The sequence below is a fragment of the Neopelma chrysocephalum genome, unplaced genomic scaffold (genome assembly GCF_003984885.1).
Source record: "Neopelma chrysocephalum unplaced genomic scaffold, ASM398488v2 Primary Assembly neopelma1_22, whole genome shotgun sequence".
Classification (NCBI taxonomy): domain Eukaryota; kingdom Metazoa; phylum Chordata; class Aves; order Passeriformes; family Pipridae; genus Neopelma; species Neopelma chrysocephalum.
Window position 1 is genome coordinate 20,482,746 of NW_020897689.1, and position 144,179 is coordinate 20,626,924.

Below are 144,179 nucleotides of genomic sequence, written 5' to 3' on the forward strand. Positions count from 1 at the left end.
TGTCACAGATGATTGCTATATAAGGGTTTGTTTGATATTGTGATGTATTCATGTTATTTTCTTAAAGTATAAATAGATTATACTCATACATTGTATGAGTATAATGATTCTGCTCATTTAATCTGCATTATACTGGTATGTAATACCTTTAATTTCAGTGGAGGATATTAGATTTAATTTTAAAAAAATTAAATGAGGGCAGAATCATGTTGCTGGTTACTTTTTGTTTAATCAGAGGCAAAGAGAGCACAAATCAAACTTGCAGGACACAAAATGAAAGGACAGATTGGGAAATCTGAAGAATTGTGGCGACTGTATTGTTGTTTTTGGGGGGGAGGGTTGTGTGGGAGATGCTGTTCTTTCTGATTATTAAATTTAATTGTTTTATCATCATTTGTGAATGAATAATACTATGCAAAATTCTGTCGTGACCTATCCCAGCGTATCCAAAATAACTAGCTCCACTGGCTTACTGTTTTGAAATGTCACTATGCTCCTGAAATATGCTTGCTTCTTTTTTGGGGGGCTGTTTGCAGATTGTCATAATATCAATTTATTATTAGAGTTGGTATTGAGACAGGGAGCTCTAGTGGAAGATGCTTTCTGAAGCACATGGGACCGAATGTGCTTGAGCATACTGCCAGGTGTGTGTGCCACTAGCCCAGTTAGTGTTCTTGCAGAAAGGGTGCGAAAGGATGGGAAGGGCTACATATTTACAGCTGCTCCTGACTACTCACCATGGGCAGTCACTTAAGCCAGCGTTTATGGCAAAATCTGAAAACAAGGAACAAAGGATAATCCCTGCCTTCGTTACAACCATAGCAGAGAAAGGAAATAGTGCTGGAAGGGATTTTGAGAGGCTGTCTAGGTCCTCATCATATCTCAGCCTCTGATCAGCTGTCCCTGCTGTACTGCAGGAACATGGTTAGAGACTTGGAGTGATAGAGATTTCAGAGTGGCCACCGTCCTTACTGAACTGTTACCTAACTGGTACACAAGGAAAGTAGGTTCTTCCTTTTGCCTTCCCTTGCCTTCCCTTGCCTTCCCTTCCCAAACCTAACCTTCCCTCCCAAACCTTCCCTTCCCAAACCTTCCCTTCCCAAACCTTCCCTTCCCAAACCTTCCCTTCTCCTCTTCTCACCAGACAACTCCTGTCCCTTCTACCTTCCCAGTCCAGTCTGTCAAAAGATCTTTAACTTACCTATGTGTTTTGCAATCTATTTCTTCATTTTTCTAGCCTAAGCTCCTAGACTTTTGTTGGTGGTACTAGTAAGTGAAATCACATTTGCCTTCTAAAATTGAAGACTGAGGTTAAAAAAAGGCATTAAGGATACTGGCATCTCAGTATCACTAGCCCTGAAGTGATGATTAAATAGGTTTCCCCCTCTATGGAATAATAGACCAATTTTTTTCCTTGGCCTTATCTCTATGCCTCTTATCAACATCCTTGCTATCTTTTAAATCCAATTTTCTAACATTTTGGGACCTTATCTTTCAGGTTTTGTCTGTACATAGTCTATACATTTATTCATAATTTAGTAATTTGATGAAGTTTCTATTTTCCTTCTGGTCAATGAAGATCAGATGATTCAACCAACTTAGTCTTTATTTCACTTCCTCCTCCTCTGCATAGATCAAATTCTGCAGTTTTGCCTTTCTGCAGTGGATCTCTGATGAACTTTTAGCAGTCCTGAACTTGCAGAAGTTTAGCTACTAGTTCTCTGCGTTTGTCTCCGTTTAATTTCTCCTCCTTTTCCCAGCAATGAAAGTAGATAAAAAAGGGCTAGACTGATTTGTAATTTTGATTTCTTCTCTTTGTAACTAATGAGAATTTCAACTACAGGAATTTCTTCTTGCAGTGTTTTCTACTTCTTGTGGCTTAGGTATGATCCAGTCAGTGGCGCACCTTACTGAGATGCAAATATTCAGGTTTCACCTAACACTCCAGGTACCATGAGTGCTGTCCTTTTCGCATCTCTTGGAGCAAAACAACTGCCTTTTTCTAAGCATATGCATTGTGGATTACATTCAGAGGAACGTGCAACTGGGGAAAAACTGCCACTCTCACTAGGAACAAAAAACCTCCTGCCAAACTGCGACATGCTGCGTTTAAAGGTATTCTCGAACTAGAAATAAGGATGTAAGTTGAAAGTATTGTCTTCATTTAGTTTTCTAAAAAGCTGGCTGGATGACAGTGTTGCACAAATTCCCACAGATGGAGTTTTTAGCTTCAATAAAGGTTAAATAAGGGATTTGACTGAAAAAAGGAGGACACCTCTTACAGTGAAACGGAAGACCCTCAGATATCTTTATAATACCTTGCATGAGCGAAGATTGCCTAGATTTTGCCAGTAATACAGGAATAGTGTTCTTTTTCAAAACATGAGATGTGCAGATATCAACTGTGTCAAATACATTGTTCTCTTTCCCCTTCCCCCTTTGCCTCAGGATCCCCCTGGATCTGTGGACTGAGGCCAGTTGTATGAGGCCCAATGAGGAGAAGTGCCAGGTCCTGATCTTTGGTCACAACAACCCCTTGCAGCACTACAGGCTTGGGGGAAAAGTGGCTGAAAAGTGGCCCTTCAGAAAAGGACCTGGCAGTGCTGGTCAACAGCAGCTGAACATGAGCCAGCAGTGTGTCCAGGTGGCCAAGAAGGCCAATGGCATCCTGGCCTGTATCGGCAATAGTGTGGCCAGAAAGACTCAGACCACCAAGTCACCCTGTACTTGACACTGGTGAGGCCAAACCTCAAGTACTGTGTCCAGTTTTGGGCCCCTCACTCCAAGAAAGACATCGAGGTGCCTGGAGTATGTCCAGAGAAGGACAACAGAATTGGTGAAGGGTCTAGAGGGTGCGTCCTGTGAGGAGTGGCTGAGGGAGCTGGGGTTGCTTAGCCTGGAGAAAAGGAGGCTCAGGGGTGACCTTATCCCTCTCTACAACTACCTGAAAGGAGATTGTAGCCAAATGGGAGTCAGTCTCTTCTACCAGGCAACTAGCAACAGGAGAAGAAGACATGGTCTCAAGCTGTGCCAGAGGAGGTTCAGGTTGGACATCAGGGAGAATTTCTTCATAGAAAGGATTGTTAAGCATTGGAATGGGCTGCCCAGGGAAGGTGGTGGAGTCACCAACACGGGAAGTGTTCAAGACATGATGGGACATGGCACTCTGTGCTGTGGTTTACTTGGCATGGTAGTGTTCAGTCAAAGTCTGACTTGAATGATCTTGGAGGTCTTTTCCAGCCTTAATGATACTATGATTCAGAGAAAGTTAGATATTTAGGACCTGCTTCTGAAGTGATCACTGCATCTTCTGTTATATCCCATTGGACTTGTAAATATTTATGAAAATCAGGCCTATAAAGGCAAATCACAGGTAGGAAGAAGGAATGCAAATTCATGGGTTTTTTTTTAAGAAATACGAACAGCTTCACATGAAACTTACTGTATAAAGCTCAGTTTTATTTGATGTGTGCATACAACATTGTAAAGCATGTTCCCGGATACATAACTAAAAGCAGTTTGTAGTTCCATTTCAGATGTTAGCATTGGCAATGGAATAAATATATACTAGAGATTTTACAGCCTGCTGCATAAATGTGTTGTTAAATTAACATGAAAGTCAATTCAAAATGCATTTAAGAATAATTTCAAGAATTATTCTGAGTCCCTCTGCCACTGCTTATGGTTTTATGGAATGAATTTGCTGTTGATTTGTAAAGAGTGTCTCTGAATACCACCTGAAAAGCACATGCAGGAAAACTAAGATGTTGCATAACTGAGACCCTGGCCCTAAGGTGGACCTGCTCACAGCAAGTCCTCTCCAGGTCTAGTGGCTTCGTTAGCATTTTGTACCAGTAGGAGACTAGTAAGAGATCACACTAAGGGACTAAGGCATTGCTAGACATCAGAGAAATTTTTATCTCTAAAGTGTTAATTACACATAAGGTGCAGTTAAAACAAGAAATCTTCTGAGGCTCATATGTGCTGCTGATTTGAATGGCGTGTATGTAATATTAGAATGTATTTCAAGAAGACAGAGCTGTAGTACAGTTAGGACACATAACAAAGTCACTCTAAGAGTAAGAACAAGATATTTAAATACCAGTAAGTGTTATGATATCTCTGCCTGGAAACAACTGAATGAAATTCAGATAACATCTAGAAGTTAATTTTTTTTTAAAATGCACCTTGTTCCAGTAAAATGGCTAAGAGTGAGCTGGATTTCCACTGGTTGGAGAGAACACAAACACTTTTATAGGAAGACAGACTTAAAAGCCATAGGACTTCTAGTATCATCTGAAGAATGAAAAAAATCTTTCAAGAAGAATCAGCAGTGACTATTTCTGTGCAAAAGATGCTTTTCTTCCCAGATAGCAGAAGTGCATGATGTCCAAGAGAAGCATATGCTGTGAGATGGTATCGGTATCTACCCTGGAATTAATGGTACCCAAGATAGTGTTTAAGAACAATTCTTGCAAGACTAGTGCTTCAAGTCCTGGTGAATCCCAGTCTGACCTGATCTACTTTGCCTTGCGCACCGCACCTGGTAACCTCGTCAAACCTGAACGAGTTAAACCCATGCTTTTGCTTTCCATATTTCAGCAATAGTGCTGTTAGCAATAATGCTGGCGTTCGCTGATGACACAAAGCTGGGAGGAGTGGCCGATACCCCAGAGTGCTGTGCAGCCCTTCTGAAGGACCTTGGCAGGTGGGAGGGAGGGGCAGAGAGGAACTGTCTGAAATTCAACAAAGGCAAATGGAGGGTTCTGCCCCTGGGGAAGAATAACCCCTTGCACCAGCACAGACTGTGGGCCATCCTGCTGGAGAGCAGCTCTGTGGAGAAGGACCTAGAGGTCCTGGTGGACAACAAGCTGTCCATGAGCCAGCAGAGCCCTTGTGGCCAAGGAGGTCAATGGTATCCTAGGGTGCATTAGGGAGAGCATTGCCAACAGGTTGAGGGAGGTTGATCCTGCCCTTCTACTCTGCCCTAGCGAGGCCACTTCTGGAGTGCTGTGTCCAGTTATGGGCTCCTCAGTAAAAGAGAGGCATGGAGCTCTTGGAGCAGTTCCAGCGGAGGGCTTCAAAGATGATTAAGAGACTGGAGCATAAAGACTGAGGGAGCTGGGCCTGTTCAGCCTTGAGAAGAAACAACTAAGAAGAGACCTTATCGATGTATACAAGTGTGTGAAGAGAGGGTGTCAAGAAGATGGAGCCAGGCTCTTTTCAGTGCTGCCAAGCAGTAGGGCAAAGAGGCAATGGGCAAAAACTGATGCACAGGAAGTTCCACCTGAGTATAAGGAAGAAATTCTTTACTGTATGGGTGACCAAGCACTGGAACAGGTTGCCCGGAGAGGTTGTGGAGTCTCCCTCACTGATTCAAGAACTGACTGGACACAATCCTGTGCAATGTGCTCTGGGATGACCCTGCTTGAGCAGGGAGGTTGTACCAGACAACCCACGTGCTCCCTTCCAACTTTACCCGTTCCATGATTCTGTGCATTACTTTGCACTTCGGTAGCTTAATTCACTGAAGTTTTTGGTGAACTTTGTAAAAGAGAAACTACTTAAAAAAGAAGTGTATTTTCAAAGCTAAATTTTTGAAAATTGTTAAAGCTAACTATTCTGGTAGGTAGGATCTAACAGCAGCATGTCTGAGTGTAGAGAATGAAGGTTTTTCATAGTGCTGGGAAAACCCAGTGTCCAACTGTATAGCTAAAGCATGGACCCACAGCAGGATGAGGTTCAAAGCAACCCAGATCCACTTAAGGCAAGATAACTTGGGTTTTCTGTAATCTTCAATGCTGACTGGCTACCACAGTCTTTGTTTCATCATGGAGACCATGGATAAATTCCCAGTCTCTGCAGCAGAGCAGAACAAGAGCATATCTGTCTCAGCCCTCCTTGTGCTGGCAGTGCTGTGGCACAAGCAGTGACAAAGGCACGCAGCAGTGTCTGGCCCTTCATCCAGGGCCTGAGGAAGGGCAAGTGGCAGGAGGGCTCTTTGTACCACAGTTCTTCCCTGAGCTCTGACATCCCTGGCGATCTCAAAGATAGATACTGCAGAAGATGGAGTCTGGAGAGAGATGCTGGCTGTGGATGTTGTCAGTCGTTTTACTAATCACTGCAAGGCACTTTTATATTTCTACTCAACAGTACAGCCTTAAATGTAGCCAAGTTTACTGCAGTAAAATAAACAGTTTTGACACAGAAGTGAACAAAATAAACTTAAGCACAGTACAGTTCTAACCACCCAGGAGTTAGCTTTTCTGGTTTAATTTCTCAGAGTTTTTGCAGTCTGGCAGTCTGGAGATCAAAATGCATTTAAAAAAGGATAACATTAAATATCTTGTGAAGATCATATAGGACTTCATCACACAAGCCACTTTGAGGAGAGAACGAGTAGTTGATTACACATTTTCCCATGATCTGCAGACCTTTGAATACGCAATATATGCAGTACTTGCATGTGCAGTAACAGTGACTTCTGTGCACTGCTCTATATACATGCATTCACACGGACGTGCATGATTCACAGGTGAAAACCAAAGGATGCATAGGGGGAGTGCGGGCTGCACGTCGGGCGAGCGGTCGGAGGGTGGAGTGAGAGGGACAGGCACTGCGGCTCCGGCGCTCGGTGTCTCCCGCCGGGCGGGCGGGCAGCCCGGCACTTTCCTTTTCGGCGGGGAGGAGCGGCAGCTGCGCAGGCGTTGCTCGCACCCTGTTGATTAGTCAGTGCTGGGATGGCGCTTCCTGGGCCAGGCGCGGCGGCGGCGGCGGGCGGCCCCAGCCGCTCCCGGGGGGCGGCGGGAGCAGCAGCAGCCGCGCAGGCAGCACCAGCCGCCGCCGCAGCGGCAGCGGGCGCCCGGCGGGCCTCCCTCTCTGCCTAGCCCCGCGTGTCCCGGGGCGGCTGGCGCTCAGCGAGCCGGGCTCTCTCCCTCCCTCCCTCCTTGCGTTCCCGCTCCGCCGCCCTCCCGGTTGGCAGCCGCCCCGCCGGGTGGGAGCACCCCGCCGGCGCTGCCTGTCTGGCTGCTCCCTCCCCTCCCTTCCCGGGCCGGGAAGATGGACCCCGGCCCGCCGCTGGGCTGCAGCCTCAAGGACGTGAAGTGGAGCGCGGTGGCCGTGCCCCTGGACCGGCTCGTCAGCACCTACCGGCTGCCCCAGATCGCCCGGCTGGACAGCGGTGCGTGGGGCGGGGAGCGGGGCCGGGCGGGCGGCGGGGTCACTCCCGGGGTGGGCTGCCCGACCCCCTCCCGGGGGCACCCCCTCTCCTCCCGCAGCTCCCGGGAGTGCTCCCGTGCGGTCCTTGAACTTGGCATCTGCCGTCACCGCGTCTCGGTGCGAGGCTTCGGCTTGCGTCGGAATCCGTGCGTTGCTTTGCATTAAAATACCTGGGTAGTACACCTCCCGTCCCCCCTCCGTGTGTGTGTGTAGGGGAGCTCGCTGGAGCCTGTGTGCTGTCAGATGCCTGCCCTACTGAGAGAGGTCCTCGCAGTCCCAAATTAAGCGTAGAAGGGCATTTTCAGCACTGGAGACCCCGTGTTGCGATGAAGTGATGCTACAACAAGGCCAAATAAAAAGGGATATTAAGTAGCCAAGTGGGCTAAATTCCAAGTGTTACACTGCACTGAGAAAGCCACGGACCTGTAAAAAGGGGAGTAACGTAAGAAGCCGTTACAGTCTCCAGATAACTTTTTTTATTACAGTTCACTTGGGTCTCACCTGTGGTTTCCAAGTCTCCGACTTTTTGTTTACTCCAGGAAATAAGAACCCTGACAGAACAGCTATGACAACAGCATTTTACTTTTCCTAGATCCGTGTCTTAGAAAGTAATGTGTCTGCGCAGAGAATTAGGGAAAGAGGGGGAAATTTTTATGAAGGCTCAGACAGCTGCTTTGTAATAATGTGTATGTGCACTGCATGGTAGCTCCATGAAAACTATCCAACTCTCTAAAGGAATGCAGAAGATAACTCACAAATTGGGAAAAATTTCCAGGCTTTTTAATTCATTAGCTTGTGAACTCACCATGTACTAATACAATGTAATAGAGGGGTTCTTGATTTATCAAGTTTTGTATTGAATTGAAAAGTTAAAAATGAGCATAGACATCATCCTCTGTTGCTCCCCATATGCAGGTCAAGACTAGGACTGGTTTATTACTTAACTGCAGTATCCATAATCCAGTGATGATTTTTGACTTTGTCCTTTGATTATGCAGTACCTTTTCCTTTCACTTGTAGTGCTTCCTCAGAGCTGGCACTCTGAGAGCAGGTTAAAGAAAAGCTTTTTGCTTTTTTAACTGCATCTGCCTGTTCTTCATACTGTCAAAGGTATGTTGTCCTGTGAGAACAGCAAAGCTGCTATGTTAAGGAGTTCCTCATGGTATTACCTTCTGTCACTAGACACTGCTAAGATGGCCTCCAGTTACTGCACTTAAGAAGGCTGTCAATTTACTTGAGGTTCCTGGCAGTGATTCAGGCTTTAACAGGATGTATATATTGATGACTTATTAATTTCCCTCTCTGCATCTCATACTTCCCAATCTCCCCACTCCTGTTGTCTTGCTTCATTGGAAGGGACCTGAAAGACCTTCGTAGGTGGAGAAAGTTTATGGGTTTTGAAGCAAGCAATTTTTAAATTTTTTTTGGGGGGGGGGGAGGGATCTTGGTTTGAACCTGGTGATGGGAATATTCCATATTGTTGGGGAGATGAAGATGGTGTGGATTTTGGGCAAAGGCTTTTTTATCCCATATGCCACACTTCGAGCATATGCACAGGCAATTGGATGTAGACAGACCTGAACTCTTTTGTCCATGCCCTGAGATGGCCAGACAGGAGGCAGATGTTGGTATAGGTGTCTTGCAAGTAGTGGTTCAACCCCACACTAAGCCTTACCAGGAGGCAGGCTCAAGTATAGCTCTGTGCGAAGGGCTTTAGCTTGGAGCTGGTTGAGGTCTGACCAGTTCAGTGGCTCTTGAGTCTTGTTTTACCTACTCATGTGGATGTACTTTTAGCTTCTGGGACTGCAGACGGCAGACAATCAATATTTTATAAAGAACGCAGACGCCATGGTCTTGGTGATATGAAGAGAACACTTTTTCCACAGGAGATTGTCTTTCAGTAAGAGAAAGCAACCATGAATCAGTGCATAGTCTTCTAAAGGAGGAAAGTTAGGAATGTTCAATGTTTGTGGAATTGACTGGAGCACAGGCTGTCAATGGATAGTTGCTCTGCATCCCTGTCCTTGTCTTGCAAATTTAACAAGTTAACAATTCTCTGTCAGAGAATTTTTTGGTGCAACACTGAAAAAAATAAATGCAGAGTCGAATCCAAATGTGGGTTATCCAATGCTTAGGAAGTTTAAGGCTACCTCTGTTAACAAAGTAGCTCTTGTGCCAGTGTTATCAGGGTGCAGCTCTTGTCTCTGGGTCAGGGTTCATTTACAGAGGAATGGCCTCGTCTCTTCTTTAGATGCTGAATTTCTCTCCAGATCAGTGGAAGCTGCCTGTGTTTTGTGCTGTTGGAAATCAAACCACCTGTAGATGTCTGTCTTCAGTCACCTTTTGATTCTGTGGTTGGCCTCTGTCTGTAGCAGTGAGTTATTTCTAGGCTGGTTGTTTCAGTTATGATGAGGTTTTGTGAAAGCCAGAATTTGTTTCTTCTGTTGAATCAGGATGTAGGAGAGGATTGTAGAGCTAGAGTCATATTTTCTTCAGAAGATGCGAGTCTTGCTGTGTTGTTTCTACATTTCTTAATGGACTTTAGCACTAGGTGGGTAATGTTCATAGATGATACCCACAGAAGATCCCGTTTTTCACTGTTGCTTCACCTTGGAGCCTTTCAGTTTTGAAGGGGAAGAACAGGTTTGATGAATGCAGTTTTATTCTTTGAACTTGGATGTGAGGCTCCTGGAAAAATGCCCTTAAGTAATTCAGTTTGATTCCTTGACAGGATGAAGTTATGAAATATTTATGTGCACTAAATTTGGTCCTCTGCTAAGAAGGGAGGGTTTTTCTTGATAGTATGGGAGGAAGTAGTCTGTTGTTACATCAAGAAACAGTTGGAAATAGTTAGGCATTGGTGCCTACCTTATCAGTCTAGAAATGATAAATATGTCAATGATAAATATGTTCTCTTTTTTTGGTATTAAAATTTAAGACTGGTGTTTCAGGTTGTGCTTTTGGATACTTTAATTCATAAATCAAATTTTACTTGTTTTATTCTGTTCATGTGTTTTAACATTTTGCTGGTGAATATTATTCTATTAATTGAACAAATAGACTGAAAAAACCCAAATCTGTCACTCTTGCGATGAAACAAATGGGTTTTATATGGGTTTTTTTCCAACTTCTATGAGAAATATTTCTAGATAACTGAAATACAAAACTGCTAAACATCATAACAAAGAAAATGCATGGGCTTTATTTCACACTTGGAATTCACTGAGTGGGCTCTTTCAGATGAAAAGAAGGAAGACTTTAACAGCAAGAGAGGAGTGAACTTTGTGCTGTGTTTTTCTTGTCCTTTACCCCCCCCCCGCCCCCAGTCCTGATTTGCATTGTCACAGCTGAATCCCACCCCAGTGAGAGACTTGTGGGTGGGTACAGTGGGGAGAAGGTTTTGCTGTGGGAACCCTCAGCAGAAAGAGATCTTATCAGAGTGTGGTGATTGCAAGAGGGCAAAAGGTGAGCATTGCTGGTCTGTGAGAACCAGGGGTGCACGTGGGGCTTGGCTTGGCTTGGCTTGTCTCTCCTTAGACCATCAGTAGAAAAAGCTGATGTCAAAGCTGTGACTGTGTCTTGTTGGTAATGTGGAAACGATGTTGTGCATGGTTATCTTAGGGCTTTAAATTTCTGGTAATTATTTTTCTAAGGATAATTTTGGAGGGTGAAAGAGAAACGCTATCAAGGTTAAGATCTGGAAAATGCTGCTTTGCATAGAGCTGAGCTTCAGGCCAAGCATTTTTTTGTAAGCTCACTGCTCTCTTCAGACTTGCAAGAGTCTGTCATTCTTTTTCTTGGTGGAACTCCCTTTTTCCCAGACACTCTTGCTGTGTTTCCACAAGTAAAGAGCAGCCTTTGCTAGTAGGTAGTAGATATGAACTGGAAAAGCTCACAGAAATTCACAGTTTGTGTACAAAGGCTAAAGTTTCCGGGAGTAAGAGGGCATGTGGTCCTCTGATTTTTATTTATTTTTTTCACAAGGCATAAATGTATTTATGCATGCTCTTAAAAAAAAAAAGTTTATGTTATGGAACCTGGTGTTCTTGGGATCAAACATAGTGGCACCACTTCTCAAGTCATAGAGAAATTATTGCCTACTTTGCGTGGTGGGGAAATCATGCTGAACTTTCCTGGAAGTGAGATCATGGATCTTGATGAGCCACTGAGAATGAAGGAAATTCTTCCCTATGCATTGCAAATGTGCTGTGTGATGAAATGACAGAATTAGTGGCTATAAAGAAAGGAAAAATCTGTAAAATGGGTAACAAATTTAAAAGATGGTTTCTTCTTTCTTACCCCTGGGACATCTCTTGCGCATATCAGCAGTGGGTGAATACTGAGTTTGTGCTCCTGTTACTCCTGGGGATGAAGGGATTTTCTTTATTTTACTTCAGTTTCTCTTTTTCATTTCAAAACTTTTTTGTGGTGACCTCTGTCTACCCCAGTCATGTTCAGGGGCCTATTGTTTTGTGCAGCACATTACTGTAGAGCTGATTCCAGTTCCAAATATCTGGAAACTGAGCACCCTCACATCTTATCAAAGAACATCGTACTCAAGAACAGTGGCCGTGTACATAATGAAAGTTTTGCATTGCGTCACTCCACAAATGCAGGTTATCTGTGAAGTTGAACAGTGCTTTGAAACTACAGAGACTTACTCTTTAAAGGTCTGAATGCTGCTGTCTGTGCTTTAATTGTCTTGAATGACCTCCTTCTTTTGAGAAGCTAGTACAGGGTGTCTCAGTAGTCTGTTACTGAATAAATCTTTAGAAGGCATCGTGTGGGGGTAGGGCAAAGCTTTTAGGTGGACCAAGAAAAAGGTTTCAGATATGCTCAGACCCTGGGCAATGGCCATGATCTAATCGCCCACTCTAGGCCCACTCTAGGCCCCACATCTTGTGTACTGTGGTATGGTAGGTATGGTTCTCATATATTGGGCAGACAGACAAGTGTCTCTGATTTGAAGGCAAAAGTCCTCAAGATATATTATATCCACATGGCTTGATTTCTTCCTTAAGTGCTGAGGAGCTTTGAAACGCCAGCTGTTTATACTGTGTGTTCTGCCATTTAAGTATAATCTCAGAAGCATCTCCTCCTTGGTTCCTCTTCTTTCTTCCTTTACTGTGCGGTCTGCTGTTTCCATCCAGACAATTGAATGAAAAAAACAATTGTCAGGTTGCCACTAACCACTGATTCTGGGTTTTTGTTTTGGTTGGTTTTGTTTTTTTTTTTCCTTCTCCCCTGCTGGCAGAGATGTGTTCCAGAAACATTTTAGTGAAAAAGCTTTTAATTCATTTAAAACCTGCAGCTACCGAATGTTGTCTGTGAAGATTATAGTGCCCTTCTGGAGATGGAGGCCAGTAACTTGGCAACACCTATTCCCAGGAGTACCACAGACTTCCAGTGAGGTAGATAGAGTTCAGCAGCGTACCCATTTTACCCCTAAAAATCCATGATTTCTTTGAGCTGCTTTCATGGTTGGCAATGATTCAATCTACAGTAGTGTGTATTCTGCGTTCTTTACCCAGCTATTTGACCCTTGGTAGTGTGGTAGGGCTGTTAAGATGGAAAATAGTTACCTTGCTCTTATTTCTTGCCTTCTTGCCTTCTTAATAGATGTTCATACTCTTTTCTGTTATTAGTGGTATGAAACTACTAGCTCTTTGTTTCAGTTTCTGAAGTTTTGTTTCTGTTAGATGAAGCCTTTGTGTGTGTACCTGGACAAACACTTCCTGAATCATTCTGTAGTTTAGGTGTTGGAAGGTGAAACACCATTAGTCTTTTCTTTACTGGAATTCAAATGCTATAACTTTAAATGCATGGGAGTTTTTCTTTCTTTTCTCCCCCTCCATTTCAAATAAGGCACAAGATATACATAAAATCAAAGGTATTAAGGTGCCTTGAACAGTTAGTAAAACCCTTAATCTTAAAACAAATGTGGTGTGATGAATCATATGCTGCTGTTGCAAGGAAAGGTATAAGTCTAGCATAGGAAAGAAGGGTTTCGTTGTTTTCTGCTTTGTCTGTAAGAGCTGTTCTGGAACTAGGTGTTCCTGGCTTTGGTGATTACGTGAATTGGCACTCCCTGTAATGCCCCAGCAAAGGCAACTCCAGGGAGTATGCCAAGACAAAGTGCTGGAGGATATTCGACAGCATGGTCTGGTGCTACAGGATTTGATGGAAGTTGTGGGAAGAACTGCAGTGTGTTCCAGTCATTCCAGTGGTGGTTTGTCAGCAGCAAAGGGCATGGGTGTTGCTGTATTTCCTTTTGGCATTAGGAGTAACAAGTTGGTTGGATTAGGGAAGCTTAAGTCTCTCCCCTATAGGAAAATATTATCGTCTTAATGTGGATTGCATATGACTCAAAACCAACCTTCATAAAACTCAATGAGGCAATATTTCAAGTCTGAAATTTTTTGCTTTTAATGGTGCTTCTCTTTGGAATGAGTTTTCTGTAGCATTTGTGGTCTGCAATTTTCATACCATTGCAGTATGAAAAACTTGTGGAGCAAACTTCACTGTGCCTCCACCTGTAAGCCCTGTCTGCTCATCTAAATGGCTTAGCACAGAAATGTAAAATTGAGGTGTATAAGCAGATTGAAGAGAGTGTCTTTGCTGAGGATCAGGGCCACATCTGCTCTGCAGTCTCTGAGGTGGTATGCATGTCGGCATAAAACTAATAAATCACAGCTTTGCCAGGGCACCTGCACGCTTGGCTGGGGCTTTTTACCAGCAAGAATAACTGCTCTGTCTCCTGTACTGCTGCTGCGTGGCGTATGTCCCTGCCAGGCTTGGTGCTGCGTGCTGGGGGGCAGAAATGTCTTCCTGGTGGTGGGGAGGGTTTGGAGTCCAGCCTCCTTATCCCTCAGATTGCCTGTTGTGCGGAGGGAGATGGTCCTGAGCCTGTAAAATGCACACCAAGTGGATCAAGCCATGATGAAGATGTGAAGTGCACAGCAATTGCTGCCAGAGCTGTGGGTTCTGGGGGTGTGAGGAGCCCTGTCCGGGACCGCAGCATCTGCATAATGGACAAGAGCTGATGTGATCTCAGCAGAGGAGTGGATGTGATTTTACCAGGAAAAGCAACAAGTCTTGTTGTGGTGGGGAAGGTCACTTGGAGCTTCCTGGAAGTGTAAACCTTCAAGAAATGCAAGTGCCCTTTTTGTTCATTGGATTTTTCTTTTTTGGTGTTATAATCTTGTGGTAATCGCGGAGAACTTGGATGCACTCAAATTTCCCTGGTCTGTGAGAATGTTACTGGCTCCTAAAGAGAACCAAGGATAAAGACTTAAATATGTAGAGGCTGGAAGATGCCCGAGAGCTCAACCTTATGAAGTTGATACTGGAATTGCTTCATGCCAGGGCTGAACCTTAGTGACTCAAATGTAAATGTTATGTAAACCAAAACATGCTGCAATTCTATTTGTGAAATGGGCAGAGAAAACATTGTGATGGTGACAAGGAAATTGGGACATTTCTTCTTACAGTGAGAGATGGGGGAATGGGAAGAAAAGCTGAGTAAGGGACTAAAAGCACCCTTTGTCAGGCCAGCGTGTGTGCCATGTGCTGCTTTCCTTGCTGTCTTGGTGCCTTCATGGCAAAATGTCTACTTGGCATGGATGAGGACATGGTTTCCAGGTGGTGACAGGTTTCCAGGGACAGGCCGGGGGGCTGCGGCCACTGTCTGGGGGAGCACCAACCACCAACCAGGATGCAGTGTTGGGGTATGCATCCTCCAAAGGCAAAGTGCTGGACTTGAGCCTGCATGGGAACACAGTTCTCCTCTGCAAGAAGGATATGGGCTAGTTGCATGGATTACAGAGATTAGCTATCCTAAACAGACTGAATAAGTCTTCACTCTGTCCTGAATGTACAGACTGCGTGGCCAAGACTGACCCAAGGGCACAAGTGAAGGAAGCTGTGTGTAACCTAAGCAATTGTTCCAAAATTGTCCCCCTGACTCCATGTTGTGCAGCCAGGGCTATTGCTGAGCACTGAATGAGCTGGGCTGCTGGACTGAAGCCTTGCAGCTGGGTTTGTAAGAGTCATGCAGACTAAATACTCAAGTTACTAACTTCCAGGAACTATTTCAAAGTAACCCACAAATGCTTGGATACCCCCTCTCCTGTATTTGTTTTGCTGTTCACAGCTTTTTTGTTGTTGCTGTTCCAACTGGAAATTTTGCTTATTTGTCCCACAAAAAATGGGCACTGACTCTTCTTTTTGCTTCCTGGCACCTCACCATTTTGGACATGAAAGAGGGAGGATTGGAGTGGGAAGATGAAGGAAAGTTCTCTAAGGAGGGAGAGGAAAAAGGCACATGGACACAGATCTTCTCTTCTTGTCCGACTTTCCTGTTGTGTCTTTCAGTACGTCTCTTCAGGCAGGTTGGGTTCAAGGAACCTTTGGCTCCAGCCTACTTCATTCATTCCATCCCCCAGGCTACTGTCCTGCACTTGTGGGCTTCCAGTAGGTGTTGCAAGGTCATCTGTAGTAGTTTCCAAGGTCGCTGTCAGGTAGAACATTCAGTACTGTCTAGCAGTGGCAGAACAGAGCAGTGCAAGGAGTTGCTTCTATTTTTCTGTTATTCTTTCCCGGCTGAGGACCCCTGGTGGTCTAGTGGTTAGGATGTGGCGCTCTCACCGTCGCGGCCTGGGTTCGATTCCCGGTCAGGGATACTCCCCCGGGCAGATGGAGCTCGTCAGCCCTGTAAGGCCATCCATCTAAGAGAAGGTCACTCTAAACAAACCTACGTCCTGAGGACCTCACTGCCATTGTCCAAACTCGCTTGGCCCTGGCAGATGAACCTTAGGATTAAAAGGGTGGGCTCAATTCAGCGCATGCTGTGTCTCACCTAAAAAAATCGATTGCGCAGGCTTGAAAGGTAAAAGACCTTTCCCAAAATCTTCGTTCGTGAAGGCTGACCATACTTACTTATACTTTCTTTCCTGTCTTTAGATAGGACAGTCCTTCCTTTCACCTCTTCCATCTGTTGTACTGTCTGTCATCCAGCTTCTTCCAGTTCCTGTGCAAAATCTGCTTCTCTATCCCTCCATACCCTTATCTTTTTGCTCTGTACCCTCTTCTTTTCCCTTGACTTGGAAGTAAAAGGTGTTTCTTGGACAGAGACAGATGTTCTGGGCTTCACTGCAGAGGGGATGGTTTTTATCAGCACACAATAACATGGGATATTCCCCTGTGGAGTCTTACACTTTGCTGTTGACATGCTGTTTGGTTTAACTTCAGTGAAGGGAGTTTTGCTGGCAGGAGTCAAATGTGAATTGGTAGGCTTTGCATGTAATGCTCTCTTGTCTCAGCCAGCGCTGACTGCTCGACTTAGAGAATGAGAGTGGGGATGCTGTATATTTGTAATAATAATAATAATCCTTATCCATTTGTTATATGATGTGCTGAGCTGAAAGGAGAATCTTATGTGTATCTCTGCTGAAAGACTGGTTTCCAAAACATTTAATTATTCCTTCTTCTTTCTTAAGTTTTGTTGAAGATGCTATTTATTCAAAGGTCAAAATGCCCTGTTTCTTCTTTGAAGGAGCCATAACCACATGCATAGAGTAATATCTGAGATCTTATCTGAGTTGCATTTGTGTAATTTCATTATGGTCAGACTTTTTTTTCTGTCTTAGTCTCTGAATGTGAAGCAGGAAACGCTTAGCAGGAAAATATAGAAAGCATCAGCACATGTGTGACTCAGAGTGGTGATAGGGTTCTATATGAAAATACAAAATATGAATAGTTACACACCCGTGTTACTGCAGCCACTGGACTCAGGATGTGGCTTTAGACAAGCAGCAAAGCTGCAACAGCACTGCAGCTGAATGTAGGGCAAGCTGGAGGAGAAGATTTTTCTGTTGCATGTCTTATGGGTTGCAATGTCAAATACCATTTGGATTTCTGTCAATATATAACAAAATATCTTGAGACCAAATTGCCTGTGGGCAAAGATAAATGTGCCCTCAAGGGGGAAGTGAGGCATGATGGGCTTTTTTAATTCACTCTGTATTCTGCATGCTGCTTACCAATAGAAGCTTTCGTATTCACAGGAGGAATTTTTGTTTGGGGTTTTTTTTGTGCCTTCTTAAGATCATACAAATATTATCAAAGAGCTGTTAAGAGCTGTTATTCATTTGTCCCTTGTGTTTTACTAAAAACAAAGCCAATTTTTTTATACCTTACAATTTAAGTGTAGATTTCTCTGAAACAATGGAAATAAATTGCATTCAGAATTAAGACTGTTCTTGATCAGAAAAGATGTAGGGGCAGCTTTGATTGCATTCCTCTTATTAGTATTCCCATATTACTCAAATAATCTTGCTGTTCCAGGATGTAACCAAACCAAACGTGTGCCTAATTGAGAGTTGAGGATCCAAAACTTCTCTCCATGTATGCAGTCAGCCCATGTTTGAAGAGGCATTACCCGCTGATTAGCGATATTTGAATTTTTCCAGGTTGACAGAAGGGGTAGGATGGACGCAGCTGAAATGCAGAGGCAATGGCAGCTCCAACAAGTGGGTACTGTGTGTGCACAATCCTCTAGTGCCTGCTTGGTCTGTGAGGGCATGGGGTGGTGGGCCAGGCCACTGGGCAAGCAGCCAGGTGGCAACCCCACTTCACAGAAGAGCTGAACTTTTGTTCACTTCCAGCTGGTTTTATTCCATCCTTAACACAAGCTGCAAGAAAAATGAGAGACAAATTAAATTGTAATGCTGAGTTCTCTCAAAGCCAAGGAAAACTATGCTTGAGCAGCTCCTGTATTTGGGCTACTTTACTTTTAATTGGGAGCTTATCCAAAATGCCCCAAGTTCAAACAGGGATCACTGCTGTGCAACACAAAGTGGCATAGTGTCTCTTTAGGACTGGAGATGTATAATGAGAGGACAGAGCATGTTTGCTTGGATACTATTTTAAAATATCATCTAATTATAAATAACTGTCAATGGGAGCTCCCCAGATTTCATGCTGTGCCCAAAAAAAGTCTGAATGAATAGGCTGTTTTTCTGTCTGCCAGGACAATCTAGAATCAAACTCTAGCTCTTAAATCTATGTGGTTGGTAGGTTAAAAATTTTCTTCATCGGCATCCTGAACCTGGGGAGCTTTAGCCAGTCTTCCCTGACCACTACACATGGTGAAAGATGACTGCAACAGCTAAGGTGTGCAGCTGCCTCCAGTTTGATCAACTAAAGCAACCATTCTGTGTCTATGCTTGGAAATAAATAGGAAGCCAGTAACAGCATGTAGTGCAATGCTAAGTGCTGACCTCCCACCTCTTAAGTATTATGCTTCTCCAGCTAGGCACCTGATGCTAAACAGGCACTTGGAAGTGTATCCTCCAGTGGACCTCACAGTATTTATAGACACATCTGAGCAGGAGCTCTCTAGCATGAGGAATGCCTGCCTCTAGTGAAAGAAAACCTCTGCTCTCTTAATTAAGTATTTAAAGGAACTGACTTTGGATGGCAGCAGGCTGTTCAGAGGTATCATTACTGTGGTATTTTTCTTTTGGTCAGGTAGTGCTGTCGTTCTCTATATCTGTACCTATCAGGCTGCTTATGAAACTTACTCTTTGGATTCCTCATTTCCAGGCCTGGTGCTGTGATTGTAAAGGGCAGATAAATATTTTAATTTTTTTTACCCCCTCAACTTTGGTCATGAGAATTCAAAATGGAAAATAAACTAAACATGAGATCAACATAATTCCTTTCTCTCCCTCTCTGTGGTAACAAGGCTGGAACTTCTGTTGCATGCAATGAAAAGTTATTTAGCTTTCTCTTCAATATTTCTTTTCTGTGACCATTTTAGGTGTACTTAAAGCTGGTCATGACTTGCTATTATTCTTAACCCTTCAGATTTGTGGTTTTAGGTGACTTCCAAACCAGAAAACTTTCTTCCATAAGAATCTCAGTTTTTAATGAGTTGAGTGAATCTAAGATTTTTTTTTTCCATTTTTTTTCCTTCAAATATAAGATACCATGATTAGCATGTTGAATAGTTGGCACTATTCAACATGTTGCAGGGTATCAGAATAGTTTAAAGAATTACTGAGATTTTCTAGGTGGTTTATAAGTAACCATGGTGCTTGACTGTTTTGTTGAATCGATCTTAGAGCTAAATCTGTCATGAGGATACAGCAAATCTGCAGTTACATCTTATGATACTCAATATTAATAAGAAGAGTAATTATGATAGCAGCAGAAAGTTACTGTGTTTTGGAATGTGAATGTTATGATATTGTTGTGCTGAGTGGTTTTTTCCCCCCTGTGTGGGAGTGGAGAGCAGTCTGTGTTGAAAGATGTGTTTTGGCTTGTTTCGCTTGAATTCATAAAAAGTAAGGTTTCTCATTCTGGGATGTTTGCTATGAAGGCTTGAAATAAACACAAACAAAGCTCAATGAAATCTGTGTTGTTACTACTCTTTCTTTCTTTTTTTCTCGCTAGTTTTCTTATGAACACAAAGAAAGCAAGATGCCAGGGTTCAAACTGTGAGATTGCTGAAGTCAGCAGGGTGTTTACCATTGGTGGCAGTGGCACCAAAATTCCACTTACTGCTTACTTAAAATATTTGTCCTTCTCTTCCCTGCAGTAGGTCAAACAGGTTTTTTTGAAGACTCACTGAGATGCTATCTCTGTATTTGCAGCTAGAGAAAACCTTCTCTTGGAACAAACTGAATTTTTCAGTGGATTAATCTGTCTCATAGCTTTGTAATGAGATTATGGTTTATGCTGATTTGTTGCAACAGTACTGGTATATCCAGTCATTGAAATAGCAAAATGCTAATCCTAAAGAAATAAATCAGTCTTCTTGTTGGCAGGCATAAAAAGAATAGGGGGATGGGAGTCTCTGCTCTCTTGTTAGGTATTAGGGGGTGATAACTTAAGTTCAGGATCAGCTGGATTGAAGCAATTTGATTGTATCAGGCTTTTGCAGAGGGATTGGAAACTGCAGAAATAAAGCCTTATTTCCTTTCTGCTGATTGTGAAATATTTAATGGTCACCCAGAGCAAAGTTTGATCACAGTAGTGTGAGACTGAAGGATTACATCAATACCTGAAGTACCCCAAGTAGTAATATTAGGCAGTCTGAGGCTGATGCTGTCCTTGCTAAGCAGGTAGGGTTGATGAAGCAAACTAGATGTCTTGTGCAGACAATGGAAAATTGTTGCAGTGTAGCCAACAGCAGCTGCGTTTCATCCAAGGGAAGAGGTGTACAGTGGGAGAGGCTTCATCTTGGACAAAGTATTTTTGGGTAAGTGCATCTTGCCCAGCTCTTTCTGAAGCTGCAAGAATATTCAGTGTCTCTCCCTCCACCATCCAAAGCTGAGACAAGTGTAATTGCTGGTGACAGATCTTGCTGCAGATAAGCAGCTTTTGGGCAGCTGCATGTCTCAGTCTGGGCTGGATGGGGTTGGATGAGTCTCATGGACATTTCTTGCCTTGTCTCTGCAGTGGCGTAACAAAGACATTGTGTGAAACTCTTGCTGAGTTTGCGAGGCACAACCTGAGCTGGCTTTGATGCCTGGGCTCTCCTGTGGCTCATATAAAAATATTTTTTAAACTTTAAAAAGCACTTTTTACCTCTTTTGTAGTGTAAAAAGCAAGTCTAAAGACCACTGGGTTGAATCTTAATTTGAGAGACAGCACGCAAGATTTTCAAGTAATTTTGTCTGATCTTCCCTCCTTTACCAGCAACTTTTTCCCTTTTCTTGCTTTTGGCAAAAGAAGGAAGCATATAACTCGTGTTAAAATCAAAATATGTATGAATCCTTATGCTGTCAAGGGAAACTTGTCATCCACTGGAAGATGTGGAGTCTATGCAGCTGATGGAGGGTTAAGTCAATATTTGGATTTTTTTTCTGAGAGAGGGCTGTTATGTTACAGTTTGAATCATGACAGAAATACTGGTTTATCCAGACAATAGGAAGCTGCACAAATAAATGTGCTGCAGGAATGGAAGTGTTAAATGGAAGCACATATTGAAAACTGCTTGGGAATTTGTTTGAGAAGGAAGACAAGAAACTGAAAAGTGAGGCTGATTATCAACCGTCCTAGATATAACTGGAATTTTTATTCCAGATACTTGTGTGGCAAGCTCCAGAGATTCTTTAGCTGGGCACTGAGCCCTCTCCTTTCATCTTTTCCCCTATGCTCAGACACAGTCAGATGAGACCACTGTCAGGCTTTCCTAATGAATCTGCCTACTTTAAATTAAAAATTTAGTACACTAGGTTTTATAGCTCTGAGATGTTTAAATTTTAACGTGGGTTGGGTTTGTTTTGGCTGTTGTTTTATTTTTTATCTTACTCCTAGAAACTACAACATTTACTCCTAGAAATTACAATATTTGTACCCTTTTAACTCACTGGCAGTCTGTATTTAGACTTTGCATTATATACTCCCCTGCAAGTTGTTTTGCTTTTCTTTAAACAAGGAAGTTTGTCTGATTAGCTAGATTTTAATTTTTTAATTTTTTTGTATCTGTATGGAATAACAAAGTGAGACTGATAACATGGAGAGGCTTTCAGAGCAGATTTTTCTTCAGTAGTAGTGTTTTCTACAATTGTATACTCTTTTTACTTCTCTCCCATTAGGCATTTTATGCAAGAGTAACTTTTCCAAGCATCTGTTCAGTCATAGTGACAAAAAAAAAAAAAAGAAAAAAAATTCAATTCATGTAAGTCTAATGTTGCTACAAGTAGGCTTTATCATGTAACAAAATATTTCTGGGGTTTTCTTTCCTTCCTTTGAGGGACATTACAGGGATGTGAATTTTTTCCATACAAATTCTCGTTGCTACTTAAGGCTGGAAAATTTGGATGTTGTTCTCTACCTAATGAACTTTTTCCGCTGACCTACATATAGACCAGTGCTTTTGCGGAAGAAATAGCACTGGCAGGCTGAACACCTCATGGAGATTTGACTCAGTAACTAAGTGTAGTGCCAAAGCTTAAGCAAGCAAACCACCCTAATTTAATATTTATTAGTCTTAGACATTCATTGAGGTATGTCTCCATTGGTAAATACCCAACAGATACTCTGGAGTATGATGCAGCACGCAGAAAACAAAAGGTTTGACTTCCTCCACCCTCCCCCAGAGTTCAGGTAGGAGTTGTCATGAGGAGAGGTTGCATGACTTGCTAAATAATAATAAAATAAAATGATTTGTCCTAATTTGAATATTCAGGCTTAGAAAGAACTTTTTGTTTCTTTTCCCAAAATGTGAATTCCAAACTTCTCCTTATAAAAGAAGAAAGCTTTAAGTATTAGTGAAATGGTCTGTAGGAGAAGAGGCAGCTGTTGTGCCGGTGAGATGTTGTGGCAGTAATAGGACTGAGTGCTGGACATGGTGAAGGATCATGTGTTGACAGCCATGTGGAAGTCGGATGGAAGCTGTTGCAATTTCAGTCTGCCTGAAACAGCAAAACCATTCTGACTTCAGATGAAGTCCGTGTTTCTAATGGAAAAAGGGCATTTGCTCACTTGTTTCTTTAATCTCCTTGATGACAACTGCCCTCAGATAATCATGTATGATGGCAATGCAGATGTTTGGTTAACAAATAGAATATGCTAGGTCTATCTTCTACTGAGTTGTCACATACTAATTTCTTTTGTTTCTCCTCCATTGCATGTATTAAAACCACAGAGGGTTATTTAAGCATACAGTCTTGTTCCCTAAGTGAAAGAATTCATGCTGCTCTTTGAATTCAGGCTCCAATGAAAATAGATGCTAAGACTCAAAGAGTTTGGAAAATTGACAACTTGGAGTTCTCTTCCATTGGCCCGTTGCCCATGCTAGCAATTTGGGTGGAGCTTTTTGTGTATGTTTTCCAGAGAACTTGTACTCTTACTACCATGAAAGCAACATACTCAGTGCAGTGCTGCTTCAGCACTAGTGGTGCTTCTGTGTGTCCCTGAATCTAATGATTCCAAATTGAAATTAACAGTGAACTCTTCGTGATGCAGCCTGACATACATCTTGATCTTTTTTGGCTTACTTGTTTTGTGTGGAACAAGAAGTTGCTGTCTGTTGTTTTTCTGTGGATCCTTTTGCCTTGGTTTTTGTTGTGTTGTATTTCAAGAGATCAGAAGCTCAAACGAATAACTGGCTAAACAAGAACCAAAGTGCTGAGAGCTGTTTGAAGATTATGTAAGGGATGAGTCCGCCAGTGAGACAAAACACAGACTCCCAGATGAGAATGGCTCTGAGTTATGATTGGGGTTTTTTTGTTGTTGTTTTGTTGTTGTTTTTTTGTTGTGTTTTTTTTTGTTGTTTTTTTGTTTTGTTTGGTTTGGGGTTTTTTTGTTTTGTTTTGGTTTTGGTTTTGGTTGGTTTGGTTTGTTTTTTTTCTAAAAAAAGACAAAAGGATGTTGTGGTACCCAACCTGGTATTAGCACCTGGCCACTTTGCAAAGCATACCTTAGAAAGGCTTGCAGGTACCTGTGATGCTCACAGACCCTCATTGCCAAGGAGGCTGAAGCTGGTGTGTGCAGTGCCTGCAGTTCATAGGTGCTTGCTGTGCACTGCTGGGTGTTTCTGACCTGTGTATGGACTCTTCAGGTGTGCTGTCTCATAGGCGCTGGGCCCTGAGCTTCCCATTTTTTAGATGAGGGACCCCGAACTTTTGTGCTGAAAGGAGGCCTCGGCTTCAGCTTTTACCTGCTGTGGACCTTCCAGAATGGTGAAAAGGAATTGAATTCATCTTAAGGTGTTACCATGTGTGTGAGCTATGTGACTAGCTGTCACTTGAGTAGGAACTCAAGTTTGCCTTTCCAAAAACAAGACAGCTTTTATAAGTTTATTAGTGCGTGGTGTTGTAGGTTCCTTCTTTTGGCATGGAAAAGCAGTGCTGGCATTTATATTTGTGCTAGCAGTGTGACCTCCCTCTGACTCGAAACATCTCTTTGCACAGTCATGAAGTCTGTAATACTGTTTTTTTGTTTTTTCTTTTTGCCATTTTTTTTAACAATAGATTGTAACTTCATTTCATATTGGCAGGGGCTGTCCTTTGTTTTTTGTGATGCAGTAGGATAGTTTTAAGGTGTATGTTAATGTATGCCTTGTTTGGTCCTCAACCAGGGTAAGTCCCGTGAAGCTGCATGTCCAGTGGAGCAGATACCATGTAAGTAGGGCTCCTCGGTGTGGGGACAGCACGATAAATAACAAAGAACCTCACTTGTTTCGTTTTTCCAGCTTCTAATAATTTCATCTCTTAGCTTTCAGTTGTTGCAAAATAAACCTCCTTCCCTTGTAACACTAGCCACATGCTGACAGTTCTTCATAGTTACTTTGCAGCAGACTGCTCACCTGACCAGCCAACCACTTCTTTTTGCAGTTGCACCAATTAACCCTTCATTCCTAATAAATGTTAGTCCAAACTTGAGTGGGGATAAAGTTGAAGTTATTCTCTTGTGTGGTTTTGTAGGTACCTGGCTGAGCACTCACTGAAATGATTTTTAATATTGCTGAGATTTTTCTATTTAATAATATATAATGTGATTGTGGAACATTAGATGGAATAATTAAACTCACCACCTACTTAACTGACCAAGACAGTCTGGGTGATGCACTTAATTGTACAGCATCTGTTGCCTTGCATGCAGATGGTGTTTAGGCTTAATGAAAACACATGGCCCTAAGTCTTGCTGAATTTTCCCTAGGGTTTTGCAGGCATCTTCTTCACCACTTATTTCACAAAAGCCATCTTAAGTTTCTTGTGAGCTCTTTTCTGTAAGCCTTTTTGATCCAGGAAGAGAAAATTCAGCATGCTTGAACTGATGTGCAAGGGACAGCATTAAGCTCACTTTTCAGTCTTCTGTGATGAATGAGATGAGTGGAATGTCTCCATAACCATCTTCCTGGCAGGAGGAAATGGTATCTTGTTCATCTGGTGTGTGCAAATGGAATCTGTTACGTTACTGGAACCTTGCATGCGACTTCTCTTTCTCTGAATTACCTTGTTACCTACTATTTTAATGTCCCCAGACGCAAAGCTTATGCTTTAAAGCAGTGATGCAAACTCTTAGCCATGATGACAAAGTGTGTGGCATTATAAAGCATTTATATTCCTGTAGATCAGTGCTTATTTTTAGCAGTGTAGTTTCTGTGAGTGAATGAGTCATATTGGCCTGAACATTTTGCAGTGACTCGAATGTTAGTTTTTCGATACTAGGAGGAGAACCTTAAAAGTTGGGGCTTGGTTGTTGTTTTTTGGGATTTTTTTCATTTATTTGATGAATTTTCTTTAGTGGTTGGTGTTGAAAAGTCACTGTTGTCTTTGGCAAGCAGAATATGTGGGACCTGTGTGAATTTTCTTTTATGGACTGTAATGGGACATTAGGAAAAGGCTCTTCCCTAAGAGGGTGGTCGGTCACTGGAACAGGCTTTCCATGGAAGTGGTCAAGGCACCAAACCTGTCAGTTCAAGGAGCATCTTGACAATACTCTTAGTCATGTGGTTTAGTCTTAGGCAGTCTTGTGAGAAGCAAAGAGTTGAGTTGATGGATGATCCTTGTGGGTCCCTTCCAATTTGAGATATTCTATGATCCAGAAGGAAGCAAAGGTGGGAGTGCTCAAACCCTTTAAAAATGGAGTGGTCTTCAGTTCTACCCCCGAGGGTTTACCTTAGACATTTGGGAATTGTGAAAGGCTAAAATAAATAAAAGTGTATGTCTTTAGAAAGTAAGCAGTGGCAACTACTTGCAGGAAGGTCAGTGCTTGCTTCCTTCTGTACTGCAGCTTTGACATTTATAAATTCAGTCCCTGGACATAGTTGACCTCTGTTTTCTCACTTGCTTCTTAAAAACTGCAAGTGGAAATAGAAATTAATCTCTGAATTTGTAGATCAAGGTGTCCTACTCCCAGTCTTGCTGCAGTTGTTAGCTGTTAATTTGAAATTGGAGTGTTTACAGCGACAGAGCCAAGATTTACCAAATGTAGATGATCCAGTTTTGGAACTGGAAAGAATTATTAAAGTATTGGTATTTAATGTAGGTGGTATTTAATAAGCATGTGACTCTTGATCAAGAAATATTTTTTTTTTATAGCTGTATCAACATGCGAACAATTTTCCTTTCCTGGTCAGCATTCCCCCTGCAACTGCCCTTCAACAAGGGTGGTGTTTGCAATGTTAGAGGTTTATAGGAATTTCATGGAAATGAGTCACGTAATTAAAAAATGATAGTGAATCTTGTTTGCAATGAACAATGAACACATGAAGACCTGTTGCAGTGCTGCTTTGGTGGTGCAGGGTGAAGTAGCCCGAATAGTGGTTGTGGTCAGAGTGCTTCTGGGAGGACAGCTTATGACAGAACATACAGGCTAAGTTTTCAGTTCAGAAACGTGAGGCTTTTAATCTCAGGCAAGGATGGGTGTTGACACTTTATTTAGGGTTTAGGCACTGTTAGCGAATCATGGGTTTCTTAGTCTCAGGCATGATTATGAATAAACTTGACTCATATTTGGAAAGAGGTAGACAACTTGGAGTAGGGTGGGGAGTTGCACATTGTAGTTCTTTGCTTCTCTGACATTTATTTGGGGGGAAGAAAAACAACACAAATATTTGCCTGTAGATTCTTTGTAGTGGTTTAATTTTATTACAGGCATGTGGGGTGGCGGGGAGGAGAGGATGAAAAGATAGAGCTAATCCGTACTGGATCATAAGAGACAAAACTGCTACTGAAGATGAGTGGCCTGTGTTCTCTGTTTTCTCATGGCATCTTGTTTTTATGTAAGCAGCGGTGTAGGAGTATGTTGAATAGGTGAGAACCGAGTTGCATAGTTGGTGAATGTGAGTATTGCTGAGTTCTCTCCCACATAGCTGAAATGTGATTAATGGAAGGCTTGCATAACTTGTATTACTGAGGTGGGGGGGAAATCAGATTGAATGTGTGTGGCTGTTTTGCAAAGTACGGTTGGCCAAGAAGTGTAAAGGGCTAAGTCTGGGCTGGGTTGGGCTGGGAGCCGAGTCGTGTAGCAAGTGTCAGAGGTGTCTCTTACCTGGAAGAAACCACTTTAAAAGCAGTGAGCATGGGGGAGACAGACTAGAAGAAAAGGGAAGAAAGAAGAGAGTATGTATTGCCATATTCTGTTGTCCTCAGTCACGTTTTCCTCCTGTAGCATGGAGACCATCATTAGCCAGGTGTTTTTGTGAGTCCATTATTTCCTTGGTGGCAAGGAGCCTCTTCCTATAAAGCAACCCCAGGAATCCGTCTCGCCCATGGTTAGGAAAGATCAGGGCTTGGTAAGAACAGACCTTCCTATTGTGAGGGAGCCAGGGGGAATGTCAGCTCCCTGTCGCATCTGCTCCACCTTCTCTCCTTGGCTCAACCTCCTGTGGCAAAGAACAAAATTCGTTTCCTGTGTAATTGGTTGCAGCATATAATTGTTATAATAAGAATTGTGGTTTCCAAGGTTCTGTTTAAAAAATACAGCTACTTCCAGCTGCAGACTCAATTACGTAGTTAGTATTGGGCCTGCCTTACTAATCTCTTTTTACACTCACCTGTCCCACCCAGTTTTAGTGGAGTAACCACTTTAACAGATCATGGCATGTGAGCCATGACTGGAAGCACCTTTTCATAATGGGTGGCTTTATTTTCCTGAGAATACGTTTCTCAGACTTTTCGAGAGTGACCCATACTGTAATTATTTCCCTGCAATTCTGGATGTAGAATCCAACCTTCCTTTGGGTAATGATCTGAAATTATACCTACAGATTGTAAGGCAGAGAAAAAGCATACCAGAGATGCTTTTTATTTTATTCCAAATTTGTTTACCACTGGCAGTGAAACTAGTAAAACACTAATTCTTCCCTTAGGTGTCATTAGTTTGATTTTGTTGTGGGACAAAATAATTACTTGTTGCCACAGATTATAGGAAGCATAAGTTTAACAGTCTGAACTGAAACATGAGTTTCAACTAACACCATTTATTATTATTATTATTGTGCTTTCCCTCAAAATTTCAGTCGCTGAAGATAATTTTTATATGTATTAGGAGTTTCCCTGTGAGCAGAAAATGGGAGATGCTCAAGGTGTGATAATTTACTAAAATTTAACGGATGCATGACCCCTCCAACAAATATATCTGAATTTCTTTCAAGGTATGGTTGGGGCCGAAGGGTTCTCTGATGCTGCATGGCAGTTTTGCCACTCTTCCCTAGGCTTTCCAAGGTCCTTTATCCCAGTGTGGGTGGAGGGGTAGTGCTTCCCAGGGATCAGGAGCTGGTGTTAAGCAGCCTGCCTGTCTGGGCTGCCAAGGGATGTGGTTCAAGGACCACTTGGAAACCAGTTCATGAAACGACCTGTTTACCTGGAAGCTACCTTCTGTGCTGTGAAAAAGAAGGAAACCTGGAAACTGTACCTTCATGGGAGCAAAAATGACTAGTATTAAGGAACTCTGTATAGCTTTTGATTTTTTAAATTTTTTTTTTTCCTCTTCTACAACCCCATAATAGCAGTTTACACACTGTTGTAAATTAAAGACCCAAATCTGCAAAACAGGAACTTTTTTTAAGGTTTAACAAGCCATGAACAGCAGACCCAGGGAAGTCCATCTATTGGAATCTGCAGGTTGGGCCAGGTCTCTCCTTTGTTTAGCCAAATCCAAGTTTCTGGAGAAAACAAGCAAAATCCTGTGGCCAAAGCGTGTTGGAGCAGATGGTCGTAATGGTCTCTTCTGATTTAAGATCTAACAATTCTCATACACGCCAGTTGCTGTGTTTTGAATCGTGTAGGAGGATGTTTTCTGATAGAATGGGAGCATGAAATCAGGCAGGAATGGGGTGTGTAGTAGCTGTTGCCTACGGTGGAAAAGAGTGCCTGTTGTGGGCAAATAAAAATCTCAGTGGGAAGTAACTCTCCTCTGCGGAGATTGAATAAGGGAAATGTCTGCTGCCCCAGGCTGAGGAAATTCTCATTCTTCCACTGACTTTTAGGAATATCAGAGGACAGTGAGGAGAAAGTGCAGTTTGTTGTAGTAGCTGAAGGGGGTGGATTTTGTCCAAACTTGATTTCAGGGCTAAACTACTTGCGTTATTTTTGGCTGTAGCTGCAGAGGGCTGGTGGGAGAGAAGGGAAATGAAATTTAAAGCTCCATTATTCTTGGCCCATGTTTAGAATCTACTGAGTGTTCTTGAGAGTTCAAATGACTGCTTTACAGACACCTTGAGAAAGGCTGGGTTTTTTGTGTTTAATGCAGAAGCATGGTGGGCAGGACTGCAAGTGCGTAAGAGCAGTCTGCTATGATACATCCTGCTCTGTGAAATTTTTTTCATATATCATGCTTGAGATGTACAGCTGGCATTTTGAGTGTTATGTCTAATCTGGCTCTTGCAGTTGCTGGAAAACCAAGCAATGCACTCTAGTCCTGATCAGGTGCTGCAAACTGCAGAGAAGGGGAGAATACTCTGCAGAAATGCAGAAGAGTTGGTAGGGACAGGGGAAGAAAGGGGAACTGTATCTCTGACTGTGTTTGCGATTGATTTGACAGACACCAGAGTATGAGAGAGGGCCTTTCAAAGATGAGCTACACATTGTCTGGGGGGGCTTCTGGTAGAATTTCTCTCTGGGAGGGGACTTTGGTGTGTGTTGAATTTTTACTTATTTATTTCTCCTCATTAAGTGATAGGATTAACTCTACAGACCTATGAATGGCTAATTAGGCAGTGACTTGCAAAGGCATAGAATGACAAAGGTGATATCTCTGTACCTGCAAGTATGATATCCAGTTACTTCATAGTCATGAACAAGACTTGGCTTCAGGTGGCTGTAGGATACTGTGATGCTGATCTTTTAACATATGAATGTTGTTTTTTTCCCTTTATTTAGAAATTAAAAGACCTCTCAAGCATTTGTATGAAGTGTGATAGGCAGACAGAAATAGAAATATGAAAAGTCTGTTTATGCAGTAAGCTGAAAAAGGAGCCCCAGAGCCACTACTGAGTAATCTGAATTGCATCTCTGTGTTATTGTATGCATTCTCTGAGTCTTTCTGCTTTATGTTTGTTTTCTGGAAGGTAAAGTGCTTATGCTGCAAAATCAAATACTCTCTAGAATTAAAATCTATTTAATTGGATTTTTAAATATCGAAAGTCTGGAAAAAATAAGCACCAATGAAAATAAAATACTTGTTGTGAAGTTTTCCTAATTCTTCATGCAATAAGTCTGGTGTTTTTTTTTTAAAAAACCTACATCTGTTTTGCAGGAGAAACTGTAGAAGGTCTTCGGGAGAGCGATCATCTTCTGATTCATTCATGTCGGCAGTGGACAACAATTACAGCTCACAGTCTGGAGGAGGGTCACTACGTCATAGGGCCAAAGATAGAAATCCCTGTACATTATGCAGGTAAAGCTATTGTTGACCTGAAATGCAAATTCAAGAAGAATGAATTGCCTACCACTTATAATGATCACTTCATTTGACAGAGTGAAGCTCAGCCTCTGATGCCAGCGTCTGTGACTTAACTTTTTAGTAATGTTGCAGAGCAGAAGAGATACTGATTTGCTCCCAGGGCTACTAAATATATGTATTTAATTGAGCAGCATATTAACAGAACACATAGCTATGTAGAGGAATTGATTTCAATTTGAGCATAATGAGTTGCCAGCACTTCTTATCTGTGAATGTGGAGACACAAGTGCGAAAGCTTGAAAATGCGTTGAAATGTTTGGACAAAGATGGAACGGGTTTTACACTTTGTTGCATACTCAAGCTGGGGGGGATTTTTTAGTATTTCCATGTTAAAAGCCAGGGACCCTTTGTAATAATACCATAGTTTTTAAACTAACACTCCTCAGTAGTTCCTTGTCACTGTCAGCCTTTTTGGATGATGTAGTAAATACTGTTGTTCCAAGTAGCTATGATGCAACTAATCCATATTTATTTTATGATTTCAAATTACTTTTACTTTCCCAGGAAATTATTTTTAATACTGTTTCCTGCTGTTTAATGTCCTTATTCACAAACTGAATAGAACAATACTATGTGAGTAGGAAATGCTTATCTTACTGCAGTAGATAGAAAACTTTTAAAAGCTGGAAAGTGTGAACTGAAAGAGCCATGGCTACAAAGTAAAGACAGGGGCTTAGTGTTTTACTTGGTCTTCTGTATAAACACTTGTCAATTGAGTAATGTACTCAGCTCTGTTACAGTCTCTTTTAAAATACTGGTGCAGTGAGAGTGTGCTGAGTTGTACAAGACCTGGTTGAAATGCTTTCCGTTAATCACACCGCTGCTGTAACTGCAGTAGTGCACCCTATTTCAGACATGAAACTTGCACCACTTGCCTTCTTATGTACTGTTTGTCCTTGGAGTTTGCTTCTGGAAGGTTATTTTTTTTTTTAAGATGCATGTAAAAACTAGGTCTGATGGCATATAGATGTCATAATAGGTGTGGCTTTAAAACTTTCTGAATTTAACTTTCTTAGTATAAACAGCTTCTAGTGCTTATGCTTAGTAACATTGACTTTTTTATTTTACATGTCCTGGCTGCATAAGCTCCAGTGCTGTGGACAGATAAACATTTCTCTTCCTTCAAACTGAATGCCACATTTTAAAATCCTCACACTGATTCCTGGAAGAAAGAGAACAGAAAATAAAATGGTTATTGGCATGAAAGAAGATTGAATCTTTAAAGGTTTTCTGAAGTTGATCCTTCATTTTTAAAGTTAACAAAGATCTGCTAAGCAGGGTTTCTTGACTCTTCATATTTCCATTCATTAATAGCTTAAATTTACACAGACACCAGCAAAATCAAAATCTGTCCCCTAAGGAACTACAAAAATGTTAATGAGCTTTTCTTCCTGGCTTGTGTGTGTTTAGAGTGTGTGTTTAGTTGGCAGACTACATTTTGCTGTCAATTTTGCAGAAAGTTCCCTGCCACAAAACCGTCGTTAATGAGATGAAAATACTTCAAAGTTCAGAAACTGCCACGTACTGAGGGCACTTACTGAATATGTGATGGGCTCTGATGCTGCCAAAGGAACTTCACAAAAATGGTCAGTGCTAACTTGCAGAATTCAGAGCATGTCTGATGGGCTTGCCTACATGAAAGGAGAGAGGAATCTAAGCATGTGAAGGATTAGTTAGGAAAGCGCTGCAGTCTGGCGCTTGGATGCTAACATCTAAATGCATTTAGAGATGTCTTCCATACCCTAAAGTTAACTTGTGCTGCTGTGGAGTACTGTACAGAGATCTACAGGCTAACACTGAGTGTGCTTTCAGTGCTGTGCTGTGTAGTGCCTTGCGTTCACTGCTCTCGGGACCCAGAACCCTGCACTAAAGAGGCCAAGTTTAATGTAGCTGCCTAAGCCGAATTGCTGGGCTTGGTGCTGACCTGACACAGTTATTCAGCTGGCTCTGGAGTGAGCTGGGGCTCTGCTCTGCACTGATCTCTGAGAAGGCTGGGAGGTGGCAGCTGCTCCAGAATCATTACCTTTCTGAGAAGGACTTGCAGCTACCAAAAGGTAGTGCCGTCAGATGACGATTGCTGTGTGAGCTGGCTGGCACAGCCCTCTGTTTGCATGTGAGAGCTTTCTGTCTTTGCAGAAAGCACAGCTAGAACAGTTGGCAGAATGTTGATATGGGGCTCAGCCATTAGTTTTAGGTTTTAGAGGAGGGATTTTATGTCCTTGTAGGCAAGTGTTTGTAAACTGTAATGCTATATAAATTTTGGATTATAGGACTGACTTCTTGCTTGCTTAAATTTTAAACTTCTGTCAAGTAAGATGTGCTGCTTACCAGAATGACCCTCAGAGAGGGAACGTAAGAGCTCAGTACTTTCTAGGTTTGTTTTTACTTTAGTGGAATACCTTTTTTTAAGTCACAAATCGCAGCATGATTTTGGTTGCAACGGTTGAGCAGGAAGAGAAGTTGAAACTGTTGTTATTCTCCTGAGATTGTGGCCTTAAGTACCACAAAGTCATCACTCACATATAAAAATATGAGCATAAAGTAAATCTTATTTTGCTATGTGCTTAATCAGGTTCTGATACACTTATTAAACAATGCAATACAACAAATACAATAAAGCCTTGTTAAAGAAGGAAAATGATGTGTTTTACATTTAAGTGAGATTTCATTACAGAAACCAAGTTCTTCGGTCTTACTGATGGTCCTTTCCTTACTGGGAAACTGCTATCCTGGTCGTTTCTGTTGGGGATGGCAAATACGGGTGATTTTGCATTTGCTGTTAAAGAACAGTCATATATGACAACTGTTAGTCTAACCATTCCCTCTTGAATACTCTCTCCAGTCTGCTTCTCTTTAGAGTAAAAATTAGTATAGTATTGAGTTAAATTTTTATGTAATTAAAGCCAAATGACTAATGTGTTTCTGGTTCCTAAAGCAACAGAAGTTTTCATGTACATATAGAATGGAGAGCATATCAAAATTAATGTCCTGTCTTGGCATGAAAGAGTGGGCTTCACAATAGTCCAAGGTAAACCATCAGAGCAAATGGACATTGCTTTAGTGTCCTTTGCTTTCCTCAGGTACACAATTCATATTTGATACTTATATGAAGGTCTTATCAGCTCTCTGAACTAGTTTTGTTTTGTTCCTGGTACTGTGATATCCTTAATACTGAATTTCTGCTTTAAAAGCGAGCATGTGTCACCAATACCCTCCAGTTGATGCTAAATATTACTGTTACTTTTTTCTTAGGCAGCACTGTAATCTTTAACTTGATAAATGTCTCCTCTGCTAGCCTCTGGAAAATACTGGTTTATGATCTGAATTTGGAAGATGTTGGTATCTTGCAGAATTACACTTTGCTCTGCTGCTGCTCACACAGGACAGCCTCTCATTCCCCTGCAGAGGTATCTGAGTAGGAAAATGTGTCCCAGGGTGCTGATGACCACGTCTCAAATGTATTTTGTGATAACTGAAAGGCACTGAAGACACTGTCTGAGGGTTTTTAATACCCTGCCCCTCAGGTGTTGTCTGACTCTTCTTTCATTACCTTCCAGGGCTCTACAGCTCAAAACTATCAAAAGCTTTTTTGAGGACTCATCAAGCCACAGAGGTGGTCTGCTCTGACTGTAAATGGCTTGGGTTCAGTCCATTGTAAACACCTGTGCTACATGGCCACAATTCTTTATGTGTGCAGATTATTGATGTGAAAGTTGATGATCAAGTTGGATGTAGTTGCCTAAAACTTGCTGTACAGGAAAAGCAGCAGAGAGGGCTGTGGAGTGTGTGCATACTCCCAACTACACAGCACAGCCTTTTCTTTCACAGATGGTGCTAGTTTTGGTGAGTGCATGCAATGGAAGAAAAAGTACTTTGGGATGGGTTGGCAGCATCTAGGTTATTCTGCCCCAAATACTCACTCCCCCGTTTAATCAAATCATAACAGGACTTTTACTGTTGGTTTTTTTAGGACCTTATCTCTGTTGTTGCAACCGAGGGTTCATTTTCTCTACTGTCTGTTTGGGGTTTTTTTCCATTCTGAGAGCAAAGCTGTTCCTTTGAGATGATGCTTTAAAAAAGACACATACAAACATAAAAGTCCTTTTCTTTTTCTTTAAGCTTCTACTCAGCTTTACCCAGGGTCTGGAGGAGACCTCTTGTGTCTCTGCTACCATCTGTGTGGTCACAGGAGGCAACTGATGATGAAAATACTTTTATAAAGGTATTAGAAAGTAACACCCTATTCCAGGGTGTGCCACACTATGATGCATCCGGAGTGTTGGAAATATTCCTGTGAACTCACACCTCCCCACCGCAGAGTGAAGGTGTGCAATTGCTAATACAGAGTAATCACTGATGCCCTGTCCAGTTGCTTACCTAAGTGTGCTGATAGCTTTCTTAATGTCATTTAAATGAGGAAATATAAAACCCTGTCATGTGAACCTTCCCCAGGTGGGGTGTCGGGTGGGAATGAGTCAGAAGTCCCTTCTCTGGTGTTGGAATTGGTGTACAACAAACGTCCTACTGAAACCTGTTTCTACAGGTTTGATTTGTTAATCATGGAGTGCGGCCTGATGAGCCTGTTCCTCATGGTGTCCTGCTAACACAGAGGAAGACACTCTCTGCAGGTCTTCTCAGGAATGAACTTGCCTTGGCAGTGGTGGAGCAGGGTAGAGCAAAATCCCTGAGATTTTGCAACGTGCAGCTGCAGAAGTTTCTCAGGTCCAAAGGCATGGCTACCTCTAAGGCACAGTTTTGCTGTCCCTGCAGGCCTGCTGCTGCCCGCTCTGGGATAGTTGGCCATTGGGCACTAAGGGAGGAGAGCACTGGAGTGTGGTGTGAGTTAGGCATCTCCTAATTGTCTTGATGATGGCAGCAGCTGCTGTTTCTCAGTACCCACCCTGAACCTGATGCATCCAAGGTCTGGAAGACCTCTGATTTTTACTTTGGTGATGCTGAACACTCCTGGATGATTGTAGTATGTTGGATCTTCTATAAGTGTGCTCTCTTCCCAGCCCTGGGTAGAAGAGAAAATGTTAGACTTGCACACATCCTTTGCTCGTCGGCATTATGGCATTTGCTGCCAACTTGTGCTGACTGTGGGGACAGAGGGGGAGCCTCCTTGTCTTACATTCAGTTTAGACTCTCCACTGCCTCAGGTGCAATTTGATGGTGTCTGCTGGTCAAGGAACGTGATGTCAGACAAAGAACCCTTTGTCTGGGCCGTTGCCTTCCTGGGAAGAGCAGATGGTGCCAGGGAGAGCTATGCCTGTTCTTCTGTGGGAGTTGAGCAGTACAGCTCTGATGGGGTAATTTTAAGTTCAAAGAGGTGGGTGAGATCTAAGACAGGGAGGGACACTGTTCTGGAATAGAGAACTTAAGTGAGTCCTTTCCAGCCAACAGGTACACCACTCCCTGATACAAAATGTGTTTTGCATTTTAATTTGTGTTTTGCTTTGAACTTAACTTGGTGCCCAGCTATCACATAGTTCTCCTGGGGCTTTTGTGCTCTACAACTGAATATCACTTTCTGGAGAACAGGGCCCAAATTCAGTGCTTCTGAGAGAGGCAGGCTGCCATGTGTCTGTGGGCTGGTAAAAGATTAATGAATGGATGTCCTTAGAAGAACAACAAGAAAACAATCTACTCATGTGTTTAACCCCCTGGTACCCAAGTTTTGTTTTGTTTTGGGTTTTTTTTTCTTGAAAAGAGTTGTACAATCTGAAAAGCAACTGGAGGCTTGAAATCTTTTCTTCACAGGTAGTGCTCCTAAAGGAAAGCATTGCCACCAGCATATAGTCTTTGTATTTTTAAAAGAGATGTGACTTCTGTAGCTCTGAATACTTGACTGTGTGAAGTTTTCTGAGAACTGCAACCCTTTTATCTCAATAAAAATGTAGAAGTAAGTCTGTTTGGTATTCATCTAAAAGTCTGATTGTAGAGTAGTGCCTGGGTACTGCAAAAAGAGAGGACATTCATTTTCCTGAGCACTGCATGCATCTTCAGCTCTAAGTTGGAGATCAGTAGCATCTGAAACACCTGTAACTCCCCATATGGCATAATTCCATGCTTTTCTGTCAGGGACATGATTATACCTTAAAATATATTTATCGACTTGATTTTAGTTTAGTTACTACCTCATTTTTCCCCACCAAAGACTTAGTTTTTCTATTTTAGGAAATCACAGCTTTGTAGTCAAGAAGCTCTTCCTATTCATGGATTTTTCAAACCTGTCACCTTGAAATAATGGATGAACTGTTCTTATATACATGAGCAAATATCCATATTCTTTTTTTTTTCCAAAGAGTTACCTTCAACAAGTTTAGTTGCTGTCAGACTTTCCCATGGTCCTGTCTGTCTGTTATTCCACTTTTCTGTGCCCATTTAAATTTTGGAAAACACTTCTCCATTGATCTACAGTGCAATATCAAATCACAGAATCAAAATGAAGTCAGTAAAATTGCTGGCAAAAATTGCTTATTCCTTTGGCATTTGTGGGTGCACTTGTTCTTCCTGTTTTTTCATGTCCTCCCATTAGCCAGTCTGGCCAAATTTTAATGAAATATTCCCTTTTTGTCATACCATCTATGTTAGAGAATCTCTTCCACTTTGTGTTTTGTTTTATAACAATTAAGGAATGTATACGTATGGGGGCTTCCCTTTTATTTTTTTGTTTGCTTGCTTGCTTGCGTACTTGATTTTTGATTGAGTAGTTTGTCCTGAGCCTAAGGAGTTTGTTTTGAGTGGATACGTTATCTGCTTCTAGTGTCGCGTGCTGGCAGCTTCCCAGAATGGAGGCTATGGATCAGAAATACCTTTTCAGTGTGGGGAGATGGTTCAAATTTATCTTCTAGTGAAACAGCATTACTTGCAATTCTGCTGCAAGTAATTGGTGTTCAATTCTTCATCAGGTCGCACTGCTGAGAATCTTCCTCTCTTGACTTCATTTCTCTGGAGTCAGCCAGACTTTTTTGCAGTGTCTAGTTTACTCAAAGTTACCATCTTCATAAATTAAAATCAGCAGACTGTGAGACTGTTTCTGTCTTTGTGCATGTACAGCCTTATACCTATGAGATTCTTGATATCCCCTACAGAACTTGTAGAATTTGCTTGATGCTCAGTTTGGTGGGTGGATATATCAAAGTTTGTATTCAGCTTTTTAGTGAAACCACATTCAACTCTCTTTTATTTTCAAATCTACCTTTCAGATATTTCAAATGGACCAGGCAGCAAAACTGGAACTGCTGTAGCATCTGCAGCTCTCAAAGGCTGCTGCTCTTTGATGTAACAAGAGCAGTAGGGTTAGTTTACAGGGTAGTAGTATTCCAAGTGATAGAGGAAAAGTCTGATTATGTCACAGAAGATCATGGAAAGAAAATACTTGCATTTTCTCTATTTCTAATTTGGATTTAAGAGTCTGTGGTTTGTAGACACCAGTTTGTACTATAAAATGTGTTTGGTTTCACAGGATTTTACTTAGTGCCTTAAAGGGACCAAAAACTTGTAACAACGGTAATATTTTTCAATACTATTACAGTTGAGGTACTAGGTGGAAAGAGGTGCATGCTTTTAGATACAGCTGTCTTTCTCTCTTCTGACTGTAGCACAAGTAAAATCTTACCCTTGCTTAAAAAAACCCCAACACCTAAGGTTTGCCTCAGTGTTGAACTTTTTGTTTTATTTGTGAGAAAAGGAGTAGGAGGAGAGAGTGAAAACTTGAAGCTTTTACAACTGATGATTCCAAGTATCACATGTTCCTCTCAGACTTCCACAGTTCTTGGCTGTTACTCAAAGTCTGCAAACTTGAAACTTGCTGAAATTCAGCTGTGACCTTTCAAGCATTCACTGTAAGGTGGTGGGGTTTTTTTGTTTTGTTTTGTTTTCTTGTTTCAGATCTCTGTGGGCAGCAAAGAAGACGATTGGAGTTGCATCAATTGGGAAAAAGCTCTAGAGGCTTGTACTAAAGAAATTAACTGGGGAGGATGACTTTTGGAAAGATTGCAGTTGAGGGGAGAGTAGAATAGCAGCCAGGAAACTGGTTCCCAGAAGACTGAGAGATGGCCTGAATCACACAGGATTTGCTTGGCATTGCTTGAATTACTTTGCCTTAGCTCTTGACTGGTACAGTGGAGTGCTGGGCTCACTTACATGATGCTGGAAAGACTTAAGTGCTTGGGAGAAGGGTCTTAAAAGCTACCTAACTTAACCACTCGGAAACTGAAACTAAAAGGCTGATCCCCACTGGGAATCAGAGGCTGCACTCAAGGTTTCCATCTGATTCCACATTTCTGACCCCTTGAGGCTACCCTAAGAACTAGTCACAAGGAAATTGGAAATGTGGCTCCTGAGTTCCCAAGAGGCAGCTATTCTCCTCTTTCATGAGGTATAACTTAAGAATTTAAAAGGGAGGAGGTGGATGAACGAACACAAGCCTACGCAGTTGGTAAGCTCCTGCCAGCAAGGTTTGGAAGGGATGAAGCTCCCTGTTTCTAGGCACTGAAATGAGTAATGAATTAAGCGTGAAACTGCTTCACACCTTTCCTAACCTGAACTAGATGTTCAGGCCCGTAGAAAATCATACAGTTAAAAATCTTTAAGGGTAGTTAAGGAGCTCAAAGAGGATCTGTTAGCCTATAGTCTGTAATTACAATCTGGAACTTCACATCAGTTTCATAAAGTAGGAATTTTAGAGTTTTAATACCACCCATCTGGCCTCGAAGTTATCCCTTAATGGAAGAAGAGAATGAAGAGAAGGTAGTTGTAAAGGCTATGCTCACTGTTTAATCAGTTAAAAAAAAATATGCTTTTCCTTCTGTGCAAATTTGGAGGAAGAATTTTTATTAAATTCTAAAAAATTGTATGTTTTGAGCTGATCTTTCATATGAATAATGAGGCCTTTTGTTAATCTCTTACATAACCCTGCATGAATTTTTCGTATAAACAGAGTACCAGGTGCAGAAGAAATCAAGCACATGTGACTGCTAGGAATGATGCAGTCACCAATGTAACTATTGCATGAGTCTTACCTGGATCATCGTGCATGCTAGTAGCAGATGAAGACTCTTGCAAAGAAGTACAGTCTTTAATGCTTAAGGAATTTGGTTGTGGTCTACTGCATACCTTTTTTTTTCTTTTTTTTCACTTTGTCTGGTTGGCTCTTCTGCTTTTGGCTTCACTTTGTTTAAGTTCGTCCCCACTTTTTCCTTTGCTCATATTCTGACTTTTTACGTGGACTAAATCCGCATGGGAATTTGCGAGGGAAGAAATTGCCATGAGCTTTCTATAATTAGTCTATGAAATCTCTTTCAGACAGACTGTCCCTTTTGCTTCTGAGAGCTGGAGGGGGAACTGTTACAACTGAGCTAACATGGCAAACGAGCAAGGCAAAAATTATTGATGTCTTTCCCTTCTGTAAATACAGAACCCAGCTGGCAGGAATGTAGAGCAGGAGTCTTGATAGGTCACGTGCGTTTGGGGAGGGAGCTTCAGAGAAATCTGTCGTGCGGGATGACATCATCTGTGAATTTTTGGATGCCCAAACAGACTTTTTTTTTTCCCTGGAGCCAGTATTTGCTGCTCAAAACAACTGATAGGAAGTGCGGTAGGAATTCTTTGGAGCATCCTCCCCATGGAAACCGGCACACTTCACGTCTGGGAACGAGAGCTGGTCACGTCAGTGCTGCCTATTAAAGCAACTGACATCACTGATGTCTTAAGCTTTGACTGAACTACTGTACCAATTGGTGCCAATAGGAAAATAAAACCCTGCTATTTAAGTCATGTATAACTGTTTGTATGGAGAATGTAATTTGTGTGTTTAATTTAGCCTGTGATCCAAGACAGTAATTCTGCTGTGTCAGGGAAAGGCACTTCTGTGAGCTTTGAAACTTGAAGCAGAAAAACTGGCTTTTTTTATTGTCATGGGCTGTTGTGCAGATATTTTCTGTTCTCGGTTGGCAGAGGTGAACTTGTTTCAGTATGGGGGGGGAAAGCTATTAACAATAATAGCAAAGGTGACCATTATTAACTCAACAGGAGAAACGTGGATATTTAACTTCTCGCTCTGAAGGACTTGCACGTTAGAGGGATACTGAAAGCATATGTTAACTTCTTCACAGCTTTACATACAGACATGAAACTGTTTCGTCCACTCATTCCCTTTACTGCAGGTGAGACTCAACTCTTCTGTTGAACCAACGTGTGCAGTTTGATCCCAAAAGCTGACAGAGCAGGGGAAAAGAAGGAAATACACCGTACACTGTATAAGGGCTTTCAGGAGTGTCCTCAAACTAGGAATGCCTGGCTGCTGAGCCACCTGTCACAAAATCTACAACACTGACTGATGCTACTGTCATCTTGGATGGTTGATAGCCTATGTAAAGTAAGAAAATCTTTCAAATCAAAATGCCAATAAGGTTATGTTTTTCAGGGAAGGCACCTTCACAGCACACTCTTTAAATATTTGTCACTGGTTCAACCTTTCTGGTTCATCTCACATGAATTCTGTATTGCAGTAGACTGGGAATAGCCAGCCAAGGCTGGCTGGCTGCATTTGAGTGGCTGAAGTAATTCAGACTGGCTGCATTTGTTCCTTGTTGCGTTGTTTCATGGTGCTCACTTGACCCCTCTTTTACTGCCTGTGGACCAGCTCCTCATGTGAAAGGTCCCATTTTCATTATGATGGCTGCACATGTGCACAAAAAGAAAGAGGGATGAGTGTTAAGCTTGCAAGATCACATCTGAAGGTTTCTGAAGGTCTTCCTCAAAATGATGGGAAGTTCGTCTGTTGTCTTCTGCCAGAACTGGATTTGTTTATTTATATTTTGTTTAATTTTTTTTTCACCATTAATAACCTTTTGAACACAGGCAGCTGTGAAGTGTGTGTCTATGGAGGAGAAAGAGCGTTCAGCAGGAAGTACTGATTGGGGAAAACTGTCTCTGATAAGATGCCGTATGAGCCTCTGTGTTTCCAAACTCAAAAAGTAAAAAGTCTGTGTAGGCCAAGTGGGATCACTGTGAAGCTTGATGGGAAAAGTGAAACAGTGGTGAGATGGGTGGACAGGGTGACTTACGTAATCCAATTCTTTAGCTACTGTGTCCCTGCTAAATTAATTAGTAGGGTTCAAAGAATGTGGGGGAAATTAAGACATTTGCTACACAAATGGCATCTCCAAAAATAGAAGAAAAACAATGTAGTGCTGCAATACAGATTCATGGATCTGAGTTGAGGGATTCTTATGAATGTGACTTAGAAGCCCAGAGCCAACTGCTGGGAAAGATGCATCCCTCAGACTCAGTATAGGGGAAAGGCTACAGCATATCCTGGGGTGTGGGATGAGAAATACTCTGCATAGGAATGGAGTTGCTGTATCATATTAAATCAGCTCTACCTTTCACTAGATGTTGTGGGATGTTGGATGGGGGAAATGGTCAGTAATTCTAATTGTTCATGGTATCAGATTTTTCCTGTGCAGTGCTGTTGAACCCTCCAAGAGGACAGTTGCTATAGTAACGTAACACGTGAATTTAGACAAACTTTCTAAATAAAATTAAGCGAGAACCTGAATTCGAGTTCACAATGGTAGTGCCTTAAAGCAGTATGTAAATAGAAGAGAGACTGATATTTATAAAAAGATCTAGTATGCATATGTTACTATCTGAAAAACTGCTTTATCTGATTCTAAAAAAGAGACTGAGATACACTTGAAGTCCGTTGGGGTTGGGGTTGGTTGGTTGTTTTCCTTTCTTGTCACTTTGATTCCCCTGACTGACTGCTAGTCTACTGCAGGAAGCCTGTGGGTGACTGTGGGTTACCTGTGCTTGTGTACTGGTGTGCTAGTACACACACTGTTAAAGATACACAAAGGTGTCAAAGAATCCTATAGATCCAGTGGACACAAAGGTCTGCAAGAGATATTCTAGGGAGGTGGCTGGGAGCAGATGTGCTTGTGCTGCCTCCCTAAGCTGGGAGCACAGTGCACAGACTTCTCAATGGCAGACAGGTTTGGCTGATCTTGTCAGCTTATACTCCTGTAGTCATCCTGCTGGGTGTGGGAATGTTAGGGCAGTAGTAGGGAGGGAGAGGAATGAGGGGGAATCGGTGGTGGAGGGAGGAAGCAGGAGACAATAGCATCAGCCTGGGTGGTGGTGGATGGCAGGAGCAGAAAGAGATGGAGGGACAAAGGCTCCCCACTGGGAGGTGGGGAAATGCTGGCCTTGCAAGGATGAGGTACTCTGCCAACCCTGCTTTGGGATCAGAGCTCCCACGTCAAACCGGCAACTTGCTCTGAGCACCAAGTGGTTCTCAATACTCTGCTTATGAAAATTTCTGGTGCCATTTTAACAGAAAGTTGCTTTGCTAATCTGCATTTCTGGTTAAAATTCTAATGACTAGAATTAGTCTGTCTAGAAGAAGGAGACATATGGCAAGCAAATGGCCCTTTATAATGAGCCTCCCACTCAGCAGTTGGCTGCTCATCCAGTTTGTGTGTGGCGCAGTCTTTGAGCAGCATCTTCTTGCCAGGAAAAAAAAGTAAAAATCTTGCAACCTTTTGGTGGGTTTTCTTTCAGGGAGGGGAGCGGAAAACCGATCATAATATAAGTATTGGAGAAGGACAAAACCTTACAGTAGCTTCTTCAACAATTTGTTACCAAAACTATAAGAAAATGTTCCAGAACCTAGTTTAGAAAGCTGGAAAGCAAACAGTTCTTTCCATCTCAATGGTGGCTGGGTGCCATATGTACTTTTTACAGCATGTAGAGTTTTCTAATGTTAAATAAAATAAGTAACATAATGTCTGACTTCTGAAAGTCACAGTAGTCTGAAAGGCCACGATAAGTGATTGTAGCTGGTCTATAAAATCCTATTAAAATTAATTTCATTAAATACTTGATGGAAAATACTGTATTTGGTAGCCAGTAGTGGGTCTGGAGGATTGATAGGACCATTGTTCTTAAATTGTAGGTGCTACCAGTATGGGAGCATAAAATTTATGATGGCCAGTCTCTGCTGTTAGCAGCAGCTGTGTGACTGATCTAAGAGAAATCCATTGCCAAGATGTAGCTGTGTAAGGATTCATGCAAGTAAAAACTTACTTATTTGTGCCCAACCTCCTCATTCAGCCTTATGACTTTAGATGAACTTGTAGCAAGGTCAGGCTGTCCTTCGACACTTAACCTTGCCTGCTGAAGAATATTCTGTGCTATGGCAATGACTTTTAATATTGGATCTGATGTTAGCATTTTTTCTCATGTTGGAATTAGTTTGTGTATAGGAAATGGAGAATACCTTGCACTCCATTATCTTGCTATTAACCCCTTCTAAAGCTCTGCCACACCTGATGTGCAGTAGTGCTACTTTTCCTTCTTGCTCATGTTTCTAACACTTCTCCTGGCCACTCAGTGATTCCTTTGAAAGTGCAAAGTGCTTTGCATTTGTGTCCACTTGGGACTACCCAGCCCTCAGCTAAAAAGAGAGGGCTGCTGTGCATTCCTCTGCCTTGAGCACTGCCACAACATGATGGTTTAGTTGGATCCTCTTTCACTGTAAGAAAGAGGCTGAGTAAGTATTTCTACAAGAAAAAAGAGAGATGTGGTTCAAACCTGTTTCAGCAGGACTGCCTGTGAAAAGAATGGGAGGTACTGGAGTTTCCTAGGGTGGTAGCAGCAGCAGTGTGCACCGAACTCTTCACCTGGTAGTATTTACTCTGCCTTTAGTTGCCATGACTAAAATGCTTGTTGCTCTTCCAGAGGAGGAGGGGAAACTCTTTAGCAGCAACGATTGTGCTCATCTAGCTCTTTTGATAAGGTATGAACTAGTAATTGCAACTTAAAATAACTTCTCCCAGTCCATCCCTTAGCTGCACAGTTGTTATCTAAGCAGCCTGGAAACAGAGCTATGCTGGTAGCCTCAGGCACTGCCAGGTCTAGTGTCTGACAGACAGGTTTGAAATCTGGGGATGAGCTTTTCAGCTGGCCAGCATAGTCTGGGTGTTGGGATTTTTTTTTTTTGTAGACTGTTAATCTGCAGTCTTGCAGGCTTTCTTCCAACTGAGTGTGTCTAGCAGGGACTCCTGCAAAGTTCTCCCTCCCCAGACCTTGTCTGGATGCATGCCAGCTGAGTGCATATGTACAAACCTTTTCTATGTCAAATTGCTGGTGACCAATTATAGCAGCACAATATGGAGGGGAGGAGAGGGGAGGCATTTGACCCTCTGTATTTGCCAAGTCGTATTATCATAGCAAGGTGTGATTAATAGCTACTCTCTAACTCTCTCTCTCTCTCTCTCTCTCTCTCTCTCTCTCTCTCTCTCTCTCCTTCCCTCTCTCTCCCTTTCCCTCCCTCTTCCTCTCTCTTTCTCTCTCTCCCTCCCTCCCTCCTCTTCTCTCTCTCCCTCTCTCTCTCTCTCTCTCTCTTTCTCTCTCTCTCCATATATATACACACAGAAATATTAGAACTCGCTTCAAGTTGATTTCCAAAGTATCTTTCCACATTCCATTGTGTATGCCCAAAGCAGATTACTCCCAGATACTTTTTCTTTATGTGTGAGCAGTAAAAAACATTCAGTGTGAGGAGCTTGACCTTTTTGGGGGGAGTGGAAAGTAAATATGTTTTAAAGAAGATGTGATCTGGTGGATAAGTAACTATAAAAGCAATGCAGCAAAATTACCTATCTAATTTTACCAATGTGACTGGGCTAAACTGTGTTCTTTGCTGTTGGGATGCACACAGGGCGATTTTTTTTTTTAATCTAGTTTTTCCATTGTAAAGCATAAAGGATGTGTATATTTTTTAGCATGGTGAATTAAATAGGATCAATCAGGAGCTGGTAGATCTGCTGTCTGACTATGCAATACATGACAGAAAGTTTTTGCAGTGACTAATTGTTTCCTATCTGGGAATTAATAAGGTGTTTGGTTGATTTTCATTGTCTTAAATTCATCTGAAAAAGGGTAAGGCTTTTGTATTTTCCATCTCTGGTTGCGCAAAAAATAGTGACAATAATACTTTCATATGGAGTTTTCAACAAAATACAGTACATTAATGTATTTCAGTATTTCATTTAGTTCCAAGTATCTAATGTCACAAATTTTAAGAACACAGAATAAAGTTAATTAATGTGTTTGAAGGAGATGGTGAAAGAAGCCTGGGATGCTGTGAAATTCCTGTATGACAAGTTGCCACAGCTTTTATACAACCGAGTGGGTGTGCAAGGAAGTCAATGTTTCCATTAGAAAGTTTCTGCAGAAGAAGATTGCAGCCTATCCTTTCCATTTTGAAAAAGCTCTTAAGGGAACGGGGAAGGAGGGTTGAGTCCTAGAGTTAGGAATCTAGTAAGTGTTTAAGGCCTATGAAAATTAAATTTCTCTTCTGCAACTTTTGAAAACCAAGCGACTATATGAATGCTTCTGAGAACACAAATCAATGGCACAAATTATCTGCTGCCTTGCTTAGTTCAAGGTTACTTTTTCAGGATAAGAACATTTTTAGCTTTAAATGCCTGTTGTTCTCATAAGCTGCTGTGATGGATAGGAACTGTACTGCTTGTAAATAGAGACCCTCACTTTGAAGGGCCTGTATCATAGGAACCATATGCGTGATTTATGTGCATATTTCTAGAGTTTACATTGCGTGTGGTCATAGTGGGTTTTGATTGTTTTTCATAGTTCATAGTTACTGGTCCAGTCCCAGTGATCTTTAGATGCATTTATAAAATAAAGTGGAGGAGAAAATAAGCATTATTGCCTGGGGCCTTGCCTTGAGCAATAGTAAGCCTTGTTCTTCCAAATCTGAATCAAAAGTTTCAACTGTTGCATTTTGAAAGGCAGCACTTGAGTAATACTTGATCTCTTGTTCATAGTTTAGTTGGATCAGTTTAAAACATACTCTCTTTGTAAATGCTTAGTTGTTTATAAAGCTCAAAACCTTGTGTGGAAAACTAAATTTGGAAAACTAAAATGTGGGACCTGGTTGGTTAGCATATGCCCAAGGCTTCAATATCATTGACTTCAAAAGAAATCAACAATAGAAACAACTTGGGCTGGTTTTGGCGGATGAGGCTTTTTGTTTCTTGCTTTCCTTAGTTAGAGGAATGATCTTGGGAGTGGAGACAGAATACTTTGACTAGCATTGTTATAAATATTAGTTTCTCCTGCAGGAATTCTCTGTACTAAACAAATAAACAAAACTGTTTTAAAAGTTTGTTCTTTCATGTGAGGAACCATTAAAATGACTACAAACACCATTTTACCTATGTTCTCAGACAATTTCTCTGAAATGGATTTAAAAATAACTTTGTGTGTTGTCTTTTTACATTTAGGGTCTGCTTGTGGTATGCAGCCACAACTCCATGTTGTTGCATGCTAAAGCATGTCATATCATGGCTTCTTAGGCCAGATGAGTTTCACAAGTTAATTATGCTTAAAATTAACAAATGCTATAACTCAGAAATTTGTTTTGAGTGATTGGTTTTGTTGTTCTAGGGCTTAGTAGCCCTCATTCACCAAGTATAGTCTTCATCTGAAATGCTCATCAGTTGTTTCTCTTAGTAATTCCTCTCTGGAGGAAAAAATCTTCTTTGCTGTAGGAAGAGAGTGGTTATAGCATGTGGGTGATGTCAGAACTTTTGGGTAATGTTTGGAATAAGTGAAAAGGCAAACAGCATCAGAGACCTCTCTGATAAAACTTAACTGGCCACTCAGCTCAGCGGAAAACTCTAAAAGTGATTTTGCAGAAGTACTTAACATCTCCTTAGTTAAGCCATCGATTTATTGTTTTACTTATTTTTTATTCAAGAAAGTGATAAAAGTCCCAGTAATTTCAATGGGAACAGAGCTGGGTTACTAATAAGGGCCCTTGAGAAGAGCCTACTTCTGATTATTTGAAAATACTTGTGTTCTCTCTGGTATTGTACTGGTGCTACTGTGGTTCAGACAGTGAGAAATATAAGAAAGCAGAGGGGGTGGCTTCTAGTTATTTGTACACAGTGCCCTGGACCTAGGGGTTCACTTCAGTGAGAGGAGGTGGAGGCTACAGATGGCAAGGTTTTCAACTCTTACTCAGAGACGACTAAGGTTCAAAAGCTTAATCTAGTGGCTCTAAAAGTGCCCATCTATATTTGTACAGAAATAAATGATAATAAAGCCAGTTTAATGCCCAAAGATGGATGGAGGTAATACAGATAGGAGGGTGCATATATTTGTTTACCTGATCTCATATTAAATGTAGTTCAGATGTAATGGCAGCAACACCAAAAATGTGATTCCACTTTAAATTTAGTTTCATTGTAATATCAGCAACAACAAAAATGTGTCCTTACAAACTCAGAGCGTGTAAGTACAATTACTAATTTTAAATGCGCTGAATTAGTCACGCCCAACCACCCACAGCAATGGATTTATGGGTGTTGTGTTTTGCAGCACGTTCTAGGTTCCTTACTCTTGGCTGCTGTGGCTCAGAAACATTGTAGGAGTGAAGAACAGTATGGGTTTTCACTGAAAAGAGCAGGTGCAAGATCATAGGCAAAGGACTTGTATTATTTAATAAGAACACCTCTTCTTGTAAGAGTTGGGCTGCAGAGGCTTTGAACCATATCCAATCAAATATTTGGAAACAGATGCCCTCAACTGTTGTTTCTCCTCTCTTTCCTTCCAGTGGATATAATTGCAGATATTAAAAGTAGCTGATAAAGATTAATTCTGTATGATAACTTTTTAGTTTAAAAAAGCACAACAACAACAAAAAAAACCCCACACCCAAACTGTAGTAGTCAGATCTGTTTGTTTTCGTGACCATGTACACCTATAGGATTTTTCCTCATGAATGGAACATATACCATGGAGAAGTCAGTAACACAGTAAATGTAAAATCCCCCAGTAATGTTTTCATGGATGTCTTTCAGTCTGCTGGTAGATGTTTCCTTTCTCCCTTTTTTACATGGGAGTTATCACTTATGATTTGTGGAGACCTAATAACTTCAATGTTTGACTACTCCAGACAGTCTGACTAATAGAGATGACAAAATTTTGTCTGTGAACAGTTACAGAAGAAAGAGTTCAGACCAACATGAAAATCAAACTTTGTATGTCGACACCAGTAATTCTTCTAAATAGTGTAAACAACCAGACAGATTATTCTTAGCAATGATTTACAAACCCGCCAGAGATTTGATTGCATCCAGATTATAATGCAACATTTCCCTCTGAGCTGCAAAATCGGAGTTATTTTGTCAGTAGAGGTTGTTAGATTGCCACTATTTTTTCCTTGCTATCATTTTGAGCCTGTGTCTGGTATCACCTTAATGTTTTTGACTGCTCAACATTCTCCCAGTAATGAAATCAAAGTAAACATGTGAAGAACAGCTAAGAGATTGCTAAACTTGTATAGAGATTTGGGAAATTGCCCCAAAAGAAAGCAAGCATTTCTTCTGTGCCTGGCAAATACTTTTATTGGAATTTTTTTTCCCTTCTGTTATCAGACTGCTTTCTGTTGGTATATTTATTTATTTACTTCTTTTTTTTTTCCTGCAGGTATACTGGCTTCAAGCATTGGCAAATAACCTGAGTTATATTTGTGGAGTTGATGTCCGTATTGTATTGATTGTGCTATTACTAAATATAGCAAAGTCACTTTTAGACTGTTCTCTCCCTCTTGTTTTGCAGTCGTTCAGAGATGCATGTTCTGCTGTGAGCTGTTGAGTACCACTATCCTGCAAGTTCAATACCTTAGCATTTAGGTTTTGAGTAAAAGCTTTGTGATCTTGAGATCTGTGAGAAGCAGTAGTGGAAAAAACATCTTTATGCTGTTAATTAACAAGCAGAAGTTTGTAATGATCTTTTTGAATCATTGTTAACTGTGAGGTTAGATTTTAGGCCATTAAAAAAAAAAAGCCTAAACACTCCCCTCTTTCATTGTGCAGTTAGCAAGACCTACATATTATTTGGCAAAAGTCATTATTACTTTTCCAAAAAGTTACTGGTATAGGGTCTTAAAGGCTGCTTTGTGTTAGAATAAATCTTGCTCAGATCCAGAATGGTAGCAGTAGGTTTTCTATGGTTTCTATGGTTCTGTAAAGCCTTCCAGTAAGAGGCTACTCATTGTTGTAGTCTTACAAGGACAAGACAGTGAGGCAATCCCAGTGGTTATTTGTGAGATTAATTGCATTCTTGACTATAAACATGCTGTTGAAGGTCTTGTTCTGGATGCATTTAGGCCCAGCCAGGAGAAAAGAACTTCCCAGGTGAATAAGGGAGGTGGATGAGACTGAAGTTCCCTAGGCTGGACACAGAGCAAGAAAGAGTCATAACCCGTGTCTAGATAAGCCGCTCCTCTAAGATGAGAGACTCTGTATTTTTATTTTACCAGATGGTACAGGCTGAGATGATGGAAAATGAAGGGGAATTCCTGGCTCTGGGCTGAAGTATTTGTGTGGGCTTGTGTAATAGAGACCCTGAATTAAGAATAGTAACTGAACTAGCCTGATCCCGACCAGAGACCAGCTTTAAAAGTACTTGGTATCTGGCTAGAGAGGAATATTTGTGAGAACAGTTGTAATTTGGCACAGAGTTGCAGTGTATTCATGAACACAGATGCAAAACTAGAAGTTTCATGTAGTTCCAGTGGAAAATGTCTGTCCAGCCACTGGCATCTCAAAAGTAGCAGCAGCAGCTTTTGGTTACATAGTGCTGGAGTCTGAATCTGAGTTCCATTCATGTGCCCTAGCTGTGCCTCAACTCTAGTTGTCTTGTGGGCTGGAGCATTGGTGCCCCACCTCTGGCATGTGGCTGGTGGTGGCAGAGTGGGACACTGCTTCAGCAGAGCAATGTGGGACACCTGCTACAAACTCCTTGCATGCTATTTATGTTTGCTAAACAGAATGTAAAGCACTAGAGAATATAGTAAAGACAATAATTTATAATCTCTTAAATTCATTATGTTATCAGCATGCTTACAAGAGCAGATTTTGTAACCATCTTTCCTGTTTTATTAGCATTACTTTGTACTGCAAAACTCTTCCTATTATCAGAACTGTTTGTAGGTATGTTTATTCCTAGGGCCTGGGACTTCTCTTTCATCCACAAACTGAACTGTTAATGTCTGGTGTATTTACGTTACACCCATTTGCCATTTCTGAGTTCCTGAAAGATTCCTGTCTGTAGTTTAGTGTTCTCCACTGACCATATAGTATTAGAACTGTTTTGAATCTGATTTATGTGACCTTTTTCTTTCAAAGGAACAACCAATCTGGACAGTCCATTTCCTCTAAAAATGCTTAATTTCAAACACTTTTACAGTTCTTTCTTCATCCTGCTGAAGCTAACTAGTAAAAATCCCTTCATTTTGTCTGTATGTTAATTGTTTGCACATAAATATGTATTTGACAAAGCAGTTAGCTGTATCCTGCTTTATGTCTAACATATTGACAAAGGTTTTAAGCAGGACTGAAATGTGGCTAGCAAGGGCTTGAGTCATACAGCTGAAGGATATGAATGCAAATTTATCAAGTGTTGGCAGCCATAATATCTAAATGGTCCACTAAAAAAAGCAGTTGCTGCTTTCTTGACAAGATTTTTGTCAGGAGTTTTTTGTTTCTATTTCTTTAACGGAGGTGGAAAAGGTGCTTGGGCTGGATTTTCTTTTTTCCCTCATCTTGGAACCTAATACACCCAGAAGTACAAAAGTGTAATTCCAGCAACTTGTCTTCAAAAATGTAACATTTAGAAAAAATTCTAAGCTTGTGCTTAGAACATTGTATACACCAAAAAAACATGCTAATATAACTTAAGAAACCTTTTACTGGAGTTGAGCTGTGACTGATCTCAAGCCATATTTCCTGGATACTTCCAAATTAAAATACTACTTGCACAAGATGGGCAGAACATGGAGCCATGAAACCATTTTTTATTTTGTGCCTAGTTCTTGCATGCTGACACAATTGCAAGAAGCATACATGTGTCTGTACATTTGTATATGCACATAGTAATATCCATGATCAGTCATCAGACTACAGCTCATTTTCTTAGATCTAACTCTTTTTTAAAGAAAAATGAGTATCTGCATGACATGTTCAATTTCAAACTCGGTTTAGCTAGTTAGAGAGCTTGACAATCCTTTATCCTTGTAGAGCAACCATAAGATCTGAAGCACCATGCACATACATAGGCAAATAGTCCTTGTGGTGGGAAACTTTCCTCCTTTTTAAAGGCAAGGAACAGAGGAGAGATGGAGAAGAGGTGGCAACAGAGTATATATAACATTTAGGGTATATGCAGGGTATATGTAGGCAACTCTTTGAACTGCACAGATCTTCTTCGAATGGCTGTATGATTTATTTTTTTTTTTTTTTAAATCTGGCAACCTCTTCCGCAACTGAGTGATGCTTCCTGCCTCTCTTTCTTGGTTGGGAGCCTGCGTGTTCTGCCAGAAAGCAGCTGTCACTTGACACAATCTGTTCTGTGCTCCCGCGTAGGCTGGCTGCTCAAAGGGGAGCTCTGTTGATTCTTACACATTAGGAGATTAGAGAGTGACTTCAACCTCCCTTGGTTATTAGGGCTTAAAGACCAGCTGCAGAATGAAATATTTGGAGCCTGTTTCACTAGCTTTCCTCAGTGAAGTGGGTCAGGGTTATGAGAGTGTTGGAGAGATATGCTATTCCAACATCTACAAATGCTTTAAGTGTAGATGTTGAAAAGGGGAAATAGGAGGGGAAAAAATTAGGAGTTTATGAGGTGGGATTTTTGATTTTGTTTGTTTCTTTGCAGGGAATGATAGGTAAGATCCATGTTTTTAAAATTTATGTCTATATTTATTATATACATTTATACTCATTTGCATATATAAATATATAGAGTCACACACATCTATCTGTCTATCTATATGAAACTGTGATTGCTGATTACTGCTACCTTTTTTTTAGTGACTGTTAGCAATTCAGAGCTGTATGATGCTGCTTCTGAAGGCCAAGTTCTTGTTACGAAGAACAGAAGAATAACAGGGTAGTAATACCAAGCTTACTTAACAGTAGTAAGTGAAGGAAAAAATACTTCCGCAGGACAATTAAGCCTGTTTGGAAGGTAATGAGCTCCAAAATCACATGCCAAGGCCTAGTTGCGAGGAGTTCCTGAGTTACAAGAGACACAATTGTGTGTGATCTTACTACACTGTCATTAATAATTGGCAGTACATTGAATTTCACCATCTACTAAGTCATCTGAGAGCCCTATCTAAAAGTTTTCCTCAATACAACTTTGAAAGAGCCAGTAGTACCCTATATAATTATTTTACCTAATGCTCTTTCTGAGATTGCTCTCCAGTCTGATATGAAAGTAACAGCTTTTGGGGTATATTAACTAAATTTAACTGAAAGGCAGCATAGGTGAAGAATATGAGATCTGATTATCCGTTCTCATTTTCTTATTCCTAAATCTGAATGAAGAAAGATTAATTTTGTGTAAAATTAAGGCATCCCTACATTTGCAGCATATACAGTCTTAAACTTAAGAGAATTTGTGACAGACATATTTTTTTATGCTTAATATTTATAGTTCCATGCAGAGAGAGCACAGTTTAAGCCTACTAGCTAAACTACAGTGATTTGAGAAAGTAATGTGAAAACCAAAGCTTTAGTGTATATTTAGGGTTCTGTGGTGATATTATAGGCAAGTAGATTGTATACAATTTGATCCATTTATTGTACTAGAAAAGCTATTATTGACAATGTGTGAATGACTCCCCATCTTGGAAAAAGATGGGAAATTTATCAAAGAATGCAAATGACTCAATTAAAAACAAGTTGTCTGTTTAAATACACCCTCATGTTTAAGTGACAAACTGTGACACTTTCTTGGTTTCTAAAAGAAGTGGTCATTTTCTCCTTCAAGTTGTGAATTTGCAGTTTGTCAGAATAATTCAGAAAGTTCATAAGTTCCACAGACGTTGTCTGTGAAGTTTTCAGCTGTTCAACTTTGTTAGAGATCGTGAGATCAAATCCTTCTCGCCTCTCTCTCACCCCTTCCCGCTCTTCTGCCTGTAAAGACTGTTTTGTTTGTATAGTTTCTTGGAACAAAATCCACTGACAGCAGTCTGTGCAGTAGATTTATTAAGCAAATACAGTAGCTCCTTCTGTAGCTTCCTTTCCTGTATCATGCCTGTGACCCCTGGAGCTTTTCCAAGATAATGTCAGTCTTATGCTTCATAGTTGGATACATTAATTATGCTTACATTGAACTGAGCGTCTTAGACTTCATTCGTTCATTGCTACTCTTCATAAATCTTGCCAAGTTAACTGATTTCTAGAGGTGTTTGGTTCCAGCAGAAGGCCTTTAGCTTACTAGTTGGTCTTTGGCAAATTAGCAGGGTGGTGGTGACACTTGGTGGTGCTGCTCCTTGTGTCCAACTTCTACCTAACAGTTGAAAGTTAAAAATCAGGACTACCCCAGAGGCTGCCTTAGTACAGCCAACTCATGGAGACTTGTGGAGTTGGAGACAGTCATTGTAACTTCAATGAAGATGTTGGACCGCTTGCTTGCTGTTGAGGTTATCCAGGGTTCTCCTTTTAATGTTATGCCTTTGACCCATTTGAATATTTTTTTCAGTAAAGATCCTGATACTTCTATGATCAGTGTAAGCCTAATAACAACAAGAAAAAAAAATCCTGCTTTTCACGATTGCATTAAAAGTAGTCAATGAACCATTAAAAGCCATTACTGCAATGGTTACAAACTTGGAAATCTTCCTCTTCACTCAAAAGCCTGTTGTGTACTGAACTGTGTGTGCTCTTAACATAACTTCTCTAAGCCCCTGTTGGAAAATGTAAGGCAATTGGCAGAAAACTAAATGCAAAGCAAAAATTAAGGGTCATGCCTCACTGATTAAACATACTTGAAAAAATTACTTTCTCTTTTAAGTAGTATGATCATCAACACATCATCAAGCCAAGTAAAAGACAGAGGTGTGATACTTTTCACCCTGTTCTCCTGTTATAGGTGAGCTACTTGACGCTACATGGTCCTGGAAATCTTCCCCAAAGGTGTCCATTTGGTACATGTTCCCTGTACCAAAGTAAGTGATGTATCAAAGTAAGAAGTTAAAACAGAGCAGAAATAGTGATGGAAATGGAGCAAGCCTGGCAATACTAAATGCTGACATCTTTCATGTGATCATGAAGATAGGAAGTACAGCACAGTAGGAAGACAGAACCAGATTTTGGTTACTGAATATGTTGATTGCTGTCAGTTCTCTACTAGTCTGATTCTTCCCTAGTGGATGAGTTGGATGTACAGGGCTCACTGCTCTTTAGGTTATTTTATATATAAAAACCTCTAGTTCCTGTGCAGGCTGACATGTTCTTGCATCAATCAAAGGTCAAGCTGGTCTAACTTAAATGATGGAACTTCTGTTTATGAGGATTCTTGATTGCATATTGACTCAGTTATGTCTAGCTGACTGAGATGACACTGTACCGCATTAAAGTGCATTAATTTGCATATTACCTCTGGACTAATCAAGAGTAACTGTAACTACCAAGTACTTGATTTTGTCACATGATTACTCTGAAGCATAAACTTTCTGTGATGTGTGTGTTACTTTTTTACTTAACAAGAACAGAGAAGGGTACATTTCCTAGCTCAGTTATTTTGGAAACTTGATTTGAATGGAATTTTTGCTTAAGATGGTATTTGGGGCTAATGAATTTGCCCTGTTATTTTAAAAGTAGTAGATGACAAATCAGAGTCTGCGGTGGATGTTGATTACTACCAGTAAAAAGATTTTTTGGGGTCCTGCCAAAACATTCAGTTATCTAGCTTTTTCCAGGTGTGTTTTTGTTTGTGAATTCTCCTACTTTACTGAATGCTTCCTAAGGGCTTTTCTGGAGATTCAGATGTTGTTTGTAATCTTATAAAGCAGTTTATAAACACATTTAATTAAAATCTTTATGAGGACCTAAGGTTTATGGATAATTATGATTGTCCTGCAGCAAATGAGAAAGATGCCTGACGATTTTTTTATAGGTGGTTAAATGTAAGTAGACTGGTTAAAGCATCCAATTGAAGCTTAAACTCTGCTTGTCCTCTGTCTGAATTGAAACTAGAGGCTGGAAATCCTGCACAGATGAGCCAAAACAGAGGAATACTCTCCATAGCTAGGAAAATTAGCTTTTGATGGGTGGTCACTATGTCCTTGGAACAGTAGAACTGTTTTTGATCTTCTGTGATCACAGCAGAGGCAATAGAGACAAATATGACATACTACACATATAGTAGAAGATAAGTGTGTTAAGATGTCTTACGTATAGAGTTGCTTAATACATCTATATAGTGAAAAGTACAGCAACATATCTATGTAAGGAAGGAATGGTTGACCTTTCTAGATTTCTTTCATTAGTCTTTATTGGGAGTAGTAGGCTTAGGAGTATTTAAGCAGACAGCATCCTGAAAAGTCAGATGAGCCAAGAAGTTCTTAAAGCTGCTTGTTGATGGTTAGGGGATGGAGGGAGCTAATCACTTAATTTAAAAAAATATTGACTGGGCATCTAGAAATATTTCTAGAACTTAAAACATTTTCATATGCTGTTTCTAGACAAGACTGTTGTTGATATATAGATAGTGCTTATCTTGGTAAAAATAACATTGCTTCCATAAAAGACTTTGAAATCTTGGCTATGGTTAAGTCCTTTTCATCCTACAGCTGAAAATGGGATCACACCAAGAAAACTGGAAAAATTATGTTTTGATAGAAAACTCTGCTTAGTAAAATGTTAAAAATAAAGTTGAAGAAAAGGCTAAACTGTGTTCGTTGACAGAAAATGTGATTAGTGTCTGTTGGTCCCATGTAAATCATTAGTATCTTTCATTATAAATGAGGATGTTTTAATACTATCTACTGTGGTTTAAAAGTACATCTTTCTCCTGTCAGATTTGAATGTTGTTGTAAAATGTTGTGTCTGGACATATTCAATAAAACCTACCTTAAGTAGTGATTCAGAAGTCAGCCAGGCAGAACTATTTCTTAAATTATGTTCCCTTCTATCCGGAGGACTAGTGCTATGTAACTGCTAATACTTGAAAGCAGCTTTCAAGATTCAAGTTGGTTTAAGGATGGCCTCTGCACTCAATGTACAAAGTACAGGAGCTGGCTCGCTTAAACTCCTTCATGCTACTCTGGTTTACAGCAGTTGAAAGAAAAATCCAATGAATTTTATTTCTTTCTGGAAAGAGAGATATTGCTAGGCCTACAGCAGCTTCTAGACTGTGTGTGGATATATGAGGCAAGGAAAATATTAATCATTACTTGGGAGGTACCATCAAGATGTCACATTTTGTAGCTCTTAATTTTATGGCTCATTTCTGCCTTTTATGGTATTACTTCAGTGGTTATTTCTGTAAATGCTTATGTATTCTTAATGCTTCTCGTGACTATTTTCCTTAGGAGGGAAAAATAAAAAAAACATGTTTGCCTGACACATTTTAGAAGGAGGATATTCAACAGAAGCTTCTTTTGGGTTTTTTGTTTGAGGAATTCACAGCCTATGTCAGTAGACCACCTTAGAAGGTTAGGAGTGGAGACATAAATTTAATTGCTTCAAGCAACAGATTGTCATTCACTACCTGTCTGTCCAACAGCATTTTAAAAAAATAGGAATCTTTTTTATGAAAATTCAAGACTTCTACAGTTCCTTCATAGTGTTTGTTCCTCTCTGTTCATTAAGAACTATTGAAACTTACGACATTCACACTTAGATCTGCATGATATATCTGCTACCGATTGCTTCACGTATTAAAATGTTTCTTTTGACTCTTCCTCAACTCACTGCCCATCTCACACTGCCCTCACTGTTCTTGCATATCAGCTTCCCTTTTGGAAAACTATTGTTTGATATAAACATCATCTATTGGGTCATGTTCTAAAGCAGTACAGTTTGTAGTGCATACTATTTACATGTGTTTCTAAAACATGGGAAGTATATCTGAGGTTACAACAGTTGTTTTTATATATAAGGAACACAACCTCTCTGAACTCAGGAATGTTTTAGAGGGTTGTAGCCAGTGTTCCCTTCCTGGGTTTTTGTAGTCTAATTTACTATTACTACAAAGACAGAAATCTGTGTATGCTACTGAACACTTTGCTTGTTTACCTTAGTGATCATTGCTGGTCCCTCTTTTTCCTAATTGTGATTCAGTTCTCCAAGATGTTCTACCTCACTGAAACTTTAAAGAACAGAGCAAATAAAGAATATGTTTCTTTTCCTGTTCCATGTGACACTTGAGTTTGGGGTTTTTGAAGTACTGTATTTGCCATCAATAGCTCTTTTTCCATGTTCTTTGTTGTTGTTTTGGGAGATTTTTGTTGGTGTTTTTTTGTTTTTTTTTTTTCTTTTTTTTTTTAATGACAGATTTTCCTGAAGAAACTAGCAGATATTGTCCATGCTGAGTTGGTACATTGGAGGGTGGTTGGGGGTAACCAAAATGAAAGCTTGCCCTTTAACCCATACAGACAATTGAGATTCAAGGAAGTAGTATTTATGGTCTGCATCTACTGCTCTGCTGTGCTTCTTTATTATTTATTAAGAAAGTGGCCTTCTGATATGTCTGAAAATCAACCATCCAAGTTCCCAATTGTTGCAGTTTGAAAATTCTTGACAGCTGAAAGGGAATCTGCTTTAGAAAGAGGGCATGAAAAAAGGTTAAAGGCAGGCATCGAGCACATTGCTGGCAACAGACATCAAAGATTTTATTTTCAGCTGGATATTTAGAGATGGAAAGCAAATTTAGTAATAGTTTACTTCTGTTTATAAATCTGAACATGAGTCAACTGTGTCATGATGTTGCCTCAAGGAAAGAGGAGGGGTGGAGTGTCTGAGATGAAACTTAGTTTATAGGATGATATGGTTCTGCTCTCTCAGCTGTTGGTAAGGCATGAGCTGAGCAGCATGTTCATTTTTGACACTGAACATCAAGAAAAATGCAGACAACTGCAAAATCCAGATTGCAGCAGCAAGAATGATCAAGAGCTAGAAAACACAACCTCTGAAGGGAACAGTCCTAGAAAGGGAGATTTAAATGAGTTATCCCAAGTAACCCAAAAAACTTCTGAATGTAAGGATGCTACATATTGGCATAAAGTGCCTTGACAGTTTGAGACGTCCTGTGCCAGAAGCTTTAAGAGCAGGTCACACATTTGTCAGAATTGGTTTACAGATAGCAAATTCTGCATTGGAAGCGAGAGAAGGGAGAGAAGAGGAAACCTTTGCATATCTGCTTTTGTTTCCTATGGCTTAAGGACAGAAAGCTCCATTCATACCCATTCTTTCTCAGATATGTATGTTTTAGTATTTTTATTAATGAATTAAAGGTCTGGGAAACAAAATGTCAGACAGAAGTAGTAAATGAAGCCAGGATAGATATTATTCTACATTAAAACAATATTTATTTCATTACAGACAAATATAAAAATAATATATATAGCAACAAAGGCAAATAAGTTACATTTACAGGATAAGGAAACATTACTTTAAGAAGCACTGTTTTTGAAAAGACCTTGGCTATCCACTGTGAGATTTTTTTTGTCTGATTTCTATGGTAAATGGGCCTCATGTAACCAATGGGTACATAAAACAGAGGCATATACAAATCTTCTCTCTTTGGGATTGATGTGACTGCAGCTAGAATACAATTTATGTCTGCTTTTCACAGTTGAAGAGATACTGAGGGAAAAGCAGGGTTCCTAGAAGAGGCATGTAAACATGATAGGCTGGAAAATAATATTGCTTGCAAACTCTGGGGGTTTGAAAGGGAAATTAGTTTTATTCAGCTGTAGTCTTGAAGAGCTTTCCCTTATCAAAGCAGTGAAATTAAACCATGTAATGTTAAAGCTGAAAGAGTCTGCCAGGCCAAGTCACAGCAGAACTGGAATTGAACAAAAACAAAATGGTAGCAGTCAGAATGAGGAAAGAGATATTAATTTAAGGGTAGAACTTCCTTCCCTTGATTTCAATCAAGATTGACAAAGGAATTTTTTTCTTCCCTTTTGGAAAAAGCAAAAACCTGTAAGCCTTAACTCAAATAATTCGTTGCAATCCTCCGGCTTGTGCTATCAAAGAGATAAAGACTTAGATGATTACATTGGCTCCTTCTGGCTTCATAATTTATTTTGCAAAATGAGGGGGGGAGGGAGGACATGGAAAATGGGAGATTAGTGGCTCTCGTGGGAGTGGAAGGAGGGTTTTCCCATGACTGGCATTTTGTAATATCTCTTTAAAAGTGGCTTTTTCAGTCTTTGTGCCTGTTCTTTTTTGGTCATTAGTATTTCTACAAATTTTGATGTCAGAGGAGTATCTTTTAGCTTTTATTCTTCTCATAGCAGGGAGGGGAGTATTCACTTACCATCAAGGGAATTCCTCTCAGTTCTTGATTTTAGGGTTGTTTTTTTTTTACTTCAGTAATTGTTTCATTTGTTTTTTTGTCTAACACCACAGTTTCTGGAGCCAATAATTTCTGGTGCAAGTTTCTTTCATTCTTAGTAAAGAAAAGCTGGAAACTACTATACAAGTATATCCTGAAAACTGTAAAATCTGAGAAAAAAGTGCAGCCAAGTAGTTGATGGTGTGGATATTTTTCATGTTAAATATATCATTAATTTATTTTGGGGTACAGGAGGCTTGGCTTACATTTCCAGTATTTGTTAATCATTTGTAGATAAAATTCTGAAACTATATTTACTTCATGTTGAGGGAAATGACAGCAACATACTATATAAAAGGAATGTCAAAGAAGGAAGATTGCTGACTTCAGAACAATCTTACTGACAAGCTTATTTAGCTGTGAAGAGCTATCTGCAAAATTTAGTGTATCTGGAATTAGTAATCAACAGCAAAAAGTCACTGGGAGGGTTGGGGACTGTAGCACGTGGTGTATGAGGAAAGCTGGAGGAAGTTAGGCTTGTTCAGCCTAGAGAAGAGAAACATGGGGGAGATGACAGTCTCCATGAGCCAAAAGGGGTTTCTAGAAGAGACAAGTGAGACTCTTCTCATAGGTGCACAATGAAAGAGCAATGTTTGCAAGATCCAATAGGGAAAATTACACTTGGATTCAAGGAAAAGCTTTGTTACCACAATTGTGGTTAAAGCTGGGAAGGGATCACCTAGAGGTACCATAAAGTGTCCATCCTTGGACACTTTCAAACCCTGATGGAACTGGGTGCTGGGATCCACCTTTCAACTTAGTCTAGCTTTGAGCAAGCAATTGGACTTGATGACCTCCAGAGGTCCCTGCCAGATTAAATTGTATGGTTCCTGAAGGACATTACAGATTTGTCCTGTAAGGATAGACATACCTTCCCTTTATTTTCTGCTTATTATCAAATGCTGAATCTGTAGTACTGAAACCTTAGTTTAAAATGGACAGTTTTATTCTGATGTTTGTCTTGTTTTATGAGATGCTGTTAAGAGTTGGGTAGTAGCAAGAAGAGGAAAGGAATGAACCTGTCCTTATCACCTGCAGTACACTGATGAAATTTCTTTCTGTTGGAAAGGAAGTTCTATGGTATAGTGGTAAAGGTTATAGGCATCTAATTTCTCATGTTTCTCTGGTTCCCTACTTTCTGAATTATTGCATGAAATCTGGAGCTGATGTTTTCTCCCTTTCTACTAGGAACTGGGGATGTGTGTGGGAGGCGTTTTGTCCCCCTCCCTTTTCTTCCTTGTATCTCTCCAAAACAGTTCTTTCTAAACTTTACAAATACTGCCAGGAGAAAATTTGGCATGTGCATGCCATTTAACTGTTCACTTATTCCTAATTGACAAAAATACACATTCAAAAGTACTGAGAATGTTTTCACTTTGGAGTTTGTTGTAAGGTTTATTTTGTATCTAATTTGTGACTAATTGGCTATAGCATATGGTAACACTATTTCAAAATAAGACACCTCCATATTTTTTTTCCCAATTTAGTTGATTTAAATGAATTTTTCTGCTTAACTGTTGGTATTTTCTGGACACTTCTATTAATATTTTAGCCTAGTGAGGGCAGATCTTGAGTTCATAGCAGAGGTTCACCTAACAGATGGCCCTCCTTGGCTAACTTGCTGGTTCTCCTCCCCCTCTCTTCCCTTCTCTGGAGAGAGGAGGTCTCTCTGCTCATAGCTGTGAACTTGTGAAAACTGGATCCTACTGGTTTAAGCCCAAGTTGGGAACACTCATGCTCATCTGAGCAGTTATGCTGATGCACACAGTCTTCTTCATTCTTCAACCTCTTTGTTTTCTTGCTCCCACAAAATCTTCCCCACCCTTCCAGGTTACCTCTTTGGCTAATCAAATATCCACACACACACAAGGTGACCAGCTAGAAGCAGAAACCAAGCTCTGCATTTTAGGAGTCGTTGTGGTTTTCTTTTTAAGAATAAACAGCCTTTTGCCTGTTTTTCATATCACCTCCCCAAAACTATCTGTGAACTCAAACTTTCTTGCCATCAGATGTAATGACCCCGATATGCTTGAGCCTCATTGTTTTCTTTTTCATATGTGCGGTTCCAGAATTCCCTCTTAACCAGGGCATGAGTTAATTCCTTGGAAGCTCATCTTTGTGATCTGGTTTGCTGGGGCTTCAGATGGCAGGGATGGAAGATGAAGGCTTAGCATCTATCTCTGGGATAGATGCCATATAGCTTCCTGTCAATCTTCACCTCTCTTTTGCCGTCATTTCTTGGGATAGAATAGATAACTGTGACACTGTCACAGAGTATTCTGAATTGGAAGGTACCCACCAGGATCATCAAGTCCAAGTCTTAAGTGAATGGCCTCTACAGGGGTCGATGGACTGCCACTCTACTAACTAGGGTAGAGTTTCCTTTTGATAGCTAAAAGACTATGCTTTCTATGCTTCATAATTTTATAATTTTATGTTACTTATAGAAGGTAAAATTAAATCCCTCTCAATGCAGAATTTCCCACAAGAGTGAATCTTGAAGTCCTACCCCATGTCTCATAGCTCAGTGTAGGTATCCTTAAAAGGTAGATTGGTCGTATGTTCTCCTCAGGGGCAAGTGCATGAAGTGCACTCTGTTTGGGCATATTTGGGTTCAGAAACCTAAAGCTGACAAGCACCACTTTAAGATGACAAATTAGTAAATGAAATCTTAGTGTTCTGGAGGAGTTCACAGGGTGTGCTTGCTTTAGCATGCTTGAACAACTCTTTGCTCCGTCACACCTGCTTCTCACACCAACATCCAGCTTTGCACCAAATGGCAAAATATGACATCCTGAATGTTCTTATTGAGCCATGAATTCCATCCTCTTTGAAGTCCAAACAGAGGTCTCCTGATCACGTTGGGGTTTTTTTGCTTGAAATTAAGGGGGTTTTTTCTGTTTATTGTACAATACTTGAAAGCAATATTATTTTAGTGAGCCAATACTCTTAACTATTTTATCCTTTTCCAGCCTGAAGTGCTCTGAACTATTTAACATTAATCAAACCATTTTACAAAAAGTGCTATCACAAAACAAACTCAAATATAACTTTACCCAGGAAAGCCATGGAAACCCATTTATTTTTTTGTTCTTCATCTGGAAACAAATGTTCTGTTCTCATACCATGCGAAACTGGAATAGATTCAGTTCAGGCAATACATATTCATTCCTTGAGACTCCTTGACAGTTTTAACTACAATCATTTCCCTCTCCAACCCACGCCTTTCACTTCTAACTATGAGAATGGGAATTCCTTCATCTTTTGGGAATTCTGCTTGCATGTCTCTCAGCCTTTATGGATAAAAATCTGTTAAAACTTTATCTACATGGAACACTTTTAGCATGTGAATTGTGTTCTCAGGTATTGTGATATAAAAATATTGTCATTCACCAAAAACGGCTTTTGGCATTTTTTTTCCTGGATTATTGTAGGCACTTTTATCCTTCTTTCTGTATTACTAAATTTGTTATGGGAAGTATTAATCTGGGTGAGTCATGTAGATCAGCAAACTATCCTTGACTATGACCTAAAATGTCACTGGTAAAGCCTAAACCCTTTTCCTTACACAAATGAAGTTATCCACTAGTCTGCAGTGGATGCCAATTACTCATGTGCAAGCAGCCTTCTTCTCTGATCTTCACCAACTGTCTGATTGAAAATCTGTTCAGCCCATCAGCAACTGTCTCACTCTGAAAAGCTGAGAAATACCCATAGGTAATGTTTCTATAAACTACCACGTGTGGAAAATATTACATAAAAGCTTTTACTAGCCCTGAAGTTGGGATGTGACATTACACCCAAAGGAGACTCAAATCAGTTATTTGCTTTATTCATTTCAAAATCGTCCTTCTTTCGCCTGTGCACGGTTTAAGGGTTCAAGTGGCAGTATAAGAGTTCAGAAGGCTGTATTGTACTCAACAAAATGAGGGCTGTTCTCCAAAACCCTGTTCCCTGCTACACACGGTCCATCTATACTGCAGGAAAAAGAATAAGTAACAACAGATTAGTTGTGCAGGGAACCACAAAACACATTGCCTATGTGGAAGATTCAGGCATCTTCTCAAAACTGAATTCATCTGCTGCTGAAAAGGTCTCCCCTCCCCCACACCATTGCATGAACTAACACCTTTTTTTTTTTTGTCCTTTATAATGTCTGTTGCAGCAGTTTAATGTGCTGGAGATGGTTGGATATTTTTCTCATTAAACTGTGTGTTTTGAATTGTTCCCAGGTCACCAAACTGGCTAAATAAAAACAAGGAGGATTTAGCAGAGTCTGAGCCAGCCATTTACAAATAAATCTCCTAGGGTCTCTAATCACTAGCGAATCTCACCATCACTTTGATTCAAAGGGAGATTAAGGATTACAAATATTTTATAAATCTATTTTTAACTTTAGTGATATTACATGAGAGTAAAGGATTCAGTGCTACGTATTCAGTGCTACTTTCTTACCTCCAGCAGCAAACTGGAATAATTTATTTGGATAGACTGAAAAATGTTAAGTGTTTATACTCTGTCTATACCCAGTGCATGAAACAGTGGTCAGTGATGTGACCAGGAATGCATCAGTGCAGAAGTAAGGAAATTTTGGTATCGCAAAATGGGGCGGGAGGGCATGGAAGAGTAGAGGTTGCATGGTAAACTTTTAATTCGTACACATCATGGATGGATATTTTCAACTTTCATGGCTCTTTATCTTAAAACATATCTGGATGCTTGTGCCCTCGTGCCCCCTGAGGAGAGAGTGTCCTCCATAGGGTACTGCAAGTCCTTGACACATCATTCCTGACTTGCGCTTGTATCTGATAGGGAAACATCCCTTGCTGTAGTTTGCCATCATCCTCTTAGACACAGGGATTTCAAATGATGATAGAAGTTGCCAGGCGAGTCTGTGTAGGAAGAATTAAGTGTTTGGATAGAAGATGATGGACTTGCCTTCTCCTCCTGTATGTGCAGTTTGCCTTTTCCAAACTTCTGGGTAAGTGTGAAGCTTTGCAGGAATTCTGTGAAATTCTGTCATAGAGAAGTCCTGTCCTCAGAGCTGCACAGTCAGCATCCTTTAGTTCCTCAGCACATGACACCTTTTCCTCCATTCCCCTCTTTATCATGTGCACCAGTTGTTTGAACCATTTTGCTCTGCCAGGTAAGTTCAATTGAGCCACAAAGCAAAGTCAGGAGCTGGTGAGGGAAGGCACGATGACTCCCATTTCTCTGAAATTTTCATAATTTGAGCTTTTTAAATATTAGAAATAAAATCCTGAAATGATATGTAGATGTTAATGAATCTTAGCTGAGCTAAAGGCATTGAAATTTGCCTACAAATGCCATCTGGATATCTGTCAGCACAATGTTTGTTCTTTTTATTATTCTTTCAACCTGCTGTAAACAATTTCAATGGCTTCTGGATTTCCCCTTGATATACAAATGAATCTTCAGTGCTGATCCTCCCTTTGACTCTCTGTATTAGTTCTGATGCCAAATGGAAACAAAACTGCCTTCTGTGTAATAGCTTAACTGCATCTGTGGTCCTGTGGGACTAGTCCTGACAGGGAAGGAAAGGCAGTCCCAACCCTCTCCCTACCACCAGCCTTCAGGAGAGTTTGACAAGTCAGAAGAGTGCAGGAACTCAAGGTGGAGACCTGATACTTGAAACCTATTCCAAGGCATCAGCTCTGGCACCCAGGCAAAGGGGAAAAACAGGTCAGAGGGTGAATTGCAGCTTACCCCTTCCACTGCTTCGTACAAAGCCTTTGAACCCTTGCCCTAAGGGGAGCCAGGGTGCCCTTGCAAGGCAGGGTGCTTCTAACAATGTACTCCTTGTGCTGGCTGGCTTCTCTGAATGCTGCAGCATCTAGGATTATTCCTGTAAGTTGCTTGGTGAGAAGGAACCCCCTTCTGGTGTAAGAACAATTTCCTACTCTTGGTGATGGATGAAGCTGAAATAAAGCAGTTTAATTTTTAGAAAACTGTTGACCCTGAAAGCATTGGGCTACTATTTTAATTAATGTAATGAGCAAATGCTACTTGGAAATCATTAAAGGAACATATACACAGTTCCAGATCCTGCTGTATGATGTGTATTGATGAAACTTTTCTTGAACCAGGGGAGCGCAGGTTAATTTTTTTCTGCTAAATTGACAGCAGTGTAGGCAAGACATTTTTCTGTTGCTTTGTATTGCATTTCCGTCACCAGGAAATTTATAGTCAAATACAGGCTATTAGTGTAAGTGTGGGTGAATCTTACAAGTGAACATCCATAATGTTCTCTTCACAGTGGTGTGAAATTAGAGTTGGCAGAATTAATTTTCAACTATACCATTTTTTCCTGGGAATGCTGAGCTGTTCAGACTGTTGTAGGACCATGTTGAGTTCAATCTGAAGATTAGTTTGTGGGGGTTTTCTGTTGAAAAGATTCTCAGGTCCACAGTGTAAATAGAAAATTGTACCATACAATAACTGCTGATTTAAAACTTCTATATGTAACGTATAAGGTATGTATGCTCATTCTTTTCCTACCCTGCTGGTTTTGAAGCAGTGACTTGAAATTTGCTTCCCGCATTCCCAGTTCGTTGACTTTAAGGGTGTATAATCAGCTGCTCTGCCCCAAGGACTGTATTTGGAGCAGTTATTTTTTCTTTTCCTTTTTTTTTCTTTTTTATGTATGTAAAGTTCTGACAGTGGCAGAAAGACTGAATTTGTAGCAGGAATGTGAGAAACTGGATTGAAGTTGATAGCTCAAATAAAACAGGTAAGGGTAGAGTGAACTCAGTCGGTTCACCCAGATGCAGGGTTGTCCAACCCTAGCTGATGGCACTGAGTGAGCAATGCATGCAGGCATCCTTTCTGTGGACATCAAAGTACTGGGAAGGAATAATTCTGTTGCAGAAAAGAGAGAGATAGCTCTAAAACTTCAGATCTGTATGAGGGACAGAAAAGTCCAACCAAGTTTCTGAATACAGAACTCTTCTGTACACTCAGTAAAATAAGTTTTCAGAGAAAGTTCAAGATCCTTTGGAAAGAGGCTGTTAAAAAAAATGGGAAAGCAAGTTGCTAACATGAGGCAACATACAGATGGAATATGCAGGCTTGCATTTTTCCTTCAAAAAATCGCTTTTTGTTGGTGTAACAACTTTGTAAAATTACACCTACAGCAACCATTTTTGGAGCTAAATAGCTACTTATGTGGTTCTGCTTATTACAGATGTTGTTCAGCTGATAGGAGCTGGAGCACTGAGTGTTGCCCAGATCCTTGTGATGGGCAGATTTCTAAAGGTCACTGTGTTTCATGTTGCTCAGTGGCAGCAGGTGACAGGTGAAGGTGGCGGATGAGCTGATCCAACAGAAGCATTGTGTCATTTCTTTGTCTTTACATGTGCAGTCTTTCTGCAAGGTTTTCTCAAGGAGACAGCCAAAACTATTGAGATAGCACTACACCATGGGAGAAATTGTTTTATGAGGGCTGAGACCCTAGTTAGTTGAAGTCCTAAAGGAAGAAAATGAAGACAATTTAGGATATATTTTTTAGGAAAAAAAATTGATTATTCTTGCATTTCCCTCTTGCCTTTACCTGTGAAGAGTTATTGTATTCCAAGATTTTTAGTATTTCGAGGTTGAACTCTCTGTGAAAAGGCTGAATCAGATGACTCAACTCTTGTTCTTTTTCCCTCACATCTTTCCATCAACTCTGCTTGAGTTTGGCCATGGAGGTGGAATCGGATTTCATGAGGGAAATAAAAATCTCATTTTCAGACAGATGCTGGATATCAAAACCAGACATGTTAAGAAGCTTGATCTGATGAGCTATGCATATGGTTTAATTTTTCAGTAGAAAATGTAATTAAATTGTCTGGTGTTCCCGGATTAGCCCACAGTGCTTAATGCTATAATCTTGCACAAAGATCTCAAGTGTGTGGTTTTGATATTTCTGGTATATGTAAGCTTTTTTTTTTGTGAAGGATTGGTATCTGGCTCAATATATTTATGAATTAACCTTCCTTTTTCAATAATTGTTAGAATGGTGTGCTGTGTTGTCATAGATAAACTCATCCTCAGGGAAGAATGATTTTTAACTTTCATTTCTCTACTAATACTGTGAAACTTTTTTTTAATGGTTGAAGAAAAAACATTTTGTGTAGGATAGATTTCTTTACTGTACATTTCATACATTTACTATGAAATTTGGGTCATATTGATTCCTGGCTGTGCTACTTCCTAGAGGAGAATCACAGAAGATAATTTTAAACATACTCTTTTGCTTGCTTTTCCTTTTCTTCAGAGGGAAACAATTGTGGGTGAGAGAAGGGGAGCATAGAGGAATTGGCAGACATGATGTTTTCTTGGGAAAAAGTAAAATATAAAGGGCTGTGCTAAGCTTCCAGCTCTGCATGAAGATGCACACAGGCTTCAGGGATCAGCTGTCTGCAAGGCCTAAGACTTTCCCTAGAAAACCTGGAAGTGAGGCGTGTAAGGTCTGCCCTCATGCCACCATGGATGTGTAAGATCACAGCATGCACTACCTTGCCTGTTTAACAATAGCAGGGAAGGAGCAGCAGATCAGAATGTGATGGCAACCAAGTTCTGTGTGCTGGGAATCCCTGGAAGGCATCCTGTGCTGCTGAGGATGAAACCTGGTGCTGCCATGTCTGCCTTACTGCTGTCGGGCATGCTGGTTCAAGGAAGCAGAAGTGTGTGATGTGACACTCATATGTGTTCATTCTGTTTGGATGTAGGACTCATCTACTCTACTGTGGAAAATGAAAAATAGCCACCTTTATATTATAGTGCAGATGTTTGTCGCTTCGTGGTATTTGGCTACTTTAGGGTTCGTTTAATGTGGATGAGATGGAAAGTGTGCAGAGTGTTTTTTTGATTCCTGTCCAAGAAAAATCTTGGGTCAGCTGGCATATAGCTTTCTGAGAGCTGGCTCAGCTGAGTCTTCCTAGAGCTGGCAACTGAGCTGCCTGGTCAGCCGTGAGGAGCCTGCAGCAGGCAGGAGTACAGCTCTGGGGTGTTGTATGGTGAAAGGTAACACATAGATAAGATGTCAAGTAACTGCTATAGGTATTTAGACTCCCAGCCACTTGGGCAATTCAGACTGAAGAGTGGCTGGGGAGGCCAAAATACTACATGCTCAAAGCATAGAGAATGACAGCAGGAAAGAAAGGTGAATTGCCCACTTTGTTATCCCTCAACCAGAGAGCCCCCGCAGACAAAAAGACATAGATTGTAAAGTGGATTGTATTTGGCTTTGCTGTGACTGTTGGTCACAGTCTTTCCAGTGATTTAACTGAATGTGTTTTGTACTGATTTATCTGAGCAGATGTTGAAACTGCATGTTGATAAGCCTGGTAGCTGCATTGCCGTGTGTCTGGACAGAGTAAGCTGTGCCTGTGGCTGCTTTCTGTGAACCTGGAACCTGCTGTTGGCCAAGCTTACTGGTGGTCAAGACCCTCACTTTCAGTGGCAAAGCTTTGGCGAGATGGACACTCAGTCCCCTCGAGACAACTTGGTGTGGTAGAAAGAGGTGGCAGACTGCAGGGCTGAAAGAAGTATTGGGGTACCTGCTTCCCTGGGGCAGGTGACCCTCCTCCAAGTGATCTTCTGCAGCAGGGTGATGACTGTGCCACTGTGTGTCTGTGGAGGTTTGCTGGGTGTGAGGCCATGTGTGCTGTTGGGTTTTGCTTCTGCTGGGTATGTAGTAATGCAGTTGAAAAAGGAAGAAGAGGACTTTTTTTTAGGAAAATTGTGCTTCAAAAGAGCATAATTCATGTCATTTCAAATGCAGGGTTTTTAAACTATGTCTTTCCTCTCTGCTTCCTGTGTTCAGCAATCTCAACTGAAATAGTAGTTCTCCTGAAAGGAACATTAGGCTGTTGGGAAAACTTTTCCAATACTTTGTAATAACTCTAGCAAAGACTGATCTAATGACGGGTTTTGGTTTTGAGTTGCTTTTAGCTTGGGATTGCCCAGTTTTTCTGGTCTCTAAGCACCATCTGTCTCTCTTTCTAAATATCTACAGTAACAAATCTAATTGTCTGAAACCCTAATATCCTTTTTTCCCACCCATGAGGTCTTCATAACCTTAAGTGTGCTAAGACAAACTACCCGGTATTGATTTAGTTCATTATTCAAGGAATAACTTTTTTTTTTTTAAACAAAGTATTAATAATATTTTTCCTAACTCCAGCAGTAGATTTAAGATCACCTTATTTTACGACTAAAGTTCTTCTACAGGGATTTAAAGCACAGAATTCCTCTGGAATATTGGCAGCTGCTAATGTTAGCTTGTGTACTTAGAAATCAGCGTGTAATAACATATCTCATGATAATCTAGCAGCTGGGGAAGTCCATATGCATTCAAAGACAAATAGGCAGCCAGCTACTCTGATAATTACCACTTCACAGCCCTTTCTGTGAAAGGCTACAAAGTGAAAATGGTGCAAAAATGCCTTTCAATGGGAGATGCCCCAAACCAATATTAGTGAGAAGTTTTCACTAGAAAGACGTATAGGATAAAATATTCAATAGTACAACCCTTTAACTCATGAATTTTCATTTAGATGGAGAAAACAAAATCTCATAAGTGATGATATAAAAACACTGTTGAAATTAAACCACCCCATGTGTAGTCTGTAGCATTTATTTTCTGTCGAGCTGTTTTAGGCTATGCTGGCTGCCTCTGCTAACTGGTTTCATTTGGCTCTCAGCAAGCTGGCAGGCATCTTACAAGAGGGGAAAATTGGCTGGGCATTCTGTTTCCTTATACCTTTTGGATTCAGCCGAGATAAGTTGAACTGCCAGGGAGATCTTTAGATGGTACCCACCTTATTTGAGGTAGTGAAACAAAATATGTGTGATGGAATGTGTTCAAGAGAACTGAGGGAGATGCATATCTTGCTTAGATCTGCATTTTAGATTTGTCATCTCTGTTGCCATCGCCGTCTTGAGTAGCGGTGAAAATTAAATGAAGTGGCAGTGCTGAAGCAATGTGCTCTTACTCATCATCTCTATTCACTCACCTTTTCAGCTCATCTCTTTCCTTTTTTTCCTTTTCTTTTTTTCCTGGTGACACTTTAGCACATGCTGTGAACATATGCCAAAAAGCTCATTCTTAAAAGCTGCCTTCATTCATCTTGAGCTGTTATCGAGAGCTCTGTCTGCTTCGTGGATAAATTGCACAACGCTGAATCAATGTCCTCTTGTACTGGAAACCAGACAGACGATTCTGACAAACTCTGTTGCGTTCATGGAGAGTGAGTGAAGAGATGGCTTACCTCATGCAGAATGCGGGTATCAAAACACCTTCTGCTTCTCAACTGAGGCGACGGTACAAACGTGACTGCTGATCCTAAACCAAAAAAATTAGAAATGTTTGCTTGCTGCAAGTTACTTTGTATGCTTGATAGATATTCCAGTTTTATGGATGACAGTTTTTGGAGCAGAAGCTACTACGTGTATTTCACAAGGTGATTTTCATATCATGTATTCTTTTGGCTCTATACGTGTTTTAAAATCTCCTTAATGTAATTTTAGCTGTAGCATAAATATACTTAAAGTTGAATACACTCCTTGACAGGAAATCTCAAATGAATAAATCATATCTATTGTGTAATTAAGGAGTTTCTTTGGAAATTGGCTTCATTTCAGTTTTAAAAATGTTGTTTAATTTGTTCCAGAAGTAAAGTGAACTCGTTTTTCAGAACTTGCTCATGATTGCTGGTGATTAGAGCTATAATAAATTGAATTCCTTCCTAATAAATTGTATTTCTTCCTAATTTAAACACTTTGTAAATCCATAAACTAAGCTACAGTCTGCATTGACAAGCATTTACAATACAAAGTGGTAATACCTTTACAAAGAAAATTGTCTTTTTAATTACATAGAATAACAGCAATTTTCCATTGCAGATACACAAATGTTGGGAACTATTTGAGCAACAGGTTCTCCAGTAATTTGAGTACAATACTTCAGTAGATTTGTTGAGGGAGAGAGAAAAAGGGGAAAAAATGCAGGCTTTGCTAGAAACCACATATATATTCAGCAAGCAAATGAGATACGAGCTTTGAAACAATAAGCTGCTCTATAATGCACAGACAGTCTTTCAGGATACCAAGCCCAAGCTCTGAAGTCTCTACACATTGATAAAAACATCTAACTGAATGAAATAAGCTTATTCTGTCTCATGTAAAGCCCTGTTAAGCTACTGAGAACTGACTGAGCTGCTGACTCAGCCATTGTTCCTGTTTTTTACAACTCCTCCCATTCAGTTAATTAAAAAACCTGTTCCTGAGCAGGAAACAAAAGCACTTTTTATACAGAATTGATCTGTATGCATTTTAAAGATTTCTGCTCCGTGAATGCACTTTTTCTTTAGCTTTGTTTACTGCAGCCCAAGTGCCTGCCAGGAGCAGTACTGGGGATGTGACTGTCCTCCTTGGGTGGAGGACACACCGTCCTACACTTAGGCTGGGGCGTGTTGAGCATGGGACGAGGTCAGAACCTGAAAGGCACAAAAGACTGCTCAGTGAGCAAGAAGGCAGTGAATGGTGCTGAAGTCAGGCCATAGAAATCGGGATACTTATGTGGGTGTAGCAGGAGGAAAAAGATCTGTTAGCAAAAGAGCAGAAAGCATAAAGGGTGGTGGGTTTACAATTGAAGAAAGTGTCGTTGCAGTGTGGTAGAGACACTAAGAGCCTGAGTTTTGGTGAGTGTGGACTTTGAAGTTTTTGCAAAATAAAAGGGATTACTCAGTAAGGCAAAGTTAATGATTAAGCTCAGAGGTTACCGCTGTTATTTTAGTAAAAGTTTTGATTTGCTAAGAAATAGAAGAATGTGTATGAAGTTGTTTGGAAAAGCTACATTCATTCTGCCAAATTTATTTCTTAAGAGATGGATACAACTTTTTGGGTTTGGTATCTGATGTAAATCCACAACTCACTCATGATTAGAAACTCTTCAGTCCATGTTATGGTCAAAGATGTACTTCTGCATATCTTAAATTTCTCCCTATAATTGCAATCTCTCCAGTCTTTTAATCAACAAAGTGAAAGAGCAGTCCTGGCACAGAGGTTGTAAGATGCTAGTTTCTAAATTGCAGAAGTTGTCTTTCTTCAATACAATTAAATTTTGGTCCTCTAAAATGATTAGCCCTCTTTCCAAACTCACCTGTTCCTCTAAGAATAAAGCCTCTTCCATCTGTCAGTGTAAGATTTTTCTGTTGCCACAGGTGAACAGGATTTCCTTTATGAATGCTGTCTGGTTTTATCTTAACCTCAAATAAATATCATTTTACTTGCACAGGTAATGAGGAGATTAAACTACTCTCTGTAAGTGCAGGTTATGTTTAAAATACTTTTTATCAGTGCAAAAAATCCTCTTCATCTTTTTGAAAAAAATTTAGACAACGACATTAGAAGAATCTGTTCTACTAGAGCTGCACTGAACTCAGGTCCTGAAATATTGCTGTCCTTAGAAAATATTCCAGTTTCTTTCATTGATGCTTCAGTTGCAGAAGCAGCTGAAGTTCACTGTTTAGCAACCAAAATGGAGAGAGTGAAAGGGAAAAAAGGTTTCTGTGTGGTTTTCCCATAAGGAGGCATCTGCTGAAGCAGAGAAAGGATGGCATTGGGTTTATGTACTCATTAGTACTTGGAGTCACGCAGATTATGGACTACAGCTGCAACATTGCTGGTGGGGGCATCAGCCTACACGGAACAGATTTGTATTACTATGTTTTCTTCAAACTATTCATCACGAGTTTTATTTTGAAACAAAAAAAATGGGATTTTGCTCTGTCAACACTGAAGAGGAAATCTTACACATTCATAATTTCTACTAAAATCAGTGTTAATGAGGTATGTAACCCATGGTATAAAGGCAGAATATTTGGATGCAGCTGTGATATAAAATCCCAGCATGCTTCGCTAACCTTTAACAGGTTTTCTAATGTGTTCTGTTTGAGCCTGCTTGGAACTAGTAATATTAATTTCAAATGTTAACCAGGAGTTACTCTGTTACTCTCATCTCGACTTTCTTCTGTGTTTTAATTAAATGTTAACCTGTGGTAGATGACCATGTTCTTTTAACGTAGGTATGTATTGGGATGAGTGTATACTGATGATTTGGGAGGAGATCACCCACTTAAGAATAGATCCAAAGGCAGATTAAGTTTGTGTTGCTTCTTATTTTTATAGGCATGTGATGTCTTTCACAAAATAGGAAAGTCTACTTGGGCTGACACTCACCAGGAGAGCATGCCATCCTCTTTATATTCACACTCTTCAACAGGAAACTTACAACAGGTTTTGTTAATAGTAATTAGGAAAGCCAGGTAGTCATCAGAGTCCTCTGCATGGTCAACAGCATGTGTGAACTAACATGCTGCCTATGGAACATATTCTTCATGTTTGTTGGAAGCACATGGAAAACGAATAAAATTATGCTAATTACAAGTTAGATCGATGATAACCCAGTAAGTTAAATCTAGTTAACTTACAGTCCAGACACTCAAAACATGTGACTCTGTGAAATGGAACATTTCATTGTGGTAATCTTGTATTTGTGATGATAATAACTTATGAAACAAAGGTTAGAGGTTAGGCTTGTTTGCCCTGTCTGTCTTTTTCCATCATCTGTAACCTGAAAGTCCCTCTCATGCAATATCTGTGAGTTAAATCTGCTTTAAGCTATTATCAGTCACCATTTGAACTGATTTTTCTTTGTTATGCCGCCAACAGAATCATTTTTTTTTTGTTATACTACTTAAAAATCATAAAAGTAAGATAAGAGAAAAGAGAATGCTAGGCTGTACCATCCCCTTTGCTTTACCAGCGTAGGATTAGATCTTTTGATTCGCAAGCATTGCATTGCTGTGTGGGAAACTTGGTTGGATTCCCTTCCTTGATCTCTGAGTTGATGTCTGTGCATACGCACAGGTGATGTGTCAGTGGGCTGATGCTTCAACATGTCTCTCCAGGTTGTGATGCCTGACTCATTCTATCTTGGTTGAATGGGTGTTTGTGCCGCAGACACAGTGAGGAATAAAGGCATTTAAGGCTTCAAAATCTTCATAATACTTCTGAGAAGTAAAACTATTCATTCCAAAGGGCTCCTTCCCCATGAAATGTTGCACAATCTCTACTGACTGAATGTGCCTTTGTGCCTTGCCCTCTGCTTTACAGTGCCATAAGTTTAGCTCCAGTACACTTGATTAATTCTGCTTGTATCATGTTTACTTAGATATGTCTCTAGTTCATATTCCATCTGTTTTTTTAATACATTCGCAACATTTCCAGAAATTTAGGTATGGATGGGGACACGGGTCCTCTTCTTCACCCCTATTCTCAAGAAAAAAATATTGACAGGCAGATCTTATAAAACAGTAGGAATATTTCAGTTTGTTTAACAGCTATTTCAAGGTGATTATGCTATAAGAATCAATTGTAGCGTTTCTAGTTTGTGGCCCAGTTGTTGTCCGTTGGAAGCTGTGTACCAGAGATACACTTGTGTATTTTCCTGTTGTGTTCTCCACCCTTTTATAGTTTCCTGCATGTTTTCAGCAGGCTACAATATGAAAATAAACAAGGAAATTCTTAGGAATAACTCTGAAAAATTTCCCTCTCTGCCCCCAAACCATTTTTTTTGCATTACTCTCAGATGCTATCAGTGACAGATAAGGATGAACCTGTGCCTCTGGGTTATCTTGCTCTTTCTTTGACTGATGGGATGAACTTAGCATAGCACTGCATCTGTGTAAGTTTAGTGCCAGGTCCCAACTTGAGGTGAAATCAGTATCTCCTTCAATGGAGAGCCCAGGGGTGACAGAGCATGTGATTCTCTTTCCTGTCTTCTCTGTGGGCAGTGAAGCTTGGAGCCTGCCTGCACTAGTTCGTTTGTGGACTACTGTCTGCTCCTGCTGTTAAAAACAGCCTTCTGTAATTCCATTTACACTTGCAGTTTCTCTTTGTGATGAGTCTTTTCCCTCTGCAGTGGGGACCCACCCGCTCTGCTGCTCCAGAGGACCTTTGTGTGCCAGTGGTCTTCTCTCCTCTGGAGAGCTGAGGACAAATGCTCAGTTTCGACAAGCTGGAAGATGGCAAAAGTGAAGCAAGGCATTTATTTCCCACTCATCATTACTTTTGCATGTCTGCCAAACCATTTCACATTTATTTGGTGATAGAACCCTGAAAGAGCTTCAGTATTAATTTTACACCATGGTTCCAGTTAGTCATGTAATAGCTGTATCAAAGATGTGACAGGTTCTTCTTTTGTTCTTCCTTTTCTGAGGTCTGGACAGCTACAGCCACTGCTGAGACAACACTTCTTGCTGCAAAATACCACATGTAGGTTCTATGCAAAGGCATAATGGCAAATGTCAGTTTAAATAAAAAGTTGACTTTTTAAAAAAAATTGCAGGTATGCTGGAGTGTTATTATTTTAGAGTCTTTGATTTGCCATGCTCATTCATGGCTGCTTTCTCTAAGGATTAGGTAGGGTCAAAATAGTTGATGGGCTGGCAGGTGAACCCATAAACTGAGTTTCCACTGAGGCAAATTTATGTCTGCATTAGGCATTGAGGACAGTTGTGTACACAATCAGATAAAGTGTATATTGGTCCTTGTAAGAACCAGTACTTTGCAACTCATGCAGCTGCATCTCCCTGCTATCTTGCAAGCCACTGCTCTGTGTCCTTCATTGTTGTCTTATTTATGCTTTTAGCTTACACTCTTCAACTCTTCCCATTTATATCAAGTAATTTGCTCTCAGTTTTATGCACAGGAATGCTGAAAAATGTAGGCAAAAATTGTCTTTTTCCAGCATGGTATTATTCTGGCAGGTAGAGCCTTTCCTTTTAAGTCAGCTTTGCTGTTCTTTTAAATACTAAAATGCAGTCAGCAGTCAATAAATATGAAACATAAACCTCTGCAGTACTTTTGGTACCCTGCTGTGCCATCTGCACATTCTTGGGAAGTGCTGGGCTTTGCATACAGTCTCACATAGAGAGATGTGAGACTTAGTAAATAATCAAAGCTGCTGAAAGACAATAGAGCTCCTGCCTCCTCGGAGAAACGTTTAACAGCTAACGCAATTGAGCAGATGTTTCAGTGACCTTCCATGTTTCCTACTGAAGACATGCTTTTTTTTTTTTAACGGAATTTCTTTTTCCAGATTTTCTTTTCGGTACATCAGCATAAACATGCTCTTATCCTTTTATATCAATGAAAACTTGACTGTTTGTTCAGCCGGTGAACCCTTGCCATAGATAAGAACTGCCTGGGCCTAGGCACAGTGCAGACACTGTACAGAATGAATGTTTCTGTTTTGGAAGCATTCTGGGCTGTTGGAAACTGCTGGGCTGTTTGGTGGTAAGGGGTAAATCGCTGTGAGAACCAGGGCATCTTATATTACAGAAATGACCTGTATAAAATGGCTTGGAGTTATGAATGTGTGTAAGCCTGCAAGAACCTGAGCAGTGGAAGCAGCAGAAGCTGGGACAGAAAGATCTGGTTAATGCCCCTGCTCACAGACATTACAAGGCCAACCTCTGGCAAGAAGGAAGATGGACTGATCTTCCTGGTCCTGGTGGGTTTTAATAGATAGACGCCTTCATAAACTGGAGAATAAGCCCTGGTTTAGGTTCTTCCCTGCCTTCTTAGCTTTCCAGACTCATTTCCAGCAGTAGTGGATTTACTGTCTTTGCTGTAAGTACCTTCACAGAGAAATAAGAATTCATAATCTACAGAGATAATATATATTGGGATGAAGTTGTTCCAATACTGTGCCTGCCAGAGGCCAGATAGAAAGATAATGAGATAGAAAGCTTGCAGGAGTTGTTCATTTCTCCCTTGCGTTTGGCTGCAAAGGAAGAGCCACACCTGCTCAGTGGACCATGCAGGTATTTGATCTTTCTGAACCTTCAGTGATTTACTACAGAAACATTTCATTATTCTTTTTGTGCTAATGAGAGAGAGAGGGTTGAAATTCTATAAAAGTATAGATTTGGCTTTATATTTTCTTTATTTTTTTGTTAAATTCCTAATTAACACGCAATTAAATTGGCCTGTGGTTTGTTCAAGCTTGCTGTCAGTTCTGTAAAGTCTCCCAATGAAATCCTGCCTCTTGCAAAGTGTCATAAAATTCCACTTCAACTTGCAGTCAAGCCAGACTTATGTCTGTTAAACTTGTATTTCAGCTGTGCTGTCTTTTTTCTTTGCGGCGGCTTGAATAGAGACCGGGGAGAAACATAGTAAGAAATTGTCTCCTTACTCCCCATTAGTTAGTTACTTGACATCTGGCTCAAATATGTATTGTAGTCTCCTCTTCAGCCCTTCTTTCTCTCCTTCTAATACTTTTACCATGAGGAAATAAATTTTAAAAAACTGTCTATAGGAAATCTCAAGTTATAAACCCGTCTTTTTCAAGGAAGAGGCATTTTAACATCTAGCCCTGACAGCTTCCATGCACAACATACTTCTTGATTTCGTAACAGGCAGAGATTAATGCTGCCCTTCTATTATATGCTTTGGGATCTGTGTGTACTCCTCTGTCGTCAACCTCCTCGTGAACTGCTGCTTATTAACAGTGAAGGCACAGACGTCTTTGTGTTTGTGAGGCTCAGCTGAAGGACGGGGAGGATGGCACAGATAGCAACATAGACAGTTCTGAGCATCGCTTTGTACCGAAGCAAAGCTCTGGCTGATGAGTTTTTTCTATTATCTTTTTTTACAGGAACATGTGTAATTGTACAATAGAGAGCAGACTCTGCTCCCAGTTGCACACAGCCTAAAGTATTTGTTCTGTGCTGAGGAATTTGGGACTTTTTTTGTAGAACTTTGGGTTGCAAGGAGTAACTGGCCTTTTCTTGCCACCAGATTGACTGTTGTTAAATACATAACAGTCACAGAAAAATAGTATTATTATGCTTCTGAACAGAGTAACTAGAGAACCTAGAATTAAAGACCACTGTCTCATTCAAAGGGCTGGATGGATATCATTCATATCATGTATTACTATTCACTGTGTTGTTTTCCTTCCTTGTTCATGTGAATTTGTGCTTTGTTACTGGGTCCAACTCAGTTCCCACTCTGCAGTGAGAATTCTCAATTTCTTTCTGAACTATTATCACTACAGTATATCACAGTTTCAAAAAAATACATAGCTTCCATGCAGTGTCATATTCAACTCCATTCTGTACACAGGGGGGGAGTGTTAAATCAGAAGAAATCTCAGTGGGTTTAGGTCTGCTGAGGTGATTTAAAATTGCTGTGGTTTGGGCTTTTTTTCTTTGAGGAACTTAAAGTATGGCATGTCGTTATAAATTGTAATCACAGCTTGGATCCCAAACTGGACAATCAGTTAGGGTTGCATCTCAGTGGCTGTGTTGGTAGTCAAAGAGGATAGCAACTGAGAAGTAGGCAGGAGAGAGCAACAGCCTCAGGTCAGCCCATGGTGAATGAACACCCTGTGACAACTTCTGTTAAATTTAAGAACATCTTGCTCTTAATGACTATCTGTGAAATACAATTACTGGCTCTGCACTCTAGAGAAGTGGTTTTTCTGAGCTGTCAAATGCTCCCTGATGCAACTCATAGTCCCTGCTGCTGCATGATGTCCTGGCACATCCTGACTCCACGTAGGAGGAGGTCTGACTTTACCCAGCTCCCCCCCCCCACTCCTGAGTTTCCTTTGCAGGAAAGCAGGGTGCCTGCACAGGAAAGGACCTGTACAGCTGGGGAATGCATCTTCCTCTTGGTTAGGCTGTGACTGACAGGGAAATCCTGAAACAAGGACTTGCATGGTCTGTATGGCAGACTGGGGATTTAAAAGCACAGTTCTCTCTTCAGCTCTCCATGTCCATGCCTTGGCATCGGTCACAACACACTTTCCAGCATCAGTTATGAGCACCTCCCTGCTAATTGTTCAGATTCCCCTAGCCCAGACGTGTTGGCTGCCTGGCCCCTTCATTGCTTTGCACCAAAGAGACTCAGAGCTGGCAGGTTGAGAAATTCAGCTTTAGTATGCTGGCGTGTTTCTTTTGAATATGTGAAGCATTTTACCAAATGCTTGTCCGCTGTCAGGTTTCCTGTTGCTACCCATAGTGTCTGCCAGGTGTAGCTTTATCGCTCCTAAAATTTGTACTCTTAATCCCAGAGGTACCGTAAATTCTGGAAGAAGAGTTTGCCAAAATTTGTCAAGGTAAGAAGATATGTCTACAATGAAAGTTACCTTCAGTAATTAAACTGGCAATTAAACAAATTTACAAGGATGAAAACCTCTGGAGCTCCTAAGCCCAAAGACACCCCTTCCCTGCTTTAGGCATCCTTGAGCCATGAGTTCCTCCTAGAGTTGTGGAGGAGACTCTGGGTGGTATTGCTAATTGTGCTTAAAATCCATCCTCCTTACACAGCTGTCATTTACTCCTGTCTAAAGCAGAATGTTGCACAAGGCGGACCTTTGGTCTGGCCTGGAGGAGCCATTGCTGTAGTCAGCTACGTTGCTGTATTACACTATAGGAAGGGCTTCAGTGGGTCAGACCAAAGGTCTTGCTGCTTCTACCCCGGTGTTGGTCTTCAAAGTACCTGAGTTGTGTGTGAATTGTGAGTGACTGGGCATTGGAATGGGCTGCCCAGGGAGGTGGTGGAGTAACTGTCCCTGGAGGTGTTTAAGACAAGACTGGATGTGGCACTTAGTGCCATGGTCTAGTTGACAAGGTGGTGTTAGGTCAGACGTTGGACTCAATGATCTCAGAGGTCTTTTCCAGCATAGTTGATTCTGTAATTGTCTTGATTGAACTTCAAATCATAGTATATCCTGAAGCAGACACAGTTAGGAAAACTCCCAACTGATTTTTGAAGTGTGGTGAAGGTTATTAAAACATTTACAAAATACAGTCTTGCAGTAAGAAGTACTGGTATCTGTAATTACCCTGCTAATAATACTTCCAAGTTACCGTGGTCACTTTAGAAAGACAAAACATATGGAAGGGCATAAAAGGGAGTCTTCTGCCTTACAAGTTGATATTTAGACTTGCAATCACAGTGCTCTAGCATACTGATTAGAAGGGTGTGCCTCTGGCAGCAGAGTGCTGGGGTTGGGTGCAGGAGCTGAGCCTCTTGCTCTTGCACCTCTCCTGGCGTGTGTGGGTGGATGCACGTGTGTGCACACACCTGGCAGGGTGGCGGAACTCATCTTTCTCATGGGGCGTCAGGGCTCACTGAGTTTGCATTTGTTTCCTCCTCTGCTGTTAGGTGGCCTGAAATAGTTCAGTGTGGGTGAATTCTCTGAACACGTTGCTGAAGTCTCAAGCCTGATGGGATGTAAAGGGGCAACAGGGTGTTGTGCACAAGAATGCTGAAGGAGTGAGAAAATATTTCTGTAGGTGGCTGACATCCTCATGTATTGGCTGTATTTTAATGAAGCTGAGCACTGTTTGGGAACAATAATCCAGTGGCTGCATGCATTGCTAATTTTAAAATGTGATTTACAGGAGCCATGGTAAAATCATAGATTTTACTCCCTCTTTTTCTCATTTTCTGCAGTTGTTTCCTACATCAAGTCTTGCTGAGACCAGCCGCTAACTTAGTAGTAGTTAACGTTTCTAAATTTGGAAAGATCACTCCACTGATTTTAAGTCACACAAACAGTAAACATGTCTGTCTAAGCTTTTGTTATCTCTGTATTTATAAAATAAAGCTTTTAAACTTTTAGTTCATAGTGCATAGAGGTGATTGATGCACCTGGCTGTCCCTGGCAGGTCTGTCCGGGGTGGCTCCCTCCACGTTACTTCTTGGCTTTTACAAGACTTAGAAAATAGCCAAGATTGTTATGCTGGGGGGAGGTAAAGTCAGTAAGAAACACTTCTTTCTTATGCTCTTCTGAAGGCAACCACCTTCAAAAGGGTTTTAAATGTGTATGGTTTAGTATCTTATGTTAGCTAAAGGTCTCAAAGGGTTTAGTTTATGATTAAGGAAAGTTAGATGATATTCCACTTAGGGAAGCCTGGGGGGAAAAGAGTTTTAGCCTAGCATTTTAATAGCTGTTTGATGATGCTGAAAACAACCCCCAAGCCCTTATGTTTGTTGTTTTGGAGGTTTGTACTAATAGGTGTGTTTTCTTTCTGCAAAACTTTTAATATTAAGGACCAAAAAGTGCTATCTGTGCAGATGCTATGACACTGAATTATGTACACAAACACAAATGCTGCCATAGTTATTTACTATTTCTAGACAGCATGTGATAAAATTATCTTTTTAAATTTAACTTTGACTGCCACACGTTCTTTTCATTCTGACCTGGTGAAATGGGGTGTCTTTCATGGCAGGTTCAGGAGAATCTCTGCAATCTTTCATCTTCTTGTTTGGTTACTAATAACTGGAAAAACTGACTGAGCGAAATACTTAAGAAGTTGAGCCAGCAGTTGCCACAGTGACAGTTGTCCAATATAAATATCTTACAATTCTTCTGTTTATCATCTGTTTTCAGGGCAGTTTAAGCTGCTGGAACAAGACCGAGATATTAAGGAGCCAGTGCAGTATTTTAACAGTGTGGAGGAGGTGGCTAAAGCATTTCCTGAACGAGTTTACGTCATGGAGGAAATAACATTCAACGTTAAGGTAGTCCCTGAATAAATATTTATCCCTGTCTAAAAGATTAACTGTTACAACTTTTATATATATGGCAAGTGAGCAACGGTGCTGTGTGGGAAGTGTGATTTTTGAGACAAACGAGCCTTTAGTGTTCAACATTCAGTGATGGTGCTCTTTGGGATCATTTATGCAGTCTTAAACCAACATGTCCTCTAAGGGCTCTCCTGCCCCATGGCACTTTGGGGAGCAGTCCTGATGATCCATTCAATAATTCATTTAATTAGGATGCTCCTGCCAGATTTTAAACAAATGTTGTTTGTTGCCCCCTTTCACCTCCCCCTTCAGCAGTCTGAATTTCATTCTCTGCTAAGCAGCAGCTGCTCAAATCCCTGTCCAGAAAGCCTCCTTCTCAGAGAGCACACAGGGTGAAATGATGGGGTTGCTTGTCTCAAAATTACTTCAGCTAAATGACATTGTGAAAAAAACAAAAAAAACCCCAAAACAACAATAAAAAAAGACACACTTGTTCTCTGTGTGCATGTGTGTTTGTTTGCATGTGCACGCCTCTTGGGCTCATCAAAAGGTCACTGATCCCACGAGATGGCTTGCTATCACCAAACACGCTGCAGTGGCATGAAAAAACGAAGACAGAACTTGTTCTTTCTTGTCCTGCCTATACGTGTGACACTACACAGGGTAGGTCAGCTCTGCCATTAGAACAGAGTGATCTTCAGGCTTGTCTGGTTTGCTTGAGTTGATACATCTCCTCAGACTGGGAGAAGAGCATCCTAGAGCTTGGGTGAACTGGTGTAGATCCGCATTGTGTACCCTACAGGGCACACTGGCTGACGCTGCTGGTGCAAAACCAATACACAGTTTCCCGGTCCCATGTGTAGCAAGATGGGGTTTGTATAAAAACCTTTTAATGGCTTTTTCTCTTTCTTGCGCTGTTACAGATGGGGGACACCAGCTAGTTTGCAATTTTTATAGGTGTTGAAGACTGCTGTGAGTGCAAGAGCTCATTGTTTAATTTATTTAATGATACACACCTTTCAAGACAGCAGATTGTTTTCATTTGTGCTGTCCATTAACCTGAACATGTAAAAGAGGCTTTCATGAATGAAGGCTACATGAGAAAGTCGGAACACTTTTGTATCTTCAGGACATAGTTGGGCAATCGAGGTAATAAGAAAATTTCATTTCTGCCCAGAAAAGTCAGTGTGACCTTGGGGCTGCTAGCCTTCTCCGCTGCTGTGCTGTTATTTCTTGTTTGATCAATGAGCAAATCAAGGGAGTGGCACAGTAAAATGTGCAGCTTTAATTTTCTAGGGAGAAAAGTATTTGTCTACAGGCTCATTTAAATGTAAAATGCCATATCTTGAGTTTAATATGAGTGTTTTTAAAACTCTTTGTCATATTTAGCAAACTGAGAAATAAGCATAGCTTACTGTTAGATACCAAATCCATTTTTAAAAGGTTTTATAGTGATACTCCTTAATGTAAATAACAGTAGTAATAATCCAGGTTTAACCTAGTTACACAGTTATCTTGGCAGTATTCCTCTTGGCAGTTTTTCCAGTTTCATAGAAGTCTATTCCAAGGTTATCATCTTCCAAAAAATAAATGAACTTAGCAGGATTTATTAAAGTGTTTAATAACCCTTTACATGCTAGAGAATTATGTACGCTAAAATTTTAATATAGGATAGATTCTGTCAAGCTGATTAGAGCAAAGGGAGGAATACTAAGTATGGTTGATTTCTGTCCAATGCAGTGTGCCGATTTAAATTCAGAAGAGAGTATCAGAAAGTAGCTAATCCGATATAAAAAGAAAAAAAAATGCCTAAAATATCTGATGAAGCAAAGCACTTAAGATGAGAAGAAACTCAGAAGTCTGGGAATTCTTTCTTGTTCCAAGCACTCAAGTCTTTCATGGATAATTTTTGAAGAAAGAGCCTGTAGATTTACACAGTGCCACCAGACAGTCACTGAATGCTTTTCTCTGCTTGTTGGTCTTGCATGTGCCTGTACACCGCGGTTATGGATCCGCTTGGTGCAAACCTTGCTCCTCTGTGTAAATCCTTTGCTGCTCTGTCAGGACTTTACAAGAGTGCTGCCACTCAGCAAACTGCCTTCTCTCTGTGACAGCCTGTGAGATCTTCTCCAGGGGAGTTACTTTATTTTTGCTTTGTGTATTTGTTTTTAAAGAGAAAAATCGGCCACCCTATCCTGGGGAGGCAGGGGAGCTGGGTCTCCCTTCCTTCCCCATGGCTTTGCAGCTGGGCAGGCTTGCTGGGCAGTGTGCTGAGGCAGGGGCTTGGGGACCTGCTGAGTATTTGAAGGACGGCTGTGACATATGCCATCAAGCACAGCTGGGAGGGGAAGGTGGAGTCACTTTTCACAGAACAGCAAACAAAAATTTTAGATTAAATAAAACTCTTGTAATGGCTAAAACCTCTTACAGTAACTCCTTTGGGCATCTGTACACATCAGTACTGCGCTTGGCCAACCATTGGTTGCCTCAGGTACCCAGTGGCCAGCAGCATCTACAGGCAGAGCAATTTAGAATGTTCTGGGAATAAGTGAGTTTCACTCAGTCAATAGGTATTTAATCTGTTCCTGATGGAAAATTGGAGGCATTGTGTCCTTTCTTCACTGACCAAATAGGTGGGAACCTTTCTTACATTAATATTCAGTGCATAATTGTAAAGAATTTTGTTTATGTAACAGCATTATGCCTCAAAGATGAGAAATTTTTGATTCTCTACTACTAGGAGCAAAAATATTAAGAAAGTTGAGCTACCGCAGGGCTCTAGCTTTTGCCAAAGCAACAGCAATATATTTCTGCTGTCCACTGCTCTGGTCCCATACAGGTGGCAGTCTGTACAAACACCCAAGAAGCTATTTGCACTAAGACTTAAAAACAAAACCAGGAACAAAACCCCCATGTCATACTGAGCGCAATTCACATAAAGTTCTCTTAAAAAGCAACAATATTGTCTGATAGATTGAACAATGGACAAACCATGGATTCCTACACTCTAAAAACCAGCCCACTTAGTTTTGCAGGACCCTTCATGTTTTCCAGAAAAATATTTTTGTCTTGAAGACATCACTTGCTCTCCCTGGAGAGTCTGTGAAGCTGTTTGCAGACACCTTCCAGAACGGAGATGTGGGCTAGTGAATTAGCCCTAAATTGATTCTTTTCTTACCTGTCAAAGGCCTTGTATGACTGGTGTGAACTTTTGATACTGGAATTGTTTATTTTTTTAATACAATTCTCTTTTCATAGTGATTTAACTGTGCTGGCCCATACAGTGTGCATTTTGCCAGGAATAAATTTGTAGTGAAAACTTTGCTCCCCTTTTTTTTTTTTTTTGACAAAAGTTAATGCAGTACAGTGAAGTAAAATTGATCTCCTCATTGTAATTCTAATGCCTCTCATAAACTCACCCTGAGTTTCCATAAAGTGCATATATAGAAGGTTGTAACCTACAGTGGCATTTTTAAGTGCTGCAATTGTGACTTTGAAATTAGTTGGTGTGTAGGTTTTGGCTCCAAATTTTCTGATGATTCTTAATGCCTCCCCTCAAGAGTTAGTGCTTTCAGTCCCCTCTTTACCTTGTGGCTTGATGCCAGCCTTATGAGACTGCAAGTCTTGGCTCCAAAAGGGGGGTTTTTTCCTTCTTTTTCCCCTCTGTCCCCAGTACACACAGGCTCGATGCCTTGGTGTCTTGCATTGGCAGTGCACTGCTGTGGCTGCCTCTTTCCTCCAGGGACTGTGGACGGCTTGAGTGAGAGAGAAGCAGAGAAAGCAGACCTGCTACTGTGTGCCTATGTTGATGTACCTGTGAGAGGGTTTCTACTCTGAAAGGAGCCTGGATGGTGAGCACCATTGCCTCACAGTGGCTCTGTGAAGTGGCTTTCCTTACATCCCATATGAAAAGATGCTTCATGTTAGATCTCTGCACTATTACCTGCCACATTTTGGGTCATTTTTAGAACAGTTTGATTTATTTGAGATATCTTTGAAGACCACTGAAGCCATCTTCCAGTGCAGCAATCAGGTCAAAGTCCCTCTTAGCCCAGAGGGAAATACATGTATGCTAACATGAAGAGTTGTACTTGCTGATTCTGTCTTGGGTGACAGACATTTAAAAAAGAAAAATGGGATACTGTCTCACTGAATTTAGTAAACTTCCTTGAAAAAGTTTGCTCATTCTTTCTGCTAACAGCTCTTCTGAAGACTCTGTTTTACATTTTAAAAATCTTTTTCCATTTTGTGACTCGTAAAAAAAAAAATTATACTTACTATATATTATGTATTAAATATACATGTAGTGCTATGATTGGTCAGTTGGCTATAATAGTAAAAACCTTATGCTGTAGCTATGAATCAGAGACCTCACAGTTACAGAGAGCTCTAACAAAAAAATCCTACTTGTGTTTTTAGTGTGAATGCAATGCTCACATTACTCTAATAAAACCTAGCAGGTATAAAAAGCAATATAAAGTCACAAAAAATTTTTACAAGGGATTGATATGTGTCCAAGTGATTAAAGAATTCTACTTCAAACTTTAACAAATTGGAACAATTGGAGTCCAAGACAGGATATTGACTCAAGTGTTATCAAGTCTGAGTTAACCTTTCCTTAAGCAAAAGAAACAGTATACTTCCTAAATAATCATTCTCACTTTCCTAATGCCTGTCTTCTGCAGGAGATATAGTTGGCTTCTAAAATTGCATGAGTCTAAAAATTTAAAACATTACAGTGACTTAACCCACTGCTGTTTTACAGTGTGTTTAATAAGGTGTCTGTAAGCCTGTAACCTTTCTGGTCAGCATCCTAGCATCAAAAGTGAATGGTTAGTATGGATCAACATTTGGTGGTAGGGAGGGGGAGGGCAAGTACAGCAGGGACTAAGTTCTGGTTTTGGGGGTCCTCTGCACTAGGAATTGTCCAGTTTGAACATCTACTAGTGATTTCTGGATGGCTTTGGAGTAGTGTGGCAAGCACTGCCTCTTTCACAAAGCTGGGAGCACTGATTATTCTCGACTATTACTAGATAGTGAAAACTGGGAGGGAAGGGCAAAAGAGGGGGGCGGGTGAAGTAAAACATCAGGAGTCATTCTTGCAATGAATGAAACATTATTGTTTCATATGCATAAAGCCCTCCTGGGTATGTGATGCAACTGACTTAAGGCTTCTCAGGTGCTTTCTGCCTTCTGTAGTGTTACCTGTTTCCCAGAATTATAATGAGATTTTAACAGTTTGCCACAAAAATATGTGATTATTTCTACATCAATCTGTGATCTGGACCACCTTAACTCTGCTGCTCTGCACTTCTGTCTTCTCTGTCATATACCAGTGATATACTGTGTCACATGCAGGGGCTGGGAATTGCCACTAGCAGGTCCAAGTGTATAAAATGGCGTAGGGCTCTGCTACACCCTGCCAGCAGTTGCATAACAGAAAGCAGAGGGTTTCCAGGGAATGCTCTGAGTGGTACTGTGAAGGAGCATAGGGGGTGATTGAAGATGCAAACCCTGCTGGGTCAGTGCTGGAAGCTTAGAGGGTAGAAAGAGGTGGGTTTGCTGTGGTGTTACCCGTTCTGCCTTCTAGGAATAATTTATGATATGCACTTTCATGTTGCCTTTAAGTATACTATTTGGCATAGAACCATAGAATCATTTAGGTCAGAAAAGACCTTTGAGATTATCAAGACTGACCATTAACCCAGCCCTGCCAAGTTCCACCAGTAAACTATGTCCCTAAGCTCCACGTGTACACACCTTATAAATTCTTCCAGGAATGGTGACTCAACCACTTCCCTGGATAGCCTGTTCCAATGAATGACAACCCTTTTAGTAAAGAAATTTTTCCTGGTATCCAATCTAAACCTTGTCTGGTACAACTTGAGGCCATTTCCTCTTGTCCCATGGGTTCTGAGGAACTGCTATGCCTGACTCATTCCTGGGCTTATGGAGACCCTGTAAATTCACCAAAGGCGATGTAAAGCCCAGCTAAAGTCCATGGCTCTTTGTTGATGTTTTTGTAAGTTTTGTGGCTGTTGATAAAGTGAAATGTTTGAGTGAACAAGACAGAGCAAATTTGATTTTCATATGTCATTGCTACAAGGACAAAGCTTGTCAAAGATCATTTAGCTATGTAATCTGAGAAACAAAAGCTTAGAGATATCTGTGCATTGCGATGTGCATTGAGAGAGATATATATTATATGTATGGTATATCTCTGTTGCTAATATTCTGGAACATGTATTTACCTACCATGTATGCTTTATAATGTTTATTAGTGTATGGTAATGAATGAAATAACCTAACACAAAAGGAGAGGTGTTAATTTTCTTGACTTTCAGAACCTATATTTTAAAGTATACTTAGCCTGCTGGGATGTATCAGCGTTTCTAACATCACCACAACCAGAGTTTAGTGGATAAAGTTGCGTGGTCTTAGACTTTTCATTTCACTTTTTTGGGTTTTTTATTACAATTTTGGACAGCAATTGATACCTTATATTTTTGTTTAGAAGGAAGAGTGCAGAACAGTATTTTTCTCAGAATGTCAAACTAGAACCATGGCATCATCTTTATTTTGTTCCAGCACAGTAAAATTCAGCCTTATTCAACCATTTTTATCCTGTGACTGTATTTTTTAAAAATAAAGAAATTTTTTAAAATAAAGTAAATTTTTTAAAAAAAAAAGAAGTCTGAAAAACAGACTTCTTTAATTCAGAATAATTTTATCTTTAAACATGCCTGTTGAGTCTAAAAGTCCATTTGCTATTTGGCTGGTTGAAATGGATGCCAGTAATAAGTAGCTGCTTTGCGATACCTTCATTGTGAAGCTTGGCCATTCAGTTACCTCTGTGGTTTCGCATCTGACCCACCATTTCCTGCTGCAGTGGCTTGTTTGTTTGTGAATCCCCAGGGAATCACAAGTTGGCCAAGCAGGAGCTCCCATGGCTGTAGGTTGTGACACTTTCCTCACTCTGGACAGTGTCCCACAAGAAGCGAGAAAAAGCTGTAATCGTACTGTATCGAGTGAAAACGTCTGACAGTGTAGCTGGCATTGTCAAAGCAGACATTTCTGTGAACTTGTCGATGCTACAAACCAATATTCTTAGAGAATGTGCCCTCTCAGAAAGAGAGTGGGGGATCTTACAGTGCATGCACAGAGCCCTGTGTGTCCTCAGCCCTTATCACACAGCTGCAGCTCAAACACAGCCCTCTGTGGAGGTTTTGGGGAGAAACCAGCAATGAGCGTCACACTAGCATTATCAGCAAAAAAAAAAAAAAAACTCAAGTGCTTTTCTTTCATGTCGTGGTGTTTCAAAATGCTGTCAGGCCAGTGGTGCAAACTGTGAATGAGTATTACGTACTATAAATCCTAGTAGTTTCCTGGATTAGACCAATTACTATTTGTTTAGATAATTCAGGGCTTGAATGACTTCCGTTCCGGAAATCCCGAGCCTGAAGTGCTAAGGCGGCACACCTCTCCTGAGCTGCCTGCAATTGCTCTGAGAGCCTTGTGGAAGATAATCACAGTTTTACAAATACTCTCACAAGAGGAAACATTATTCACATTGCTTGTCACTTATTAACGTACTGGAATTACAGCTTTGATTTCATGCAATGGCTATTGAGTGATGATACCAGAGTTTGAAGCCTGAACTTTGAATTTCACACAGGTCCATGCAGTCTTTAGGAGTTGCAGAGGTGAGGAAAGGATATACAATTTTAGTATATGTTTTCATTTGAAATTTTTTTAGTATGTTCAGTATTCTCAAATATAATGGTCTATAACAGACAAGTAGTTTTTATCTGATGCACCTTCCTTTATGAGTAGGTTGCTGCTGCTGCTACAGAAGAATTGGGTGGGTTCTGTTAGGTCCTTGAAAAGGGCTTTTCATGTTAAACCAGTCAAATACGAAGCAGAGCAATCTTGTCTATAAAGAGTTATTTCAGTCTTAAGGAAATAACTTCAGGAACAAATGAGCCTTCGACATCTGTTTTGTCTTTTTTTTTTTCCCTGGTGCAATTTCCATACTAGACCAGCTCACACATGGCTGTGCATATGTTGTTTAATCTCTTAAATTGCAATTATGATCAAAAAATGAGGAAGGAAGTCTATGACTAGGAGAGCAAAGCAGAGGGGGAGTTAGACATATGGGATAGACCAATATTCTTGACTTCTCCTTCAGGGAATAGATGTCATCTGTCATTCCCTCTAGCCTGGAAAAGATTATAACAAAAGGATATGCTTCATCTGTAATGATGAGATCACCTTTTCTTCTCCTCAGGGAGCTGAAGATGGTAAAAGAAGTTTGTTTCCTTCAAGAGCCTGGCAAATAAGTTCTAACAAACAGCAAAAACAAGGGTGCAGGGAAAAGATACCCAAGGGAATCCAGACATGGTCTGTCATAGCTATATGACACAAGTGGCTATTTGAATTGCTGGGATATGTGGATTTGTCCTTTCTTTAAAAAATGACTGTGTTTGTTCTCATGCCTTCTTTGGCAGTTTCAAGTGGCTATTGTCTCTCAAGTAAGATGCCGGAACGTGCAGAACAATAAAAAAAGGTTATCTAGCTGAGCTTCGGGTTAAACACCTTGCACTTGACCAGTCAGCTGTTCAAATAGAGTTACTTTCATTTCTCCCCAGTGCATAGTCTTGTAAGTTCAGTCTCAATAGATTTGATATGATTTGAAGTATTGTCTTCAGTGGGGGAAAACTAAATTTTTTGTTATTATTTTGCAGGTGGCTTCAGGTGAATGCAATGAAGACACTGAAGTTTACAACATTACCCTTAGTACTGGGGATGAGCTCACTTTAATGGGGCAAGCAGAAATCCTTTATGCAAAGTCTTCTAAGGAGAAGTCACGACTCAACACCATCTTCAAAAAAATTGGAAAACTTAATTCAATTAGTAAGCTAGGCAGAGGCAAAATGCCCTGCCTCATCTGCATGAACCACAGGACCAATGAGAGCATCAGTCTCCCTTTCCAGTGTAAGGGCAAGTTTAGCACCCGCAGTCCACTGGAGGTGCAGATGCAAGAAGGTGAGCACACAATTCGCAATATAGTGGAAAAGACCAGGCTGCCCGTTAATGTGACTGTGCCTAGTCCTACACCAAGGAACCCTTATGACCTGCATTTTATCCGCGAAGGGCACAGGTACAAGTTTGTCAACATTCAAACCAAGACTGTAGTGGTTTGTTGTGTGCTTCGTGGAAACAAAATTATTCCCATGCATTTTCCCTTGCACTTGACACTTCCGAAGTTTATTCTACCTGACAGTTTGGTGAAGGGGGAGCTGTGGCACGAGTCCCTCATCCAGCACTGGTTTAATATATGTCAGGAACAGTTTGACATAGATGAGTATTCCCGTGCCGTGCGAGATGTGAAAACTGACTGGAACGAAGACTGCAAGAGCCCGAAGAAGAGCCGATGCACAGGGCACAGCCACGTGCCAAACTCCCTCAGCTACGCGCGGGATGAGCTCACACAGTCCTTCCACCGGCTTTCAGTGTGTGTCTATGGAAACAACTTGCATGGGAATAGTGAGGTGAATCTCCATGGCTGCAGGGACTTGTGTAATGAGTGGGCCCTGTTCTCTCATGATGCTCTTCAGTACCAGGAGTCTGGTGACAGTGGCAGCGATTACCTTTTCCCTGAAGTTAGCGAAGAATCAATGTTTCTGCCTACAAAACCAGAACTTCCTTATGAAGAGCTCTGGTTGGACCAAGGGTCTGGAAAGGGTGGTGACCAGCCTCTCTCTTGCTCACTAAGTGAGAAGAACAAATGTGACAACTACAGAGGGTCCTTCCGATCAAAGTGTGGTACTGCATCTCTTCCTGTGCCTGCAACTGTCGGAGCAACCACAAAGTCTTCAGATGTTTCCCTACCTCCACCTCCAGTGCCTCCCAAATCAGAAGCAGTAAGTCAGGATTATTTATGTTAGTTTGTTTCTTTTTTTAGATGGTGAAGAGTTTGCTTGGAGATATTTTTAGGGAAGACTTGGTGAAGGGGGGAAGGGCACATACAGGGCAAGGATATAGTGAGACCTTGCAACATGTGCAACTTCAGCGAGCTTTCTACATGTGTAAGTTATGTCTTAAAAATTACCAGAGTATATTTAATATTACTGATCTAGTAGCTTAGCCTGATACTTTCAGGTGATATTTATTGAGTTTTTTTGCTCACACAAACAAGATCTAAGAATTGCTGAGTCACTTCCTTCTCTTGCTTTCCACATCATCTCTCCATGTGGCCTCCATGTTTTCTCATATGTCCTGTGGCCGAAGTGTGTGGGTCATGACTCCACTCAGAACTGCCTCAGATGACCTTAGTGTGTGCATCTTCAATTAACAGGCCCTGATAATGAGGACAGCTAGAATTTTTATGGATTTGAAGTGTTTGTTAATGAAAGATTATCTTCTCTGAGCCTGTGTCAGATTTTGAAGACTGTTAAGCGTCATTCTTCTCAAGGGAACTTTATCAAACCAGACCTGAACAAATTGCTCTATACTTCCTATTGAAAGAAAATGTGTTTACATAGGAACTCTGCAGAATTGATAAACGAGCCTTCTAGAGGACTCAGTCTTAAACAGAGCATGTTTCCTGGCCTAGGGTTTCTAATGAAAACTCAGGGGAGAAATCACTTCTCCAAACCTGAAATGTCATGGAGTCTTAAGAGACAGAAGTACGGATGTGTTTTAACAGGAGCTTATGTGGACTGGCTGCAGAATCCACCCGTCACGTGGTATCTTGACGTAGTCCTAAAAATTAGGGTTTTTTTTAAAAAAGCAAGGAAAAAAATACTCCCCCAGGAAAGGGTGTCTAGGAGTCTTTAGCAAAATGTAAATGATATATACTTATATAACATGAATCCTGCTGGATATCATTATTTCACAAATTCATTATACAGGGTTTTTTCTGGAATTAAAAAAAAAATAATTCTACTTGTAAACCCTATGGTAATTTAAAGAGCATGGCTGTACAGTAAACTAAGACTAATTTGAGACCAAACTGCAGCAAACCATGGTGATCCCATACCTTTCTAGCCTTTCTATCGTGAGTCAGGTGACAATCTGGTTGAAAACTAAGTTGTATTTGTTCATGCTGGGTTAGCCTGCAGCAAATTGCCGTCGGGATCCCTCTTGGCCAGGCTCTGTGTCTGCTGGAGAGGTGCAGCAAGGAGAGGAGGGGAGGTCACCATGCAGGCATGAAATACCCAACTGCAACCCTTGCAGTGTGCCACCAAAACTTCCCTGAAAAGCAGATGCAGCAGCTTCAGCAGCCAGGAAAGTCAAGACATTGTGTCTTCTTAGCAAAGAGTGTTTACGTGCAGTGTCTAAGTGCAGGAACCCAAGAGCACTTCCTTGCTTCTGAGGTCAGGTATGCACTGACACTTTGTCCAGACTCTTGGACAAGATCCCAGCAGCACCATATTGGGATGAGACTCCTTGGCAACCTACGCTGATGTTAACTGGTGTGGGGCTGGTCCCACCCTCCTCCTCCTCTTTTCCCAGCCACATGGTCCTGGCTTCTCTTTTGTGCTGGCTCTGGCACTCCGGTGTTTGGGCAGGCAGCCAGGTCTGGATCTGGAAAATGATTAGTTTCCTGCTAATTTCTGTGAGCTGAACTGCTTCAGCACAGGGTCAAAGGAGTGCTGGAGCCAGCACCGGGGAGGGGGTAGGGGGGGAGGAAGGCAGCCCTTCTGGCATGGGGGTGACTGCCTGGATCACCCTGAGGAATGAGTGTCTTGTGCCATGCCTGAGGTGTGGGCAGTGGAGTGCTGGGAGAGCTGTGAAGCACCTGCTTCAGCATTCATGTGGACCCTCATACCTGGGGAATCCTCATGGCATAGTGACTCCCTTTTGGAGGCAGCAGGGTGACATTTGGAATAGATGTGTATGTTGCCTTTTAAAGTTATTTTGGAAAGTGTGCAATTTTGCCATGTGTGTCTTACATTACTGAGGTAACGTGTGAATGCTGTCAGCAATTTCAGTATTGCTTTCTAGCCATAGTGGAGAAATAATTTCTGCTAAAGATATTAAGTTGCATTTAGAGGTGGGCAGGGGGTGTAACCCCATTAAAAATAAAACAAAATTAAACCCCTACATTTCCATAGATCATAATAATTTAGGCTCGCTTTTATGGCTTCCCGGAACACCTTTAGAATGACTATCGGTGACCTACTGAATTCACCCGTGGGCTAGGGCCAAGGAGATGTTTGCATGGTTTCCATGTAGGTATTTATAGAGTAAGTAGATCTTAGGAGCTGCTGATGAACATGTGGTTTAGTCATCACTGCCTCTAGAATGATATTCCATAGTGTTTCTGTGTAAAGGTTGGCTGGCAATTGTATTTTTGCATGCACTAAATTTAAAATGTGTGTCCAGGAGCTGTTTGCAGGAGAGAAAAGGACATCTGGGTATTTCAGAAGCTGTTGTGATTTTCTTCTCTCCAGCAGGATGAAGCATTCTGATATTTCATGTGTATTTTCTAAATACCTTCCAGAAAATCCAAGTAAGGTGAAAGCAGAAAGTAGGAGAGGGGGGAATGACTTCTGAATTAAGGCCTGTAAAATAGTAATTGCTTCAGTCCCCAAACACTAATTTGCATAAAATCAGAGGCTGTTTTCCTGCTTGACATAAAGCACATCCCCGATGGAGTGTGCCGGAAGTTCAGGTTCCTGTGGGCAAGGAGCACTGGACTGCTCTGTGTTGCGCTCGCGGTCATGCCAGTGACAGGGTGGGTTTTATCCTGCCAGCCTCTGAAGTGGTCACTGAGATGAGAACCTGTGGTGCCCAGATTCAGGAGTGACACCCCAGGGCCCAGGGAGTGCAGGCAGGGCTTGGGCTGACAGCAAAGAAAAGGAGCAGAGGTCTTAAAATCAACATAGCACCTCATACCATCAGAAAGGGATCACCATTCCCAGGTCACAGGAAGGAGGGTTGGAGCATGGGAAAGCTCAGACAGTGTTGAGTAGAAGTCTCAGGTTGTGCAGTGCAAATGTGTTTTATCTGTATCTGACAGCTGTATGGCATCTAGTGCTTCCAGGACAAGCAGTGTTTCCCACTAAGAGCAGCAGCCATTGAGGTGATGGTCATGTTGCACTGTGGCTGTTCCACTCATCTCCCACATTTATTTCATTGCTGTTCTCTTGGACCTAGAGAGGATAACTCTCCTCTGAAGCTTCCCCTTGCTCTTATCAGTTTCACTTGCAAAATTTCTCCTTTTTATTCCCCTGCTGGGTTTCCTGGGCTTTTTTACAGGCAGCTGCAATTGTGGTCTTGTGACAGGGACCAACCAAGACTGCAAACCAGTATTATTTATGGCCTTGTTCTCATTTGCAATCTAGGTCAACAAGGGAGTTTGGCATAGTTTGTTATGCCAGCACCTTTGAATGCCAGCAGTCTTCCCAGGAAAAAATCCCTTTAACCCTTTGACCATCTGCTGTACTAAAAGAGCTCCCCTGAATGGTGTCTCTAATTCCATGGATATATATTCAATAGCATGCAGTATTAACTTTGCCTAGTTTGACTTGCGGGGGGGAAAGAAAGTCCTTGGGCATCTTTGGGGCACAGCGCTAAAATGGTTGAAGAGTTTTATGCTCAAACTCAATAACAAACATGAATAAAATTGATTCTTCTTTTTTTCTCTTTTCCTTGAAAGAGCAAATAAGAACCCTTAGAACAAGATTTATTTCAGTGTTTTATGCTGTTGGGCATTTCCTGTAATTTTGACTTGGTTTGAATTAAGGAAAAAATGTACTACAGTGTCCTAGTCCCCAATTTTCCATTTCACAAAAGTACTAAATGGGTTGTTGCATTTTGAAAGCACTGAATTTGATTGCAAAAGGTTTCACATTTATTTTGTTGTTAAATAAATTAAATCACTTTAATTGCTAATTACGTGTTGCAGAACTGCTAAGATAACTTTTAGTTCTGCAGTGTTGTAAAATTTAAAAATAAACTGTAACTTTCAACCACAGAAATAATTTCCCTTTTCTGATGCATCTAAGACTTTTTCAGACAAGGAGAACATAGAGGTCTCTTCATGCCCAGGGGCAGCTGAGTCATCAAAAATCCTACCTGGCAGCCTAATTCCCAGTAGCCCTGCTCACCTCTAGCCCTACTAAATAAAGTTGCTCTCCAAAATATGTCCTGATGAGATTAAGTTCTTAATTCCATAATTTTTTCTGTGGGGATGGATCTTGACATTTTGCTCCTACCTAGGCAGACCAAACTAAATGTCAGATAAGCAGTGCTACACTTGTGTGTTTTAAGCTGTAAGGTTGTCCGGCTGCACAAAGCAAACCCGTTGGTTGGGGGCATTATTTGAACAGACTCTTCTGCCCACACCTTTCCACTTCTACATTTTGTACAATCTTATCCTGGACTGCTTTGACAGCCACAGAAGGACTGAAGCTTCAAGTTTGAATCCCAGCAGCTGCTACATGTAAGATACATGTACTATTCCTGAAGGAGGGAAGCTGGGAATTGTCCTAGAGCTGGGTAGCTGAGTATCACTGGTGAAGTCAGGAAACATTGAAATCTACTGTGGTCTTTTCATTACATAAGCTTGGTTTATTACATTTTAATAAATAATACTAATGAAGTTTAGTCCTAATGAATTGCTCCTTACAAAAAGTATAATATCAGGAACTGTCTGTCTGATTTGTTATATTACTGGAATGTTCTTTTACGTTGTTTCATAGTTGATACTTTTTAAATGAGTGGATATCAAACTACTGAAATACACCCTAAAAAAGATTGGTAGTAGCTCTACTAGTGGCAAAGTGTTCTTTTGGACTTCTTTGACAGCTACATACTATTGCAATTATAGACACTTTTTCATTTTTCTCTCCTCCCTTTTTTAATTACTTCCTTTCAAAGAACAAGGAAGAACCAGATGTGTTTCGTCTGATTGAGACTGCTGCCTGTTGACTGCTGACTGTTGCCCAGATTGTCTTGCTGTTTACTTATAGGTTTTTCTTTTGTACAGGTAAAAGAGGAATGCAGACTCCTGAATGCTCCCCCGGTCCCACCACGGAGTTCAAAGCCGTCCTCCACCAGTCCTTCCATCCCTCCTCGTACAGTCAAACCTGCACGACAGCAGACCCGCTCTCCCAGCCCTACTCTGTCCTACTACTCTTCAGGACTGCACAACATGTATGTGTTAGATCTGTGAGAGCACTGTACTAGCATTTTTTGAGGAAGTTAAATTTAGCAGTATTCTTTTTGAAGGGACTCATTGCTAAGGCACGGTACCATGTCAGACTCGCTGACTTGTAAAATGGGCTAACCTGTCAATTTATTTTTAAAAATTCAAAGGGAAGCAAAGCTCCAGAAGAAACTATGTTTTACTAGGTAGGACACAGCAATTTATATTAAATACTTGCACATATTGGTATAGATAATATCACTCTTAAGTGACACAGGCTGTCTAAATGGAAGATCCTGCATAGTTCTGTATGGTTCTTGAAAGGCTTGAATCTTGCAGTCAGACCATCTCGAAGCTAGTGTTTTGGGTGTGATTTCAGTGCTACATGCATGCAGTGCAGCCAGCTCTGATAACCAGGGACACAAAAAGAACGTGGTAATCCAGAAATGTGTTGTGCCAACTATATGTGAACCTACAGGGTGGGTGTGATGGAGGACAGAGAGGCCAGTAGACGCCAGACACCACTGAGTGCAAAGTGAGGTGTACCAGAAGGGGACCAGATGACTTTCAGATCAAATACACTTCAGCACAAACCTAACCCACAAACTGGAAAATCTGCTCAGGCTAGTTGAAAGTTGACAGTAAATTCTGAATTATGTGGCTGCATAGCTTTTCCAACAATGAAGTGTTCATCCTTTGGCTTTAGAAAATGTATGCAGCTTCTGAAGCCTCACCTCCTTTTTGCCTTGGATGTCTTGTTGCTATTATTTTTGGTACCACTTCAGTGAGAAAATGCTGGATATTACAAATTCATCTGAAAAACCACTGAAATCATTTAAGCCTGGATGCAGTTGGTGTAATATCTTGTGCTGGAATTGCCTTTCTAAGCCATACTGCACATTTGCAGCTTAGTGTTGTGTATCTGGCAATGATCACTCTAGATCAAGGCTGCCTGCTTGTTTTTATGAAAGCCTATTGGGTAGTTCTGTCAAGGTCTAGTCCACAGGAGGCTCAGCATAAGACCTCCCAGCATTTGGGGCCCACCAAATGCTGCTTACTCACTTTGTAGCTAAGAATACATCTGCCTTCCAAGAAACCAGGAAAACAGAAGTGAAGTTTCTCAGGAAGACAGGAGGTTGTAGCAAGGTGGGGGTCAGTCTCTTCTCCCACGTAACAAGCAGGAGGACAAGAGGAAATGGCCTCAAGTTGCACCAGGGGAGGTTCATATTCCATATTAGGAAAAATTTCTTCACAGAAAGGTCTATCAAGCATTGGAATAGGCTGCCTAAGAAAGTGTTGGAGTCACCATCCCTGGAAGTATTTAAAAGACATGCAGATGTGGCACCTCGGGACATGGTTTAGTGGTGGAGTTGGCAGTATTGGGTTAATGGTTGGACTCGATGATCTTAGAGGTCCTTTCTAACCTAAACAATTCTGTGATTCAGTGATTTGCCTTGAACTTCATAGTATTTGCATGGAATTCATCTCCAGCTTGGGTCCACACCAGATGTCTTCATTTTGGTAAAATGGACCTGGTCCTGCAGAGGAAGCTACTAGAAAGTTAGCAATGTTTGGAGTAACCAGATTACTGGTGAAGCTGCTTTGCCATTTATATCAATGATCTTATTTTCTGGATTGTGAAGGGTTGCAGACAATATTTTAAACACAAATAAAGAACAGTGTGATTTGTCCTTATCTGCCTATAAAAATGCCTGATATCTGGCTTCAGCTATATTTGGGGTTTCTCTTAAATCCTTTGGCAGTGAGTCCCAGAGAGTTAATTTTGGTGAAGGACTAATAAGGAAACACTTTGAAAATGTTATTTTGTCAGTTTTCAGTAATTCTGTTAATCTTTTAAGTCATTAAATGTTGCCAGTTCTAATATTGAATTAGAGAACAGAAACAGCATCAGTTGATTTAATTCATCTATACAGTTAGTTGTTGACACCACCTTGCTGACTGATTCCTCTGAATTGGGCAGCCTGATGGCTTGGTTTGTGAAAAATGGTTTCCACTGTGTTTGTTACACCATTTGGTCTTTAAGCAGCCAGAAATGATCAGTTGATGGTGTGTCCTTGTTGAGGGGAGAAATAAACCACATCTCTGCTATTGTAAACATGCAGCTGCTTTGCCTGACAGACTTGTATTAGTGACATAACAGGAAAAAAGCTTGGAAGGCATGGAGTGGAGACGGAGGGATGGTTAGATAGAGGGAAACTGCATCTGTTGGGGCTGATATTTTCCAGTGATACAGATTAGAGCTGCTTTTACACATCTGCACTTTGTGTTTGACCTGGGCAAGTCCAGGTTGCCTTCCTTTCTTGACTAACTGTAAGCACACAGGGAAGTAATTTTGTGTCGATTCATTCAAAACTATGCTGGTTTTTTGAAAGCTGCTACAGTTCTCAAGCAGTTTTCACTGAGCTGTCATGGCATGACTATTGAGTTTCTTTCTTGAGTAGTTGGTTTTCAGGAGAGAGAGGTGAGTAATTAAAACATTTTTTTCAACTGTTGGTTTCCGTCTGTTGTGTTGAGTAAGGATTTATAAGTCTACTAATTGTTTTTCCAGTGTTCTCACTTAGTTGGCCAAAATTCCAAAAATCACACAATCTTTCAGACTTTCTTTTAGAAAGTGGCATAAAAGCAGCAAACATTTGCTTTTGAGAACAGGTTGTGTGCTTTTGTTGGCATCTCTGTCTCATGGGAACACCTGGATATAAACCATCAGTTCCCTCAGATGAGCTGAGCTTAGTTCACCACCTGGAAGTAGGTCAGGGTAACTTTCTTTAGGTGCCTTTGAAGAGCATATATTTCTTGCCAAAGCTTTTTAAAGATATGGACATACAAACAAGTTACTGTGGGGTAAGCTTAAAGCCTGATACTTGAACACATACAGCTAAGTCTGCCTACCCTTCCAGGTAAAACTCTTCCTTTGGCAGTAAGCATTAACTTACTGTGCACTGGTGCACATGGTCTAGTGCAATGGGGACCTGCTCTGATATGAGCTTTTGCATACCATGACACATCTGTGGTATAAAAATAAAAAATACTGGATTGGAATGTCTTCTAGTATATGTGAAGCTGTTTCTTATCCATGGTGGTATCCCTCAGGAATTCAACAGTGAAAAACTGAGTATTTGTGAGATGACACAGAGCTGAATTGAGACATCTACTTTTTAACAAGCTTGAAAAACCAAGACGTGAGGCTTTTGGGTATATCAGCATCTTGTCAGGCTTGTAGAAGGGGTAAAAGAACTGCCGATGCATTAATTCAAATGTGTTAATTCAAATATGAAAAGCTCTGCCAAAGGAAAGAAGATTCTTTCCTTGTGACAGTCACCCTCTGACTCTGTCAGATGATTTATGAGTTTATTCAAATGCCACATTTTTTCATACTAACAACATCCTTTCTGCTTTGTTCCTTAAGTAATGTCACAGAGAGCGACAACACCAACCCAACTGAGAGCACACCTGTTTCCTGCTACCCTTGTAACAGGATGAAAACTGAATCCAAAGAACCTGAGAGCATGATGCCTTTGGGAAGCCCCTTAGCTGAAGCTCTGCCTTCAAGGTTATCTTGGCCAAACCATTTTTCAGGAACTGCTGAAGCCCTGAACAGGAGTGATTTCCTGCTCGATCCAAGCAGGAGCTACAGTTATCCCAGACAGAAGACTCCAGGTACGCCAAAGAGAAACTGTCCAGCACCTTTGACTTTTGACTTCGATGGGTGTGAGCTCCCAGCAGGGTACTCCCCACTGACTCCAGCAGAGTTCACAAACACCATCTCTAGCTGTCCAAAGTCAGCAAGTTACTCTCTAGACTGCACTGATGAGAAGACTCTGGGAGTCAGCAACACAAAACAGAGCCACTCGTGCCCTGCCTTACCTCCTCGGGCACCGAAGTCAAGTGAAGATCAAACAGTTACAGACATGTGTCCCTTACCACTGAAAATAGATGGTGCCGAGGAGGAGTCAAAAACTGGCTCTCCAGACCTCTTGGAAGATCAGTATCTGGTTAAAAAGGGCATGCAGGATACGTTCTCTGTGTCTTATCCCTTCTCATCTCCACTCCACCTCCAGTTGGCACCAAGATCTTGTGGGGATGGCTCTCCCTGGCAGCCACCCACGGACCTTTCTGGACTCTCGATAGAGGAAGTGTCTAAATCGTTGAGGTTTATTGGTCTGTCAGAAGATGTCATATCATTTTTTGTTACAGAGAAAATTGATGGCAATTTACTGGTTCAGCTTACAGAAGAAATCCTATCAGAAGACTTCAAGCTAAGCAAATTGCAGGTTAAGAAAATACTACAGTTCATTAATGGCTGGCGGCCCAAGATGTGATGCTGACAAGTTATTAGTGAAACTGTACGAGGTGTGCTCAATACACTTCAGCTAATACATCACTTCCTGTTTTTTGCACTAAAAATTCTTCCTGTAAATAGTAGTAGACAAATTCTTACTATGCAGATAAACATTTTTGAGTGGTGAATGGATTTTTTTTTTCTATGTCAATAATAAAGGTAGAGACTCTGCAGAGGTGTGCCTTGTGCATCCCTCAACATTCAACAGCTGCTAAAAACTGGACACTAAGGGAACTTTTACTCCATAGTCTGTTAAGACTTAGTCGTATTTATTACTGAACAATTTGATGCTGAAAGACACACACCAATCCAGTTTACAGTTTTATGTTAACTGCAAAAAAAATGTATTTCTTACAGGATTATTTCTGTTCAAATAATATTTGGCAACATGCTGTGACTTTTCTTCCGTTTCTGTTAACAAAAAGCATGTTCAGATATACAAAAACATTGATTTTGACACTACATCTGAAAATGTTAAGAACTGCTGTGAAGTGCCACTAATACACTATTCTTGCAGCGTTATTTTTATTAACAATATCTTCCTGACTATCTGTAACATGGATGCATTTTCCATGTTACTTTGAGCAAAAAGAGTTAAATGTTTTTCAAACAAGAGTCAGCTCGTTGCCCAGAGGGGAGGGAGAAGGGGGATTTTCTACTGAGCCACTCTGCCCTGGCCAATTAAAAGTTTATGACCTGTAGATTTCAAAAGTTGCTTTTGTAGTCGGATGACTGGAGTAAATAGCATGACTTCTGGTCGTGCAGCTTTCTCATGGGAAAGGCAGTTCAGTGCACAGATCTTTTCTCAGCAGATCCTGCCTGCAGCAGTAGCCTGCTAGCAGAGCCCTCCCTGTGGTGAAAGGTAGCAACCCCCTATGTTTCCTCTGCTGCTGTTATGATCATGTGAAAACTCACTCAGTCTGCTGTGCTATTGCTGAGGTCGGATCTGTGTGGGAAGGTGATAGTGCTCCTGTAGCATGCCTTTGAACTAAAGCATTAGTGAGGTGGGAGGAGGGATCAGAAACACAGCATGGCTGGAGAATGGGCTAAGTGAGGTTTTGGGCCGTGCCACGGGAAATGCTTGTCATGTTGTCAGTTCACCTCTCTGGTTTGCAGTGGGTGTCAAATGGGAGGGACTGTAGTATCAAAGGATGGGCTAATTCAGTTGCCCAGCTGCAAAAACTCACTGCAGTAGATGTCACATGGAAGTAGCAGTTTAAAGGGAGCACAGAGGTGTTAAGGGGCATTAGTCTGCCCCTGGAAATCTCTCAAATTTAACTGCTCAGAAGGCTAGAAGTAAGATTAGGTTTTGATAGTCCTTTGCAGATTTCTTGCAGTTGGCAGAGCTCTCTGAAATATGTATAAATAACCCCGGGATCCCCTGCCCTTGTATACCGGATTCAAGGATTTGTGGAGGTCCTCAGGAAACAATCTGTGGTGTCCCTTCTCAACAAGTGTGCGTGTCCAGGATCCTCAGGTGGTCAGAGCCAGGGATGCTAGAGCAACTTCACCTTTACTTGCTGCTGAGCAGAGCCCTGGCCAGGGAGACACCATCACCTGCCTTTCTTTTTGATGTACAAGAAAAAAGATCTTTCCGTTGTAGGGCACGTAGTGCAAGCATCAAGAGAAAATACAGAGCAGGAACAAAAATAGGAGACTGATTTTCCCTATTTTCTCAACCATGTTGACTCATTACAAAGAATTTATTTGCAAATAGCATTTTCTGTACTTGAGGCAAATTTCATGTCATATCTCCATGCCAAAGCCAAGATGCATTATTTGTCTCGCAATAATGCAAACCACCAGTTCCCAACCAGGGAGCAAAGCCTGATTGTTGTGGGTACTAGAAAGCCAATAAATATCCCAATAGAAAAACCCCAGGAGTTCATAATCCTACTCTTTTTTGTAATGTATTGACTTTTAGCAACAGATCGATAGCTTTCTCTAGATGCTCTTGAATTAGCATCCTAAAATATTCTAGCTGCAAGTAATACTAAATCCAATTAAATACTGTTCAGATATATATGCTTGCTAGTAGACACATGCACGTTGAAATCAATTGCCTTTTAATCCTCACTGTGTCAAATGAGTGTTCAAATTTAAAAGGGCCAAATCTTAAATGTCAGGTACTTTTCATTGTTTTGCTTGGCTTGTTAACTCCAGGTAAAAAAACCTAAAATATCTCAAAGAGAAAAAAAAAAGAAGATATTGTAGTCTTGGTGATATTAACATTAAATACTGCAAACACCCCCCAGGATAGTGACATCCCCAAGAAAATACTGTTGTTTGACTATGGATGGACACCTATTCTGTTATCTTTGCTTACCTGCTTGGAGTGGTTATTCTTGCAAATAGCCTGGTGGAATTTGCATTCATGACTGTGCTGCATGAACATTGTATATGCATAGACCAAAATGCAACTGGCCACTGAAAGGCCCAGAAATGTGCATTGATTGCAGAAGCAGAGGCTGTGTGCAAAAGTACAGCTAGAACCTCTAACTGCAAACTTGCTACTGATGTCCTTCCATTTGTCTTGTTCTGGCTTGGCACTGCTTACTTATTTTTATGCATCATGTGTTAGCATTTAAACTTTTCTTTTACCCTCAACCACTCATCACCTTATTTTTTCAAGCCCTTTTGGGGGATTTAACTGTTCCTAACCTTTGTGTTCTGTGAATTGTATGACTGCAGTGTCAATGTACCTGCTGTGATGCCCAGGCTGGACTGAAGTATCTGCTCTGGTGCAATCAGTAGAGTGATGAGCAAACTGGGCAGCTGGAGTGTGGTGGCTTGGCTTTTTGATCCTGCATTATGGAAAGGGGTACCTTTTGATAGGAAGCCAGGCTATGGCAACTCCCAAGCACAGCTCAGAGGTCAGCTAATGCGGAAAAGCAGTCTGGTTTTGGAGGATAATGGAGTTCAATCATGTTGATGGGAGTTGTGTTGGTTGTCCTTGGGGCCTGACAGAAAGTCTGGCCCATTTTGTCTGCTAACAGAGATGTAGCCATTGAGTTCAGACAACACAAGTGTGCCAGAGTGGGCCTAAAATCTCATAGTTTTTTGAGGCAGTCTACTAAAATAGGCCAGTCCTAACCTTAGATTTCTCTCCTCAGATTAAATAAATGTAAGGTCTTTGGTGCTTATTTGGTTATCAGTGTCTGAGCTGTATGTTATCCTCGGGGTTTTTGTATGTCTGGGGTTTTGGTAGCAAAAAATCTGGCATGTCATTCTGTATGGAGCTGTCTCTTTGTCCTGCACCAGGGAACATGTCCTTTCTATGCAACAGTCATGTGGAGGCACAAAAACTGATGCTGCCTTCAGCAGTGAAAGCTCGATTCTAGCATGGAGGCTTTCCTGGAGGTGGACACAGAATTGGGCAGGGGAGGGATGAAGAGGAAAACTTGAGGGGAAATGCTGGTTTCCTTTAAATACTCATTGTGCCTAGGATTAAGAATCTTTGTATTGCTGCCTGCCTGGCTAACCAAAGCTGTATTGAAAGCAACTCAAAGTGCATATTTGCATTCTAATTCTTGCCGTATTGTAAAAATTGCCTACAGCTAGAAACTTAGACAGAAAACATTTGGTCCATCCAAATTTAGAAGGGCAATGTATTTTGAAGTGTTCTTTGCAGCTAGAAGCAAGGGTTTGAAGTAACTGTATATTACACAAGGGTTTTTCTAATACAACAGTTTTACTTGCCACTTTAATGGACTTCATTCCACAACAACAGCTTCAAGGGAAACAGCATAAATAGTGAAGCTGTCTCAAAAGGCACTGTGTTTCAAACCTGTCTATAAATAATTGAAGTGTTTTCTCCTATGTTTTCGTCTTGAATCAACTCCCTGATTGTCCTCCCGGTAAATAAATTGTGCTGGCACCAGCTACTTGTGTGCTGCCCAGCGTGGTGCCTCCCTGCAACACAGGTCAGCAAAGTCCTGCCTGCTGGCCAGGCAGGGGGTACACCGTGCTACTTAAAAGCCAAACACCAGTCCTGTGTGAGAGGACTATGGCTTAGCCCAGCTCTCCTGGCTCCTCTTTTTCTCTCTCTGAAATTGCAGGGTTCCCTTATACAAGCAGAAGGTACAGATGAAATCTTAATCAGCGTGAGGGGATCATCATTTTTATTCACTGTATTAGGGATGGCAGGGCAATGGGGAAATGCAGGCCCCTTGTTGAGACCTAGCAATAAATGACTCTTTGTTTTGTTATATTTTAAACTCCTAATAGTCCAGGAGTTGTTCAGACTTTACCATTTTTGTGCATAACAACCAAATTTTCAGTGTGAAAATCTGCAGAGTGATTCTCTTGACTTGGACAATCTTCTGAATTATATTAAAAATATGTTAGTTCTTAGCTCTTTAGATTCACTTTGGATATGTCAAAAAAGTAACACTTTGGGAAAAAAAAAGAGAAAGCCCCAAAACTTTGGCTTAGTACATTTCCGTTATAAAACGAAGCATGTTTTTTGTGGAATTCTGTGCTGTTTTGGGCTTTTGTGTAAAAGGCTGAAGGCAAATTATTATTTAAACCAGGTGCAAATAAATATCCCTGTAATGTATATGAACAAATTTAAACCGCGTATTGTAAGTATATAAACTGTATATTAAAGAAACTATTTTCATGATATTTTGAATGTGTACGGAATTTGTTGTACTAAATTGGTTGGGTTGCATGAATTGTATAAAAGGGTTGGTTTTCATTTAGTAATTTCACTGACTTATCCTCTTGCTTATCTCAATATAATTTGGAAATAAGCACTTCTTAGACAGTGAATTCACAAAGTAAGATTGGGATAATTGAGAGGAGCAGTCAGGCTTTTCCATTTAACCTCTCCAGACACATTACTTTTCCCTGTCTTGTAATTTCACTTGCTCCCCTTCAGCAAGAGTATTGAGCTGTGTTTCCCTGAAGAATTTGTTGCCAGACAGCTTGCCTGTCTCTAGCAGACATTCACCTAAAACATTATTTTCCCAAGCCCTATTATCTCTGTTTTGGAGAAAAGTATTCAATTATAATCTGGATATGCTTTTAAGTGCAAGACCATGCACAAATATTCCTGCTTTGCAGAGTCTGTGAGGCATTTTATTGGGTAGGGAGAAAATTGGAGGTAAAAACAACAGTGTGCTGTAGGTTACAGGTTGCCTGTTCCCGCTTCCTTCGATATTGGAAAAAGAGGGAAATGTCAGCTCTACAAACATGCATGTGTTATGCAGATAAGTTGCTGTTATGCCAGATTCCCTTGGGCTGAAGCTTTGTTTGCTGATACTAGGCCAAAGGAAAGTTTACTACAGCACAACAGTAGTTGTGGAGGGTTTTATGGAGGGACTCATTAATATAAGTTTATGAGACATAAAGCAGGGCAGAATCTGACACAGTGGTTGCCGTTAGATTTGAGACAGATGGGGTTTACTTGCGTCCAACCCTCACATTCAGAGCAGGGAAGAAGCATGTCTGGAAGCAGGATGTGCATTATTGGGGACTGGGGGTGAGGAGGGGCAGAGAGAAGCAGAATTGTTTTCACCAGTTAAGAAAAATCTCATTCACCATGAGCAGGTCCGTCCAGGGCACATCTCTGCTCCATACTCCTAAGAGGGGAAAGAAAAATATTTAATTTTTGAATGCTCCAATAAGTTGGCTCCAGCCTGAGCAAAAACGTCTACAGGATATATAGGATACCATTCACTGTGTGAAGGGGAAGTGAAGGATTATAGCTCATGTAAAACTATGTCCATCTCCCTATTGCAAAAGTGGTGTTCTAAAGCTTTAAAGCAGGTATACATATTTTATATATATATATATACATACACATACATATTATATGTATATTCTAGTAGTCACCAAGCCTGACATAAATCTCCTGTCTGACTAGTCACCATGGCTACCCAAAAATATGAATAAAGAATAGAGGCAGGGGAGAGACCTGAAAACACAGCTCTCCTCTTTGGAAAGTGCAAGCTTAATGCTCGTGGACATGCTGCTCCTCTTGGTGTGACACATTCGCTAATTAGAGCTCTCCTAGATTTCTTAGGTGTGTGTGTATATCCTGTTCTCCCTCTCACTGGGGCTCCTGTCCTTGAGGCGAGTTGCTATGGGATGCAAGGTACTGACAAATCCTGATGTCCTGTCTCTCGTGTTGCTGGTGACTAATCGCTGAAGTCCTTAGTTGCAGCAGACTGTGCCAGCTCAGGTCGTCACTAGCTCAGGGCACTCCACACCACGCTCTGTTGCCCAGGTATAAACACTCGATGCACACGTCACATGTAACCACTTTCTCTTGTGCACAAGAGTGACTTAAAGCTGCAAACCTGGGTGAAGCTCTCATGTTCTCCCTTTTTTCTGTGCCATGAGCAGATGATGGGATTTGCCATTGCAGAATGAACAGGAAATCTGACCTGTTTGGGCAGTTGCCCTTGGTGATTTTTTTCCAGGTCCTCAGTGCTGCTGGAAATCTCCCTTCCATGGCAGTATGATTTTTAGGGATTCCCTTGGCACCCCTTGCTAACCACTACCTCTGCCTGTATGGCGGCTGTTGGAATGGCAGCTCCACAAAAACTCACTATTAGTTGTATTCTGTATATAGAATTTTTTTCTCTTTTCTTGCCTGTGATTGCCATGCTGAGCAAAGATCAATTTTTGTTAGAAGCTGACAGTATTTGTATTTTTATTCAGTTGCCTGGACCCAGCATTTCTCTTTTCCCAGGATAAATCATTTATATTCATTTTCACTTGGCATAAGGAAGAGCTGCTATGAAGAGTGGCTTTGAGGAGGAGATGTTTTCTTATCATTCTCACCATCAGATTCCAAAGGTGGAAAGCTAAAGACGGGTAACCAGGCTGCCACAATGGAGGCAGAGAAATACGACTCAAATCTTTATTTGTTGCTCAACAAGACTTCAAAATGCCCTTGGCTCCTGGGTGGGACAAAAGGAATTTCTTGCCAAACATGCTTGGATTAAATGAAAACCATTCCTCGCAGGGAGTCTGGAGTAGGAAGAAGAAGAAAAAAAGGGAAGAAAGGGATAAGAAGAAAACATCTCTACGGTGCCAAGTCTGAGGAGCTGGCAGTGAAGCGGAGGGCTATGTCCTCTGGCTGCATGTGGCAGTGGCTGCTGTAGTTCTTGTACGTGCCACACAGTGTCAGACTGGCACACAGCAGCAAAGACGAAACCAGCTGTAGGGGCTGCAGAGGGTGATAGATGGGCTCAGGGATCTCATTAGGACTCCCTGCCAACCCCGTAAAAGCTCTGTCATGACAAGGATCTGTTTTAAGTGTGCTGGTGCTATTCCATTATACAGTACCAACAATTATTCTTAATGAATATGGGGGTCAATGAGGCAGGTCTCCAGGGCTGGGTTTCCAGTGGATTAGTGTAAACAGAAAGCAGAAGGAAATGCTAATAGGTTGACAATGTAAGACCTGGCAGAAAGTCTGGCAGAGCCCTGAAAAACTGCATATATCTTGGCTAATCTTATTTATTTAGCTGCAGCTCTGTAAATGGGAGAAACATATGACAGCTAGAAACTGTCCTAAATGTTAGTCCTAGGTTGTAGCCCCTGCTCCTGATGAATGAACCATATGCCATCCTGGTAACCCAGCCCTCCAGTCTCCTCCTGAAGAATATGGGTGTTTTCATCCCTCAAAAAGACTGAAAAGTGGCACTGGATTAGTATTGCATAGAACAATAGAATCGTTTGGGTTGGAATGGACCTTTAAAGGTCATCTCATCCAAACCCCTGCCTTCTACTAGACCGGGTTGTTCAAAGGCCCATCCAGTCTGGCGTTGAACACTTAAAGAGATGAGGTATCCACAACTTCTCTGGGTAACCTGTTCCGGTGTTCCACCACCCCCATCATAAGAAATTTCTTCCTTATCTGCAAGCTGAATCTACCCTCTTTAAGTTTAAAACCACTGCCCATTGTCCTTTCACTACAGACTGTTGTAAAAAGCCTCTCTCCATCTTTCCTATAAGCCCACGTTTTTGTATTAAAAGGCTGCACTAAAGTTGCCCCAGAGCTTGCTCTTTTCCAGGCTAAGCAACCACAACTCTCAGTCTCTCTTAGTAGAGAGGTGTTTCATTTTCATGGCTATGAAATTTCTCCTTTTACTAACAAATCAGTGAAACTGCGGTAGACATGGCCATGGCACTTTGTCTGCATCTGTCCCACATAGTCTACAGTTACTCTTGCCTTATTTCTGAAACATTTTTTCTTTTCTGCTTCCTTTAATAAAAGGTAGTGATATTCAAATTTTTCTTTTACCTATACAGTAAAGTTTCCAATAACCCTTCCTTCCTGATTTAGGGGCACATATTGGTTTCTTTGTCTGATTTTTCTCTGCTACAGCTGGTTTACTGAAAAATGAAGTGTCATTTCACAGATTCTTTAATGTTCATTTTTATTTTGTAGAATTCAGTCTGAGCTCCTTGTGCAATTCTAAAAACTAGGACTTGGAAACTGAGTCTCCAGCAGGAGTGTGGCAGTCCAAGGATAAAAAGCGTATAAATTAAAAAAGCAAAAAATGCTACAAATCCAGGTTTTCCAGGCTGACCTACAAACCCAACACAACATATCCTTTCATTTTGTCACCCTCTTTTGCTACCTTTTGGTCTCCAGAGACTGACTGGGTGCCTCTTCCCATGGGTGATGGTGTGGTTGCAGATGTGGGTGGCTGCCTCTGGTCCCAGATAGAGTCCTCCTGCTATGTCCAGGCAAACCAACCCATCCTCTTCCTCTCCTGCTCCTGCTGTCTTCACCCCTTTTGCTCTGAGATCTTTAACCTCTGAGCTTCCATTGCAAATAAACATGATTTTGGCTTCTGCTGTGCCTGCAAATCCTGAAGGAAGCAGGTAGGGTGACATCCACACATAAAAGCAGGTAACTAGTGTTTATAAAATACCCAACTGCTTTGGTTCAGTGAGTTCAGAGAATTGTTTTGAGGACCACAAAACTCGTGGTGGATAGAGTTTCTTTCATTCTTCTTCCCTGATTCTTCACATGTGAAATGAACCCGTCCCCAAGCCTAACGCATGGTCTGATATTTCTGCTACTACTGCCCTGAAAGTAGCTAGTTATTTCCCCACTCTAGAGGTTACTGAGGCACCTTCAGCTACTCTCTAGCTGTATGGAGTTCAGTTTTCTAAACGTGTATAACGTCACTTAGATTTGCTAGCAGGCAGCTGGAGTCTGATTTTTTCAGCTTATCCAAATGACTTATGCTCATATTTCCTTCACCCAGTGTTTTTGCAAGAAAATTGAAAAATCTACTTAGAGTGAAACTAGATAGACGATCCATGAAAATTGGTATCATCTTATTCCTATTAATGGGTTTAAAAAGAAAAAACAGAGAAGAGCAAAACACAAGGACTTACATTTAGGCTGCATGTTCTTAATCTTAAGTTTGAAATATCAGGGCTGATCGTGAATCTTCCCGGAGCCGTGAATTTCCATATACAAGATGCAGCTTTGAAACCTTTTTCAAAGTTTTATGTTTGAACTGTGAAAAACCAGAGATGAGAAGGCAGTTTCTGAAGGAGAGGCCTCTCTGTTGCGCTGCACCTTTCATCTCCAAACACAAAGGACCAACACACAGAAAAAGAGCATAAGCCGAGCCGCAGCAGCTCAGCCCAAGGTTGCAGCCTGGTATCACCTCCCTCACAGCAGCCCCGAGCAAAGGGCATGGCAAGGGAAAGGGAACAGGAAACACCAGGATATTTCTTGTGACTGGTTTCCCCATCTCCAATGAGTTACATGTCCAGGGCTTTCAGAGACAGTAGTGGTATTTTGTATTTAAAAGTCACTGTCTTCACTAATGAGTTTCGAAGTTTCATGCTAAAATGCAAATTTTTACCTGTGGCTCATGTTGGATTTTATTCAGGAGTGCTAAGCAAAAATCTAGGTTATAGGAACAGATGCATTCAAAGACCCCAGTGCCACCACTAAAACAGTATCAGTATGTTGTGTTTGTAAACCATATGTGATTCTGCCTCTGGTATTTCTGTTCTTGCAAGCTTTTCTGAGGTGTTACAACTTTCTGTTGGTACTCACAGAGTTTGAAATTTGTGCAATAATGCACGAAGTACTTTGAATTAGAGGATGCTTGTTTCTGGCTGGGTTAAAAAACCCCTCCCAATTGTCAAGGGATGCAGTGTGCACTGACTCATTCATGGGGATCTAAAGGATAAGTACCCAAATAACAAAGAACAAAGAAAATGTTGTCTTGGACCCCAAACCTCAGTATTTCTCAAGTTCTGTGTGAAACCTTATTGCATGGGTTCCTGCATTTATTTCTCAGACAAAATTTGCCTTGAAATGAAGAAGGACTTTTAGAAGCCAGAGGGGATTCCAGCCAAGAAACTAAGGTAATGTTCATCAGCAAAAATTTGACCCAAGGCATTATTAAGCCTCTTAGGCCTGTGTTCTATATCAGAAAAATTCTTCCCAGGGAGCTGTTCTCCATAACAGCAACTGCTTATTGCTCTCGATTTTGCCATAAGCCAAGATCATAAATGAATTTTTAATTGATATAATGTAAGACTTGGAACTTTTTTGGGGAAAGAAGAATTACAATTCCTTCAATCATGCTGAAATATTTGTGAGATAATTTTAAATAGGTGTTTTCTAGAAAGCTTTTCTATTTCTACATTTTTAATACTTACCATAAACTTATTTCAGACAGGAGCTCTTTAAAAGTCAGGGCATCAATAAAAAGTTGTTAAATGCAAGCTAACTTCCAGTTAGCTAGAATTTTTGCTGAAACTGTGCTATAAAATTGAATGCAGATGTGAGTATGCACCTGTGTGTCTGTATATATATTCATGTAACTAACAAAAAGTACATGAATAAGAAGTCATCTGCTACTTGTCTGCTGCTTAATATACAGCTTAAGTGCTTCTGCAATACTGAAAACACAAGTTTTTCTAGCATGTGAGAACAAGCAAGTGAACTTGCCTGACTGACAGGAAGTAAAATCTGCTCGTGAAGACAGACTCATTGTTCAAGTAAAGGGAAATGGAAAAAGGGGTAATCCAGGCTCCCTTTTAAGTTTGTTTAATAATAAGGTTTTCTTCTGAGAGAATCAAAGATTACATTCACACAGGTAAAGGGCTTTTTAATTTGATTGTTTTAACTGAGCTTCTGTACGCAATTTTCCATTTGATTTAATTCTATTTAGTATGATAAATGCTGATTAATCTGAATTTTTTTTCTTTTTCATTTTCATGTATGAAAAACAGAGATGAAAGATTAGCTTCTAGTGACCTGCATCAAAATATAATTTGACTGGAAATGAAATGAATTTGGATTTAGCTGTATCTCTTGGATAGGTTTGCTGCAACAACAAATCTATAAAGTTAAGCTGCCTCTGCTTGAGTGGAAGAGGTTTGTTCAGCTGAGCTGTGAGAAGCTCCTGCAGTTTCTGCCCTGTGTCTGACTGGGAGTCAGTGCCATCAGATCCTCAAAATGTAAAGGAATTTAGTATTTTTAAGTAAGATTACTACAGCAGCTTTTCATGGTTTAATTATTTTATATTAGAGACTGCTGAATGATGCGTTCAGTGAGCTGATTGCTTTTCAGAGAGCATTAAAAGATTTACTTGCTCCCTGTTTCAAACATTTGGAAGTTTTTGCGCTGGGATGAAGGGAGCTGTGGAGCAAATCGTGTCTGTCCTCGGGTGCTGGCAGCTCGCTTCCTTGGTAGCTTGGGCTGTGTGGAAGGAATTGTGACAAAACATAATTATTTTGGATTTAAGCTTTGTTGTAACTTGGTCTGCGCTTTGTCTCTCAACTGTATAAAAGGCAATGAGCACTGATTGTTGGATTTCCTTAATCGGTAAGTATTAGTGGCAAGTATTAATACAGCATTTCCCCCTGCCCTGCTGGTGGCACTGGTCTCGCTTGGTGCCCACTGCCTGCTCTGGTCCTGTGCTTGCGGCTGGTCTGCGGTGGGTAGCTGGTGCCCCTCAGGGCAGAGCGAGCAACTCCAGGTGAATGTCCCTTCAAATCCTGGTGTCTTGATTTGCCTCAAGGCATCAGCTGCAGCTCAGGTTAAAGCAGACACTGGAACAAAAATTCAGGCAACTTGCATGCCAGGGCATTCTCCTTTCCTCAACATACCATTGTGTGACTGTAGCTGCTGGAGTTGCCGTCCATCCTCCACCTCGGTGGGGAAATATCCAAATATCGTATATCCCAAGGGCAAACAGTTCTGCTTACAATATTACAAATATCACATGAACAGTGTTTGCAGAAAAATTGATTTCTTTTGGATAGTGTGCAGGAGGAATAAGCAGTCATAAAACCCACCATCCATCAAGGTACCTTTGACTAACAGCCCCATGGAGACACTGCCAGCCAGCCCCATGGATGGGCATGGCAGTGAGAGAGGCTGCCCATCAGCACTGCCATGAGAGGAACTTGGTGTCAAATGGGAGGGACTGGCATTTACCAAACAGCTAAAAATTTCTTGTCAGCATGACTTCAAGTGCTCTGAATCCTGTTGTGATATTCTTCAGTACTCTTTACAAAAGCGGGCAGCAGTTTTTTCCTGAGGACCTGCTCAGAAGGATCCCATTGTTTCAGAGCCAGAGACTGGCCTGGCCTGTGCCCGCCACTGCCTCCTGCCACTCCCTGTGCCTGGTGGGGATGGCTGCCATGCTGCCTGTGGAGCTGAGAACAACCCTTTCTACCTATCATCATCTCCTCTTTGCCAAATTTCCTCCTGTTACCTGGCCCCAGACACAACTCAGTGACAGCTGAGCGTCCCCCAAGCTGGCTCCATGCTCCTCCATGAGCCCTCTTTGCAGGGACTGATGCTGGAGCTTCAGTGAATCCTCTTGAAGTGTGGATTTTACTTGCTGAGCTGCAATAAAATGTATAAACGTAACCATTTCTTTGAATTTTATTATTTGTGTGCTGTGCAAAAAGTAGTCCAGTATTTATTTAATAGTTCATCTCTTTAATAGTTAATCTCATGGCATTTCTCTGCATCTGGAGGAAAATACCCCAGACAATAATGCTGCCTAATAATATCAAACTGATGAGCAAAGAAATAGCACCCACATTCTCAACTGATACTGTGGCAAAGATCAAGAAATACTGCAAAACTCAAAGTAAGTTATAAATTGCACTAATACTGGCTAATGGATAATGAGATTCCATTTAATGTTGGTAATGTGCAATGTAAGTGTTGTTTCTTAAATAGGATATCTTTGACCATTTAAGCAAGTCTTTAGCAACAAACATTCATGGCCATGAGTATATTAAAAAAGCCATTTTGTGTATGCTGCTGCGGGGTAATGAGAAAGTTCTCAACAATGGGGTGCGCATTAAAGGAGACATCAATATCTTGTTATTAGGTAAGAGCATGTAGAGTTAATAGTGCATTGATAAGTTATTTTATTATCACCCCTCCTCATTCTGCCAGTGTAGTTCTGTTATGCAATATTAGCAAGAAAATAAAAGTCAACCCAGTACAAAGACTCATTTTGCCTTATACAAGAATGTTTGTTAGCATCTTAGGATCAATTTATTTTATCCTTGGGCACATTTTTACAATTATTTCTGTTTTGTCCCACACTTCCCTATTTACTTGACATCTGTTCCATGCTTCTAACTAGTGCCAGCATGATGTGCAATGGAGTCTAATCCTGCACTGCTCAGTCGGGCGAGACACCCACTGATTCCACGAATGGGTTTCAGTTTATCGCTCAAGTTGATAGAACTATTCTACTTCTATCACTTGTAGTCATGGTAGCTGTTCAGTTGTGACTTCATTTCTAAATGCTTTGTTTTCAGTACCATAATTGAGTTACATTAGCTGCCTACGCTAACCTGCGACATAACAGCTCCTGGCAGAGGTGTCAGCTTCCTTACATAAATCAAGCTCTTTGTTTCTGTACAGAGTTTCAATCAAATATTTGATAGCTTGCTTTAAATATAGATTATCCTAAAACAATAATCCTTTTCAAATCATCCTGTTAGAGTATGTCTCTTCCGTCCTCAGGAGAGCAATTTGAAACGCCTGCTCTACACTGCAACACTGTGGCATTTTAACCACGTCAGTACAGGTGGGATCTGCTATCCAAAAACCCCTTGTCAAAAGCATTTGCTCAGCACCTAAACTGCCTTGCTGTGAACCCAAATATAGCACACATGGAGCCACGGAAATTCAAAGCAGTTGTATAAAGGCACTCAATGACATGCTAATGGATCTGCTGTGCTTTACAATGCAAAGGACTGTCTATTAAAGCTTTAATAAAGCCAGAAATTGGTCCCTTAAGAAAATGCAAAGCTAGCATGGACATAAGCAAGCTTCTTTGAAATTTGGAATGAGATCTGAAATTAAAAAAAAAAATAAAGAATTAAAAAAAGATTTATTCTGGGAGGATTCTACAAGAACTCTAAAGGAAAGTGTATTGTGAGAGTTTCCATATCATTTATTGAAATAGAATTTCTAAGGATGTCTTTAGTACCCACCTCTGTTGCAGTATTGTCTAGAGGAGTGTTAGGTATGTAATAATATCATAGTAATATAAACTTTTCATTAAGAAAACAGATTTGGTTCTTATATATATATATATATATATTTATCTACTTATATTTTTAACACTCTTGACCTTAGAAATGCCAGCTTCTGTTTCTTTTATTTCCAGTTTGAGATTGAAATGAACAATTGCAATCCTTCTTACATACCAGTACTGTTAGTATAACCTTACAACTAGTTAAGCAATTTAGAAGCTGTTAGTGGTCCAAGATTTCCAGGTTTGCAAGAACTTGGGAGCATTCTGGATGGTAAATGTTGGAAAAAAAACAAATTAAAATTCTATAATCAGAACCTTGGAACTTTAAGGCTCAAGCACAAGCACATTTTTCTAATGCCTTGTCTTCTTTCAATTGCCTGAACCTGTGCTTTTGGAGATGCTGGTGAAGCATGTCAGGCTCCTCTGCCTGGAAGGTGTTTATTTGTTTTGCTCACAGTTTTCTCCTGTTAAACTAAAGCTGAACATTACACCTTATGACACCTATATGGAAGCTGTGTTTTTGAATAATGTACAAAATAAAAGGCTGCAAGCTTAGGGGAAAAAATATATTAAAGGTGTTTCAAGGTATTTACAAGGTTTAAATGAATGTTTTACATTTTGAAAATTTTGATCTTAATTACTTGAAATCAGGAAAAACTCTTGACAATTCTCAACATACCTGCAACACTGTCGAAGATATCTTCCTCTTTTTACAGTGAAGGAGCTTAGAAAACACTCGGTAGAAAGTATTTACTACAAAGATCAAGTAGTAGCATATAAAAGCTGGGTGTAAGCGCCCTTCAGCTGCTGGCAAACTGTGTTTTTTGATACCATGACCCCAGGCTTCCTTGGGTTTAGCAAGATCAGAGTTAGCATCCTCTGACCCATCAGCAGGGACTCCTGGTACTCCTGCTTCTACCACCTTCATCCAGCTATTGAGATCTGCCTGCCAACAGTTTTGAGGCCAACAACTGTTGGAATTTGGGGACCAGTGGGGAAGAAGTGTCTTGTAGCCGTGGCAGAGCAGCACTGGTAGAGATCCTGGGTTTGCTCTCACCAAGTCGTGTGTCCCTTGTTTGACAGCTGGACTAAATGACACCATTGGGGCAGCAAAACACCAGACCAGCAAACAGGTGCTGGTGGGTTGCCTTTTCCCAATCTGATTTGAGCGATTTACTCTGTGCTCTTACCTAAGCCTCCTAATAATCCTTATTTAACTCTTTCCAATAAATGGGGAAAATTATTTCCCATTTCCCAGGAGTATTGGGGCACTTAGTTGTAAAAATACTTTTTAGGAGGTTGAATATTCATCACATTCAAGTTCATTCCTGCAGAGCTTAAAAGTACCAGGATTTGGTGCCTGTCCCTAACACCCAGTTCAGAAGTCTGGACTTGCATCCTGCAGTCCCTGGATCTGAAGGAGGTGACCATGATGCTCCTTCTGCCCATTCTTTTGCACATCCATGGAGGGTAGTCAAGGCTCTGACTACTGGGACCCACATTTGCCCTTCCATAAAACTTTTGTGCTGCTCACATGTATTTTCATGGAGTTGCTGTGTTGTTAAATATCACTGAAGTTTGAAGTTTAACAACAATCCAGACCCTTAGGAGTCCATGGCTACATCTTACATAGTGACCCTTGAGAGAGAAGTCCAAAAAATATTTTGACTTCACCAGTTGCTACTTCAATTTCAAATACTTTCAGCATCTCTTGTGACAAAAGCCAAAGTGGAAGGGGACAGAGAGTTTACTGCACTCCTGTTTAATAAACTAAAGGAAATTATGCACTCAGAGATACTGCACCAGTTATTCAGCATAATTTAATCATTCACATACATGCTGAATAAAATGGCAGTAAAGAAAGGTCAGGAATTCTCTACTGCTTATTAGGCTATTTAGTTTTTACCAGTGTTTCAAAAGCAGTGTGTAAAAGGCTTTGGCCTTACAATTGAAAAATGGCAAAGTGGTCTGCTTTCCCCTTTAAGAGGTGATCTTTGTAATGCAAAATATTCCCCAAACCACTTCCACCTTCAGCAGGGGGTTGCCAGGAAGGCAGTTGACAGCAGCTGTAACTGCTGATTAAGAAACTGATGCTCAGCCTTGCATTTCCAAAGATATCAAACTTTCCATCTTTCGAGCTCTAAAACCCTCCTGTCGTGCAAGGGCCCCGCGCCCCCGGCTGCACGCTGTGCGCCCATGTGTGCATCAGCAAGCACCCATGTACTCGAACTCCTGCAGCCCAGCCCATCAGGAGGTTGAGTAACAAAGCCTCAAAAATGCTTTTGTTGTCATGTAATAAGAAGTAGGTAGGAAAGTGTTTTTTAGCTGAAGAATATTTGTGGAATTGGAAAAAAAGTAATTTTAACCCACCCAGTCATAGTCCTCCAGATCACTGAGATACTGTGGGAAACAAGTGAGAAAGCAAGTACACAAGTAAGGCTGACCACAGCCAATCTGAGAGCGATCTGATGTGCCTGAAAGTGATTTGGGCAATATGGATATAAATCAAGGCAAGTGGAAGCCAAGATAACTTGCTTTTAGGAAAACAAGTGGCACAACCCAATCTAGGCACTCAGACATGACCATGGCATAAAGAAAAGCATTTTTGTTTTTTTCTCAGCACAAAGAGTGGAGTGGCTTGCTCATTTGAAGCATAGGGAGAAAAGATAAATAAATCTCTATTTCTGCTTTCCTTACATTTCACTGCAGAAATGCCTTAGAGGTTGCTGGGACTACATTCGAAATGGATGCAACTGTGGCTATTTGTATTTCTCAGAAACCCAAATTTCTTCCAAAGCTCCAGATTCCCTCTTGGGGGGAAGGTGGTTGCCAGCCAGTGCTCTGCAGGTCTTTCATGGACAGGGTGTAGCCAGCGGGGAGGTTTGATGTCAACCACATTGCTAATGCAGTCATTCCCACCATGTGACCTCGTGGGGACCTGGCCAGGAAAGCCAGTGTGGGGCAGAGCACTGGGATGGGCCCCGCTTTTCCTGGCAAGCAGGACTGGGTGTGGGATGGAGAGGATAAGGGAGGGGGATAAATATTTATATCTGGTCTTCAGTGTCTATGTGAAACAGAGTCGGTCTCCACCTGTTTCTCCAGCAAATCCTCCAAGGCAAGAACCACTTTTATTTATTGCTCCTGGCTGCAGCCTATGCAGGGACAAGCTCTCCACAGGGACACAGGAGAGCTGGCACCATGAGGTACCAACCCTGGCTTTGTCCCCAGCATTCCCCACCATGGAAGGAGTTATGTTTCCAAGTTTTTCTTCAGTCTTCCAACTCCCAGTGGCGAAGTCTGTTTTGTGTGACGCTTGTGCCAGCACAGCCTCCACATTACCCGGGCTTCCAGTTTCCCAGACCTTCTCCCAAGGGAGAGAGCTGCCCAAAGAGGCTCTGCAGCCCTGTGGCTTGGGCAGCTGGAGGTCTCACGGTGCTTGTAAGTGAGAAATGTGGGCATTGCTATAAGGTAATGAAAATAGGTTTAAAAAGAACACGTAGTGACAATTGGTCTTGCTGTGAGCTGGCAACCTGTGAAAAGCAGAGCAAACAGGAGGGCTGTTGAGTAGGGGAAATCTGCCTGGGAGACGTGGCCTATAGTCTATCATGCAGAGGCCCATAGTAAGTATTTGCTATCTCGATTTAATTTTCTTTTTTTCTCCTCAGAACTTTTTTTCCCTTAAGGAAATTCATAGTCTTATCCCAGCAGCTTTTCTTTTTCCATTCCTCTTAATCACACCTGTTGAGACTTAAGCATGGTCATTATGCTTTTGTCCAAGGCAAACCTTTAATTTTCTTTTTCTCTCCTTACCTCCAGCTTAACCTGAGAAATCTTTCCTGGTGACGAAGGCATGACAATAGCACCCAGAATGAAACCTGACTCTTCTAAGGAGCAACAGAGACTCCTACCACAGTCAGTGAACAAATTTTATTAAACAACCTAGTAACTACCAAATTTAATAACCTAATAGCTTGCTTAACAAACTAAACTGGAGTTGCAATGTTATTTCTATGTGATTTATAATGCTCTGTTCTGAACAGGCAAATATCATTTACATGAGTGAAAGCTGCCTCCAAGCCCAAGTGTTCACAACGTGATGAGAAGTATGAAAAAAAAAGCAATCAGAGATGGAGCGAGAGATGTGCTGTTGGCAAGATTTGATCTGGCTTTTTGAAGCATAGGCTTCACGGATCCAGATGGTGTTAAAACAAAAATATCAAGGGCAAATGCACATACACAGAACCCTAGCAGAAGAAGGTGGCTAGTTCTAGTTACATATTAGCAATTGCTAAGCAGAAAGGCTATAATTAAGAAGTTAATCAAAATGTTCCATTAAATTGTTTAGAGATAAGATTCAAATCTGATAAAGAGCACACAACTCTTTTTTTCCCATGAGTATTGCATTGGAAGAGTGACCATGTTTATGTATTGTAGGAATTAGCATTGCAACCTTGGGAAACAATAAGGTTTGATTTTGCTCTTTTAAGTTCCAGACATTCAAGTTAAGCTTCTTTGATGATATTTTGTTTTCATAGCAGCTGAATTCAAAGGCAGAGATCAAGCAAGGGCTTTTTCATCTTGAGTGGAAGGAGTTTAGGAATTTGTGAGCAAAGGAAATGGGAACTTGAATGTAAAACTGTCTGCAACCAGTTAGAATGTACCTGGTGTAAATAATAATCAGTATGATTTGTTGTGGTAATTGTTTTTTCCCCGTTCATTCTATTGATGCCCAAAAGGGGAGAGAGCAGCCACACAGAATCTGTCTGCTGCAAGAAATTCATAATCTTCTTGCACAAAACAAATTATTAAAACTCAACTTTAGAGCTGTATTCTTTAATAAACTGGAATATACATAGCTGAAGGAAATAAACGATCACCATATATTTAATTTCTTCATAATTTCGTAACACAGAGCAAAATACAGATATGTTGCCATTACTGCATCAAATACTAAAAAAGTCTCTAAGCAATAATTCTAGATTTGAAGAACAACAACTGACGGCTCAGAAAAGGCAGTTTAATTAATTCTTGTCCATTTGAGACATGATTATCTGTACTACTGGCACTTGAAAATGTAGTCCAAATAAACCGGAGAATTAAGTTCCAATTGGTGCGAATCAAAGGTAAAAAAGGAGAAATATTACTTCTGCATTCTGACCCACACCTAAAGAAAATGACAAGTCATGACCCCAGTCCTGCACCCTGGAACTGTGTCTGCCTGGCACTGGGGATACGAGACACCTGACACACCCAGCTGAAATAGGAGAGCTGATGTCTAAGATCAGTTCCTTTTTTGCACTGAGACAATGCAGTGCCAGCTAGACTATTAGACTCAGTTATTTGCTACTTGTGCAAAAGCTAGACTGAGCAAGTTGATCTGTGTGATACAAATAGCAGTGAAATTGGTCTAGTATTCCTATATCAGGAATATGAGACTGTGTATACTGTTAGCATAGATAGTAGGTGACTTGCCTAAAAAATTTTCTGCAATGCTGAGATTCTTGAAGAAAGTCCAAGAGGTAGATAGAACAATAGCCCAATATTTTATTTTTTTTGTGCGTGATTAGTACTCCAAACCTGAGCCACAGACTTGAATGTTGGGGTTAGTTCAGTTTAGTTTAGTTTAGTTTTAAGCCCATACTGGGACTGCTGATAGACTCAGCAGTGGGGAATGAGCCATGAACACAGCTCTAAATACAATGTGCACACACTATGCTGGGTCCAGCTGTACGGCTATTCTGGAGCCCAGAAAAGACGGAGCAGAGAAGAACATTCACTTAGGCCTGGGTCTTTGCTAGGGGTGAGAGATCTGCATTTGAATGAGGAACAGGAGCTAGGCAGGCAACCCATGGGGTCAATATCCACAGCCAAGCCCTTGTCCTGAATATTTTGTGGAAACCCAATAATAGGCTTCTTACACCAGTCCTGATGTGTAGAGTGTGAAATGTGCCTGAGCAGGGATGCAGGCAGAGTAAATCCTTGTTGCAAATTTTAACCTGAATCACTACAGTGTGAGAAGGACAGGAAAGATAATTGGAATGGTGCAGATTTAACAGTGGTGGGGTTTACTATCATACTAGTATCTCAGTGGTTTCACAGAGAGATATTTGTATTCCAAATTTTTAGTAAAATTTTCTGTGAATAAATCTCCTCCAGGAAAGTAAAGTAAACACCCAGGCTGCAGGCCCATGTATGGCTCTTTGACTGTCCAACACACTACCTGATCTGTGATGAACATCCATATTATCCATAAATGTGTCAAATGTACATCTCCAAAATTAAGCTGTTTCATTATAAATAATAAATGCAGCCCTAACAACTATGTAGAAAAATCTTGGTAAAGCAGGGGAGTCATCTCCAGAGGAAAGCTGCAGGGCCCAGGCTGTTGAATCTTTGCTGCTGTTTTTACAAGAGGTGACCATTACTGAGGCATTGCAACTTTAACCAGTTAAATTACAAATCCAAGTAAAACATCTACTCCTAAAGAAGAAAATTTAAGTTGAAATGCTTCATTTCCTGAACCACATATGTGCTTGAACCTCTCACCTCCTTTCTTCTCAGAAAAATACCATCACTCTAAGTCATTTGTGCTACAGCTTTTTAAGAAAAATGTATTTGTTCAGGAGCTTGGACCAGTAGTTTAACTTCTGTGATAAATAATAAAGTGCAATATTGAATCTGACGTTGGACTTCCTGGGTGATTTTTCTGCATTGTAAATTCAAAAAAAAATTATTCTCCTCTTGAGTATTTTCAGGTCAGTTAATGACATTAATAAAACGTCAGTCTCTTTTAGCTCTATGAAATCTACATGTCTCAGAAAAGTGAGTCATTCACACTGACTGGGAGATTAGTTTTAAGTTATACTCTTCACTGATTTCTGTTTGAAATGAAGAAGCAGAAGCTTAAGAGTTTTTTTTTGCCAGGGAAGTTTAACATTTCAGGATATACCCTATGGAATTTTTATCTTGCACAATGTATTGAAATTGTAATATTGCTCTGTGTATTAAGCTCTCTTCTGATGAAAGCACTGGTAAGTATTTATGCCATCTCATGTAATCTGGATTTCAAAAATATAAATGATCTCTGAGGTCACAAATCTGGTAGTTCACATTTGAAATTGTGAAATGTTCACTGTTTATAATGTTAAGGATTTTAGCCAGGGTTGAATTTATGAACAGTCTCATTTTTGTCTTCTTAACTCCATGTAAATCTATGTGCATATCTTAGTTGAAGGCACATTTGGAGGATTATTTGCATGAAATCTGCTGATGAAGATGTGTGGAAATAGGAAAGTTATTTTAAGACAGCTATAGTAGGGTATTTTCCTCTCCAGGATGGTTGTTAGCTCTGACAAATCTTTGTTAATTTTGTCTGGCTGTTTTCATGAATCTTTGGATTCCAACAAAAGCTAATAAAACCAGCTATGAATGCTTTAAATATAACTACATTTCAGAGAATATCAATCAGAGAAGGACTACATATGTGATGTTGATACAGAAGCATACACATTTGTTGCTTTGTGCTGTGCAATAGCATCCAGAGGAAGACTTGCTCCCTCATCAAATTTCCATACATTTGAACTGCTCTTGCCCAGAGTTAAGGTAAATTGCATGACAAATGTTAAGATCACCAATGCCCATTCCAGGGAATCACAGTAACTGCTGACCTTTGAATGTGAACACATTCATATACCAGTCTACCAACCATCTGGTGTGACCTGACATTTCTATTACTGGCACTCATGTCTCTCACAGCTTCCCTCCAAAATACCACAAATGTGATGATTTATGTCCATGGCGACTGCCATTTTTCTCTGCAAAGAGTCCTCAGGGAAGTACACTTTGCTTCCTCTCTACCTTTTATTTCCATGACTACTTTTTTCTCTAAATCCTACTGAATCATAGCCATACTTGTCAGGGTTTTTAAGGAAGCCACCATATCTCTCAGACTCAGGATCCCGTCTCCCCCCCCAACATGCCCAGCCAGAAACATTCCGAGGTGATCTCTACATACCAGTCCCAAGGATACAGCTGCTGCTCCTCTTCCTGCTTGCAGGTCTGGCCAGTAGCAAGGTTGTGTGTGTATCCAAGAGACACACTGACACGCACACAGAGGGGTCCCTAAAGCAGCTGACTGTACAGACTGCTGCACACACGCGGAGCAGCGTGGGTAGCACAGCCCATCTGTAATGATACCCAAACTCACACAAGGGCAGACAACCCTGTCCTCTTCCTCCCTTCAATTCGAATGGAGGTTCTCTGGTGAAAATATGTGTGCCCCCATTCTCCACATCCATAAATACACCCACATTCACAGTCCCCTTGAATGTTAGCATTGCCTCCAAACCTGTTTAGTATCCATGCCTGGGAGTCCTTTCAGTGGTATACAAGTCACGTCCTACTTGCCAGATAGAGCAATGTGATGCTTGCTAGTGAAACAGATGCATACACTCACAGAATCATCACATAGGTACTCCTGTGAATATCAGCATGGGCTCTCAGCCTGTCTAATATCCATGCCCGCCCCCAGGGTCTTCCACTCTAACTATTGGCTCTGACCAAGTCCTCCAGATGTGGAAATGTTTCCTCCAACTCGCCAGCTAGTCCAGCTTGAAGTTTGCTAGTGAATCATGCACAGAAGATTAAATTCACAAAAGAAATATTAACTCACACAAGTGTTTCCAGTTGTCAGCACTTAGACCTCTTACACACCCACCTTACACAACCTGATCCCTCCAGCTGTTGCCACCCTCACCTACAGCCCTGGCGCCCATGGCCTCCTCTCCAGTTGCTGACACCTGGACCTTTCAATACACATACAAAATACACACACCAGTCCCTCCAGTCCTGGTCTTTAGACCTACAAAGTCCTATGGCCCACAACCCTCCACTCAGTGGCACACAGACCCTTGCATGTCAGTCACTCCATGTGCTAGTACCTAGATTCATGATCCCTAAGACCTGCGGTCTCCTCTGGTCATTGGCACACAGATTTCTTTTGCAGGCTGGTCTCTCCAACTGCTAGCCCCATTTTCCCTCACTTTTCTTTGGATCCTTTGGTCTTTCCCCTAAACATCCCATAGTCATTTTTACATAAGTCCACAAGCCTTTTCTGATAGCTCCCAAGCAGCCCCGACTTTCCAATAATACTCATGTTAATCATGTTTTCCCCTTCCTATCAGTTAACAATTGTTGTTCAGGTTGACATTCTTGAAGGTTCTGCCTGAGAAGTTCCTTTAAAGGACCATCAATCAGGGGATGAAGCATTCTGGATCCTCTGGATCCTTATTGTCTCTGTTGTGACTTCCTCATTAATGTTTGTCTGTCTGTGAGGTTCATTTATCACTTTCCTCATTACTTGTTATTTCTATTATAGTGAGTAGATCACAACCAGATAACTTCATGAACCAGATGCTTCCACACCCCGAATACTCTCACACTACTGACTGACAGCTGTAGCAGGACTCAGAAATGCAGGGTACCCTGTGAATACAGAGTCCAGCTCCCCTTTATTATAAATATCTGTATAATGATAATGTAGCAAACCTAGAGTTTGCTGTATTGATTCAAAGTCAGGATGCAGTTTTACACATTTTGTTCATGTTCAGGTAGACTTGAAGGACTGGGCAGGCGTGCCACAAAACATAGTTCCTTTTTTACCATTGCATGATGATACACAACACTGTCAGACACTTCACTGACTTTAGCACAGTATTTTATCTAGATGATGAATTATTTTCCAGACTTTACAAACCTTTATTGTGATGGTTGAGATAAAAAGAGCAGAAAGAATGATGACGTAGTTGTGGTTTTGCAGTGATGTTCATCTTGTGTCTTTGATGCTTATTTGCATTATCTTCAGAAGGATGTTTTAGTCTAAGTGGGAAAAAAAAACAACAAACCCACATCTTAAAAGTGTGTAGGGAAGGGAAATATGTGTATAATGTAAGAGCATTACTTGCAAAGAAACCAAAACTATTTATTGGAAGGTCATGAAATAACAGTGTCAAGTATCTGACACTGCACAGTGGTACTGCAACTCAATGGGATATCACACAAAGAGTATCAGCACAAAATTAAAATGGAACTCTACTGTCTGGAAGGCCATTCCTCTTCAATTTGTTACAAAATTTCTCCTGTGCCCTGTGAGTCCCTCTAAGCTATGTCACTCTTGCTATTTCCAAGATAAGCCTCTATTTAAACTAAGAGTCCATGCATCTTGGACTGTATGAAATTTCCTGTGAAAACCTGCCCAAACATTGCTGCTATGCACTACAAGACATTTCTGATCCAGTCATTCAGATAGTTTTAACCTGCTGTCTTCTTTTACTTCTCCTGAAGTCATGATTTCCATGGCTGGTTTGTTCCTTGCATAAAAAATGGCCTTTGAATAGGATAAATTATTTTTAGATTTGCTTTTTGTTTTGACATTTTGGGCTGGAATTTTTAGCACTATATCCAGGTGTTTTAAGGGGGGATCTTCAGCACAAAAGGTAGTAATAGATGAAATACAATTCTACCAAGCAGAAAATACGGTTTAATCACAAATTGAAAATGAGCCCCTTGATGCTCTCCCACTCAAAGTAGGCTGCCATTGGAGCAGTATGGGGGGAGGAAGACAAGATTTGAATTAAGGGGCTTTTTGCTGTAAATTAATAGCACTTAATGGACCTTTTCAATACCTAAACTGGAGTCTTTAGATTACAAAAATGTTTCATCTTCCCATTTGAATTTGATTGTTTACTTTTTAGTGAATATAGGTATGTGTGTGTTTGTTGAAAGAGGCAAAATACTTACTTCTTCCAGAGTCGAGCTCTCCCTATTTTCCTTTCCTTTTCTGTATTTCTTTTTAAGGCACACTGCAGTTGTGATAGTGACAATAAGCATTACAACAAATACAGCTACGGTTGAACAAACAGCTATTACAATATTTTCTTGAGCTGAGCCTTTCTTTTCACACTTTTCTCCCATGTACCACCAGCCATCACCTGCTGGACATCTAGAAAGCAAAAGAACAGACATATGTTATCACCTAAAGATTAAAGGTATGAAAAAGTCTACTTCAGAAAACATCTCTGCATCTCTGATGCAGTTTCTATATCCCAAAGCATGATGAAGTTATCTTAAAATGGACTTCTATTTAAAGCTGTCTTGAGTGGCCCACTGTCCTTACACATTTAGATGTGCTTCTTTCGGCTTCCTGCTGTTTCACAGGTCATGCCTTCAGAGAGAGCCTTTGCCAAAAAACCCAAGTGCCTTCCTGATACTCTTGTCTGCTTAACGCTTGACTGCAGCTGATCTATACAGCTGCTGCTACTGAATGGTAGTACTCTCAAGGCTTCTCTGACCAGACAGCAGGTGAGCCAAAACTTAGCTGCAGGGACTTCCCAGTTCAAAGCCTGATCTAGCCAAAGGTGTTCCCACTACATTCTCCCTTCCCTGCTCAGTGCTTCTCCACTGAGATGTGGTACATTCTGATCAGACTTTCTCATTGCCACAAAGGGCTTATTTTCAAATTTAAAGAACTTTTATGAGCTGCCTCTGCTCTACCCCAAGAAGCAGGTAAGAAAAGAAATTAACATTCTAGCAGTCATCTGGTTTAAGGACTGAAAACAACCTCCAGGCTTTGATTCCATCATCTTATCCAGCATCACAATCAGCTCTGAAACATTTTATAGTGAGCACATGAGGGTCCAAATGATCTGACTGAAGAAAAAAATATATGTGCAGTACTACTGAGTGCACACCTGCCCCTATCTTTCTAACCTTGGTTATTCTTTAAGTATTGATTTTCTAGTTCCTGTCTGTCTATTCAGAACTACCCTTGACCCTGGAAATGAGTCAATTTGCAGTACACCGCAAAGATACCGGCTGCTAGGGGGACTTCAGGTGATTCACCTTGAACAGACTTCTGTATCACATTCCCACTCATTTCCCAGCAAAAAATTGGAGCGGAGACTGACTGCTGGTCACACATTTCTGTAGGATGGAAAGTAGGTTGCAAAGGCACTAAAGCTTTGAATAGCCTAGAGATGTCATAAAATAAATGTTCTCTTTCCATAATTCTGAAATCAGACATAACAGTATATTTTTTGTCTTTTTGGAACAGCTTCTTGATATTTACTCATATTTGTGACCTGCTTGTGATGAGTTGCACAAGAATTGTTTTTAAAAGGTTTCTAAATAGGGAGATAAAATTCTTAATGAGCCAGCCTAGCTCTTGTGGCTCTTGGCCTTTAGATGTTTGCCTCACAGCACTCCCCCAGTCTACTTGCCATGGCACATCATCACATAAGGTCACTATCTTCAGGCTTAGAGTTTGTTTGAGAGCTGGAACAACGCTAATCAGGCAGATGGGTTACATAAATGCATCCACAGATAATTTAATAAAAGTTGATATTAATCTTCTTGCAGGGCAAACAATCTTTTAGTCCTCAGACTTCATTGCTGGTTTCAAAGGCAAGCAACTATACTTTGGTAACTTATGGTCATAATTTGTACTGTACAGTATTTCTGAATCAAATTCTAAAATAAAGTCTATGCTGCTTCCTACCTGATAAACATTAAAATTTTTTTCTTCTGATATAAAAGTTCTTTTCTTTCAACTCCATTTACTTAACTTCTACATTTTACTATAGGGACTTCTAAGGACTTGGAATAATACATTACTGAAAATAAACACACTTAAAATGTAATTTACAGGAAAGTCAATTGGAGTACTTCAAAATGGTCAAATGCTGAGGTTAGGGTCTTTGTTGCCCAAATTAGTTGTAAGTTTAGTCTCATAGGAGCAGTTGGAAATACTTGCCTTAATCAGCTACAGTCTGTCTTTCATTAGGAAACAAAGATTTATTATACTAGAAACTTTCATAACTCATCCTAGAATTGCATTTGGGAATGAATAAAGGCAGTTACCTGCACACTGGTGCTCTATCTACCATGACACAGACACCATCATTTTCACAAGGGTTTTCTGGACAGAAAAACGGGCCCTCTGGCTCTGGCTCTTCTGTGGCCGTGGGCTCAGTGTTGATGCCTGGCTTGGTGATGGGAGTAGGGCTGGAGTCAGGTTTGACAGTGGGTGAAACACTCGGCTCAGTTGACAGTAGATGTGATATATCTGCATGATAAACCCACAAGAAATAAGGTCTTTACTTCATGTTATTTTTCTTCTTATTCCAATGCTAGTTTCTCATAATAAAGAGCAATGAGCCTGTCCCCAGGTATAATGGATAAACAGTATTTTTTTACCCTTCAGGAGCATGACGTACTTTGGAAATGTCCTCTAGATTTTTTTCAGAAACAGATAATTTTGTTCAAATTACTCTATTCAAAATAATTTTCACAGGATTAGCATTGGTTTATACACCTTCACATGAGATAAAGGAATTACAGCGTGCATGTACTTACCCACAAATTTGTTCAAACATATGGTTTGGCTTGAGATACAGGCATAATTCAAAAACTGCTCATGTGCAAAGTACATAATATGTATTTATACCTACAGCATTAGTGACTTAGTGTATGACAGTGTTTACTGCATTGTAAAGAGTATCAGCTAACATACCTTCCATTGTTAAAAGTATATAGACACCATCTTCTTTAATAAAGTTGCGGCTTCTAAGTCTCTCATGAGTTAAAAATGTCCCTGTTCCAAGTCCTGGACCTCTCCAGAATTGAGTTCCATTGGGAAAAGTTGCTAGAGATCCCACTTTATCTGGCCTATCCCAAAAATAATCTGATGAGGAATCTGGAAAAAAAAAGAAAAAAAAAAAAAGATAAAAAGAATATGAACATGAGACCAGTCTGGATTAGTCTCTCAGTAGAAATCACAATTGCCTGAAATTCCACACTGATGAGATACACAAGACAATGGGGATCTTCAATGCTTCGGTTTAGCCTGATGTATTGAGAAAAGAACCTGTGGGAGAAGAGGATACTGGAGAGCTAGTTGACAACCTGCCGTATTTTATTTTTAGTTCTTTAAAGTGTAGTGGGTAAGAAGATAAGTAGCACATGAATCATCTGTAAAATGAGTTAATGTAGTGCTTCTCAAAAAAGAGGATCCCTTGCAGTAGGTGGAGGGCACTTGAACAACCTGAACAATCACAGATCACTGATGCCTGCTCCATCAAACTCTGCTCTAAATCTCAAAGCTGAGCCTGATTGTCTGTGAAAGTATCTGTCAGAGGGGGAAGAAACTGCCTGCTCCAACACCTCTCGGGTCAGAGAAAGGGTACATGTTACAAGGTTTTTCTTGGGAATCTGAGACTATTTGCAATATGTGAATAAAAGAATGGAGAAGGAGCAGAGTGCAAACAGACTGCATGCCCACAGGGTCAGGGAAGGAAAAGGACTAAGCACTGTGGACATAACAGCAGAAAGCACAGGGAAAATGTCAAGCATTTATGGAGGACCTGGTGTGGTGCATCTTTCATTTACAGGGAGGATATTTAGTCTTTCTAGATTACCCTCTTTGTTTTCGCGTAGATTCAGTGACACAGAAAAATGAACGTAAAACATACAATTTTTAAAATAATACTGTTAACTAGACATTTTTTGTGCCTTCCTTCCTTCTATAATGTTACAGTCTGAAAGCCCAGGAAACCAATTCAGTGGTGGAGGTGGTTTCTCTTGGCAAAACCCTTACATCAATGCAGAAAGTAATTTTGGCTTACATCCCATCTTTATCCAATGATGAATATGGCTGTTTTCTTTAATATCTCTCTCTCTAGAGATTCCTACCATTTCTCAGTTATATTTAACCTCAACTGCCTTCTTTCCAAGTTATTGTGGACAATCACCCTTATCTTCTCACACCTTGAACAAGTACAGATTATGTAATATGAATCAGTACTTTGTCCATCTGGAGATTTGCGCTGACACCACTGTACCTTTAACAAGGAGGGTGGGGATTTGTTTAATAGCTGCACTTTTATCTGGTATGAACTTTGTGTATTGTTAATTCAGTATTTTTCTTTTCAAGCCTTCTGGAAAACTTCCATTCTAATTAAAACAGATATAAATGCATCCTCACAGAGTATATGAAAGAAACTTTAGGAATAGATCATTCACCTGTTTCTTATGCAAATCACCTTTGAAATCCAGGGTCCCAGCTTAACTTGTTTGTAAGTTTAATTTTTTCTTGTCTGTGGATCAATTATATTGTTACTGCAAACAAATGAAACGTTCCAGAAAAAGCTGCACTAATTTACACAAAGAGAAGATGTGACTTCTTGTCTTTTGGTTGTGCTTTGCATGTATTGAGTGGCGTGTCTGATTTTAACTAACCTGATAATTTCAGGGGGTCTGTTGTTATACTCCTTTGGTTTGACATCCGTTGACGAATATCAGGATGCTGGTCGAGCAGAATCATGGTACCTTGTTGCCATGCACAGGGCCATTGCAAATGATCATCATTTGCTCCAGAAATCAAGGACAAGTATATTCCTAAATTAAATGGGTTATCAGTGGTACCATTTACATACAAGCTGACCTGGAAAGCATATCCTTTACTAGAGTAAAAAGGCGGACTGTATATTTTTCCTGCTTCCCCTGCTGGACCAGTGTTGAGGAGATGTGTGAAATTTCTGATATGCCAGACATGGTGGGGACACTGAGTTTCTGACAAGTTGATGTCGTCAACAGAGAGGCCTCCATTTGATAAGGCACTTCCTGTCACGCCTCGAAACACAACACGGAATTTACTTGTGACATTCAAAGAAACATGATGGAGCTGCCAGTAAGTCTCAGGTGAACCTGAAAAACAAGGGTAGAGGTTTCTGAGTCAGCAGTACAGTTAAACACTGCACAGGTCTATGGACCCTATATCAACATTGTGTAAGAATTTCTCAGTTTCACTGGCACTGATGTGATGGAATATTTCTTCTGTAGATGTTATTTTTTCAGTGCAAGATCATATTTTCTCAATACAATTTTTTAACACATTTAATATGCATAATAGCACTTTAATTTGAGTGAAAACATTGTTGATGGGTTTTAAAACCACTCTTTCTTTTCAATTTTTCAAGAAAATTGCATTAAATTAGTCTTGATGTTGTAATAATGAAATGCACAAAAATGTCTGTCACCTGTACTATTAAAAAGAAAAAATTCAGAACAAGTTATATTCAAACAATTGAACAACAACATGTCTCAACAAAATAAAATGCTTCAGAGGCTTCTGAGAGCCTAGAACTGCAATACTGGTTCATTCAACTTAAATGGCTTGTTGGAAGCTTGCCTATACAGAAGCACCATTCACCCATTGAATGATTAATGGTACTAAGTTCGAATTAAAGGCAGTCAGTTTCAAAATCTACTTCATGTGATAAAACCTCACTGCAAGTCTGATGCTGCATCCAAAAGTGCCTGCACTAGCAAATTCCACTTCACTTCAAGAGCAGTGTACACAAAAGCAAAGACCTCCGCACAGGGGCCTTGCGAGGCCAATGAAAATAGAACACCCTTTGTTAAAAGTATGTGCAGCAAAACAGTTTCTTTTGCTGTCTGGTTTACGTTTATCCGCACAGAAGACAAGACTTCAGGGAATAAGCAGTGCCAATCCCAGGTACAGAACTCATGCATCACTCTCCTAACAATCCTAAACACAACAGAATGGATCTCAAATATGAGTCTTAATTTCTTGACATTTTTCATTACCATTATAATTAGGAGGAAAAAAATAAACCCAGAAATACTAAGAAAAGCACCCCACTGTTTTCCATGAAATTGCCTTCTGCATAAACTAAAGGTTTTCTGAACTGCACACATTATATGCGAGACTGGGATTTCTGACTTGTGTTCAATGAGCAGATCAGCTACTGTGCTGCATAATGGCCCACCCCCACAGCCTTCCCTGCTCCTGGCTGAAGGTATCCACACCTGCCACAGACCAGCAGGAAGGGTTAGGGCTTGTCCCTCAGCCCCTCAAGGGTCGTGGTTCAGTGCAAACCCATGAGCAGCTCAGCCAGGGTGTCAGATCATGGCTGGAGGGGGCTGTAGTGTCACTGTCTTTTCCAGTCCATTGACTGAGTTGGTGAGGGTATCTTCTCATGTGAGAGAAGTGAGACAGCTTGAGGGGGAAATGATCTTAAACAATTCCTGAAAGTTTAGCCAAAGACTGTCAAAATAAGGCGCCTGTTTGGACACACATATGAGACAGGAGACTAAAGGAAACCATGGACTTGAGAAAGCAGGAATGGGAGATGGACCTAATATACATGAAAGAGTATTTGTGAGGAAGGATAAAGTGTGGCTTTAAAGTAGGGTTTGAAAGAGTTTGGAGGGCTCATACTGATTTGAAACCTACATCTGCCTCAGCAGCCCTGACTTTATGGAATAAGTAGTGCCAATCCCAGGTACAGAACTCATCCTATTAAGGATGCTGATAGCAAGCACAGAGGGATGGTGGTGAAACCCTAAAGGTGAAGAAAAGAGTGGAAAAAGGAAAGAAAAACAGGTAGCGGTAGCAGCTGAGCCTAAAGGGACAAAAAGAGACTGAAGAGCGGACTTGATATCTACTTAGTAAAAGACCTTGCTCAGACTCTTATGTTACCAAAACACTGAACCACGTGTAGCTGTAATGGAGACCAAGTAATAGTTAAATATTTGAGAAAGTAATTTAATCATAAGGCGACTTTGGCAACTATAGCTTAAAGAGCTCTTTTCCATTAACTGACCTTAACTGCTCATTCTGTAGGCCATAGGCTCCTAAAGCCCCAAAAATTTAATTTTCTTCACACTACAACTCAAATCATGATCTGCTGCCCATATATGTCAGTTAAGTAATGTCAAACCTTGTTTAAAAATAATTTAAATTTTATTTATCTTTTTTAAACTTGCATATTAAGTATTCCAGGGCACTTATGCTTTCCATTTCTTTATCATTATTTTCTTATTAATTGCAATTTACTCTAATACTCTAATTTCATCTGTTGCTACTGCAATTCTAGAACAGTTAAAATGACTGCTCATGGAATTCTATCTATTTTTGTGAGAAAGCTATCTTGATAATGCAAGAGTTTGAAATTTGTGGTAATTTATTATATGACAGGGAAACAGCTGACTGAGGATCCATCAGCTATAATTTCACCAGCAAGAAATCAATTACATAGATAGAAAAAAAGCCAAAGAACAACACTAGGAAAAGAGTGACTTTGCTGCAATATTTTGTCCCAGTACTTTTAAAAATATTGAATATAGATTGAATAAAACAAAAAAAACCAATTTTATTCCATACCTTTTATCTCTTCAATGAATCTCAAAGTGCCATTTGGATGGGCTGAAGTGTACTCCCTGACCAAGACGTGCAACCGGTCGCTTTCATGACCACTGTTATATAAATAGAATTGTAAGCACTGAAAGCCCCTTTTGGGATAAAAAATTCGGCTCTCCAGGACAGCTGTGCTTCCTTCTGCTCCAGCACTGGTGTTGAAATGCATGAAGTAGCCAGAATCTGCCAAAAGTCAATGAGAAATGAATGGTAGAGCTGAGAGAAAACAAAATTTTTCTGGCTCACTGATTTTCCTAACACTGTATTATAAGAACACTAGAAGACATGGTCAGGTCAGAGTTAGGTTTATCCTGTGGTAATCCTTTGACTGAGGACTGTCACCTGTTCACATTCTCCAAAGGTAGAACCATTCTCCTTGCAACTTTTTTCCTCATGTGGCTGTCTCTAGCAATTTGTACTCAAAACCATGGGCTTTTACTCTTTACCCACTGCTAGTAATTCATAGTTGACTCTTTGCAGGACTGGTTTAAGCTTCTGAACTCATGAAGCTTTTGACAAGTTCAGATACAACTAGATATATTGTCAATTAGTTCTTCATTTCAGCCCTGATAATATCCATCATTTCAAAATCCTAATCCTTCCCAAGGACTTATTGAGCAATTATTCAGAAAAGCAGCAGTCTTTCTGGTGTGCCTGTATCATAGGTTAGAACTCTATATAGTCCTCATGTCAGGATGTGACACTAAGGCTAGAAAACAGATTAAAAGAGATAAGGGCATTCGATCTTCTCAAATAAGCAGAAAATCAAACATATCACATGATGTCCCTAAGTATGTAGATTTATGTTGCTTAGTTAAAAAATAAACTGTCATTTGTCAAAAAATAAACAGATAACAAGGCCAAGCTCAAAGTGAACTTGCATGACACTGCAGAAAATGCTTCCCAGAAAGATAAGAACTTTTTTTTCATACCTTTGCATTCTCCCATATTAGTGTGATCAGTATTTGGCCCAGCAGGAACCTGAGACAAACGGTGCCAATCACTGTTATCATCTGAACTTTGAATCATGCCACAAACATTTTCAAGTTCAAAACTGCATGTGTCCATGAAACTTAGTGAGGAGGCTATGACATTAAAAGAAAAAAAAAAAGTCATGAATCTCTATTGAACAAACATTTTAATTCTGAAGATCCAAAGCCACGAGCAGATAAAGACTAAATGCAAACACCAAATAATCAGTGGCTTCAAAGACTATCAACATTCATATGTATTATGTTCAGGAACACAAAACTTTTGGTGACTAATACTGATATTAATAAGCCATTTAATAAGCCATTATCATATCATATCTTTCATTTTAAAAGGAACACTAATAGCAAGCCAATCCCTACACACTCATATTATAGTGAAAAGGTCCTGAGACTTCCCATTCATTCTTCTGCTTTCTTTGGGCCAGTCCACACTTGGCCACAGATTTTGATAAATGGTCACTAATGTATCAGCTGGAGTGCTTATTTTGAAATATAGAAGAGCAGAAGTTATTTCACTGGAATAAGAAAACCTTGTTTTTCAAAAAGCTGAATTGAAAGAAAACCCCAAACATCTGGCAAAGGTGCATTTGGGACCATTGGATTTCTCATGTCATACAAATTTTATGAGGTCTTTCATACAACAAGCGAAAAATTAGGCAAAGGAAGACTGTGCAGTTGAATATGAAGGGGAGAACATAATATGAAATGTTTTCTCTGCCTAAAGCAAACTCTGGATGGGTGAGGGAAGGCACAATTCAGGTTTATCCCTGTTCTTAATTTTGTTTCCCATTGTACCATGTCTGAGCTCTGTGTAACACATGATTTGAAAAAAAGTAAGTTAATAAAATGCCTTTTGAACTATACATAAAATATTGTAGCTTAAAGGTTTAAAAGGTTTCATTGCATCATAATGCAATGAGTATCACAAAACTCAACCTCAATAACATGCCAAAAACTTCACTTAAGCAGTAACTTAGGGAAGCACTTAGATATGAACTCCAGCCAAATCAGTTTTACTGCTGAGATATTTTGTGCTGTCCTCATAGAAAGCTAACAACCGTCTAGAGGATGCAAGATTATCAGAGGTGTTGTATGACTAATATTTTTTAAGATACAATATTGGTACAATGTCGTAAAAACCAAGAAAAGTATTCACAGCAAATGTTATATTGACTGCTAGAGAAAGAAGATAAGGAAAAATGGAGGATTATTAGATGAAAGAACTCTTGGAAATCAAAATACAAAACAAAATATGAAATCCACTTGCCCAAACAGGAAAGAAGAAGCCTAACAACCTTAATTAGAAAGTGCTGGCTGGAGTGGTGACCTGAATGACAGGAAGAGAGAAAAGCAAAACCCAGTAGTTTACGATGTATTTCTTAGATTCATTCCTGAAATAGAGGAAGTGGACACTGCTTGAGGTAGGTTTTGAATTCCGTCTGCACCAAAGCCACATACTTTCTTGGTATGTAGTGAAAGACTGGACTTGAAAATACATGGGGGATGAGTGCCGAGTCCTAACTTCCTGTGTGTGAGGGAAACCTCACGGTCAGTTCTGTTAAATAGCATGCTAGAAGCGGAAAGCAGACTAAAATCTACTGTTATCATATGGCCTGAAAGACAGTCTTGAAGTAGAGATAAAACCAGCACTGAACTATCAGTCAGGATTTGTTATGACGAGAGTTGGGTTTTTTTTTTAATTTAAGAACCTTTTTTCCATTTTTAATGCAATTTACTAATCAAACAGGCCTATAGCAGAAATTCAGCTTAAACTTTTCTTTAAATTGTGTTCAGCAACCAAAATAGTCTTTTGATTCTTCTGGGAGGATATCTAGTACCCAAACCATGTTTGACATTCTCAGTCTTCCCTCTAACCTGGAAGGATCAGTCCAGCAGCTGTGTGGGCGAGGGCTGGGACCCGGGAAGGACCTGTCCTCTCTGGCACAGGGGCCACTTAGGCAAATGATGGGTGATCTGACAAACACTTGTGTCTCTACAAATATCGTGAACACTGTATGGAGCCAAGGGACAGACTAGGGGCAGGGGAGATCCTGATTGCACTCAAGGTGGTGGCAGTTTTGTCACTGATTTCAACACTACTGGGAGTTATTTCACTTGGGGAATGTGTCTGTGGGTTAAGAAAAAAGTTAAAATGTCATCAAGTATTTCTGTAATTCATGGGAATGATGGAAAACATATAAGATTAATGGAGAGGAAGAAGGACCCCATTGGAAAATGCATAAGATTAATGGAGAGGAAGAAAGACCCCATCCACTGCTAAAGACATCCTTAGCCGTAAGCACTTTTATAATGCCTAATTGACTGTGTGCCAAGTGCTAGAAGCTAAGGCTTCATGTGTGTTCAGTTTAGACCTACAGAAATAGAAATATTTTCATCACAATTGTATGCTCAAAATAATACACTATTTTAATAAAACAGTTTGATAATTGTTTAGGGTATCTGTATAATGAGGCTTAAAACATAATTGTAAGCCAGTACTCATTACTTGGGATACTGAGGCAGTGAGGTGAAAGTTTTCATCTGAGTGCTAGGGCACGTCTGATGCAGTAACAATTACAGAATTGTATTCCAGTTTGGTAGTTGAATTACATTTATTTTCCTGTCTCTTACTTTCATTCAACTTTCTAAAATAAATCCCACCTAATAAAAATAACTCTTTTGATCCCTTTTGTAAGAGACCAGGTGTGAAACTAAACAAAAAAAAATTTAAAAAGCTTGCATTTTCCTAATAACAGCATCTGTACCCTCTTTGTATGAACACACACCCTGTCTCATAGATTCCATGAAAGTGGAGTAGGTACAATAGCCTAAAATACTCATTTCTGTACAGTGTCTGAGCAACAGCTGTGGAATAATACAGGGAAAAAACGAAAGGCTTTGTGTAGAAGCATACATTTTAAACAGCCACCCAAGGGATGAACAAAAATCAGCTGCTGAGTGAAGCTGGTTTTCAACTAAAGGTCAGATAAAATGGCACAGAAAACTCTGCTACTCAGCAGTGTTTGTGCAGGAGGGCTGTTATTTCTATCTGTAGCATTATTTCTGGTGTTTTTAACAAAATTCACTTCTCCAAATATGTTAGCATCCCTTTCACTTGTGTCTGGATGAGCGCAAGCATGTATGTATCATTCTCATTTCTTTCAAACACCAGAAGCATAAAATATAAAATAGATGGAGAAACTTACAGCAATTGTACAGCCGGTTCAGTTTCTGGAGATCATAATCACTGAAATCCATTCGCTGTCCTATAACATCCATGAAGTCTGGTATGTTAGTGATGATGGTGGATTCAGTTCCATTCCTGAATGCAGTTTTGCTATAGTGCATCACAGAATTATAGTCATAGGGAACATTCAGGAAGTCTGATGTTTTATCATCATATTTATTGAAATTATGTTCTCTACCTAAATGGCAAAAATAAAAGGAAAGGTTGTTTGTTGCCCAAGAGAATCAAGTTTTGATGTAAAGTCTTACAGTAAAAAGAATCCATCAGATCCCCAAATATTTTTTTTGTAGTCATTTACTTGTACTTATTTTGTAAAATAGTTACATTTCCAGTTTAGAGTTATTTACTTTCCTCTTTCAGCCACTGGAGCATAACATGATGATGAACCAAATTTTTTTGTTACCAGAAAACTTTTTCCTGTGAAACTGCTTGTAATCTTTGATGTGCTTGTGATACACAAAAGTGGAAATAGTGTTTCAGTACTCAAATTACTGCAATTTGCAATTGAAATGCCTCCCTGTTTCTAATCTGTATTCTCCACTGTTTAATTGCTACTCATTTTAGGTCACAATAAACAAGTTAGAGCTGCCATTGGATAAGCTTCCAGATGTTTTCTGGAATATGAGCAAAAAAAATCATTGCTAACTACCCAATGGAGGATAAAGATTTAAATTAGTCAAAATACAGTAACTATATTCCAGTTAGTGCAAAAAAGCTGCAGCAGTTTCAAATGGCTAACAACAGTGCAACTTGTCACTAAAGAGTCAGCAAAATATAATGGAAATCAAATAACAGAGTCTAAGTCATTTTCTGCAATATATACTTGCATATGCACCTGACTATTGATCACAACTAAATAAGAATGCATTAGATTTAATCATTATCTACTTTTTCAGTCTTCTGTGTGTACCTGTATTAGGAAAGCATCAAGTCTGTGTGTATAACTTTGATTTTGAATCGCCTGAAAGTCACAGAGGACAACAACAAACTAGAGAGACAGAGACAGAACAGAGTCCTGAGGAATCCTGTGCCACCTCTCAGGCTTGGGCCAAATATGCCAACACTTACATCCACAAACTGCATTGCTAAAGTAACTGCTGGTTGCAATGCAGACATCAAAAGGGGTCTCTGCTGCTTGCTCACCCTCTCTGCACAGTCTGCTGTCTCGGGTCTGCTGCCCACACCAGATGTAGCAACTGGGCAGAAGGAGAACAACCACTGTTTTCACTGGAGATTTTCTACTGGTTTTGGTCCCACTGGGTCTTTCAGAGTGGGTGGGGGTTTTTTTAGTTATTTTTATTTTGTTAAGGGCTCCCAGAGTAACAGTGCTTTTAAAGTAGTCATTTAAACAAATTAAATTATTCTCTCCTGCTGCACTTCTCCACAACATGTAGCATAACAGGACTCAGATCTCTAGTTAGGGCTTTGGGAACTGCCATGGCACAAGAAATAACCACAGCAACAACAAATGAGGATTTCTGTCCCAAATACATGTCCCTTGATATTTAATTTTTTGATCTACTGGCTTTGAAAAGTAAGTCCAGGTAAGAGGATAGCATGACCACACAAGGATGGTTGGAAGGGATGTTCCACAGCTAAACCCCCCAGCATCAGGGTGTGAAAGGAAAAGCAGGGGAGTGACTGACCAGACTGAATCCTGTCCCAGACGATGGTCACGTAGTCATCCCGGTCAGACCGTGACTGCTCATGCCAGAATCCCAGGGCGTGCAGGAACTCATGCTGGATTGTCCCAATCCTGTCACAGTTGGTTCCGATGGAGAGTTGCTGCAACCCCATTTGGCGGTTTCCCACTGAGGACCAGCAGCTAGCATTGAAATAAAATGAGAGCTCTGTGAGATACATACCATCCCCATGCCAAGCAAACTCCAGAACCAGTCTGTGCAACAGGTATATTTTTAACCTGAGCATTGAAGTCACAGTTTGCTACAGTGAGAACTTTTTCATTGATCTGTTCCTTACCACATCCTTTCTTCTCGCATTTAGCTCTGTTTTGATGAACAAGCAGTTACCCGGATCTGGCTCTACTGTTTCTACTTCATTTTACTTAGCAGAAAAATGCTGAGCTATTTGTGACAGAAGAAAACTGGTGAGGATTTGGTTGGTACTCTGGAACATCAAAGGTTATGGGCACATGATTTAGAGTAATTAAGTTACTGCAAATTAACAATTTTCAGCTGGACCACAGAACACAACTATGAGCACCGTTCAAACCTGTCCCTATTCTGAGGAACCAGGTTCACAGACATTCTTGCCTCTGCCATTGCAGCCACTTCTCTCTGCACTCTTTTGGTCTTTCACTTTGCACAGGGCTGTGGCTGTCAGGCAAGGTGGGCTTCTGCATGGCTGCATTTGCCTTCTGACAGGTTGGTGGATTTGACAGTGTTTTTTGGAAGCTCTTTTTTTTTCTGGCTCTCTGTGAGCTGCTGTGCTAGAGCACTTGCTGCCGACACACACTCACAAGGAACAGAAAAACCACAGCTGTACTGGAAGTTTTTATTAAATGATAAAAAAATTCAGTGTGTTATCTACACAAGCCAATAAATGGCACCCCATGTCCACAAAGTAGCAAGCATAGAGAGCTACATTTAAATTGATATTTTATGCAGCAAATAAATCAATACTTGCCCAATGAAGTATATAAAATTAATCGGGCACAAAATATGCCATAGGATTTGCAGTCCTATTGCCTCAGAAATTTTAAATATAAGCACACTATGCACTTTTGAACTCTGTAATTTATTAGTGCCACATGTTCCTCAGTATTTCTTTTTCCACAGAGCAACACAGGCCTTGGCTATTGATTACTCACTAAAATCACAACATGAGACCTGGGTAGGAGCACATGTGGCATCCATAATTTCAAGGACTTCCCCTGAACAAGGCCTCATAGTGATTATGCAGCTTTTTCTTGGGTTATGCAGAACCATAAGAAGTCCATCACAGGTCTGGGTCTACCTTGTATCAAAGCCACCTCTGGCTTCACAGCTGTCGCACAGTGCACAGCAGGCTACAGGCATATCCAGGACACCTGGTAAAACTAACATCCAAACAATGGTGGATGAAGCTTCCCTTTGCCTTCAGACTGCCAAATGCCTACAACGCCATCATTCTACAGCCACAGAGGGAGTAAATACATGGTCTGCATCACCCTGCACTGAGAATAAAACTTAGGCAAGTGGCACAGGGCACTCCAGATCAATGGGCACCTGGAACCCCTTGTTAGCAGCGTCTTCAGGAGGGGAGAAAAAGTGGAGGAAAGTCCCAGCTTCCCCGGGTGTGTGAGAGCTCTATCACCTCTGACTCAATGCTGTCTGCACTGCTATCAGAGGCTAAGGGCACAGAGAACTACCTTCTCTGACTAATCCCACCATCCCTCTTTTTGGAAGATGAGCTGTAAGTAGCCACATGCCATCAGTAGCAATGGTGCCACTCATTTCAGACACACTTTTATGCTAATGTCCTGCTACTGATTTCCTTCCTGAAGTATCACAGGTCACCAGTATCAGTTCACAGACACTTCAACTTACCAGCAGCAAGCGGGCTAGCCAGGGATCTGTCTCAACCCACTTCTGCATGGATTCCCTTTGCTGTGTGCCACAGTGGCAAAGAGCTGAAGTGGCCTCCCAGGAGTGCTCCATGAAAACCTAATTTTCCATGTGGAAATAGTAGAGATGACATTGATTCTCCCTGATCTGCTAACCACTTGACACTTGACTCTATCTCACCATGCCAGTTTTCCTGCTGAATGAATCCTTCTCTTCATGAGAAGAGTAAGGAGAAATGACACATCCATTGCAGGTTCCCAGATTGTTCTGTGAGCTTTGCAGGCACTTGCCACATTTGATGCTCCTGCAATTCTGTAATTAACAAGCATCCCCCGTGTATTTTACTCAGCACATTGGCTGGAGTCAAGGAAATATCTTTAAATAAATCCTTAGTCTAACCCCTGCTGCAGATGCATAGACCTGGGTAGAGCATGAGGTGGAGGGCTGTGTGCTAGAAAACCCTACACATACCTCTACTCAGTTTTATAACTATATACCTGTTAACATAGTAGAGGTAGTAGCCAAGGCGTGGTGAATGGTAGGATGAAGAATGTGTACACAGAGAGGGCTTTTTGTACTGAGTGTTGTTACACTGTGTACGTACATCAGAGACTACAAACGTATTTTTACACAGGGCAGTCAACCCAACAAAGTGGCAGCTGGCTTCTTTTGTGGTTGACTTAGTTTGAATTCAAAAGGGTAATTCAGATGAGGACTTTGTGACCTACTACAAATCCTTTTGATACAAAGTTCCCCCACATTCCTCTGTTTTATAGATGCAAGCCAAGATCAGAAAGGCAAGGATGATTTATCAACTTTTTCTTGGTGTGGTAAAACTTTATGTTGCCAGGAACTTTGTTTGCCTGTCTGCACTGTACCTCTGGACTGAGGTCTTTAGTCAGCAGTTAGAAGAGTCCTAGCTGATTAAAAAACCCCAAAAAACATTAGGAACAGCAGAGGGGAAATGGGTTGGTTTACCCAGCTTACACCTTGTTCCACTAGATCCAAAGTTAGGAATGGAGTGAAAGGCAGTTCATGCAGGGTCAGCCTTGATTTCTTTGTACCACCCAAATTGACTCACTGAAACTGAATGGCTGTTTTCAGGAGACTGCACCATTTAATTCCAACCTTTTTTTAAAAAGTGCTGCTGCAGATGTGTCAGCTGAGGTGATAGAAACATTTCAGGGCAAGTAACACACCAGGCAGCGAGGGCAAGAAATGCTATACAACTAGAATGATTCGTCTTCTTCATCACCATGACTCATCTATTTTTAACAGACGTATAAATGAAATATTGCGCAGAGGCCTCCTGCGTGCCACAGGCTAAATATTGTGGTTCTTTTTCAGG

At 40.7% G+C, this 144,179-nt stretch overlaps 2 protein-coding genes across 3 annotated transcripts in view; one reads left to right on the forward strand and one right to left on the reverse strand.

Annotated features, from left to right (window-relative positions):
* Positions 1 to 6,886: 6,886 nt before the first annotated feature.
* Positions 6,887 to 106,862, forward strand: GAREM1 (GRB2 associated regulator of MAPK1 subtype 1). Its single transcript, XM_027674565.1, has 6 exons — positions 6,887 to 7,180; positions 30,436 to 30,576; positions 82,583 to 82,713; positions 91,464 to 92,642; positions 97,718 to 97,884; positions 101,304 to 106,862. The coding sequence occupies exons 1-6, from the start codon at positions 7,060 to 7,062 to the stop codon at positions 102,214 to 102,216; spliced, it is 2,652 nt and encodes an 883-aa protein (XP_027530366.1). The 5' UTR covers positions 6,887 to 7,059; the 3' UTR covers positions 102,217 to 106,862.
* Positions 106,863 to 126,450: 19,588 nt separating this feature from the next.
* MEP1B (meprin A subunit beta) overlaps positions 126,451 to 144,179 on the reverse strand; it is a 27,302-nt gene continuing 9,573 nt past the window's right edge. For both annotated transcript variants that reach the window (XM_027674578.1, XM_027674589.1), the window contains 9 exons: positions 140,912 to 141,090; positions 139,225 to 139,443; positions 135,959 to 136,111; positions 134,994 to 135,209; positions 132,044 to 132,511; positions 130,320 to 130,502; positions 129,668 to 129,872; positions 127,550 to 127,751; positions 126,451 to 126,628 (listed from right to left, as the gene is read on the reverse strand). In XM_027674578.1, coding sequence (XP_027530379.1) covers positions 126,611 to 126,628; positions 127,550 to 127,751; positions 129,668 to 129,872; positions 130,320 to 130,502; positions 132,044 to 132,511; positions 134,994 to 135,209; positions 135,959 to 136,111; positions 139,225 to 139,443; positions 140,912 to 141,090 — 1,843 coding nt within the window. In that variant the 3' untranslated portion in view covers positions 126,451 to 126,610. The remainder of the gene's footprint in view (positions 126,629 to 127,549; positions 127,752 to 129,667; positions 129,873 to 130,319; positions 130,503 to 132,043; positions 132,512 to 134,993; positions 135,210 to 135,958; positions 136,112 to 139,224; positions 139,444 to 140,911; positions 141,091 to 144,179) is intronic.

Excerpts from the sequence above, each read along its gene's own strand:
- GAREM1 (XM_027674565.1), top strand. The coding sequence starts at position 7,060 with ATGGACCCCGGCCCGCCGCTGGGCTGCAGCCTCAAGGACGTGAAGTGG. Across the intron at positions 7,181-30,435 it reads GATCGCCCGGCTGGACAGCG|GAGAAACTGTAGAAGGTCTT; the intron begins GTGCGTGGGGCG and ends TCTGTTTTGCAG. Across the intron at positions 97,885-101,303 it reads TCTTCAGGACTGCACAACAT|TAATGTCACAGAGAGCGACA; the intron begins GTATGTGTTAGA and ends TTGTTCCTTAAG.